The 118,093-nt window shown below is 41.4% G+C and overlaps 3 protein-coding genes and 1 pseudogene across 6 annotated transcripts; 1 reads left to right on the top strand and 3 right to left on the bottom strand.

Annotated features, from left to right (window-relative positions):
• Positions 1–2,355: 2,355 nt before the first annotated feature.
• LOC139475432 (myosin-IIIb-like) lies at positions 2,356–42,886 on the bottom strand. 4 transcript variants are annotated; one of them, XM_071258655.1, is made up of 30 exons: positions 42,818–42,886; positions 42,429–42,552; positions 39,433–39,498; positions 36,624–36,872; positions 34,929–35,031; positions 32,649–32,805; positions 32,067–32,172; positions 31,284–31,406; positions 30,846–30,954; positions 30,310–30,429; positions 30,085–30,185; positions 29,235–29,321; positions 29,055–29,120; positions 27,727–27,843; positions 26,485–26,596; positions 26,211–26,272; positions 24,747–24,812; positions 24,028–24,147; positions 21,486–21,571; positions 21,225–21,320; positions 19,896–19,987; positions 18,982–19,146; positions 17,544–17,656; positions 16,381–16,577; positions 15,528–15,617; positions 14,732–14,849; positions 13,891–13,938; positions 12,248–12,337; positions 10,010–10,159; positions 2,356–4,979 (listed from the first exon to the last, which is right to left on the bottom strand). In XM_071258655.1, exons 2-30 carry the CDS (start codon positions 42,537–42,539, stop codon positions 4,896–4,898), a joined length of 3,204 nt encoding a protein of 1,067 aa, XP_071114756.1. In that variant the 5' UTR covers positions 42,540–42,552; positions 42,818–42,886; the 3' UTR covers positions 2,356–4,895. The 4 variants fall into 4 exon arrangements, with proteins under 4 accessions (XP_071114756.1, XP_071114750.1, XP_071114760.1 ...); XM_071258659.1 differs by lacking the exon at positions 42,818–42,886 and adding an exon at positions 7,737–7,760 and having other exon boundaries at positions 4,894–4,979; positions 42,429–42,597; XM_071258663.1 differs by lacking the exon at positions 42,818–42,886 and adding an exon at positions 7,737–7,757 and having other exon boundaries at positions 4,894–4,979; positions 42,429–42,597.
• A 4,278-nt stretch (positions 42,887–47,164) lies between these two features.
• LOC139462682 (RIIa domain-containing protein 1-like) lies at positions 47,165–51,888 on the top strand. The gene is made up of 4 exons (XM_071244513.1): positions 47,165–47,348; positions 48,808–48,884; positions 49,449–49,495; positions 50,308–51,888. Exons 1-4 carry the CDS (start codon positions 47,232–47,234, stop codon positions 50,403–50,405), a joined length of 339 nt encoding a protein of 112 aa, XP_071100614.1. The 5' UTR covers positions 47,165–47,231; the 3' UTR covers positions 50,406–51,888.
• A 3,981-nt stretch (positions 51,889–55,869) lies between these two features.
• LOC139455102 (uncharacterized) lies at positions 55,870–68,270 on the bottom strand. The gene is made up of 6 exons (XM_071236674.1): positions 68,171–68,270; positions 60,848–61,038; positions 59,741–59,816; positions 58,747–58,981; positions 58,022–58,145; positions 55,870–56,929 (listed from the first exon to the last, which is right to left on the bottom strand). Exons 1-6 carry the CDS (start codon positions 68,268–68,270, stop codon positions 56,822–56,824), a joined length of 834 nt encoding a protein of 277 aa, XP_071092775.1. The 3' UTR covers positions 55,870–56,821.
• Positions 68,271–74,649: 6,379 nt separating this feature from the next.
• On the bottom strand, positions 74,650–75,589 carry LOC139462671 (uncharacterized; annotated as a pseudogene).
• Positions 75,590–118,093: the final 42,504 nt, after the last annotated feature.

Here is a 118,093-nt window from a genome sequence, read left to right as displayed (position 1 = left end):
TAGTGTGAGCGCGCAGTGTTTTCTTTTTTTTTGCATGTTCAAACCAGCACACTCTTCAAAAAAGAAATGCACATGTAGTATGTAGTTCATTGAACCTGACTACATAAAACATCCGGTATATAAATTGGATATATGTTATTGGAAAATGTTGGTGGTCTGATATTCGACGAACGGTGCGTCAAAACGCAGCCATTGACAATTTGCAATGTCTTAAACGGCATTGTTTTTATGTGGGAAAACAGTCAAGCAAAATGCATGTGTAAGTTATGGCATTCGTAACTCGTGGTAGTGGCTATAAAAAGGCAAGTATAAGCCAATAATTTGTCATTCAATTGTCAACATTTTCAAGTTCGAAAATGCCGAAACTCAGCGTTGCCGATTGGAACATCGCCATAGGACGTATCCAAAGAGGGGAATCGCAGTCTTCTGTTGCACGCCACTTCAACATCCACCACAGCACTATTTGCCGCATTTGTGACCGATACACACAGTTCAATTATTGAGAACCGGTCGACCAAGAGCTACCACCCCTGCACAGGATCGCTACATTCGACTGTTCCATCCACGTCATCGCAATGCCACAGCTACGGAGACTGCAGGACGCATCCCTGGATTGAGGAGGATATCGGACCAGAATGTCAGGAACCATCTTCGCGAGGCTGGAATCCGACCCGCGGAGACAGTTATCGTCCCCGTTTTGCAATAGATCTGTTGATAGCGACGCTTGCGTTGTTGTCATACCCTACAACCTTGGAATTTGAGAAACTGGAGACGAGTGTGGTTTAGCGATGAATCACGATTTCTTCTTCACCGGCGAGATGGAAGACAACGTATCGTCGTCGAAATGAGCCTCTTGCCCCACATTGTGTAGGTGAATTCGACAATTTCGGTGGCGGTTGTGTCATAGTGTGTCTTCAACCTCACCTTCTTCCAATAATTCAACATCAGAGGGAGCTGTTTCAACAGGACAACGCTCAATCGCACACAGCTCATGTCACGGTAGACCACCTTCATAATGCCAACATCAACAACTTGCCCTGGCCATCGAGATCTCCAGATCTCAACCCAAACAAATTCCTCTGGGATGAACTAGATCGTTGTGTACATCAAAGTCCGAACACGCTGCAGACACTCCAACAAGTGGCCAACACGTTACAAGCAGAAAGGCGCAGAATTCCGCAGGACAGTATTCGTACACTTATCCAGTCAGTACCGAGGATATGCAGAGCCGTGATTGCTGTCTGTGACGGTCATGCGAAATACTGAGTTTTCAATGCCTTTGTACAACGACAACATGTGACTATCGGGCTCCAAAATTTCATATTTGTATCTATGATATTAAATCAAATAAATCAAGTTTATTAGGTACAATAAATTTACTAAAAATCTACCTGTGCATTTCTTTCTTTGAAGAGTGGGAAAGGGTCTCCCTACATAAACGAGATGTGCAGTAAAGCAAGGCACATGTAAAGGGATTAACTGTTTGATATATTAGATCGCATTGTTTTTAAGTATAAGTATTCTTGTACTTTAAATGAAAAAATGGAAATAAAAACAAATGTGTGGCAGGCTGATGATGCGGTCGATGCTTGAGAACCAAGACTAGTATTTTTTTAGCCAATGATGACATCCTTGTTGACGTAGACTCTTGTTGACGTAATGCAGATGCCATTGTTGACATTAAACAGACACCCTTGTTGACACAGACACAATTGCTGATGTAATTCAGACATCATTTTTACGTAATGCAGATGCCCGTATTGACGTAATGCTGATGGCACTGCTGACATAATGGCGCCCTGCTGCATCAGTCAATGCTCAGTTGTTTTGAACTTTTATCGACTCCTGTGGATATATTTTATATCAAAAGACACTTGGGGGAGATTCAACTTATCATCCAACATCATTCTTCCAACTTTTTCCGTTTATAGACAGTAATAAGCAGTGTCGAAGTGTAAAAAGTACTGCTAACAGCTTAAGTAGCAGAGCCATTAGTTATGTCATTTGATTGTGACGTCATGGTTACCAATGAGGTCACAATGGTCTGCAAAGCATGGTGATGCAATTTCAAACCATATCTCCTGTGGGAGTCAGTTATGGATGATACATAAGTTAGTCAAGGAAAGTAATGTGCTCTAACATTTCCCGTCAAACTGATACCCTACTGAGGCTAGGTCCAGATGCTTGAATACTCCAGGCAGATGTTCACAGCCTTCTCTGCATCATTGTCCAGTGAGCTCACTTTTTTACAGCAATATCACATCTGCACATCATTGAAACTGTATTATCTGTTCTACAAACAAGACAAAAAAGAAATTGATGAAGTTAATATTTATTTTTCATGTTTAATCTGCCAATACATGAATAGTGGAATGTTTGAGCACAATGTTAGTTTTTACATGGCATATGAAATATAGTAAAAAATTCATTAGAAAGTGATTTATAATCACATCAAATATTAGCACATACACATACATTCACTTGCGCTTTTTTTAATTCCTTGGTTTATAAACTTTTTCACCTAAACATGGTAAGCAGTACAAGCTTAAAAACCTGTTTTATAAATAGTTGGTCTCTTAGGTATTGTTGGTCAGATGAAATAAAGAAAAAGTGAAATCAAAGAAAGTGTTTTATTGCAATGGAAATCAAAGTGTAACTTTCATTCCAACACTTTGCATTTTTTCATGACTAAATTAGTTGACAGGCTTCGTATTAGGAAATTCTCAAAATCGTGTGCTTGTGGTAAACAAGTAATTGATAACAGAACATCTTTGTATATCCAGTGTAACTGCTGGCTTTTGAAACTACCAGTCCTAGTGGACTGGCATCTCTAAAAGTTACCAGTCCATTCCAAGTCGCTACATATATATATTTAACCTTGAAGGAAAGCAAAATGTTATTTCATTACACTATAAATAGACAAGGAGAAACCCTGATGGTAACAGACAAGATGGCTTTGTTACAAAATATACTTATATGAATATTGCCAATGTTTTGGTCGACAACAAAGATTATAAGATACTTTATTTGCCGGTCCACAGGGACTGGCAACCACTTGAATTACCGGTTCATGCCTAATTTTACAGGTATAAAACAGATTTTTACCGGGAAAAAGGGAACAGATTCAAACAGTCTGGCACATACACATTCTCTCTCTCTATATATGGATGTGTGTATATGTATATATAATGTATAGAAGTATGTACATGGAAAAGGGACACAAAATGCTGAACTTGTCTCTGCCCATTACCATGCGATATTGTCATATCCATGACATACCCTTCCCAGGAGCCAACTAAATGGATTCGGAGGCAAGGCGCCGTGACTTGGTTGATTGCATGTCATCTTGCTGATCAATACTAATGATGTCAATCACTGGATTGTCTGGCCCAGACTCTATTATGGTTATATGGATGTGTTTATGTTCTTCTCAAGGGAGTTGGGGAAACAAACAACAATCAAACAAACAAACAAACAAACAAACACATCAATAATGGGGCACTAACTTGACATGGATTTCAAATTCTATATTCTCTGTTCTCTATTTTCAAACAAAAAACAACTGATAGCACGCTTATTAAATATCTATGCATGTTTGTTAAAAAGAAGCATCCATTGTCATGAAATCGTCTGTCAGTAGAAGCTGTAATTGATTGTTTGTTTGCTGTTTAATACCCTTACATTTCAGTAATATGATGGCAGCCTGTAAATAATCGATTCTGGACCAGACAAACCAATGGTTGATGTCATGAGCAACAATTCAGCCATCAGGTACCATGACACTCAATCATCTAAATCACGAGCCTGACCGCCAATCCATTATGTTGCTTCTGTGACCAGCTAGAGGTCTTCTCTTAACCCTGACATGGCAGCCTGAGCTAGAATTAAAAAAAAAAAACTAGCAATAATTAAAATCAAAATTATTAATTATTTATCCTTTATTGTATTATTGTCTCCTAGGACATATATTTTATATCCTAGGGTGCAGAGAGGAATATTGTGGAAACCATCTCTGGGTTGAACACATGTAACAAGGAAACCTTTAAATTTAAATATTTTAACGAAACAGATATAAAATGTTTATAAGCACAAATGTAGTAAAGGGGGATTGTGAAATCAAGTAAGTACAGGGATCCATATAATACATCTGTAATACAGACAATGACAGATCCAGAGTTATAATTCAACTTAATTCCGTCATGTGTTTTGTTCTTCCCCTTTTTAAAAATCCTTGATCCATCTATTGAATACAGTTATTGTACACGTGGCAATGCAATTAAATGGCAGCTTGACAAAACCAACTGCTATTGTGCATGAATGAAAGAGATTCCATGCTGTATCAGAGTTCCAGCTCTGTTGGAGGGAGCTTAGCTCTGCAGCATACTGTACAATACTACAACAGGTTGGTTTTGAAAAAAATTGAGGTTGATGGATTGTAGTAACTGAATGTAAGGCCACATTTCCAGCTTTGTCAAGAATTCTTTGTAATCAATCCAATTTGGACCACACAAAGCAGTGGGGTAGTGGTTAACCATATATACAGAGTGAGTGAGTCACTCGAGTTGTTGTTTAATGCTGCATCAGAATATTTGATTGATGATGAATATGAAATATAAGTAGAATCTTTATATCAGTACAACTTTGTATCAGATGTTATCAAGTATAATGATGTAGAGTCCGATGGATATGAGGTGATATCAGTATATCTGTATAAATCCTAGGCATATGGGGTGATATCAGTATATCTGTATAAATCCTAGGCATATGGGTTGATATCAGTATATCTGTATAAATCCTAGGCATATGGGTTGATATCAATATATCTGTATAAATCCTAGGTATAAGGGGTGATATCAGTATATCTGCAGGATGGAAGGAGAGAGGAGGTCCTGCTGCTAGTGAAGTCTGTTCCTGGAGGTCGAAAGTCGTACACGTGACCCCGAGGTCTGCTGTAGAGGGTTGTACTTGTGCTGCTCTTCCTGCATACAGAAAAAGTGTTTTGTCAGACCACCTGTAACCATGAGAACAGTGTTTAGTCAGACCACCTGTAACCATGGAAACAGTGTTTACTCAGACCACCTGTAACCATAGAAACAGCGCTAAGTCAGACTACCTGTAACCATGGGAACTATTTAGTCAGATCACATGTAACCATGAAAACAGCGTTTAGTCAGACCACCTGTAACAATGGAAACAGAGATATGGAAACGGCATGTTTGGCAGGAGATGCAAGGCTACCAGAGGTAACATACCTTAACCAGCACGTGGTATAACAGCAACACAACAACAGTTGTCTGATGACAAGCTACAATTAACTCACACATCTACATCTCATCTCCTCTAAAACATATACATACATTATGGTTGTCCTAAACTATTGCAGTTTAAATATCTGAAAACGAAATTGGCTATCTATGTTGTTAGTTTTAGAGAGTAATGCTTATAAAAGACTAAAATGTTCTAATAATGTGTATAATGGTGATTATAAGTACAGGTTACTAGTAGATATGTGTGCATGTGCAGGTGTAGATGCCTTGTTTTACATTGTCACATGTCAGCAGGTGTGTGTGCTTTAATTTACAACATTTGTCACAAGTCAGCAGGTGTGTGTGCTTTAATTTACAACATTGTCCCAAGTCAGCAGGTGTGTGTGCTTTAATTTACAATATTGTCACATGTCAGCAGGTGTGTGTGCTTTTATTTACAACATTTGTCACAAGTCAGCAGGTGTGTGTGCTTTAATTTACAACATTGTCACAAATCAGCAGGTGTGTGTGCTTTAATTTACAATATTGTCACATGTCAGCAGGTGTGTGTGCTTTAATTTACAACATTTGTCACAAGTCAGCAGGTGTGTGTGCTTTAATTTACAATATTGTCACATGTCAGCAGATGTGTGTGCTTTAATTTACAACATTTGTCACAAGTCAGCAGGTGTGTGTGCTTTAATTTACAACATTGTCCCAAGTCAGCAGGTGTGTGTGCTTTAATTTACAATATTGTCACATGTCAGCAGGTGTGTGTGCTTTTATTTACAACATTTGTCACAAGTCAGCAGGTGTGTGTGCTTTAATTTACAACATTGTCACAAATCAGCAGGTGTGTGTGCTTTAATTTACAATATTGTCACATGTCAGCAGGTGTGTGTGCTTTAATTTACAACATTTGTCACAAGTCAGCAGGTGTGTGTGCTTTAATTTACAATATTGTCACATGTCAGCAGATGTGTGTGCTTTAATTTACAACATTTGTCACAAGTCAGCAGGTGTGTGTGCTTTAATTTACAACATTGTCCCAAGTCAGCAGGTGTGTGTGCTTTAATTTACAATATTGTCACATGTCAGCAGGTGTGTGTGCTTTTATTTACAACATTTGTCACAAGTCAGCAGGTGTGTGTGCTTTAATTTACAACATTGTCACAAATCAGCAGGTGTGTGTGCTTTAATTTACAATATTGTCACATGTCAGCAGGTGTGTGTGCTTTAATTTACAACATTTGTCACAAGTCAGCAGGTGTGTGTGCTTTAATTTACAACATTGTCACAAGTCAGCAGGTGTGTGTGCTTTAATTTACAATATTGTCACATGTCAGCAGGTGTGTGTGCTTAATTTACAACATTGTCACAAGTAAGCAGGTGTGTGTGCTTTAATTTACAACATTGTCACAAGTCAGCAGGTGTGTGTGCTTTAATTTACAATATTGTCACATGTCAGCAGGTGTGTGTGCTTTAATTTACAACATTGTCACAAGTCAGCAGGTGTGTGTGCTTTAATTTACAATATTGTCACATGTCAGCAGGTGTGTGTGCCTTATTTTACATTGTCACATGTCAGCAGGTGTGGATGCCTTATTTTACATTGTCACATGTCAGCAGGTGTGGATGCCTTATTTAATGCTGTCAAATGTCAGCGGTATTTTACAACATTGCTACTGATGAGTTAGGTAATTAAGGGCTCATACATGTATTAGTATATCTGTTTTATTTCTTCATGAATTAGTTCATTATAAAAGTAAAAGCTTTTCCTACTAACACTAACACTACCAGCACTAAAACCTATTCTAACACTGTACCCCAAGAGGAGACTAGCACAGGTTTCTGAAGATCTATCCTAACCTCAGTTTGCCTCAGGGAAAATGGCACAAGTTGCTTGGGACTAATTCTAACCCAGTTTCCCCCAGGGACACAAGCACAAGTTGCTGGGGACCTATTTTAACCCAGTTCCCACAGGGACACAAGCACAGGTTGCTGGGAACTATTCTAACCCAGTTTCCCACAGGGAGACAAGCACAGGTTGCTTGGGACTAATTCTAACCCAGTTTCCCACAGGGGGACAAGCACAAGTTGCTGGGGACCTATTCTGACCCAGTTTCCCTCAGGGACACAAGCACAGGTTGCTGGGGATCTATTCTGACCCAGTTTCCCACAGGGAGACAAGCACAAGTTGCTGGGGACCTATTCCAACCCAGTTTCCCACAGGGAACTATTCTAACCCGGTTCACAACCAGTTGTAGTGCCGGACCGCCTGATCCATTAGGCACCTCTTACAAGAAGCACAGGTTGCTGGGGTCCTATTCTAACCCTAAATCGTCACAGGGAACAGTCATTTGAGTGTTGTGAATGTTTGTTGTGTGATAAAGCTGTTAGAGTCCCTTTGTGAATTAGAATTGTTCAGCCTGAAGGATGATGTTAGCAATACTTATAGTGGCACCAAATGTGTCTGGAAGTTCTCCTCACCTGTCACTCTCCAAAATGTTCCTGCTAAAAGTAAGGAGAGCATGTGCATACCCTTTTCTTTCATGTTGGTTTGTTGTTTAATGCTGCACTCAGCAATATTCCAGCTATATCACAGCAGTCTGTAAATAATCGAGTCTGGACCAGACAATCCAGTGATTGACATCATGAGCATCTATCCACGCAATTGGGATACGCTGACTTGCATTGACCATGTCAGCTAGCCTTACCATCCAATCACTTTAGTCGCCTCTTAGAACAAGCATAGTCCCCTTTTATGGCAAGCATGGGTTGCTGAAGACCTATTCTACCCCGCATTTCCTTCTGTCATGTACTATGGGATAACAATACAATGTTGTATCAAATACAAGGGGGGTAAACAAACAACATTGTATCATCATACTGGGAAGTAATGAAATAACATTGTATCATGTACTAGAGGGGCAACAGTACATTATTACATCAAGTAATAACATTGTATCATGTACTAGAGGGGCAACAGTACATTATTACATCAAGTAATAACATTGTATCATGTACTAGAGGGGCAACAGTACATTATTACATCAAGTAATAACATTGTATCATGTACTAGAGGGGCAACAGTACATTATTACATCAAGTAATAACATTGTATCATGTACTAGAGGGGCAACAGTACATTATTACATCAAGTAATAACATTGTATCAAGTATCAACACAGGCTCATATAATACAGTGTATTTCCTGATAAGTATTTATGATACGAATGTACATTTGGCTAATAACCTCAATGTATCAAGTACAGTACTGTATCAAGTACTCTATTGTATCAAGTATTTGGAGGTAACTTCACAATATTATATTCTCAAAGAAGGGTAACAATATGATATATCATGAATCTGATTTAGTTTGTTGCACTCAGCAATATTCCAGCTATTTGACGGCGGTCTCTAAATAATCGAGTCTGGACCAGACAATCCAGTGATTGACATCATGAGCATCGATCCACGCAATTGGGATCGATGACAGTGTATCAACCAAGTCAGCGAGCCTGACCACCCGATCCCGTTAGTCGCCTTTTATGACAAGCATAGTCGCCTTTTAGGACAAGCATGGGTTGCTGAAGACCTATTCTACCCTGGAACTTCACGGGTCTCATGAATCTGAGTAATTATTACATCCCATGCCATGAGACAGTACTGTGTAATGTATTAAGGAGGTGACAATCAATTTACAAAGCTTGCATCAGACATGAGCCCTTATGACTCAAAATAGAATTTTCTTTGTACTCATGCTGCAAGAGAACTAAGATAAGTACATATGTAAGGCCAGGCGTTTTATATTTGTCGGATTACGGACCCGCAGACTCTAATTTTTGAGAAAATTTTAAAAATATAATCAGATTTCCATTTCCGTAGTCAGTTAAATTATTTTAAATGTTATCATCACCTTTAAGTAAAAAACATATGAATTTACAGTTGTAAACTAGTAAAGAGATACATAATTGATCTTTGTTGATCTCAAAGCCGAACATGAACAGCATCCCTTGGCAATTGTCCGTGTTGTATGTGGTAGAATTTTTATTGTTACAAGGAGCCTTATCGTCACAAATGGCGGCCTTTTGAGCACAGAATATGTTCATAAAGTATACCAGAGGCATTCTGTTTTTAAAAAAAATGCTTCAGGCTTCTTATTTTTTCCTCCTCCAACTCTGGACTTTGGGCTGAAAAATCCGTAATCTTAAAAATAAAAAAAAGCCTGGCCTGTTCTACAAGAAAATCTAGTGCAAAACCATGGAATAATAAAGAGATACAATTTAGGCGTATACTAAAGTTGAATAGATTGTATCAACATGACGCTCCCTTGTCAATATGGCCTGAGTAGTATAGAGAATGGAGGTTAAGTTTAATCGGCTTCTGTTGATCGTTACAAATAGTTCTAATCTTGCTCAAGTCACAAATGTATAACAACTTAATGACCAACTGACTCCCTATTTGTTTGTTGCTAAATGCAGCACTCAGCAATATTCCAGCTACATGATGGCGGTCTGTAAATAATCAAGTCTGGACCAGGCAATCCAGTGTCTGACATCATGAGCATCAATCTACACAAGTGGGATATGGTGACATACATCAACCAAGTCAGCTAGCCTGATAACTTGATCCTTAGTGAGCTGTACCTTATGACAAGCACCAGGGATGCTGAAGACCAACTCTAACCTGGATCTTCACGGGGCAATCACTGTTAATATCTGAAGTAGAGCTGGAGTGTATAGAGGGAGATGTCAACGTACCTGGTTCTGAATGAGCCTCTGGTAGGACTGGGGGGGCACCTGTGGGGGCACCTGGGGGAGGGGTCTCCCTGCCATTCTTGACTGCCCTGGATCTCGCTGTACTGTGTAATTCCGAGGAGGGAGTCCCGGGCTTGAGGCGCCACTCTGTCTCTGCATATCATAATCTTAAGCTTAATATCCACTTCACAGTTTTGAACTCTGTGGGCAATTCCCTGTTCTGTGATATATCATTTTAGGCAAAACAAAATGAATCGGAAATTTCGCCATTTTTGATACATTACTAAATCACCATTCACAGCGTTATTTGATGTATGTTTAGAAATCTAAATATCCGATATTTACTCAAAGAATTAAATTTCAAAAACATGAACACTGAAGTGTACTTTCTGTTATAATGGATATAATCACGTTTCACTTCCGCCGGTTATGAGGCTTCCATGTACATTTCAAACTCAGATGCAATACATACATCCATGAATTCCTCATACACTTTAGAATCAAATGAAAATTGGTCTTTTGTCGCCAATACAAATTATCTAGATGAAATCAAATAAAATAGATTAGGTGTTAAAACGAACGCTGTGCTCGGAAAACTCTACTTGTTTGTAATGTAAACAAAAAACAAAATTCAGATTTTACACTCTGTAGAATTTTCACGTATATTGAGAGATCCATTCGTCTAATTGTTGCACAGATTGGCTCACATGTTCGAGAATTCTCATGGGAAGAGTATCATACGTATCACAAATATATTGTATCAAAATTATATATACATTACAATGATCAGGTAAATTCAACAGAAATTGTAAAAGTTTCCGTCCTGTGTGACACCATGACTGATGCCATGTCAAACACAACTAGTAACTGCATTTCGGACTAATTCTCTTGGTTACAGGGGAGGTCGGGTAGCCTAGTGGTTAAAGCGTTCGCTCGTCACGCCGAAGACCCGGGTTCGATTCCCGACATGGGTACAATGTGTGAAGCCCATTTCTGGTGTCCCCCGCCGTGATAATGCAGGAATATTGCTAAAAGCGGCGTAAAACCATACTCACTCACTCACTCACTCTTGGTTACATAGGATACGTAAAACCAACTAATAGTACACAGATTGTTTGATTGTTTCTAATTACTTACATGACACATTTATCAATCAACCAAAAATGCTGCGAACTGTTGTCTGGTGAGTGAGCATGCTATTTTGTAAAAGCAGGTCACCAGGAGTGATGTCATACGGAAGTAAGCGTTGTACATATTTTAGGTGAGAATTTATTAACTCCAGCAGGTTAATACACGTTCTTTGATCATATCTAATTTTCATTATCATCGTCACCTTGATAACCCAGAGACATGGCGAAAACCTTTCTGTGTAGCGTCACATTATTTATGAGTAGTTAGCAGTACGTCGGATGACGTCACTCATGACCGTTATATTATGTATTAATGCGCCACTGCAGTCATGAGAATACACAAACTGCATTGATTTGATGAGATTTTAGAGTGTGTAATAAACAGATTACTGGACTTGTGCCTGTCAGATACCATTTATCACACTTACAACTTATTGTGTCAAAGCTTATCTAACTCACTTTCAACGTTAACTAGATACATTTTGAAGCAGTTCGTAAGATAAATGGTAGCTGACGGACACTCGTGTATTAATCTCTATGTATCCAATGCTAGGCTCTGTTAATATATGTAATGTATGTAAGGATAAATTGATTACAATTAGTTATTGAGTGCTCAACGTTAATTAGATACATTTTGAAACAACTCGTAAGATAAATGGTAGCTGACGGACACTCGTGTATTAATCTCTATGTATCCAATGCTAGGCTCTGTTAATATATGTAATGTATGTAAGGATAAATTGATTACAATTAGTTATTGAGTGCTCAACGTTAATTAGATACATTTTGAAACAACTTGTAAGATAAATGGTAGCTGACGGACACTAGTGTATTAATCTCTATGTATCCAATGCTAGGCTCTGTTAATATATGCAATGTATGTAAGGATAAATTGATTACAATTAGTTATTGAGTGCCCAACGTTAATTAGATACATTTTGAAACAACTCGTAAGATAAATGGTATCTGACTGACACTCGTGTATTAATCTCTATGTATCCGATGCTAGGCTCTGTTAATATATTCAATGTATTTAAGGATAAATTGATTACAATCAGTTATTGAGTGCTCAAGTCGGACACCAGTGGTGTGTGACTGACAGAGTACCTACCGATGTCCTTGATGTGCTGGCTGAAGGGTCAAGGACGAAGTACATGCGGCTGGACTCGTCGACGAGGTCCATGTAGTCACAGTCACCGCTCTGTAAAACAGCATAATCAGGGTTGGAGGGGGAGAGCTAGAGGGGGGAAGGGAGCGGGAGGTGGGTAAGATGGGAGGGAACACAACATTTAGTATGGCATAACCAGAGTACCACAGGTACTGAAGCTCACCTTTACGATGACATAAAACTTGAGTGTTTGTTTGTTTGTTTGTTTGATGTTTAACGCTACTCAGCAATATTCCAGCTATATGACGGCGGTCTGTAAATAATCAAGTCTGGACAATCCAGTGACTGATATCATGAGCATTGATCTACGTAATTGGGATACGATGACATGCATCAGCCAAGTCAGAGAGCCTGACCACCCGATCCCATTAGTTGCCTTTCAAGCATATTATTAGGATTAGCTAAACCAGCTGTTTTGTCAAAAAATATAAAAAAAGTCATCTTAGTTTGTTGAAACAATATTTGTTCTTAATGTTAATATCTATACAAATAAAAAACATATCTCATGTATGCATAAATTCAATGTAGGTGGTCAAAAAATAAATAAAAATGGTTTAAACTACCAGGTTAGTACTGCTACTAATAATTAATGGAAAACAAACGGGTAGGTCATAACATAACAGAATTATAATTACGAAACAGCACCGAAAGATATTTTTTTAAAAATCAATAAAGATTCTTATACATATGATTCAACATTTCATTTGAACATCAGTGATCTTGTGTGTTTTTTTCATTTCACCTAATTGTCAAAACGATGCTTTTCTTTTTAATTTCAGGGTATATTTTTTGTCGGTAGGTCCCATAAACCAACTAGAAACTTACATATGGCCTCAATGATCATCTGTTGGGTAGGCATGTTACTCCATAGTTTCCTTTCAAGTTTGTTTTAATCGATACTTTTAGTAAGTTTCCAGTAATGAAATGCATTTTGATTAAGTCAGCATCCATGCACTGAACGCTCTCAGACAGATTTATCACAAGGAAGCAAGTGTTTACATCATTTTTATAGAATAGAACACATTCTAAGGGGTGCCCACAGCGAAATGTGGCACCTTATACGACAGGTCCACCTGTGCCCCCATGAATGGAAGGATGGAAGTACAGGCGACTGATAAAAGAAGTAATGGATACTCGTTCCACACATTGCATTCTCTCAGCTGACATGATGTACCAGCAATATCAGCATATAACAACTCATCAGTAGCTGCGTTATCAACAAGGATGCGTATCTTTTTAGAAGATGATAAATTACTGATAGGGAGGACACTGTACGCTATCTTAGGTTCAGGAAAGTGATGAACAGACTCATAATCTGTTTCCATGGCAACTTAGCCATGTAAATCCATCCAGACATTAGTTGGTTGTGGTACTGGCAACATTCACTAGATTTGAGCAGTCTTAATTTTCAAAAGTGAAATTCATATAATGTCTCACAGTACCTTCAAAATACTGAATAAACAAACAAACAAAATATGCAGAAAAAAACCCAATAATTTGAAACATTGTAAGAACATCCAGTAACAATAAAATAATAAAGTTTGTTGATTTCTTTAAATGGACTGGTTCTCGTCTATAATATTCACCTGTCCGCATGGTTCTGTCAGAAGCCCCTTCCAGTTGGAGATGTGATGCTGCAAGATATGAGCAGGGTATAATATGGGCCTCCTTCATCATCATATTACATGGCCCTCCATCACACTACCATCATTTCACATGGCCCTCCATCACACTACCATCATATTACATGGCCCTCCATCAAAGTACCATCCTATCACATGGCCCTCCATCACACTACCGCCATATCACATGGCCCTCCATCACACTACCGCCATATCACATGGCCCTCCATCACACTACCATCATATCACATGGCTCTCCATCACACTACCATCATATCACATGGCCCTCCATCACACTACCATCATATCACATGGCCCTCCATCACACTACCGCCATATCACATGGCCCTCCATCACACTACGACGATATCACATGGCCCTCTATCACACTACCACCATATCACATGGCCCTCCATTACACTACCGCCATATCACATGGCCCTCCATCACACTACCATCATATCACATGGTCCACCATCACACTACTATCTTATCACATGGCCCTCCATCACACTACCGCCATATCACATGGCCCGCCATCACACTACCATCATATCACATGGTCCACCATCACACTACCATCATATTACATTATTAAACTATAGCATCAAATTACATGGCTCCTATCACACATTCACGCACCTGTCAAATCACATGATTGGGTGTTCACGCAAAACAATGTCACACAGACATGTAGTTCCTGCCAATAATGGTGAATATGTAACTCTAACAATTCCAGTCGGTACAAACTTGCACACATATTTCCATGTACATGTACAATAGTTGTTGGGCAAAGATTACTCACTGTTTTATGGTACTCGATTATGTCATGGAGTGACCGATGAACTTTGCTTTCCCCAAGAATGATAAACTTTCCATTTCTTATCTGGTCAATCATATAGTGGCGTGATCTGTCTTCCGCTCTGTCAACAAACAAGTTCAAACATAAGTTGCTGATTTCACTAGTAGCCAGCACCATCTTGATCTGAAGAGTGAGTGAGTTGGGTTTAACTCCGCTTTTAACAGTATTCTAAGTAATATCACAGCATGTCAGCTTGATGTCAGAGGAAAGACCAAAGTGAGGCAGGTCTTAGACTTTTACCACTTTGAAGACCTCTATCACATTACCATGGGTATGGCGCTGACAAACCTGGAAAAAAATAACCAGGGATTATTTGACCATTAAGGTTTTTGGAGCTCAAAGGATGCAACTCTGCACAGCGAATTGCGACGCCTGAGACGACTGGGCTACCCATGCCTCTTATGTGAAGAGTAAGTATGGTTTTACGCCGCTTTTAACAATATTCCAGCAATATCAAGGCGGGGGACACCAGAAATGGGCTTCACACATTGTACGCATGTCAGGAATCGAATCCGGGTCTTCGGCGTGTAGAGCGAAGACTTTAACCACTAGGCTACCCGACCACCCCCTTACGTGAAGAGAGTGAGGGCAGCGGGAAGAATGTCCTAGTGCCTGGACCACACAGAGTTACCACGGACCATATCAGTCATGCTGTGACATTCAGACAACTTGTTACCAGGTTACTTGCAATATGAAACACAGTCAGCATAACCATGGTTATAGGTACACACAAGCTCACCTGAATGACAGGGTGTAGCCGAACCGGCTCTCGCTGACTCGGATGAGGTAACAGCCAACTGGCATCCCTTTCAACAAAACCTCCGACTGCCTGTAAAAGAAATACGACACCTTCCAGAGACGGTACATCAACACAGATTATGTTAGGCTTAAAAAAATAAAAGAATTGGTTCTTAGGCAATGACTTTTGAAAAAATAGCTTGGTCGGGCGGTGTTTTATTTTGCTTGTTCAAACTATGTAACCAAATAAATAGTTGTGTAGCATCAACCTAGGAAAGGGCCTACCTAAATAAACAAGCATACAAATTCCTATTGCTGCCATGACCATAACACAAGATGCGCAGTAAAGGAGTGCACATGTAAAAGGAAGTAACTGCGTGCTATTTTTGATTGCATTGATTTTAAGTATAAGGACTTTATATTTTTTCTTGAAAATGGAAATAAAAACGAAACATGCAGCAGACATTATGATGATGGGGGCGGTGCCTCAGAACCAAGATTTTAATTTTTTTTAGACTTACAAGGAAAGCAGATTATGTGGCAAGGAGTGTGTATGGTTTAATGATGCTTTGTATAGTGTTTCAAGTAGGAGGAAAGCCCAAAATGATGCAGGTCCACACAGGTATTGATGCTACAACCTAGAGTCAGGGTGAATTTGGGGCACATTGTTTGAAGGTGAACAGTGGCAGTTGGCTCCATGGTGGCCACTTCCCACTGAGGTCCTGATGCTAGCAAGAATAGTGTCATGTGTGAAACTGAGACATCCTATCATGAGGGGAATCAATAAATGAGATTGTCTTGAGTTAGCAGAGAAAAGTTGGTTATGATCAAAGAAATCCCCCTTCAAGCCTTACTTCCTGGAGATGATGCCGTGAAACCACTGGGCGAACTTCCCTGACTGTGGCTCCACGACGTTCTCTGTCTGGGTGGACTGGAACCAAATGGTTGTTGCCTTCCGCCCAGGGGCACCAAACTTGTTGCGATTAGAGGCATCAGCTTTGAAGTCATCCTCCATGACTTCATCGTCAGCATCATCGTCATCATCATCCATCTGGAAATGAATTGACCAGTCTGTTGATATGTGCTTAGTTTTACTATATCTACTCTTTATTTCAGAACATATACTCTTGGTTTTAGCAGATCTAATCTTGGTTTCAACAGATCTACTCTAGGTTTCAACAGATCTACCCTAGGTTTCAACAGATCTACTCTAGGTTTCACCAGATCTACTCTAGGTTTCAACAGATTTACTCTTGGTTTCAACAGATCTACTCTAGGTTTCAACAGATTCACTCTTCAGGTTTCACCAGATCTACTCTTGGTTTCACCAGATCTTATCTTGATTTCAACAGATTTACTCTTCGTTTCAACAGATCTACTCTTGGTTTCTACAGATCTAATCTTGGTTTCAACAAATCTACTCTAGGTTTGAACAGATCTACTCTTCAGGTTTCAACAGATCTACTCTTGGTTTCAACAGATATACTCTTGGTTTCAACAGATCTAGTCTTGGTTTCAACATATTTATTCTTCGTTTCAACTGATCTACTCTTGGTTTCAACAGATTTACTCTTGGTTTCACCAGATCTACTCTTGGTTTCAACAGATCAACTCTTGGTTTCAACAGATCTACTCTTGGTTTCAACAGATCTACTCTTGGTTTCAACAGATCTACTCTAGATTATACCAAACAAAGCTGTGTTGGAGACTTGGTGCAGATAACTGGCATGGCCTAGATAAATCCTTACATGTATCTGTGGCTTGAGGTAGCCCTACTCGACCTATCCCCATTCCACATGACACTGTGTGTCTGTGGCTTGAGGTAGCCCTATATCGACCTACACCTGTCCCGCATGACACTGTGTTGGCCTGTGGCTTGAGGTAGCCCTATACGACCTACCCCTGTTCCACATGACACTGTGTTGGCCTGTGGCTTGAGGTAGCCCTATATCGACCTACACCTGTCCCTCATGACACTGTGTTGGCCTGTGGCTTGAGGTAGCGCTACTCAACCTACCCCTGTCCCGCATGACACTGTGTTGGCCTGTGGCTTGAGGTAGCTGGTGACGGAGCCAGTTGGAGAGTGAAGTGGCACAGCAGGTGGCTGAAGTTGATCTGTCTTATTCTTGTCTGAAACACAAATGTCAAGGTCATAGGAGCATCTTGTGACTTTATCTCTTGGTCAAAATATTTAGCAGAAAAGACCAAAATTGTTAACGAACTGATGATAAAGCTGATTTCAAGCAGAGGATAACAACCAGTAGGAACTTATTACCAATCTTATAACAGAATCATACTACCTTATAACAGAATCATACTCCATGCCTTTGTTAATACAGAATCATACTCTACACCAACAACCAACTACAAAAACATACTACCTTGCAACAGAATCATTTTCCACACCTTCGTTAATACAGAATCATGCTCCACACCTTCATTTAATACAGAATCATTCTCCACACCTTCGTTAATACAGAATCACGCTCCAACCCTTCGTTAATACAGAATCATGCTCCACACCTTCGTTAATACAGAATCATGCTCCACACCTTCATTAATACAGAATCATGCTCCACAACTTCGTTAATACAGAATCATTCTCCACACCTTCGTTAATACAGAATCATGCTCCACACCTTCGTTAATACAGAATCAAACTCCACACCTTCATTAATACAGAATCATGCTCCACAACTTCGTTCATACAGAATCATACTCCACACCTTCATTAATACAGAATCATGCTCCACAACTTCGTTAATACAGAATCATTCTCCACACCTTCGTTAATACAGAATCATGCTCCACACCTTCGTTAATACAGAATCATACTCCACACCTTCGTTAATACAGAATCATACTCCACACCTTCGTTAATACAGAATCATACTCCACACCTTCGTTAATATAGAATCATACTCCACACCTTCGTTAATACAGAATCATACTCCACAGATTTGTTAATACAGAATCATACTCCACACCTTCGTAAATATAGAATCATACTCCACACCTTCATTAATACAGAATCATACTCCACACCTTCGTTAATACAGAATCATGCTCCACACCTTCATTAATACAGAATCATACTCAACACCTTTGTTAATACAGAATCATACTCCACACCTTCATTAATACAGAATCATACTCCACACCTTCGTTAATACAGAATCATACTCCACACCTTCATTAATACAGAATCATTCTCCACACCTTCGTTAATACAGAATCATACTCAACACCTTCGTTAATACAGAATCATACTCCACACCTTCGTTAATACAGAATCATACTCCACACCTTCGTTAATACAGAATCATTCTCTACACCTTCATTAATACAGAATCATGCTCCACACCTTCGTTAATACAGAATCATACTCCACAGATTTGTTAATACAGAATCATACTCCACACCTTTGTTAATACAGAATCATACTCCACACCAACCTTTTGGCTTCTTGACATCCTCCTGCCTGATGCGGTCGTGATTGAGGCTGCAGGTTACACAAAGCTGCTCGATCTGCTGCAGGAGTCCCTCCACCAGATGGCGCTGCTCAACCGCCGCCTGACGTAGACGAGCAACACGACGACGTGCAACAAACCCTCGTGCAACTGTAGACATACAATCATAATATTGAGACAACAGGTTGAAGCACAGTTGAAGATTTGGCCTGTGAGAGATAGTCACTTCATATCAAGTATTTTTCTGCAACATTTTCGTGATATACATGCATTTCTGAGGAGTGTCTCCTTCAATCCTGTTTCATTCACAATACTAATAATATTTTGCTACACAGAGATTTAATGGCGCAGAATTATTAACTCTGTATGCTAGTGAAGTTCGAAACAACTCAGGCTATGTCGAACAGATGAGCTTCGCAAAATTATGCCAATTAAAACAAATAATACCTTAGAGCTCTGTGCCTGTATAGTGTAATTTAGAAGAAGGTGAGGTGAGGTGAAATGGGGTTTATCGTCGCGTCCAAGATTATTGCACTTATATAGAGACGTGCATGTACGTGTGTGTGTTTGTGTGCTTGTTCTAGTCCGGACTGATGTCGATTTATAGTGCTAGCACACTGAGATACCATGCCGCAGTTTAACATGAATACCCCACTCAGACACAGTATACTGACTCCGAGCCGACCAGTCCTTGTTTTAGCCCCTTAATGCAGAGTGCCAGACAGGGTAACAACAAGTACCATCTTTTAACGTCTTTAGATATGATGTGGTCAGTGATCGAACCCGGACCTTCCGCTCTACGGGCGGACACTCTACCACTAGACCAAGGAGGCGGTCACATTTATAAGAACATCAAACCACAACACATATACAGAAGTTCCCCAAGGTGTTCTACTCACGTTTCTGCAGCACCCGTGCTGACTTTCCAATGCGTTCCAGGATGTCGGCCAGCTGTTCAATGTGCCAGTACTTTAGGAACACCTTTGTTTTCCTGCACACATGAATATCCAGTCTCATTCAAGTGCTTCCATAAAGGGCTACTCATAACGCAAGTCTCACGCAACAAGTGTATCAATAGTAATAACAATAATCTGTCCACTCCTATATTACCCGGCACAGTACAAGCATGCTGAACGTTACCTTGGTCAAAGAATCAGCATGCATTCAGAGCTCCAGATAAGCTTTTGGTGTTGTGGGTATTTTACCCATGCATTTTAAAATCATTGGGTATCAGTTATTCTAACTGGGTATTCAAATTTCTGTTACCCACTAGTTTTTACACATGTGGGTATTTAAGTTCGAGAGCTTTATAGGACTAAAAAATACCACAATACTTCCACAAGAAAGTGTGATGGCAAATGATCATGATGTAACTGTCATCGTGGAGTTTGGCAAGGTTGACGGAATGCCCGTTTATAATTTCAAAATAAGTTGCTGATTAGCTAATCGAATACGCAGGGTTACTTCACAATATTTTGATGATACTCACAAAGTTTTATTTTTGTAGCGTATCTGTAATGTTCGTTGCGTATTTGATACGCTTGGATTTTATTTTACTGTGTATTTCTGCATTTCTGATGCGTATTTTACCCAGATACGCAGCTTATCTGGAGCTCTGATGCATTGCCAGTTCCCTGGAGATGATACAACACTAGCTGCCTGTTCAGCACTAGAAGGGACTTAAACACAGTGAATTTAGCAGTGAATTTACCCTCCAATACTACAAACACAACAAATACAGTGTTTATTAACCAAGATGGAGTGAGGTAAAATGGGGTTTAACATCCAAGATTATTGCATTTATATAGCGACATGCATGCATGTGTGTGCGGCTGCTTGTACTTGTCCGGACTGATGCTGAGTTATAGTGCTAGCACACTGAGTTACCATGCCACAGTTTAACATGAATACCCCACTAAGACAACAGCATACTGAAACTCCGAGCCGACCAGTCTTTGTTTTAGCCCCTTAATGCCGAGCGCCAGACAGGGTAACAACAAGTACCATCTTTTAACGTCTTTTGGTATGATGCGTCCAGGGATCAAACTCTGGACACTCTAACACAAGACCACAGAGGTGGTCTTAACCAACATGGCATGGAAAATAGTCTCCATACAATACAATGGCCAGAAAGTTTCTTAGTGTGAGCTGGATGATCTTGTACTTGCTGAGTGTTGCGAAATATTCAGGTTCAGAGGAAAGTTAGCTGTGAGTACATGTGTACTGACCCAATGTGCCAGCCACTGAGACCGCTAGCCTGGAGAATCTTCTTGCAGTTGTCAGACGACCCCTTCAGTTTGTGCTGACACAGCAGAATCTTGTACCTACAAACACAGGGGTTAACTGTACTGACTCCTGTCATTGAAAACATCCACTCTAATCTGTCATATGCATTTGTTCATTAAATATATTACAATGGTATACAGGAAAAAGGAAAGAGATAAAATATATACACTAAATGTTGTCATGAGAAAGAGGTAGAAGCATACTTGTCAACAAAGTCCTGGAACAAAGGTCTCACTGCAAAGCCCTCCCGGCGGATCTTTGTTGTCTCCAGCATGCCAGTGTACAGCAGCTACAACATGCACAGCAAATGCATCACCACTACATGCACAACACATGCACTGCTACAACACATGCACACACATGCATCGCTACAACACATGCATCGCTACAACACATGCATCGCTACAACACATGCATCCCTGCAACACATGCATCCCTACAACACATGTATTGCTACAACATATGCATCACTACAACACATGCATTGCTACAAGACATGCATTGCTACAACACATGCACACACATGCATTGCTACAACACATGCATCCCTACAACACATGCATCCCTACAACACATGTCTCGCTACAAGACATGCATCACTACAACACATGCATTGCTACAACACATACACACACATGCATCACTACAACACAACATCACCACGACATGCACAACACATGCATCCCTACAACACATGCATTGCTACAACACATGCATTGCTACAACACATGCATTTCTACAACACATGCATTGCTACAACACATGCACACACATGCATTGCTACAACACATGCATCACTACAACACATGCATTGCTACAACATATGCACACACATGCATCACTACAACACATGCATCACTACAACACATGCATCGCTACAACACAACGTCACCACTACATGCACAACACATGCATTGCTACAACACTCCATGCTCCATCTTAGTAACTTGTGATAATGGTCATATCTGTCTTACAGCAACAGGACCATGGTGTACAATCACAGTATAAGATAGGGCTAGGACGAGTCCAAATTTACTACCCAGGTACCCAACCCCCTATTAGATGACCCTTTCCGGTTCCCCAGTAGGTCTCATGAGTTGGGAACAAAATGTCCGATTGGGAAAATTTGTTTTCCCACAGCCCTGGCAAAAACAATTTAGATACATGTATCAAACAATCAGATCATGCGAAAACTGAAGTTGATTGAAGCTTTATCTTTACTCAATCATAATACAAGTCAAAAGGAATGTGTGCATGGTCAGAAAGAAATGCAAAATATTAGCGACTTGTAGTGAAGCAACTGAGCTATAGTGAGTTTTTGTCATGTGACACGCCATGGGTCCGGATATGTCCTGGTGGGTACCCGGGTCCTACTCGGGACCCACCCGACCCAGGTACCCGAATTCTGTGTCCCAGCCCTAGTGTATGCATATATCGGCCATAATGTAACACAATAGTTACATGTAATGAGTGTCATGTCTGCCTACCTGGGCCATGTCATGTACCACAATAGTAACATGTTATAACTATTATGTCTGCCTACCTGGGCCATGATGTAACACAATAGTTACATGTTATAACTATTATGTCTTCCTACCTGGGCCATGATGTAACACAATAGTTACATGTTATAACTGTCATGTCTGCCTACCTGGGCCATGATGTAACACAATGGTTACATGTTATAAGTGTCATGTCTGCCTACCTGGGCCATGATGTAACACAATAGTAACATGTTATACATTGTAATTATCATGTCTGCCTACCTGGGCCATGTCATGAACCACAATAGTAACATGTTATAAGTGTCATATCTGCCTACCTGGGCCATGATGTAACACAATAGTTACATGTTATAAGTGTCATGTCTGCCTACCTGGGCCATGATGTAACACAATAGTTACATGTTATAACTGTCATGTCTGCCTACCTGGGCCATGATGTAACACAATGGTAACATGTTATAATTATCATGTCTGTCTAGCGGGGCCATGGTGTAACACGATAGTTACATGTTATAACTGTCATGTCTGCCTACCTGGGCCATGATGTAACACAATAGTAACATGTTATAATTATCATGTCTGTCTACCTGGGCCATGATGTAACACAATAGTTACATGTTATAAGTGTCATATCTGCCTACCTGGGCCATGATGTAACACAATGGTAACATGTTATAATTATCATGTCTGTCTACCAGGGCCATGATGTAACACGATAGTTACATGTTATAACTGTCATGTCTGCCTAAATGGGCCATGTCATGTACCACAATAGTTACATGTTATAATTATCATGTCTGTCTACCAGGGCCATGATGTAACACGATAGTTACATGTTATAACTGTCATGTCTGCCTACCTGGGCCATGATGTAACACAATAGTAACATGTTATAATTATCATGTCTGTCTACCTGGGCCATGATGTAACACAATAGTTACATGTTATAAGTGTCATATCTGCCTACCTGGGCCATGATGTAACACAATGGTAACATGTTATAATTATCATGTCTGTCTACCAGGGCCATGATGTAACACGATAGTTACATGTTATAACTGTCATGTCTGCCTAAATGGGCCATGTCATGTACCACAATAGTTACATGTTATAATTATCATGTCTGTCTACCAGGGCCATGATGTAACACGATAGTTACATGTTATAACTGTCATGTCTGCCTAAATGGGCCATGTCATGTACACAATAGTTACATGTTATAACTGTGATGTCTGCCTACCTGGGCCAGAATGTATTCATCCATGAACATCTCAGGCTTCTTGATATGGTTGGGTTTGAGACAGCGGACAAACACCGGTGTGGCTGACTGCATCCGTTCCATCAGGATGTTCAGGGAGGTCTGCAGCAGAATGAGACAACCATGTTGAATATCTGTGTATCAGTCGTTGACATTATCCTGCTCCCATCAATAACACGGCCATGTCACAGCAGGAAACAGGAATGAGCTACAATGAGTCTCAAATAGGATCACTTTTACCATGGTGATGACAGGAAAATATTTTCAACTCCTTACATCTCAAAAACAAGTCTGCGCAACTATCCAAAAGTTGTATGTTCTACCAACATTTCAAACAATATATTTAGTAAAATCTAAATATTTTTTACATTTGTATACTTATCCTGCATTATGAAGTCTAATTGCAATACGGAGTAATGCAGGATAAGTTAAAAAATTTAGTAAAATCTAAATATTTTTTACATTTGTATACTTATCCTGCATTACTCCGTATTGCACTTAGACTTCGTAATGCAGAATTATAAGTATAAAAAATTGCTGTTTTAAAGCTTAACAAGATATATTAATTATAGGGGAGGGTTACGCAAAAAGGTCGAGTATTTGGTGAGGGTCTTCTAACATGCTTTTGATGAGGCGTAACTTACTCTACACAATCTCCTGATCGCCCACCTCAATGTCCGACCAGTAGTTATGCTGCTTACCTTGAACTGTGCTCCCACTGTCACCTTCCGCTTGGCTCGGATCTTGTCGGGATTTACTTTCCTCAACTGGAAACAAGTTGACTTTATAATAGGAACCCTATCAATATGTCCTGCTTGTGAATTTTCAGTGGCTTTATAATACTATCTATATGTCTTGCTTGTCAAAAAGGATTTAATGTCTTTATGAGATTCATTATGTTACAAATGTCCTCTACAATGTTTATTTTTCTCAAGGGACATTTCAAAATACTTAGAGGTCACAATATGTCAGTTTTTATATCATACCCCACATCAACCCAAAAACCAAATATCAGCTTTTATCACATGCCATAATCTCAAATTGTAAATTTCAAGTGAATGTGATACATTTTCACCTTGTTTGGAAAACAGTGTCTCTTGGAAACTAGCTGAGGTGACAAACAGACAACGAAGTATGGGACCTAACTCCAATTTTGCCTATTCAAAATGCACCAACAAGCCATATCAGCCAGGCAGAGGGTGTAATACGGGTCTGGTTACTGCACCCCCTGTGATATGACCATCTACATGTTGGCTCTATGGCACATGCAAAATACCTCATATCATCATCTTCCCGAGGCAAGTGAGTTAACTGACTATAAAAGTCCAGTTTCCACCCTTGCCGAACTAGGCTGGTATTGTGGAGTTACATTTTGACTGGACTAACGAGTCTATGCATAGTCCAATCAAAATTGCACACCGAAATCGAAATCCGGTTCGTAAAGTGTCATGCAGATTTTTGTCGACTGCAGCATTTGCAAAACATGTGCACGGCTAAATCGTTGTCAACAGATATTTTCTAAATCTATTCATGTTTTAAATCAAGGTGCTCACAGGATTTGATGCACTTCGCGATGTAAGACTCGTTTTATCACAATATAGATCTTGATTATCGATCAAATCGTCTTGACTGGGCGCCACTGTTTTGTTTTAAGTAAATGCAAGTGATACGAGAGGTTGAATCTGATTGGTCAGTAGGAGAGGCATAGAAAGGACATAACTCGCAATAGCCACTGGTGGCGCTACGATCAGCCCAGTAATTACAGCCTAGTTTGGCAAGGGTGGAAACTGTTGGACTTTTAAAGTCAGTTAACCCTCTTGCTTCGGGAAGATGCATATCATTGATAGGCATTTGATACACAGGTCTATGACACATACTGATAAAGGCATGCATCTACAGCTATCCTGCTCAACATACTGGTGTACAGAGAAGGAGTGGTACGGTGATAAACACTGATTTTAACCTTATTCCACTCATATTAAGGTGATCACTCTTTCTTGTAGGAAGAGGCCCAAAGAGATACAGGTTTCAATGATTCATATCTTCTCCACTCCTACAAAGGTCAAGACACGGGTGTGACTGTCCCTGATTCATGTCCACATATACAGGTCAAGTCAGGTATCTGAGTGTCCCTTGATTAAGACATGCTAGTGCTATCATCTCACCCTGGATGACTTCCTCAACGTCCGTCCTTGTAAAGACAAGCTGCCAGTCCTGGTGATCTGAGCTGGAGAAGATGAGATGGCAGATTTTCAATTTTGATATATTACAAGGTCACCATACATTTAAGCTTGACAGAACAACTTTGGCAGCACAGAGGGTTTGACATGGATGATTGTCTGTCATGAACTAAACATATTTATTAAATATTACCATTATAGATTAGGTAGATTAACCACACCCTTGTAGAGTCCAAACATCATTAATTTAACTGCTTACCTCTGAAGATGGTCTTGACCAGTGATGTGTTGCTGGATGTGAGGATCTCCATGATGCCAGATGGCAGTGTGTCTCGGTTCTTCTCCAACCACTGGGTAGCATCATACTCCACCTACATCAACATACAGCAACCAAAACATGTCATCATTGTTCACTGCCAGAAAATATTTATCAAGTGACTACAACAGCAGTGCTGCCCAACTGCCTGCCCATGCAGTTGAGGAGATAGAAAGAGTATTGTGAGTGACTTCACACCGTGCCAGCATAGTGGTTGGAAGAGTTATCTCACCTTGCCAGCATAGTGGTTGAAAGAGTTATCTCACCTTGCCAGCATAGTGGTTGAAAGAGTTATCTCACCTTGCCAGCATAGTGGTTGGAAGAGTTATCTCACCTTGCCAGCATAGTGGTTGAAAGAGTTATCTCACCTTGCCAGCAAAGTGGTTGAAAGAGTTATCTCAACTTGTCAGCATAGTGGTTGAAAGAGTTATCTCACCTTGTCAGCATAGTGGTTGACAAGGTTATTTCACCTTGCCAGCATAGTGGTTGACAGAGTTATCTCACCTTGTCAGCATAATGGTTGACAGAGTTATCTCACCTTGTCAGCATAATGGTTGACAGAGTTATCTCACCTTGTCAGCATAGTGGATGACAAGGTTATTTCACCTTGTCAGCATAGTAGTTGGCAGAGTTATCTCACCTTGTTAGCATAGTGGTTGAAAGAGTTATCTCAACTTGTCAGCATAGTGGTTGAAAGAGTTATCTCACCTTGTCAGCATAGTGGTTGACAAGGTTATTTCACCTTGCCAGCATAGTGGTTGACAGAGTTATCTCACCTTGTCAGCATAATGGTTGACAGAGTTATCTCACCTTGTCAGCATAATGGTTGACAGAGTTATCTCACCTTGTCAGCATAGTGGATGACAAGGTTATTTCACCTTGTCAGCATAGTAGTTGGCAGAGTTATCTCACCTTGTTAGCATAGTGGTTGAAAGAGTTATCTCAACTTGTCAGCATAATGGTTGACAGAGTTATCTCACCTTGTCAGCATAGTGGTTGACAAGGTTATTTCACCTTGTCAGCATAGTTGTTGAAAGAGTTATCTCACCTTGCCAGCACATTGGCTAACAGAGTTATCTCACCTTGCCAGCATAGTGGCTAACAGAGTTATCTCACCTTTTTCAGCATAGTGGTTGACAGAGTTATCTCACCTTGCTAGCATAGTGGTTGACAGAGTTATCTCACCTTGCCAGCATAGTGGTTGACAGAGAAGTTGACACTCCGAGTCTGCTGTGATGCCCCAAAGTACTTGTTCTTCTTGAAGTGTGATGTAATCTTCTCCACATATGTCTGGTCAGTGGCCTGTCGGAGAGACAGTGAGTAAGTAATTGTTTACATGTGCCTTTTTCAGTATTTCATTAAAATGTTCACATGTTAATTTTAATGCAGAAGTTGGGATTTCTGTTTGAGACCACATAGTTTCTTTTCCAAAAATATATCACCCAGCATTTCCAGTAAACGAATTCATCATTTTGTCATAGCGACTGATTTACGACACCCATTGTCTGAAGAGCATTTAATTGCAAAGGCTCGTTACCCTGGAGCCATGACATCTATATGCCTTGAAACACTTAATTGCTGTTATTTATAAGATCCTAATCCTAATCGTTAATCCCCATTTTTGCGTACATCAACCGTCTGCCATCCTGAACGAGATGTGCAAGTATGTCACTGATGAGTTACTGTTTACATTTACATGTATATTTATTACTTACTAAATGTTAGGTGACCTTGGCTATATAAGCCTTGGTCCAGAGAGATAGAAGAAGAAGAAAAGAAAGGTCTTACCTTAGCCTAGCTAGGGTTAGGCTGGGTTAGGACCTGGCACATAGTGTATTTTGTATGTATATATCTACATGTATAAAGTAAAACTGTATATACCACAAGCCATCGTCTCCAAGTTGTCACTTCCTACTGAGAACCATACGTCGGCCCCTTGCATATACGAGTATGCAAATTATTCATTAATCAACGTCTAGACCACACCCGTTGTTAATTTTGTAAAACCCAAGGAAAAATTGCTTGTTTCCTGCATTTTCGGGAACAGGTTATTTTATTTCCAAAATCCCAGGCCCTTTGAATTCCCTTCCCTATCAATCAGGCTTTCTCTTCATGTAGCTGTAGAGCTGAGAGGACAAGTAGGGCAATATATCATTGTGACACTGAGAAGTAGTGGGGCGGCTTCACTCCTAGCGTGTTTCCTTGATGTGCCACATACTCATGTCCAAAGTGAAACTAGAACAGGTCAAGTGGTTTACAATTTGAAAACCACTAACTGAAGAGATATCTGAACTGCTAATTCCTAATCCACAACAGTGTAGAAATATCACTTCTCCACAGTTACACTGTTATGTTCTTGAGACAATGTAAATTGAATTAACATAGTATGTATAACCCTCTCCAATATGATATGTCTTCAGCACATATGTGTATTGGGCCGATGGCCTCCTCACATTCCCTGAATAAACAACTGAAATGTCTATACTGGGTTGGATTGTCATATCAAGAGTTACCTTGGGGAACATGCTTTCTTCGTCCAAGAGAGCCAGGAGTCCTATAGGCTTTGTCAGAAACATATCCTGAAATACACGTTTATCAGATTTAATAAAAGTCATTCCTTGCTAAAGGATAATAATAACTCATTGAAAGACATGTGCAGTTCCCGACTGATCTATGTACATCTGTGTACATACCAGCAGGGGCTTGTTGTCCACAAACTTGATCTCCTTCCAGTCAATGCCTTCTCTAATGTATTCCTCTTGCTCCATTTTGAAGATGTGCTGTGGTCAGACAACAGAGAGTCTTTTAGTGTACAGATAACACACTGCCTATTAGTGGAGAGACAACAGACAGGCTTCTAGTGGACAGAGGACAGACGGAAAATAGGGGACAGAACAGACAGACAAAGGAGGACATACAAAAAGATGGACAATGGGGACAGAGGACAGACGGACAATAGGGGACAGAACAGACAGACAAAGGAGGACATATAAAAAGACGGACAATGGGGAAAGAGGACAGACGGACAATAGGGGACAGAACAGACAGACAAAGGAGGACATACAAAAAGACGGACAATGGGGACAGATAACAGACAGACAATGGGGGACAGATAACAGACACAAAATGGAGGACAGACAGAAGGAGACAATGGAGGACAGACAACATGCAGACTATTCGGAAGAGATAACAGACAGACAAAGAAATACAGACAGACAGATATCAATGGACAGACAACAGCTGGAACAGACAACAGACACACTTGGGGACAAACACCAGACAGATAATTAGGAACAGACATGAGAGAGACAAATTGAAGACAGACAAAAGACAGACAATTAGAAACAGACATGAGAGAGACAAATTGAAGACAGACAAAAGACAGACAATTAGAAACAGACATGAGAGAGACAAATTGAAGACAGACAACAGACAGACAAAAAGGGGACAGACAAAAGACAGACAATTAGGAACAGACACGAGAGAGACAAATGAGGAACAGACAACAGGCATTCGAGACTGAACTACAGTGGAAGGAGTTACCTCATTGAAGAAGAACTGCAGCTGCTCATTGGCTAGGTTGATACACGCCTGCTCAAAACTGTTTATCTCAAAATGCTCAAACCCAAATATGTCCAGAATCCCTGAAATGAACACACAAGATTATATCTCAACTTTCAGTTCAGATATTTGTCTTAAGACTTATAGCAAGCTTATTAAAAGTATTATACAATATACTTACACACTGCATTATTCTAGAAAACTTACCAATCTCCCGGACTTCATCAGGTGGAATGTCTTCCTCTGGTGCAAGCAAACAGTTGATCTTGTTGACTATCCAGCCAAACAGACGTCCATAGAGTGTCTTGGCCATGGCATCCCTGGCATCTGACAACAGAGATCACAGCTGTAAGGCATGGATAGATGGGGATGTGCTGCAGCCCTTTACATCCCCACAGTCACAAATCCCATCCACAAAGTCACCTGACAATTCTCAGTCACTAGCGCCATCCTTACAGTTATCGAACCGAACCAACTATCCAATCCTCGAATCACCATCCTCCTGTTGTTCACCCCATTCCCCATCCCCATCTCACCACACTCACCCCATCCCCCTCATCCCATCCCATTGTCACTCACCCCGTCCCCGTCACTCACCCCATCCCCGTCACTCACCCCATCCCCCACGTCAATCGCCCCATCCCCCCACCCCATCCCATTGTCACTCACCCCGTCTCAGTGTCACTCACCCCATCCCCCAGTCACTTCCCCCATCCCCAGTCCCCATCCACGGTGGGACTCACCCTCTGCCTGCTGTTTACTGTAGAGCTGCTTCACATACTCCCCCTTGATGACCGTCACCATGGATGTCAGACATGCCTCCACCTCCTCCGGGTCCACTTGCAACAGCATCTACACAAACATCACATCCGTTATCCTACAAATCTCTGCTCATCTGTAAACTTCAAAGAGTGAGCTGGGTTGAGAGACCCTTTGGACGTTTTTTCTATTCCATGTGTGTCAGCTTAATGATTGAAGAAAGCCTGAAGTCTCAGACATTTACCACTTAGAATGGTGCTGCCAAACAAATCAGGTGAACCTGGGATTTTGTTATCATGCAACCGTGCAGAGCAAATAGAGCCTCTTTTAGAAAACTAGATCCCCATTCCCCTGCTATGTTCAAGATGAGGACTTGGCCACATCTCTGGCTTATGCGATCTTTGTGTTGCACACAAACTTACTGATGCCACTTTCACAGCTCCATTGGGGTCCATGAGGACTGCTGCATCCTGCTCATTGGAGTCAAACCGGATGTTACCAAGGTGCAGCACGCTGGCTATCACAGTGAACACTTCTAGTTGTTCCTGAAACAACAAAAAAAGTTTTGACCTAACTCCAAAGTTGTATGTACCGTAATCATCGTAATAACTGCCTTGGGTTCTGAGGAAATTGACATATGGGGGTGCTGAGGAAATTGACATATGGGGGTGCTTATGCCTTAAACAACAGCATATATTTTCAGAAAGTGAGCGGTAGTGAACAAACAGTTCAAACGTCAATGAAACTAAAACTTTTCGATAATAGTTACTGAACAATAAAATACCCCAATCAGCGCTTCTGTCTTATGAGTGAGTGAGTGAGTATGGTTTTACGCCACTTTTAGCAATATTCCAGCAATATCACGGCGGGGGGACACCAGAAATGGGCTTCACACATTGTACCCATGTCGGGAATCGAACCCGGGTCTTCGGCGTGACGAGCGAACGCTTTAACCACTAGGCTACCCGACCGCCCCTCTGTCTTATGAAAAATATACTTTAATATAAACAAGAAAATTGAGTTGGTCACTTACATTTTCAGCCTTTGTAGGGACTGCTTATAAGGATTACTTACAGATTGGTTTAGAAGTTGGTCGGGGGCATTTATTGGAGCAGGGCGTATAATACGTCAAATACGGTATATCGTTTATTCTAATGTTTTCAGTGACAACTCTGTAGCTCCGGTCAAATGTCAACTTATCGTACCTCGTCTGTGAAGCCGACCAGATCCATGGCGTTACACAGTTCCTCGTATCTCCCCTTCAAAATGCCACTTTTCTGTTGCAGCACCTTGGCGCCTTTGGACAGATACCTGGAAGAATGACATCAGGTATATTCTTTAGTTGGTAAGTAAAGTCTGACAGGGTATATTCTCCAGTTGGTAAGTAAGATCAGACAGGGTATATTCTTTAGGTGGTAAATAAAGTCAGACAGGATATATTCCCTATTTGGTAAATAAGACCATATTCTCAACTACAAACATAAATAGCCCAAGGGAAAATACTGCCTTCATTCTAATCTGTTTATTTATCACAAACAAGCTGACTCTCTTTACATCAATGGCATATTGCATTAATTTCCAGAATTCCTGATATGTGAAGTGTAAAGCCATATTATCAACGTAATTCTTTTTGAAGTATGGCCACAGCTGAAGAACCACAGACTACTCTAAACAAGAACTATAAAACATAAAAAGGTAAAAGGAATTCATTCAAATTCATGCTCAACTGGTATGCATCATGGCATTGATCCTATGACCTTCACCCTGGTGACATTATCCTGACCTACCTGAACTTGGCCACGTCCCTGAGAACGAATTTGTCCTGCTGTTCTGGGGAGAGTCCCGCAAACAAGTAGTGAAAGATGTGGAAGTTTTCCTCCCCAGGACTCTGCCGTACGACCCGCGACTTCTCCAGCAGGTACTCTGAGATCTTGGCACCCATCACTGACCGGAGGAATGGAGGTTAGTATGACACACACAGGTCAGTATATCAGTATATCAATCTTAGGCTTCCCTGAGACAAGACTCAGTGTAAGACATAGACTCACACAGGTCAGTATATCATCCTAAGGCTTCCCTGAGACATTAGATTCAGTGTCAAGACATAGACACACACAGGTCAGTATATCATCCTAAGGCTTCCCTAAGACATTAGATTCAGTGCCAGACATAGATACACACAGGTCAGTATATCAATCTTAGGCTTCCCTGAGACATTAGATTCAGTGCCAGACATAGACACACACAGGTCAGTATATCATCCTAAGGCTTCCCTAAGACATTAGATTCAGTGCCAGACATAGACACACACAGGTCAGTATATCATCCTAAGGCTTCCCTAAGACATTAGATTCAGTGCCAGACATAGACACACACAGGTCAGTATATCATCCTAAGGCTTCCCTGAGACATTAGATTCAGTGCCAGACATAGACTCACACAGGTCAGTATATCATCCTAAGGCTTCCCTGAGACATTAGATTCAGTGCCAGACATAGACACACACAGGTCAGTATATCATGCTAAGGCTTCCCTGAGACATTAGATTCAGTGTCAAGACATAGACACACACAGGTCAGTATATCATCCTAAGGCTTCCCTGAGACATTAGATTCAGTGTCAAGACATAGACACACACAGGTCAGTATATCATCCTAAGGCTTCCCTGAGACATTAGATTCAGTGCCAGACATAGACACACACAGGTCAGTATATCATCCTAAGGCTTCCCTGAGACATTAGATTCAGTGCCAGACATAGACTCACACAGGTCAGTATATCATCCTAAGGCTTCCCTGAGACATTAGATTCAGTGCCAGACATAGACACACACAGGTCAGTATATCATCCTAAGGCTTCCCTGAGACATTAGATTCAGTGCCAGACATAGACACACACAGGTCAGTATATCATCCTAAGGCTTCCCTGAGACATTAGATTCAGTGCCAGACATAGACACACACAGGTCAGTATATCATCCTAAGGCTTCCCTGAGACATTAGATTCAGTGCCAGACATAGACACACACAGGTCAGTATATCATCCTAAGGCTTCCCTAAGACATTAGATTCAGTGCCAGACATAGACACACACGGGTCAGTATATCAATCTTAGGCTTCCCTGAGACATTAGATTCAGTGCCAGACATAGACTCACACAGGTCAGTATATCATCCTAAGGCTTCCCTGAGACATTAGATTCAGTGCCAGACATAGACACACACAGGTCAGTATATCAATCTTAGGCTTCCCTGAGACATTAGATTCAGTGCCAGACATAGACTCACACAGGTCAGTATATCATCCTAAGGCTTCCCTGAGACATTAGATTCAGTGCCAGACATAGACACACACAGGTCAGTATATCAATCTAAGGCTTCCCTGAGACATTAGATTCAGTGTCAAGACATAGACACACACAGGTCAGTATATCATCCTAAGGCTTCCCTAAGACATTAGATTCAGTGCCAGACATAGACACACACAGGTCAGTATATCATCCTAAGGCTTCCCTGAGACATTAGATTCAGTGCCAGACATAGACACACACAGGTCAGTATATCATCCTAAGGCTTCTCTAAGACATTAGATTCAGTGTCAAGACATAGACACACACAGGTCAGTATATCATCCTAAGGCTTCCCTAAGACATTAGATTCAGTGCCAGACATAGACACACACAGGTCAGTATATCATCCTAAGGCTTCCCTGAGACATTAGATTCAGTGCCAGACATAGACACACACAGGTCAGTATATCATCCTAAGGCTTCCCTAAGACATTAGATTCAGTGTCAAGACATAGACACACACAGGTCAGTATATCAATCTTAGGCTTCCCTAAGACATTAGATTCAGTGCCAGACATAGACACACACAGGTCAGTATATCATCCTAAGGCTTCCCTAAGACATTAGATTCAGTGTCAAGACATAGACACACACAGGTCAGTGGTTGGTTTGAATCTAAACAACACTAGTGTCCAGAAATATGGTGCCCGGTAACCTCAGTTGACTCAAATTTGATAATAGAATGCATGTTGTATCACAGGCAACATGACAAGACTCACCAAGGCCTTTCCTGAACTTGAGCTGGATGTACTTGCCGAAGCGACTGGAGTTGTCGTTCATGTTGGTCTGGGCATTGCCGAATGCCTCCAGCAGTGGGTTCACCTGGAGGTCAACAAGAACAGGGCATCACAAATACTCATAGCGTGAGTAAGTGAGTTCGGCGTAATACCGCTTTGAACAGTATTTCAGCTATATCACAGTGTGTCAGCCCGAAATGACACAGATTGTAGATGCTTTCAAATTTGGTAGATTAAGTCATAGAGGTATGGTTATATTTCTTTATTAGTTGGAACATAAAATATAGTTTTATTTTCAAAACCATTAATCATGTTGATACAGAAATAGAATAAAAAGTCATGTGTTTAGGGTGTTCCATTGAAATAGTCAGTAGTTAAAAAACAAAGAAAAACGTATGTCGAGTTTTTCATTGAATGACAATAAATACATTGACTTTCCTTACAGTTATAATGAACCTGTTTTGAAGCTGAAAAATTGAAAAAAGATTGAAGAATTGAAAAAAAGGACTAAAATTGATGCCAGATAAACATTTGGATGAACCAAACCATAATCTAGAGACACAACTGATGGTTATACCTGGTCTTGGTTGGACTGAAGCTGTATAAAAATTAAGTGTGAAACGATCTACCGATATTCCAATGCATCGCGATACCTCACCAACGATACGATACACGATACGCGTTGGTCTATTTATCGATGCGCCATGATACTGAATGCACATCTTAGTACAATGTTCTCTTGTAATGCATCCTTCAATATAGCGCTAACTCTGTTTATTGAGCGCGGTAACGCATGGCTCCCAAAACTTACTTACATTTTAATAAGCTCAAGTTTCTTCACTGACACGATGTTTTTCCCAATCACAAAAGAAAACATTATCAGTGCGAGCAGGGAACACTGGAAATACTAGTCAATAAATACAAACTCAAGTACGCAATTCAATCCTCTTATTATACTATCTGGTTATAAAAACGTGTTCAATGTATATCTGGACTTATGTTTGTAATTTAACAGTAATAACACTTGCGCATAACACTCAATAAATATGTTTTTTTACACTATGAATCATAAACAACTATTATTCTAATCCTTTGTCAAACTCTGAAGCGTACATCATAGATCGTGTTAGGTAGGCAGAACATTTACTGTTGTGTTGGTAATCTACCCCCTACGACTCCAACTCTGTTAAGAGAGGGTATCACTTTCCCTTGACAATGTTGATATTTATTTTTTCTGAAAAAGAACCTGAAGTTAAACTATTCATACTGCGAAGTGCATCGATTATTTACTGGTGTTTGAACTTTGAAGCTTCCTGCTGTTTTGAAATTTGACATGTTTTGACGGAAAGTGAGAGAAAGTTCCACTTAACATGTAGTCTTGTTATTATAAACTATTTTTGACTGTTCCAAAATCATGAAAGGTCCAAGCCTGACATGCTTGAAGCCTTGAAATTTAATAAATGCTGGAGTACTCTCTTTTTTATCGTTGTGTATCGAGATACATATCGTATCGTGACCAGAATATCGAGATACGTATCGTATCGTGACCTTCCTGTATCGTTGCAGCCCTAATAAAAATGTTAAATTTTGTGTGTATTGCATTTTGTTTGTTGGATTGTGTGAAGTATTGTGAGACTGTATTCAGTAAGAGGAAGATGCTCTAGTCTTGGTGGGTACCTGTAGAATCTGCTGCTCCAGCTGGGCGGTGGACGACTGGACGTTGCCCCCGCACAGACTGATCAACTGTTTAATGATGAGCTTCGTGCTCTCGGTCTTCCCTGCCCCACTCTCCCCGCTGATGAGGATGCACTGGTTGCTTGGGAGACGACCTCTCTGACCCAACATTGATTGGTAGGTAGCATCAGCAATGGCAAAGATGTGGGGTGGATTGTTGCTCTTCTTGGCTCCTCTGTACTTCTTGGCCTCCTGCAATGACACATTGATGCATGATACAGTGAGCACAGTGACACAATTACATGACACTGACATAATGACGTCACAGTTATTCAGCGATATGACAGCGACACAATGATACAGTAACACAATGATAGTAATACTATGACACAATGATACAGTGAGCACAGTGACACAATTACATGACACTGACATAATGACGTCACAGTTATTCAGCGATATAACAGCGACACAATGATACGGTAACACAATGATAGTAATACTATGACACAATGATACAGTGAGCACAGTGACACAATTACATGACACTGACATAATGACGTCACAGTGATTCAGAGATATGACAGCGACACAATGATACAGTAACACAATGATAGTAATACTATGACACAATGATACAGTGAGCACAGTGACACAATTACATGAAACTGACATAATGACGTCACAGTGATACAGCGATATGACAGTGACACAATGATACAGTAACACAATGATAGTAATACTATGACACAATGATACAGTGAGCACAGTGACACAATTACATGACACTGACATAATGACGTCACAGTGATACAGCGATATGACAGTGACACAATGATACAGTAACACAATGATAGTAATACTATGACACAATGATACAGTGATCACAGTGACACCGTGACACAACATCAGTGAGAACAAGCAGGAAATACTCATATCCCCCACCAATAAGTCTGGTTGTGTGCAAGACAAGAAAAATTGTACTATTTTCAAGATCTGCTCCAGAAATGTGCACTACCACCATTTTCTGTCTAAGTCAAAGCCATTGCCATGGAAAGTCGAAAAAATTACATTTTTCAAAAATTCCAAACTACCAAAAGACAATCTCATTAAAATCAGACCTTAGTTCTCGCTACCGCTAAACAAAGATCTGAAGACATCCCATTCGGGGTCACGTCATAACGACCTTTCATCCGGCCAATCAATGCGTCGCTTACCGAATATGAAAGTGACAGTCAGAATGTGATTTCTAATCATGCAATCTCGAAAACTTTAACATGGGGTATTCCAAACGATAGTTATGGGTTTGACAACTGAATCCTTACAATCTAGACCATCTATTAGCCATTCCAGAATGTTTTTTGAGAATTTGTCAAAATATGTTTCAAAGCGTAGTCGCCAATTTGAAATATGTGCCGTAAAGCACAAGAAAGCTGCCTTCTGATTGGTCATTCCATTGGTCGGTCAAAGTTCGTGCAAGGTCGGTTTGACGTGACCCGTAATGGGATGTCTTCAGATCTTTGTTTAGCGGTAGCGAGAACAAGGATTTGATTTTAATGAGATTGATCAAAAGGCAACAGTTCTCTATCTATGTGGCAAGTTTGGTTAAAATATCTCTCATGGTTTTTGCATGCTGCTCCGGAAACGAAACGTAATGGACAGAAGGACCCATTCCTATATCCCCCTTCCACTTCATGGCGGGGGATAATAATACAGTGACAGTGTCATGATAGTGATACAATGACAGTAACACAATGGTGCAGTAACACTGTGTCACAATGACTGACACAGTGACACATTATGACAGTAAGAAAAATACAGTGACACAGTGTCACGATAGTGACACAATGACAGTGAAACAATGACTGTAACACAATGACAATGACAGGGACACAGCAATAGTGAGAAAAATACAGTGACACAATGTCACAATAGTGACACAATGACAGTGAAACAATGACTGTAACACAATAAAAATGACAGGGACACAATGATAGTGAGAAAAATACAGTGACACAATGTCACAATAGTGACACAATGACAGTGACACAGTAACAATGATATGGTGATACTGAGTTAGTGAGTGAGTATGGTTTTACGCCGTTTTAGCAATATTCTATCACTATCATGGTGGGGGACACCAGAATGGGCTTCACACATTGTACCCATGTGGGGAATCAAACCCGGGCCTTTGGTGTGACAAGCAAAAGCTTTAACCACTAGGCTACCCCACCACCCCTGATGATACTGAAAGGGTGGCAGCGAGCTGGACCATCAAAGGGAGACATCGGACATCTGACCCAACCTGTAGGCCATGGGTTGTACATCAGTTACATCGAATAGTTCATGCATCTCAATCATAATTAGCTCTTTCATATTACCGTTTAGTATCCAAGTCCTAAATCTGGTATTACTAAAACTGACCATGTAAGATCACAAATATTGTGAAAACATGCAGGTCAGAAGAGGACAATATAGAATAGGGCCAATACCTGGTGTAATTATTAGAAAACTAAGTGAAAATTTGGGAAAAAGAGATGAGCAGTGATGAATGATTAGTTTGAGGAACAACGGGATTTACAGGTAGTTGGAACCCAAAGAGGGTAATGTCCATTTAGTTTATGGCAGAGCCCCTGGACCAGAGAAATCCTGACAATACGAGAGGTTCTGATTGTGCACAGTTTTGTATGACTAATATGAGCACATATGACAGGCTAAATTAAATTCAGCCAGTACATTGGTCATGACATTTCTGTCTGTGGTCTTGAGTAACATTATATCATAGATAGATTACAGAAAGGTCAACACTCACATTTTTGCCGTAAATCCCAATATCCTTGTATGGGTTGACTGCTATCAGGATATCTCCAACATATGTCTGAAATAAAAACAACACTGACATTGTTTGATCTGTTGTCAACTACACTGTGGACCAGACTACCGGTATATACACCACCCCGATTTGGTGACCCTGTCCCCATCCCATCATGGGGTATATACACTGGGGTATCCTGGTGTCAGGGGTATATACACTGGGGTATTCCTGGTGTCAGGGGTATATACACTGGGGTATCCTGGTGTCAGGGGTATATACACTGGGGTATCCTGGTGTCAGGGGTATATACACTGGGGTATCCTGGTGTCAGGGGTATATACACTGGGGTATCCTGGTGTCAGGGGTATATACACTGGGGTATCCCGGTGTCAGGGGTATATACACTGGGGTATCCTGGTGTCAGGGGTATATACACTGGGGTATCCTGGTGTCAGGGGTATATACACTGGGGTATCCTGGTGTCAGGGGTATATACACTGGGGTATCCTGGTGTCAGGGGTATATACACTGGGGTATCCTGGTGTCAGGGGTATATACACTGGGGTATTCCTGGTGTAAGGGGTACATACACTGGGGTATCCTGGTGTCAGGGGTATATACACTGGGGTATCCTGGTGTCAGGGGTATATACACTGGGGTATCCTGGTGTCAGGGGTATATACACTGGGGTATTCCTGGTGTAAAGGGTATATACACTGGGGTATTCATGGTATCCGGTGTATTCCTGGTGTCAGGGGTATATTCACTGGGGTATTCATGGTGTCTGAGGTATTCCTGGTGTCAGCGGTATGTACACTGGGGTATTCCTGTTGTCAGGGGTATATACACTGGCGTATTCCTGGTGTAAGGGGTATATACACTGGGGTATTCCTGGTGTCCAATGTATTCCTGGTATCAGGGGTATATACACTGGGGTATTCCTGGTGTCCGATGTATTCCTGGTGTCAGGAGTAAATATAAACTGGGGTATTCCTGGTGTCTGAGGTATTCCTGGTGTCAGCGGCATATACACTGGGGTATTCCTGGTGTCAGGGGTATATACACTGGGGTATTCCTGGGGTCAGGGATATATACACTGGGGTATTCCGGTGTCAGGGATATATACACTGGGGTATTCCTGGTGTCAGAGGTAAATATACACTGGGGTATTCCTGATTTCTGAGGTATTCCTGGTGTCAGGGTATATACACTGGGGTATTCCTGGTGTCTGAGGTATTCCTGGTGTCAGCGGTATATACACTGGGGTATTCCTGGTGTAAGGGGTATATACGCTGGGGTATTCCTGGAGTCAGGAGTATATACACTGGGGTATTCCAGGTGTCTGAGGTATTCCTGGTGTCAGCGGTATATACACTGGGGTATTCCTGGTGTAAGGGGTTTATACACTGGGGTATTCCTGGTGTAAGGGGTTTATACACTGGGGTATTCCTGGTGCCAGGTGTATATACACTGGGGTATTCCTGTGTCAGGGATATATACACTTGGGTATTGCTGGTATCTGGGGTATATACACTGGGGTATTCTTGGTGTCAGGGATATATACACTGGGGTGTTCCTTGTGTCAGGGGTATATACACTGGGGTATTGCTGGTGTCTGATGTATTCCTGGTGTCAGGGGTATATACACTGGAGTATTCCTGGTGTCAGGGACATATACACTGAGGTATTCCTGGTGTCAGGGATATATACACTGGGGTATTCCTGGTGTCAGGGGTATATACACTGAGGTATTCCTGGTGTCAGGGGTATATACACTGGAGTATTCCTGGTGTCAGGGATATATACACTGAGGTATTCCTGGTGTCAGGGGTATATACACTGGGGTATTCCTGGTGTCTGATGTAATCCTGGTGTTAGGTGTGTATATACACTGGGTATTCCTATAATATTGTGTTGCTTAGTGTCTTTATTCCACTTAACAGGTGTTCTTTGTAATTGTTAATGTAATTACAAATATATTCATTTTTTTTTAAACACATATACAAATTTATTTTTAAATAGTTGTAACATTCAAAACACTAAATTCATATTTAACTTAATAATGTATGTACAATGTTGTGCTTTCTCAGAGTGCAACCAGGAAAACAAAGGCAAGTTAACGGTGACATGTGACAACTAGCTTTGTTTGAGACAACCATCAATCATCACCAGGACAGGGCGACAGTAAGGCTTGATAACGATGACATATACAACCCCCCCTGCAGTATGAACCCATCAACCCTCCAGATATGTCATGCCAGTTGTCAAACTCACCCTCACAAAAATATCCATGTATAACCAGGATCATCCCCATACAAACTCTCACTTCTATCTGATATTTTCTGCATTAGATGGAATTTGTCTTTTATATATCAAAACAAAATGATCCTAAAAATAAACTTTCACAAGATTATACCTTTTTTTATTGTTAAAGTATGAACATATTGTACAGAGCTATAAGAATCAGTATTTATTAAACAGTAAAAAACAAGTATGATTAATACATTGTACATACATGAACTTTGTCTGGTGCATAACCATATTTTTCACCTCTGACCCATATCACAGACAATACACGGAGATCACTGTAGAAATGAGTCAACTGTCAAGCCTCATGAGACGTTATAACATTCATAGCCAGACGCATATTCTTTGATTTTGTCTTCTACCACGCCGACCTAAATTTACTTCCTAGTTGGGGGGTAACGTGTCAACCGTATCTGTCATATCAATGACGTAAATTGTCATGTGTTGACTTATTAGAACAATGTACACACAGCATACGATAAACGACATTTCTTAACAAGTACGGTTACGTGTCTAACACGAGCACTATGTTCTACTATCAGCTCGCCCGTCAATATGTACAGGACACTTGATAAGACGACGCCCCAGGACAAGTGTATGCGGGGCACCCAGAATGCTACCCGTTCCAGTCAATGACTCGGTAGCTCGCAAATGTCTAAAGACGAACAAAACAGCTTTCAACTCACGTATATTCGGCCTCTCCTGTATCGTTCACGTAATTCTCCTAGTAGAATTTGCTCGTCAAGTTTGGCTAACGTGGCCAAATCGTCAACGTCTCCTACGGGCGGTCTGTCCATGTTTACTTCTGCACTGAAAGTAAAGTTTAGATGATCGAAGTGGGCAGGGCAGCTGGGACGGATCGCCGGCAAGGCTAAATATAGTAACAATACTCTTAAGCCAACACGAGGCGTGACGTCACTGTTGATATCATACACACCGCAAACATATATATATATGTGTGTTTTCGCGTTAAGTCATTTACGTAAATAAATGAAGATCTAAATACCTTAACACACATGTGTCGAGTCATGTATCGCGTTAAATCATTTACGTAGATAAATGAAGATCTAAATACCTTAAAGCACATGTGTCGCGTCATGTATCGTGAGTGTGAGTGTATATTCTGGTTAAACATTTATTGAAAGGGAGGTGAGATTGACATGCACAGTCATGAGTTCATCTCACCTGTAAACACGCGACAGTCTCTAAGTGTAGGAGGGGTGGTCGTGGGATGACTGTCGAACGTCAAGTAATCTATTATTGGAAAATCAAAATGATGATGAATTCTTTTTAGACTCCTATAATATCAACAAAATATGAATATTTAGTTAATGTTTCGTGGAGGAAACATATATTTATTTCCGCTTATTGATTTTTATAGTGTCTCGTGGACGTTAATCACATACTATCATGAAAACCATTATTTTAATTACAAATGCCCATTCATAGGGTTATAAACCCAAACTGATATTAAATTGTGAAAGTTTCACAACAAACGTTCATCGCCCGTCTCTCTCTCTCTCTCTCTCTCTCTCTCTCTCTCTCTCTCTCTCTCTCTCTCTCTCTCTCTCTCTCTCTCTCTCTCTCTCTCTCTATATATATATATATATATATAGCTTACTATTGTATCTGTCTGTGTCATATCTTAACAGATATTCGCTATGATACTGTTTACATGTGCAACTTTCAATAGAAATAATAATTTAGTGTACTTTTCGATAAATTGTTAAAGGCGACTATGCTTGTCATAAGAGGCGACTAACGGGATCGGGTGGTCAGGCTCGCTGACTTGGTTGATGCATGTCATTGATCCCAATTACGTGGGTCGATGCTCACGATATCAATCACTGGATTGGCTGGTCTAGACTCGATTATTTACAGACCGCCGTCATATAGCTGGAATATTGCTGAGTGCGGTGTTAAACATAAACAACCAACCAACGATAAATTGCTTCGAATCTTTGGTGTTAAGATGTCCATATGATACCTCCAATATGTCACTGAACGGCGTTTGTGAAGGTAACTACAATACATATGGGGTTTTATAACAAGATGCCGTATATATAATGATGGTTTCGTCCAGCTATATTTAAACGACCGTGAAATGTTGATGTTGAGTATGAATTGACTCAAATGTCAACATTCAAGCCATGTCTCGACGGGATGGCACTGAAAATGGGCTTGTGGGGATAATTCCATGTGGGGAATCGAACTTCCGCCACGAGTGAACACTTTAGCTACTATAGGCAACGCCATCGCCATGTCGGGTAGTTAAAACAGAGGGAGCAACACTGAACGCTATAGCTCTGGCGTCGTCAAGGAAAATCTAACACGTTGACGGGTTGTTTATGAAGTGGATTTGGTATTTCTGTCTGTGCGATCAATACCACAACCGTTATGAGCACTGCATAAATATAATTCATTATGGCGGCGGACTTAATCTCGTGTTTGGCAATGGCGAGAGACGAGTCGAGTGTAGGTTCTGTGTGTTCGTGGGTGCGTGGGTGCGTCTGTGGTTGTGCTCTTAATTTATCTTCATAGGTCCGCATCCGTTGTCTACGGGATAGAGCACCTGTCAGGAGAGCGGAAAGTTGGTGGTTCGATCCCCGGCCGCGGCACACCAAAAGAAATTGAAAGATGGTACTTGTTGTTACCCTTCCTGGCACTCCGTATTCGTCTTAGGATTGTACCATTATATATAGCATTTTTCATGCACGCACCCCAAGTACATGTGGCATTTTTCCATGAACCCCTCCCCATACAGTTGTGATACATTTTGAAAACCCCGCTCTTTTGCTGTGTCATCGTTTCATTCAGTATCTCAGTGGGTAAGCACTATAAATCGGCATCAGTCCGGACTAGTACAAGCTTAGCAGTCACACACAAACACACACACACGTGCATGCACAACGCTGAAAAAGTGCAATAATCTTGGACACGACGTTAAACCCATTTCACCTCACCTCACCTCTTCCATTAAATATGTCTAAATATGGTTGGTTGTCATCTAACGTAACGGTTTGAGACGTTGTTCCTAATATCATCCACTGGTCTGTCTGTCTTAGTCTCAATATTGCCATGTAGCTGTCATATTACTGAAAATAACCAAAGACATACAACTACAGTGTCAGAAGAAGACTAAATATTTTAGCAAATTCGTAAACAGGTAACTTTCCGAGCTTGTGTTTCCAATTCCGATAGTCCAAACAGTGGTATTTCTAAAACGAGGACTAACGAAGACTGAATATTTTGTCTTAAAAGATTATCGGATATTGACTTGGCATTATGACATGATACACTACGGTACAGAGGGCACACAGACATTGACTTGACATTATTTGATGTCATTCTGCGTATGTACCGTAGTGTATCATATAATGTCAGGTCAATGACTATGAGTGCTCCGCCCCAATTTGTATCATGTCATAATTGTTTAGGTGGTGTTTATAGTCTGTGAGGCGATGGCTAATTTCATACCGCTTAGGATTGAAACACATTCCTAAACATATCTTGTATGTATTTACATTCTCAACACATTTTTCACAGTGTGGTTTAAGTGGTGAATTATACCAATTTCATAAGTAAATATTTACTAAATTCGCTGTTTACTAACCTTCTGGTCGTTGTTACTAATTAAGTTAGTAGAATTTACTAGGCTTTTTTCTCAGTGTGGGAGGACGGATGACAGAAGCTCACATGACCGGAACGTGTTTGCGTTGTTAGTAAAAGAAGTCGGTAATATCGTTTCTGGACAGGCAAAGGTACAGTCGTGTTATAGCAGGAGCTATTATCAACGTCACTGGGACACAACAACATTCAGGTCACAAGCATGCCGCCGCATGCAGTTTGTTTCTTTGTTTGTTAACGCCGCAATATTCGGCGGTCTGTAAATAATCGAGTTTTGACCAGACAATCCAGTGATTGACATCATCAGCATCGATCCACGCAAGTGGGATCGATGACGTGCATCAACCAAGTCAGCGAGCCTAACCACCCGATCCCATTAGTCGCCTCTTACGACATGCATGGAAGACCTCGAATCTTCACGGGTATGGAAAGAGCGTCTGCCCGGAGAACGGAAGGGCGATCCCCTGGCTGCGACATACCAAAAGACGTGTTGGGGTCCTCAAAATGTATCAAAACTATGTGGGGAGGTGGTTCATGGAAAAATGCCACTTGCTTGGGGCGGGTGCATGGAAAATGGTATACACAATGGTACAGGCACCCGTTCGTTCATAGTTCTTTCATATCAGCTTTCCTATACTTCATCGTTTATGTCGTATAAGTTTTGATCTCGCTTCCATTCAACCATGACAGTGTGTTATAGTCTGCTAGTAAACCCTGATTCGCACACTCGCGAATTGAAATACCGTATTTTCGCTGATAGACGCAGGCATCGTAACATTTGCCGAATAGAGACCGGATCCCTAATTGATGCCGGTTATAGTGCAACACATTAAATGAATGATTACGATTTGCAAACCGCATACGGTGAAGAAATACAGTCCGTAACAATACATTCCGAGGTGTCTTTTACGGGAAATATGGTATATGATCCTTTTTCTGGGAATGCGGTATAATGAAGTTTATGCCATTGTACTCGCGGTCACTTAAGTTCGGCGGATCGGTTTTATTCCAAATAGCAACGCTTGGGTATATTACATATGACATTTGAAATATTCACACAGTACGTAAAGTATCCCGATACAGTAATTCATACATAAATTTATTCAAACAGTTACGTGTTGTCTAGTGTTTTATAAAAGCTTCTTAACGACTCTCTTCCGCATTTTTTGGCCAAACCGGTCTTCTTTAATACAGCTGCTCCAACAAAAGGGTATAGTCTGTACAGACATTCAATAACTAGGCAATCTTATCCCTAGTTCCAAAGCATTCTTTAAGTTATGCTAATGCGCGTTGTAAACACGTAACGTGATCCTTTCTGCGCCCTTACGGCAATAAAGTCAAACAAGGAATTTGGGTTCAGTGTTGAAGGAAGTCTTTTTATCTGAGGTCATAACTTGTATGAAGCCTATGTCATTTACATCGAATCTATTTGCGGCAACCACAGTTTCACGGATACGAAGATCTAATACATATAATACATGACACATTTTATGGATAACTTCTTTTATTCTTTATCACTGCGTTTCAGGGGTATACTTCTTGTTCCGTCAACATGCGAATGTTCGGGTGAACGACGAATTGGCAATAAGTATCTCTGAAACGTCGTGACGTATAGAACTCTATCCCACTATGTCAACCTAAGCTACGATTTCATATATCGTTAATGTCTTGAGCTTGAGGCTGCTTGTTACGGCAAACACGGCAAAGTTTCTTTCCAGCGCCGTTAGGAGGCGCTCCAATAAGAGCACTGTTTATAAGCTTGCGGACCCACTGCAGCGCCGCCAGGTGTCGTTACCCCTACGCTGACTAGTAGTCAGGCACTGCGAAGGAGTTTGGAACTCATCGTCAAGGAATATTTCAAAATGGCGGACCAACCAAAACATAATGCACCACACGGAATGGAACCGTACGATTTGGGTAAAAATTCGGATCTTGGTGCCCTCAGCGCAGAGCAACAGGAGAGACTAAACAAGTTTAAGGTTATGTATTGATAGAAATAACGTTTTATACAGTGAAATGAATAAGCGTGTTGATTTTCAGAAAATGTTCGGTTTTCGATCAAAACAAGCTGCCAAATTCGTTGGTTGCGAAGGCCCCCTTTACATGTTTGTTGAAATAATTAAGCATTATTGTCCAGACAAATGTATTTATTGCAATGACATATATGATTGCTGGTCACCGACCAGTTCTCGATATTTTGTTTATTCGTGTTAATTCTGAAATGAAAAGCTCTGCATCGATGTCATTGTCAGAGATCAAAATGTGAATATGGAATAGTGTTAGACGATCTTAGAACAAAGGGTACACAGATAAATGTTACCATTGTTACTATACTCTGGCTTCAAACAAGACATTGTTTAATTGAAGCACTGGTATAATTTCAACAGTATTGTCAGAAGGTACGTTCTTTGGGAGTATGTCAAATGGGCCAAATGTCAAAAGAACCTAAGACAGCCTAGTCAAAATGGTTAAATCCAAAAGTCAAAATGGTCACAAACCAAAATCAAAATGACCGCATGAAAAGGTCAAAACAACCACACTTAACAGTCAAAATGGTAACATGAAGAAATAGTGTTGTTTTCTGTTTGTTTGCTGTATTTATTTCATTAATCCAAAGGATTTAAATATACTTAAATTCTGTGTTGATTGACCTTTGATCATTAGTGAAAAAAATTGTGTGTGTTGTCATGACTTTTGTAATACATACCTTGAAAAAGCTCATCATGCCTGCTAATTGTGCAAACATGTACCAAAACTGTTTGCAATTGCTTGAGCCACTCCAGTTTGATAACGGTGTAAGAATCTACATTGAAACGTTGCTATATGTAATACACCAGAAGTTGTTATCCATACAGCTGTATGTTTTATTACTTGTTCGCAACTGAGTGTTTTGATATTTACATGATGTAAGTAATCTTGTTTAACTTGGCATGGAAAGTTGATTGATTGTTTAGTTATTCCTAGTTGAGTGGTTTATTTTTTGAAAGACAACTTGAAGTCTCAACAAAGACGGACATCTTAGTCCAGTTGAATTGCTATCAATTTGTGCAAATCTGAATGTTTATTTTGTCACAGTGATGACTTAAATTAAATCTAAAATGGAACAGTCTTAGTGCTGCACAAATGGTGATGATGATGCCTAAGCTGCTATCAAAGATATTTGTTTTGAAATACATAAAGCTATAAAACATGAAATGTTTACTTTTATATCGTGAACAATGTGTTTGTGGCTGTTTCGAGGTGTGGCCCTTTTTACCATTTGTTGACTACAATCTGTTTCTTTGTCCAAAAACAAAATATTTTCCCATATAGGCCTATTGTCATTACTGGTGCTTTGTTCTGTTCAAAGGAGTTCTACAATTATTCAATGCTTTGGGGGGGAGTCTGTATTACTGGACATGAATACAGTTAAAACATTATAAATTGTTTTTTGTGCAGGTGCAGACAAGGATGGCAAATGAGAAGTATCTGCGCGACCACCCGGAGGTTGAGTGCCTGCTAGCTGGCTTCTTAGGGTAAGGACGTCATCCTGCTTCAATGTCACAGCTTCATGACCTTCACTGTCAGTGCATTGATTCCCCCATGCATATTTCTGAGAAAGTCCCATGTTTCCATGGTTATGCATGCTTATCACACAGTGTTCATGGTGTGTGTGATAACATGTCCTGATTGTGTTGATTGTTCCTCCTGCTGTCAACCACTAAGTGGTTGGCTTGAGTTGATTAATCACAGGCCATGTGGCAAGGATAGGTATTATTAACTGTAGCATAATGCAACATTCACTCCCTCACTGCAGTGATTAAGTTAAGACACTTCATTGAACTATTGATAGGTACATTTGGTGATGTTAAACTATACTCCTGGACTTAAGACTTTTGTAGCTGTTGCATTATCATGTTTCGCTCACTCGCAAGATTTATCCATCTCCCAATGAAACAAAAACAGAATGTTCCTAAGTTTTACAACTGAATTTATCCTGATGTTAAGAACATACTCAAATCATTTGTCACAGTTGACTATAGGTGTTCCCAGTGAATGTATCGTGTTAATAAATATTAGATCTGATTCTTTGTTTCAAGTGATGTTCTGAAGAAGAGGCCTGACAATATCCGGGAATTTGCTGCAGGTGAGGATGTATAGAGTGAACCAAACAGTGGAGAGGAGAGAAATCTAAAACACAACTGACCCTGAGATCCAATGGCTAAATCTATAAATGAAAGGGAGATGAGCGTGCATGTGACTCAGTGTTGGAAACACATACTCTTTAGTTTTTAAATAATGAAATTAATGTGAAAAATGCATCCCTTGTGAGTGTCCCTAGCTTGCATTTATACACTGACACATTTTCATGCTTGTGTGACTGTTCATCTGTAAACCATGGCCTTAAATCAGCACTTGACTGGGTACATTGTAATATCTGGTCACAGTTGGTTGATATAAGTTGAGGGGGCACGGGTAGCCCAGTCGTCTAAGGCGTCGTGATTCATTGTGCAGAGCTGCGTCCCTTGGACACACCAGAAACCTATGATTGTGGGTTCGAATCCCGGTTGCCCCGATTATGTTTCTAGGTTTGTCAGCACCATACCCGTGCTCGTGGGTTTCACTGAAGTGGTAAACGTCTGAGACCTGCATCACTTGGGGCTTTCCTCCCACATTAAGCTGACACATCGTTAACTTGAATATTGTGAAAAGGGGTGTTAACACCCAACTTACTCACTCACTGATATAAGTTGAACAAGCAGTAATGACAGTCAACAACCATGTATGCAGCATCTTCTTTGCAGTTTAGTCAAATAGACCTCTGCTCTTTGAGACTGCCCTGAGCAGTTGCAGCATTTGTGGTGAAAACATGGCGAAATAACATTTATATTTCCGTTCAAATAGAAATGTTAGAAATGTGTAGACCCCTGATGATGTGTGTCTGTACTTTATTTGTAGACTACTTTACGGAACCAGGACTTCCTGACAAAGTTCAGACACAAATGGAGGAGAGACAGGCCAAGATCAAACAGAACCGAATACTGCAGAAGATATAGCCTGTTGCGTGACTGTGGCTGGCATCTGGTAGTTGGAGGAGAGCAACGTGGACCAATGTTCTGTCATTTATCTCAAACTGTGTTCATCAAATGTCAATCATTTAAAAACATAAGTTTGTCAATCGTAAAGCCTAGTGTTTAAGATGCAACCAGGGCCTGTAGCAGTAACCATGGTAACACCTATCAACAATATTGCCCAAGAGCTTCCCCTGTTTCATCAATTTTTGTATTCTGCCAATGGTATTAACTTGTTAAGTGTAGGAGCTTCAAGGTCTCATGATTTCCTTTTGCTATGTGGAGTTGAAGTGTTGTCCATCAATGTCAGCATGACTGTTGAGCTCCAGGGCTGTGTTTGTGTGTTGGGCCACTCAAACAAGATGGCGACTGTGTGCAGGCCTTGTTTGTTGTGATATAATAAATGGGAAATGTTTGTAAAGCATCCAGTTTGTCCTTCTAGTGCCTGTTTGTATGGGCGGAAGGGTTGTCATCCTTGTCATATCTCAGGCAGTTAATTACCTTTTTGTGCATAATCCTTTGTAGTATTTACCTCTGTTATTTACCACATTTATTTTTATTTTGATAGTTTGACACTTTCAGTTTTCTTTCTCCTGTATGTCTGGTCTACCTGGATGATGTTGGTATTGTAGGGTCAGCAGTGGATGAACAGGTGACAGGGGGGTTCGTGGAAGGGGAGACAAATCTTGCTGTCTTAAAGTGCCAGGCAGGTTATCCCTCTGAGTGGGTGATGAGTAGTATTGGCATTCATCACAGCAGTAACATCTTTAGACACTAGTCTTGTCAAATGTCTTTGAGTCTACAAAGTTCAGTTCAAAATAGTCCATAAATGTAATAAAATCCGTTAAAAAGGGATTCCAAGCGATGATTTCAGGCAAGAAGAAAAGTATTTTGCAAACACTGTATTAACTAACTGTCGCTGTGCTCTGACCTTTGCTAGAAAGGAAGATTCATCACATACAATATTTCATATACAGTAAACTACGGTTTTAACAAACTCAAAAGGGACCACCAATTTTAAGTCGCTATAACAGTACCTCATTATAAGCATATATGCAGCATATATACAGCAAATGGATGGGGCTCAAAAACAGTTCTTTATATCCGTAAGTTCGTTGTAGCTGTGTTCGCTACAACCGTAGTTTGCTGTATCTAGAAAGCAGTTTCTTGCTGGAATAGAATTATGTAAAACATGTAATGTTTCATATACATGGTAGAGTCATTCCTGTTGGTATTAGTGCATGATTGAGACCAGTCCCTGGTGTTGTTATGAGGAGGGTGAAGGTGCCACTCCACCAGTGCCTATATGTGATGCAGAGCATCCTCTATCCCCCCTCTGAAGCTTTTGTCTCACTTCATTGAAAGCCATGGGCAAGAGAGTCAATAGAGTGATATCTTTATAACATAGTTTTGTGATATGTGTTATTCTTGTTGCTTTTAATTTATACAAAATTGAATAAAATACTGGTACTTGTGCATCGTTGTCCTGGGGTTTCATTCTGTTTGTTTGTTTGTCTGTTTGTTTGTTTTTGTTGTTTAACGCCACACTCAGCAATAATCCAACTATATGACTGCAGTGTTTCCTTCTGCCAGACAGACAGACAGACAGACAGACATGTTTATTCAGTAAAAGGCCAATGGCCCAAAATACAGACATGTGAGCATGACATTTACAGGGCACAGAATTTATCATTAATTATTTTGTGAGCATAATATAAGAATTTACAAACTAGAAATAATGTTTGCTCATTATAATTACTTAGAAGATTTATTACATGAGAATTACTGTAATGAGTAGGCATAGGAAGAATAACAAGGTATTTTTGTCTTAGGGAAGAATATAAATTACAATTAAAGAGTACATGGAATTCGTCCTCAATGACATTAACGCCCTTACTACTACAATAGTTACAGAATCTGAGTGAACGGTCTGTTTTACTATATCTGCCAGTTTCTAAAGCTATTTTAAAATTTGAACATCTGAATTTAGTAAAAGCAATTCTTAGATGGGTAGGGAGTGGACATGACAAGTACCTTTCAACATTTAACATGGATTTAAAATGCTTATAAAAATCACATTTTGGAGAAGAGTTTACAGAAGCACTCCAGAATTGCTGTAAATTATCTTTGAGCCTTTGCTTAAAATGGAGAATGAAAGCTTTAGAGTCACCCACCTCTTGATTGAGCCATACAAAACCAAACCCAAATTGGAATAAAATATTTCTAACTTTAGTCGCCCAAGTTACCCGCCCAACATCATCTAAAGATTTAAGCATTAAATAGCATTGGGAAGATAATCTGTGGTGTTGAAGATGTAAGAGCCTTCACCAATATTTAATTACTTTAGTCAGCAGTTTCTTTCTGGAATAGAATTATGTAGCTGATAGTGGTAATGGTAATCATTGCTACATGTGACCCGTGAAATCGCGGGGTAGAATTGGTCTTCAGCTACCCTTGCTTGCCTACAGGCGACTATGCTTGTCGTAAGAGGCGACTAACAGATTGAGAAGTCAGGCTCACTTGACTTGGTTGATGCATGTCATCATATCCCAATTACGTAGATCGATGCTCATGATGTCAATCACTGGATTGTTAAGTCCAGACTCGATTATTTACAGACCGCCGTCATATAGCTGGAATATTGCTGAGTGCGGCGTTAAACAACAAACAAACAAACAAACAACATTGCCACATGCTGAGTACATACACATAGTGCCCCCCCCGTGTACCCACAGCAGGAGATCCAGAGCAGATATATCCCCCCATTACATCCTATTCATGATACCTTTTGTAAGAGTCGGTGGTACGCTGGCTGATTGTTGTCATGGATACCCAGTGGTGTAGATCGATGTTCTAGACTAACATCTAGTCTCTGAAATGAACACATCTTACATAAAAAACAGTTGTTCAGTTATCTTAATAAAAATATAATAAAAAGGAGCCTAGTGACTCTCTTCATTTTCAGATACTGCTGTGATCTAGACTTGCCAAACATTATAGACTTGCATGGGCTGTATTTGATATATATTTGTATCAGGGTCTGTAAGACAGACTAATCGATGTTCGTGCTGTCAAACATTTGTTTCCCTGTCTCAGACACATTATTTCAAGGACGTAGTGTGCTATAGCTGAAATATTGCTGTCTACTCTGTAAAACAACACTTCTTTACTAAATGCAAGTGAGAATTCTACTTCTCTGTAGCACCCCAATATTCACATGTTTGGTTATGGACCGTCCATTTTGATCTGAGGAAGGATGAGACAAATATGTTTCTTCAGAAAATCCTCTATGTTACAATGATTTGTTAGTTTAGCAGGTCATGACGATCGGTTTTGGCTGTCTTGGTATCGATCTCTTTTCTTCCTGTCAATATCCATGATAGAATTGGTCTTCAGCAACCTATGCTTGTCCTAAGAGTGGACTTACGGGTGGTCAGACTCACTGACTAGGTTTATGCTTGTCATTGTATCCCAATTGCATAGCTCGATGACCATGATGTCAGTCACAGGGTTGTCTGGTCCAGCATCGATTATTTAGCGGAGGAACTGGAGTTTGTACAGCATCTTTGAAACCACAATTCATGACCAATGAAGCTGAAATTGAATATATGATCCAAAAATGCTGTGTCTGAATGCATTGATCATACATCTAGCTGCCGTGGCAGGCATGTAAGGATGTCCTCTAGATACGTTTTTGAGCCTTTGAGTGCAAGTATTTACTCACAAGTTATAATTCACCATTGAGTATTGATTGTTTTCTTTTTAACTACGGCCTTGGTCAGCCACCTGAAAACTCTAAATTCCAGTCACTGCAACCGACAGCAGGCGACATTTTAGTAGAGCTTCAATCATTTTCCGCCACTGACAGTCACTGCAGGTCAACTAACAACAATCTCAACTGCAGTATGGCGCGTTTAAAAGATATAATTCTGCTTAAAATGATGTTTCAGATTACTTCTAATTTGTGTCTATTCGTGTATTGTTCCAAGTGTGTTTACGTGTGGCATAAACAGGGAAATACATTGTACATGTCCACTTAAACACATGAAGGTACGGGGTAGGATAGGTCTTCGGCAACCCATGCTTTCCGTAAGAGTGACTTTCGGGATCGGGTGGTCAGACTCGCTGACATGGTTGATGCATGTCATCATATCTCAAATGCGTAGGTCGATGTTAATGATGTCAATCAGTGGATTGTGTGGTCCATACTCGATTATTATATAGCTTATTATATAGCTGGAATATTGCTGAGTGCGGCGTTAAACAACGAACAGAACACCAACATATCTGTTTCACAACAAACGAGTTTGTGAGATGCCAACATTCAAGCAGTAAATAGAGATATGTAAATAAATAAACGTACGCAATTTGAAAAGGCTACATTGGGAAATTAAAGTGTTATACTACTGAGGTTTTGAAAGTTTTCATGCGAATTTGTGCGCAAGCTTCTCACAATTAGTTCGGCAATGGTGATTTATTTTGTATATTCTACGCAGTTACGGCGGCTTATCTGTCATCTTCCCCTTTACTCGGTAGTTCTGCATGTATCATTAAGAAATGTGAAATGTAGTTAGTATATGTAAAGCTGGATACTATAAGATATTGCTTTGCACCCCAGAAAGTGCTGACACACGAAAAACAGCATCTATGGCGTTCCAGTCAGAAGGTGCTGGCACACCAAACATGACACCTTGATGTTCCAGTCAGAAGGTTCTGGCACACCAAACATGACACCTTGATGTTCCAGTCAGAAGGTGCTGGCACACCAAACATGACACCTTGCTGTTCCAGACAGAAGGCTCTGGCACATCAAACATGACACCTTGATGTTCCAGTCAGAAGGTGCTGGCACACCAAACTTGACACCTTGATGTTCCAGACAGAAGGCTCTGGCACATCAAACATGACACCTTGATGTTCCAGTCAGAAGGTGCTGGCACACCAAACATGACACCTTGCTGTTCCAGACAGAAGGCTCTGGCACATCAAACATGACACCTTGATGTTCCAGTCAGAAGGTGCTGGCAAACCAAACATGACACCTTGATGTTCCAGACAGAAGGTGCTGGCACACCAAACATGACACCTTGATGTTCCAGACAGAAGGTGCTGGCACACCAAACATGACACCTTGACATTTGAACCCGGGTTTTCCATGAGACGAGCCAACATCTTAACCACAAGGTTTGCCCATCTTAACAACACTGGCAATCAACAGACAACTTCGTTAATTGATATTCCAACCAGGACAGCAACACGGGACAAACCATCATCATGTTTCCGTCAAGGCAAGTTCGGCAGTCCTACCATATATGGTCTGACTTTGATTTCTCAAAGATAGACAATCCATGGATAAAAAACAATACCTCTATTGTGCTAATTACATTTTATTGATATTAAAAAAGAATGAATAAACAATTATAACAATTTGTTATTTTCATGTAAGAAAGTTCATTTATCACAAATTGGTAATTTGTACAAGAAACACCAACAAATATTCATGCAATACTGTAGAGGCAAATATGGTAATACTGACAGTAAACTCTGACATCTCAGACACAGGAAACAACAAAGTGAAGTGTGACAACAGGAAATGGTGACCACCCACCATGCCCGCAGGATGATCAAGTGTGAAGCAGGTGTAACGTCAACAAAACCCCTGCTTATCGCCCGAGTGTATGGGAGTGACGCAGTTATAGTAACACGTTTGGATTGACATTGTGCCACTGTGCATGAGCTAATTTGTTTCTGAACGTCTTTGTCAAAATGGCGCCAAGTCTCTGATAGCCTTCATCTGGAGGACCTTCTACTTCTGAACGCCCTATTCTCGGATTACATGTGACGATGCGTCTCAAAAGCAGGGACTTTTTGTTTTGGCAAAGCACATATGATACAAAATCTTCTCCGTCCTTTGAAGAATATCGCCCAGTTTAAACTTAAACGTCTCTTGACTCTTACCATTTTAATGTGTTATACTAGACTCATTAGAACATACTTCTTCTATTGTACACCCTAGATATCCGTGTTGGCAGAATGAGTGGGCATCCGTGCAGTGGAGCTGAGGCCGTGCGATGACAGTGCTAAAGCTACACAGTAGAGTCATCAGAGCTGAAACCCTTGAGCAAAGTCAGTTGGTAATGTTATAGATCGATAACAGCGGGAGTATATAGGCCAGGTGATTCTGGTGCAAGCATGGGTACACTGGATGAATTACAAAGCTCAGATATTGTTATAAAAAAACAGTATTTTTATTCAAGAGTAATTATTTACTTCCTCGGTTAAAAATAAATTAGATTCGCATGGTTGTAGACTAGGCGTTATATCACAACTCTTGAACACCTCGTGGTTGGCCCGCCCCCTATGCTGGGCGTGGAGAACCGGGTGTTGCTGATGGGGCGGGGCTAATACTGTAACTGGTTCTTCTTGGTTTGCTTTCTCCGGGGGGTCATTCGCTCGGACACCCAGTCCGGGTGGATGATGAAGTGACCGGTCACCATCGGCTGTGTCGACTGGAAGGGAATGGTTAAATGTCAAGAAAAAATAAATATTATTCTTTCACCCAAATGATTGGCCAAGGAATCATTTAGAAACATTTAGACTGGAACGTCCTCAAGACATGTACATTGTTTAGTTTGACAGAGATTTGCGAGTGACTGTTTTATGCAGGTTTGATCACTACTCGTGCAATATCACGTCGGGGTCGCCAGACATGGGATTAACACATTGACTCCAGACCAAGGACGTTCTGAGCGACCATCTCATGCTTCAAACACTTGGCTACCCCACCGACCTAGACAGCAGTGGATGCATTCCGATACAGCCCCTGCTGTGAATACGACGTAAGTGCCCCCTTGTTCATATCATGATAAACGTCTTCAGGATACTCGTATTACAGCAGTACTCTTCACTTCCGACTTTTCTCTCCCTTGCATATTCACGTTTATATTTGTAAATGTGCATAGTCTCGGCACAAACGGTATTGTACTCTCGCTTGTGTGAGTGAGTAAGTTGGGTTTTGTATTGGACCTGGTGCATCGTCTGGGGTTGGGCCTTTCGTATGATATGCGGCTTACATATCCCACTTTTTGTTGACAAGGAAACAATACTAAACTTGTTGTGGGAAGAATGCTTAAAGTGATCCAGATCTCAGAAGTTTACCACTTTGGCGAAACCCACAAGCACGGGTATGGTGCTGATAAACCTAGAAACATAATCGGGGAAGCCTAGCAACCCACGATCATAGGTTTCCCACGTACCCAAGGGACGCAACTCTGCACAGCGAATTGTGGCGCCTTGAACGACTGGACTATCCGTGCCCCCGAAGGAACAAGATTTGCGACCGATCATGAGATAAGGGACCTTATGGGTGATAAATCACATTTGGACTTAACATTATATTTTATAACTACAGCATCTTCGGAACAAAAAACTACAATTCACAAGCACCCGAAAGGAACAAGTTATATTGATTAAAAGATAATTATGTTGACTGAAAGGGATACGATTGATTGATTAATAGGAACAATTTACATTGAACACGATAGGGAACACGACGTATTGATTGATAGGAATAAGATATTGACTGCACAAGGTGGACGTACCTGGAAGCAGCTGAGATCATGGACGTAGTCCTTGCTGAAGGATGCTCTGCGCCTGTAGCGGCCCATGGGTCTGGATTCCCGGGCGGACTGGGGATACATGGTGTAGTTAGCCATGGGTGTGGCGCTGAAACATGGAGAACGTAAAGGTCCTGAAATCTGTGTATCACATGGTACATATGGGGCAGGTCCTGAACTCGTGTATCGTGTATCGTTTGAATGACATGATACGTACAAAGTACCAACGGGTCCTGAAATCTGTGTATCACATGGCACATATGGAGCAGGTCCTGAACTCGTGTGTCGTGTATAGTTTGAATGACAAGTAGCAACGGGTCCTGAAATCTGTGTATCACATGGTACATATGGGGCAGGTCCTGAACTCGTGTATCGTGTATCGTTTGAATGACATGATACGTACAAAGTAGCAACGGGTCCTGAAATCTGTGTATCACCTGTATCAGATGAAACGACCGAGCAGGTACAGGTCGCTCTTATGTTACCCCTTCCGGTATCTGTGTGTACAGCAACGGTGTAGGCCTTAACCACTTCCCCCGTCCCTCACCCAACTAGGTGCCTTACCCCTTCACCAGTTGCAGGCCTTAAGTCTCCACCAAAGTGCCTCACCTCTGTGTAGCGATCTTATGTTACTACTCACTATGCTCCATCAGTGTTAGTTCCCCCCTCCCCCCCCCCCCCCCGCACACACACACACACAGGTGCCTTACCCCTCCAGGTGTCTGGCCATGCCGGAGGCGTTCTCCCCGTGGTTGAAGCCGCTGCTGTAGGGGTTCCACGTCTGACCGTAGAGGTTCTCCGGTTGGGGGTAGTACAGCCCATCCGTCTGGGTCAGGGCGCGGCCGAAATAGGGTCGGGTCCTCATCGGGGACATACTCCGGGAGCGCTGATACGAGGACATTCCACGGTTCATCGTCTTGCTCACTGTACAGGCAGCAGTCTTCTCTGAAAAACAGAAGATTGTGACCAAGAGTTACCTCCAAAGTTCAACGAAGTCAAAGTTTTATGTTTCTTCAAGTCTAACCTTATCTTAGATATAAATACACAGTCAGGATAACACCTCCCAACATGATCTAACATATACCCTTACTGTAAATATATATATATCTCCTCCCGGTACCAGCTAATGGCTGCATCTGACCCAGGCCGTTGCCAGGACGGTCTCCGGGGGCAGGGATCAATACCCTACACTTCCCATCAGGCCGAGTGACCCAGGTAGTTCCAAGTGATTGATAACACCTCTACTTAGTGACCCACAGTTACAAATTAGTCACGACTTGTATTTGACGTCAAAATGGTTTTCACGGTCTTTGTCCAACGGGATGAAGGCAGGCCAGATACTGCCGAGCTGCACTGTAATTTGGCATCAACTCTAGCAAAGTTTGGATGATACAAACCTGAGTGTTGTTTCAGCGTCAAGAAAACGTGGGATATGTAAGCTGCATATCATACAAAAGGTCAAACCCAAGACGATACACCAGGCCCAATACAAAACCCAAGGCCCAACGCAAGGCCACACAAGGCCAGTGACAGCCTTCGTACTAGTACCCCTACGCTAGCTCCGAAGGCCCACGACTAATTCAGCTTTTTGCAAAAGTATCCTGACTTATTATGGAAAATAAATCTACAGCATAATTATTGCCTACTACCCCCTCCACACCTGATGCCATCTGTCTGCGTGGATGGATGTCCCTACTGACTCACCGTAGTCTGTGGAGGCGTTGGTGACCCAGGAGTTCAGCTCAGGCACATACGTCAGTGGGGATCCTTTCTCTAGTACCTGCAGGAAATAGGACATAGGGTCAGTGCTGCCTGACATCTACCCGGCAGTTACTGAGGGTGCCATCCCAGGCCACCCCTCTATATAGGCTTCCGGCATAACCCTTAATTTGTCTTGGCATCCAATATTATAACTCCTGAGTGCATCGGTGAAATAGATTAGTAAATTAGACAGGGATTTATGAGTGAGCGAGTTGGATTTAACGCCGCTTTGAACAGTATTCCAGTTCTAACATGGCGTGTCAGCTTAATGTGGGAGGAAAGCCCGAAGTGACGTAGGTCTTAGACCATAAGCATTTTGGTGAAACCCACGAGCATGGGTATGGTACTAACAAACCTAGAAACATAACCGGGGCGAGCACGGATTCGAACCCACCATTATGAGCTGGGTACATGTCTCTCTAAATGCTAGGGTACACGGATGCGTGTTTGACATATTCTAAAGAAGTGTACATGCAGATAATAAACAAGACTTTAATAAAACCGCAATAAAACGATGCAACTTGTAAATGAATGTTTGAATGACCTTTTACTGATAACGCGACAGTTATTTTCCCCTATCTGCCTATAACATTAACATATAAATTGAAAACAATTATAGTGAATTTGCTTTAACCCGATATATTATTTTCGACGAAGTTACACCATGGTCCCGACAAATGATCTTATTAACGATACTCCGCACGTCTCGAAATACGGATTACTCGACATATTACCACTAGTTCCTAGGACCTCGAGATAACAAGGATTTATGTATGTCACAAACATAGACATCGCGACAATATATAAGGGGGGCACGGGTGGCCCAATCATATAAGGCTCCGCAATTCGCTATGCAGAGTTACGTCCCTTAGACATAACAGAAACCGTTGATCGTGGGTTCGAATCCCGGGTCGCTCTGATTATGTTTCTAGGTTTGGTAGCACCATATCCGTCGTCATGGGTTTCTCCAAGTGGTAAACCGTCTAAAACTAGCATCACTTCGAACTTCCCTCCCACATCACGGCACGCTTGAATACATGCATAGCTCACCTCTTGACCGCCAAACGAATACCCAGGGTGAACAGTGTCAGGTCTGTCTTCGATGTCGCCTGGTACTGCTAGGTAGGGGGTGGGGACGCGGTGGATGCCGATGCTAGTGTAGGGGCGGTGAGGAGGATGAGAGCTGGCGTCAACTGGTCTACGCTCGGGCCATTCACTCCAATGATGAAAAACAGGTGAATCTGAGGAATACACGATACTTGTTGAGGAGTAATCTCGCGACTGTTCCCACGCTACCTACGGTGACCAACACAAGGGTCCAGTGCCACAAAGCGATTGTAGCGCTAAAGTGATCGTAGCTCCTATACTTTAACGTAGACTTACGACGGTCGTAGCGCTACGATCGCTTTGTGGAACGGGGTCTTGAGCCTTTAATCGCCCTAGTGACGCTCACCCAATGTAGCCTTCCCTGACTGTCGCGTGTCTATACCAAGTAAAATGACACTCTTTCAATAGACTAGTTATTGACTCAGAAATAAAACATACTCTTTAAGAGAGGGCTATCTGACTAGGTTTCCGAACAAATATGGCCGGATGTTCTCAGTAATCATTGTGGAGTCTGTGTGAGGAGCTCCCACCGGCGCTGTTGCTACCGATATCAACTCAAAGTTGTCTCAACACACGGTCTATCTACAGCGGTGGACGGGCACACACAGCCAATGACGTACTGACACACGAGCGGGTAATGTTGTTTGTCATGAAATCTAGGTGTCTAATTACATTAAAAAATCATTCTCTTCCAAACAACACCTTCTGTGACATGCGTGTGAAAAAAAGGTTGCCGTGAGATAATCCCCATGGAGACCAGGGTCTCGAAGGTCCGACCCACTCTGTGCCGAGCAGCTTCAACAGGGGCACATTAATTGTTAGTTATTTTCTGTAAATCATGATCAATGCAATACTGCAATTATGTTCGGGAGTGAGTGAGGGAGAGAGTGAGTTGGGTTTGACGCCGTTATCAACAGCATCCGAGACTGCATCAAGTGGCGTGGATACTTGCTACTAACACCTACTCCAAACAACAACTGAGAAGAAGTCTTGGCAGTCCTTGATTACACGAGATGAAAATGTTGTTTTACGCCGTAGTCAGGAAATATTATGGCTGTTTTGCGTCAGTAAGTCAGGATACCGATACCGATGGTTCATAGCACCAGGAACACTTCACACCGTCGGGGTCCGATGCCACATCATAGGACACGGCCATCACAGTGGTGGAAACTGGCTACAGACTGGTGAATATTGTAGGGAACTGGCTACAGACTGGTGAATATTGTAGGGAACTGGCTACAGACTGGTGAATATTGTAGGAACTGGACACAGACTGGGGAATATTGTAGGGAATTGGACGCGGACTGGTGAATGTTGTAGGGAATTGGATACAGACTAGAGAATATTGTAGGAACTGGCTACAAACTGGTGAATATTGTAGGGAACTGGCTATAGACTGGTGAATATCGTAGGGATCTGTACACAGATTGGTGAATATTGTAGGGAACTGGATACAGACTGGTGAATATTGTAGGGAACTGGATACAGACTGGTGAATATTGTAGGGAATTGAATACAGACTAGAGATATTGTAGGGAATTGGTCGCGGACTTGTGAATATTGTAGGGAATTGAATACAGACTAGTGAATATTGTAGGACGCGAACTGGTGAATATTGTTGGGAACTGGCTATAGACTGGTGAATATTGTAGGGAATTGGATACAGAGTGATGAATATCGTAGGGAACTGGCTACAGAGTGATGAATATTGTAGGGAACTGGATACAGACCGGTGAATATTGTAGGGAACTGGTTATAGACTGGTGAATATCGTAGGGATCTGTACACAGATTGGTGAATATTGTAGGGAACTGGCTACAGACTGGTGAATATTGTAGGGAATTGGTCGCGGACTGGTGAATATTGTAGGGAATTGAATACAGACTAGTGAATATTGTAGGACGCGAACTGGTGAATATTGTAGGGAATTGGATACAGAGTGATGAATATTGTAGGGAACTGGCTACAGAGTGATGAATATTGTAGGGAACTGGATACAGACCGGTGAATATTGTAGGGAACTGGCTACAGACTGGTGAATATTGTAGGGAGCTTGATACAGAGTGATGAATATTGTAGGGAACTGGCTACAGAGTGATGAATATTGTTGGGAACTGGCTACAGACTGGTGAATATTGTAGGGAACTGGCTACAGAGTGATGAATATTGTAGGGAACTGGCTACAGAGTGATGAATATTGTAGGGAACTGGATACAGACCGGTGAATATTGTAGGGAACTGGCTACAGAGTGATGAATATTGTAGGGAACTGGCTACAGAGTGATGAATATTGTAGGGAACTGGATACAGACCGGTGAATATTGTAGGGAACTGGCTACAGACTGGTGAATATTGTAGGGAACTGGCTACAGACTGGTGAATATTGTAGGGAACTGGATACAGACTGGTGAATATTGTAGGGAACTGGATACAGACTGGTGAATATTGTAGGGAACTGGGGACACGTAGACTCGCCACACAATGGTATCCCACAAGAGGTGGTACTCTGACCACCAGGCCCAGGTATATGCTCCCCTGTGTCCCTGGCTTAGTAACCACGGATTAAACGACTAAGCAGATTAATTGATTATTGAGTGAACGACTTGGTGACTGGGGCACACAGATCGAGCGGAACATGGCGGAGTCTGCAGCAGTGCACGTACATATGAAACGTTGATAACAAATGTACTAGTCTACATGATAATTACGTATAAACCCAGGTCTGACGTCGATGCATTAGAAGGGTCCAATCTCTGGTTATAACGCAACTGCAGTTGATAATGAGAAGCTTGTAGCACTTTAAACTAACACAGACCATTTCATACAATGTTTATACATCTCGGTTGAGTGTATAAATAACTGATAAAATGATGTGTGCATATTAAAATTGATTAAGACTTATGACTTCACGCCTGTACTTATACAGTATGACAGGACTAAAGATATTCGTTAAGAAAAGCGAATAATTTTTGTACCGCTAGCCTGTTTACCCTTCATGAAGTGGTTGGTTGGTTTGTTGTTTAATGCCGCACTCGGCAATATTCCAGCTATATGACGGCGGTCTGTAAATAATCAAGTCTGGACCAGACAATCCAGTGATTGATATCATGAGCATCGATCCACGCAATTGGGATCGATGACATGCATCAACCAAGTCAGCGAGCCTGACCACCCGATCCCGTTTGTCGCCTTTTACGACAAGCATAGTCACCTTTTACGGCAAGCATGGGTTGCTGAAGACCTATTCTACCCCGGAATCTTCACGGAGATCATGAAGTGGTAGAGGGATCGCACACTCGGACTGTATGTCTTAGACATTGACATTATTTACTGGGGCAGGTGAACGGTTATTTGTAAGAACACAAAAGTATGCGATACTATCAACAATGGTGCTGTATGTGCTTACACAGATAATGATCTGATACCTACCATACACAGTGGTGTGTGTACTCAATACCCATACAACCCATTAGCTGTGTTAAACACCTTCGTGTATACAGTGAGGGTGCCACCCCTTCATACACATAATACCGTATTCGACGTGATAAGCGTCCAGGGCGCTCTCAAAATTAGAAATATGGGGCTCTTATTAGAATATTATTTTAGTAGAAAAAAAAACAGAGTATTGTGTTAAACACCTTCGAGTATACAGTGAGGGTGCCACCCCCTCATACACATAATACCGTATTCGACGTGATAAGCGTCCAGGGCGCTCTCAAAATTAGAAATAGGGGGCTCTTATTAGAATATTATTTTAGTAGAAAAAAAAACAGAGTTTAAAGATAAATTTCGTGGTTTATGCTGGCGGCCTGAACTGTTTATATACGACAGATATATTTTTCCAGAATTTAATTGCCCATAATTAAGGGTGCATATAACACACGAGTGCGTATTATACACGAATAAATAAGTCTTGTGTACATTGGTCAATCGGAAGGGTGCTAATTGGGATTGTTCACTTGCCAATATATTAGCAAATATCGCCGTGGGCGCTTATTAGAGCGGGGCGCTTATTACGTCGAAAACGGTAGTCATTTCAGATAACTACGTGAAAACAGTGAGGGTACTACACATTAGTAAACACATGAGCCATGATAGACTCCCACGTGCATAAGAGACGGATTCTACCCCTTAATAAACCCAAGAACCAATATAAACATTATGGGTATTGGTCCTCATTAATTAAATATTAAACGTATTCAATTCATATTAAACTCATTAGCAATCTTATATATTCACGCGCGATGGGTGCTAACCCTAAACAAATTCATTAGCAACTTCATATTCCCACGTGCATACATTATGGGTACCTCTTAATAAACCCATAATCATGTCAAAGAGACACGCGCATACATTAGTGTACAACCTCCATTTTTATGTATAAATACGACGGACATGAAGATGTATGTTAAGATTCATTTTCATAATCGTCAGATGTGATCGAACCGTTCGTACACACCAGCCTTGGTACAATTTGATAAAAACAACAGTAAATTGAGTTTTGATAGATTTCAAATACTGAATATCTATGTATACACATATGTATACAGGGTAGAGTTACCCCTGCAGCTATCAGCTAGAATCAACAGTATCGATGTATGTCTCACCTTCCAGTCAGGCAAGCCAGTCCACTGTGAGCCCGACACAGCAGGGAGGAGTTAAATAGCCGGCCGTGACATAACTCCCTCTTAGAAACGCACTTGCCTACGACCTACACCTGTCTCCCCGCCTCTGTGTAATATTGCATAGGACTCAATGACGCGGTACAGATTTCTCTGTTGTATTGTCAATAGAATAGTATATGTACACAAGACATATGTTGACAAGCACAGTGTTTGGTGACCGTCTCTGTATTCAGCGTACCATATCTGACACTCTGCCGACTCTATGAACTGTAGGTGTCTGTTGACGCCGCCCGACGCGTGCTTCCACGTTTTCTATACAGCCATTCAGGAATATGTACACTTCCCAGGTAATTGACTGCACAATGGGGCAATCAATACTATTTTAGGGTTCACTGCTATGCATAAACCCTGGAGTTAAATGGGTCGCATTAACATAGAGCCCGGTCAGTTTCTACAACCATATACTGTTTTATTCATTGCAAAAATATATTGCGTCGAATCAGTAATGCACGTCCATGTTGTACACTAATTGTGATTCACGGCAAGAACATATCTAGGACTTAACTAGCAATATTCGTGTATGCCCTATATTAAATCACCGCTGGTTGGAAGATGTATGATACAATATGCAATTTCACTTCACCCCCCTAATTAGTGTCATGCCATATCCTCGACGACTGACAAACTGTTGTTTCATCGCCTGAAATCAATAGGTTTTCAATTAACTGCTAAACGCTCCATCGTTGTGTATTATTGAATTGTTGATTGGTTGGACAGCTAGGTATCCCATCGTTGCATATAATCGTATTGTTTATTAGTTGAACAACAAGACCTTTAACAATTGCTTCTCTTTATATTGTTTACTGTTTGAACATATATAAACTTCGCAATTGCTGCATATGTGGATATTTCGTCTTTTAAAATGTTCATGCCATATCCTGTGTTTTCCATAAGTAGGTCTTCATAGTTCAAAATCACACCACATTCAGAGGCATGTTAGGACAAAAGGGTTAATAAGCTGTGTGATAAGTTGACTGCGTTCAAAGTAAACCTTAATCTGGCGGTCTGGCAGCCATCCACCCGTGATGGCAAGCTCGCAATGCACTAATCCCGACGTGTAGTGATAAAAAATAGCTGTCTTCACTGTTACCACTAGTTACAATTGCGCCACTCCACCAAGACACCTCTTTCCCAACCACTCCACCGAAACCCCTCTTTCCCAACCACTCCACCGAAACCCCTCTTTCCCAACCACTCCACCAAAACCCCTCTTTCCCAACCACTCCAACAAGGCACCTCTATCGCAACCACTCCATAGAACACCTCTTTCCCATCCACTCCACCAAGGCACCTCTATCCCAAACACTTCATCTAAACACCTCTTTCCCAACCACTACACCCAAACCACTCTTTCCCAACCACTCCACCAAAACACCTCTTTCCCATCCACTCCACCAAGGCACCTCCATCGCAACCATTTCACAAGACACCTCTTTCTCAATCACTTCACCAAAATACCTCTATCTCCACCACTTCACAAAAACACCTCTATCGCAACTTCACAAAAACACCACCATCGCAACCACTTCACAAAAACACCTCTAATCCAACCACTTCACAAAACCAGTACACCAATACACCTCAACCTCTTCACCAAAACACATCTATCGCAACCACTTCACAAAAACACCTCTATCGCAACTTTTCACAAAAATACCTCTATCGCAACTTTTCACAAAAATATCTATCTCCACTTCTCCAAGACACCTCTAATCCAACCACTTCTCCAAAACACCTCTATCGCAACCAATTCACCAAAACGCCTCAAACTACTTGACTAAAACACCTTAACCACTTCAGCAAAACACCTCGGTCTCGATCAGTCTACAAGACACATCTGTCTCGATCAGTTCACAAGACACATCCGTCACAACATGTTCAAATGACACTTCTTTCTCGGCCTATGCACGGACACACAATCATCTGTCTCGACCAGTTCGGAACATGGACGGTCAGTGTCTTTGTTTACCAGTGCTATATTATGTCCTGTCTCCACAACAACAAACTACACACCATTGTGTGGGTGAGTGAGTATGGTTTTACGCCGCTTTTAGCAATATTCCAGCAATATCACATTGTGCCCATGTCGGGAATCGAACCCGGGTCTTCGGCGCGACGAGCGAACGCTTTAACCACTAGGCTACCCGACCGCCCCAACACACCAATGAGAGACTGCGTGCGGTACATCTTGGTGTGGTGATTGGTGTGCTGCTCAACTCCGCTATATTTTCTTAACGACCCACTGGATGTCAAAGTGAGAGTTGAAATAACATTGAACACCTGAGTTCGGAGTCCAAAACTGTTTAAAGTTTGTTGTTTGTTGTTTTATGCCGCACTAAGCAATGTCCGAGTTGCATGATGGCGACCTGTAAATAATCGAGTCATGACCAGACAACTCTGCGAAGTGTTGGAGTTGCAGCAATATACACGAGTGAGTAGGCTTTTAGCGTGGAAACAATATAAGGACAAATACAACACATTTCATGTCTGAGTCGAAACCGGAACTTCGGTGTGACAAGTGAACACTTCTACCATAAGGCTAAACTGACTCTTGACCATGTACTGTGGCAGCGCAACTCACCTTCGTCGTCGTCGGTGGGGTAGTACGTGTCTGGGAAATTCGGCTTGAGTATCGATCTTCTGTTGGAACGCTGGGGGGTAGAAACCGGCCACACCCGCATCATGTCACCTATTGCCGTCGCTCACTGCGGCATGAACAACGTGGCGACGTGGACACTGGTAGATCTGACGGGTGCACTACAGGTCGGCGGCCGGGGGTTTATACACTAATACGTGTACCTCCACTGCTTATCTATACTAGAACCCCGCACCTCGTGCAATTAAATATCCCCGCAGCTGACTGCCTTTCAACCCCAAATACAGATAGAGCGATTTGTTTTCATTCAATCATTCCAACTGTGAACCGTTATTTTTAATTTCTAGTCGTGTCTGGTTAAGCCTGGGTCACCTGTTGTCGGTACCAGTGTCTGTGATTACGAACAGATAAAGGTGTATACGCTCCGCTGAATCTGATATACGGTCTTGTAGTGCCTATATCTTGATGCGGGCGTTATTTCCACCCATCGCCTCCTATGCCTCACTGACTCGAGCAGGGTAGGTCACGTGATCAGCTCATTAATCCTCCACTGCCTTTTCATCACTATGGCTACACGGTTCGACGTGTGTCAAGGTAATACCTAGGGGGAGACAACCGTTGATAACGGCAATGTAGCCATGCGATTGATGATGGGGCGTATAACAGTTTGATTAAGGTGTAGACAAATCCCACAGGAATCCTCTTAACCCAACAGCTTATCGCCTACGATTGTGCCATGCATGTAATGAGATAAGCAGTCGTGATTAAATCGTTTGAAACTTCCACCGAAAGTAAGAAGCATCCAAAAGTAATACATACGCATTTTCTAGCTGTGCGTGGACATATCTAAATAGCTGGAACAATGCTGAGAGCGGCGTTTAACAAACAAACACATACATTAGTACATAATATCTAATTAATGATTGAAGCAAAAGTCTGATTTTACTTATCGGTTCCTTCAATGACGTCGGTATACGAATCTAATTACCATCCTTGTCCCTAGTTTGAACGCCTTTAGAGATCGAAACCTCTTTATACCCTAAACATGTTGGGTCTGCGTGTGTATTTTGTGGCAGAGCATGTCCAAACTCCATGTATGTGTACTACTCAATAGAAGTTAAGAACCTTCCGATTCTTCATACAGTAGTTACATCTGTCATGTCATTGACTATAAGAGTGAGTGAGTGAGTTAAGATTTAACGTCACATCGGCAGTATTTCAGCCATATCGTGACGAGACTATAAGAAAACGTACAACTTTATGGATAAGTAACGATAAGAATTTATGGATGAACAACTTCTTTATTACAATTAAGAGCGACGTTTCGGTGTAGGTTCTAACACCGTTATCAAGCAAGTGATAACGGTGTAAGAACCTACACCGAAACGTCGCTCTTAATTGTACAGTAAACTACGGTTATAACGAACTCAAATGGACCACTAATGTTAGTTCGTTATAACCGTAGTTCGTTATAAGCATATATAAAACATCTATACAGCAAATGACCGGGATCAAAAATAAAGTTCATTATATCCGTCAGTTCGTTATAAGCGTGTTCGTTATAAACGTATTTTACTGTAATAAAGAAGTTGTTCATCCATAAATTCTTATCCTCACTTAGTACTCCAATTTCTAAATGCCTATCAAAGAAGGAACTTTATGGATAACAACTTCTGCTTTAATGCATTTGCGATGTTAAGGAGTAGAGTCTCACACCGTTATCAAGGTGGGATGCGTGTATTCATATGTATTTACAAACTTCCAGAATACCAATCCACACCTGCAGATTATTATAATCCATATATCCTTAACATGATTAACTGAGGTAATAGGAAAAAATCGGATGGTCCTTAACTTCTTTTCAGTAGTACAGATGCATGACATTTGGCAGTTCTAGAATTGTTTCTCCGCCGTGGCGTGGAAGTGAAATAACACACAGTATAGCAACAGGACAGTACCAAGGGCTTTTTTTGTTAAAACATTACAGTTCAAACACGTACTTTTCTACAATCGGTGGCTCTTGCATGTTGCTGTATATATCAAAGCGAAATGCAAACTAACAAAATACAGAGAATCAGGTGTTCACTTTGATAACATATTTGGAAAATTGACAATTGGTTGTGTGGTTGGTCACCTGAACACTTGTAATCGCTATTATACAATGAACAACATGTATTTCCTGACTGTTCAAAGAGGCGTTAAATTAGATACAGTAAACTACGTTTATAACGAACACGCTTATAACGAACTGACGGATATAACGAACTGATGGATATAACTAACTTATTTTTACTCCCGACCATTTGTTGTATATATGCTGTATGTATGCTTATAACGAACTACGGCTATTACGAACTAAAATTAGTGGTCGCCTCGAGTTCGTTATAACCGTAGTCTACAGTACACTGGTCCAACCCTCTTCATGGAATTGATATAGCGATGGCCACTATAAAGTATAGTTCACACTATTACGAGGACATGTTTACGTTACAAACACATTAAGATTCCGAACACAATGTTAAACCTGTTAAGAATGTAAACATGTTATGGCATCTAAACGCGCAGAGTTTGTGGATGTTGTGGCTATATGAACTGATATCCTACAGCCACTTTTATGTGTCTAGATCCTAAACTTAATTAAAAAACAATCCGAAACAGGTCCCCATTTCTGACAGTGTACTCTGTGAACAAGCAATCCCAGGCAGATATATACAGGGAAGGACATGCCTCCCGCATGCCAGGTGTTGAGAACTTGAACCACATGCAACGATACTTTCGCAGTTGTATTTACAGTAAAGTACGTTTATAACGAACACGCTTATAACGAACTGACGGATATAACGAACATATTTTTACTCCCGACCATTTGTTGTATATATGCTGTATGTATGCTTATAACGAACTACGGTTATTACGAACTAAAATTAATGGTCCCATCGAGTTCGTTATAACCGTAGTCCACTGTATTGACAATTTTACCAGAGAAGTTTTAATATGTAATACTTAATCACCTGAAGTTATGAACGCTGAAAGCTTAATGGGTTTATGTGTTTGAGAAATCTACAGTATTTATTACCGCCCGGTGATCTGGAGTAACTATTATGCACTCAAGATTGTACAGCAATACACGCCCGCTTGTGACGTCAGAGATTAATGATAAAAACAGGAGACCAAAATTCTTAAGACTTACGTGTATTAATATTTACACGATTAGGATCTAAAGACGGTACAGATTTTACAGACTGACATAACAATGCAAATTAACACTTCACAATTAACAGACATCTGCACTTATATCTGCAACCGTGATTACACCTGAACGTGTATGGCCTCGCACTTCCTTTCGCTCAGGATCAAATGCCACATTGACTTAGTTCATCTGATTCACTCTCCCTGTCAGTTTCAATATGCAGCGTGTAGCGTATCGCAACTCCTCATGTTGGCAATATACATATGGGAAAAGAAAGTTAATACTTTGATGACTACACTCTAACCTTGTCACAACCTTTCATATCACGCCATTTATAATGTCACGTTATATAAACCATTTAGTAACCTCGTTATATCACGCCATTTAGTATACCTCGTACTATCACGCCATTTCGTACACCTCGTTCATGCCATTTAGTATACCTCGTTATATCACGTCATTTACTGTACCACGGTATATCGCATCATTCAGTTTTCTATACCATAAATAATTTGTTATGCCGAATTTTTTTCACTGTCTGGTATCTTTATTGGCATGTCGAAATGAAAACTTGACACCTGCAACTGTTGACGTTAAGGGTCAAAGGGAGACTACTCTTCAAACCTTAGAGGCCTAACCTTGTTGAAATTTTTAACTGTAATCTTTATCTATATAGTCAAGACCGAGATTAAAAAAAACTAATTTCCTTCCACATCATCACAATTGATAATGTAGAAAACAAAAAGCAGTGTCGGATAACGAATTTATCAGAATTTTCAAACGAAATATGTGAGTTGGGTGTTGGAAAATCCATGATGGCTGTCCTGACGGTGTACGGTCTCATATTAGATCAGTATCAACCATCTTGGAATTTTGCTGATGGTGTATACGGGCTCATATGGGGTTAGTAGTTATGCTGTCTAATAGGTCAATTACACTTTGAGGCATAATAAAACGTTCTATAACTCTATTATACCATACAACGCAATCTCATTAAAATCAGATCTTTGTTCTCGCTACCGCAAAATAAAGATCATGAGGACATCCCATTACGGGTCACGTCAGAACCTTGACCAGAACTTTCAGCTCGAACTTTGACCGACCAATAGAATGGCTGACAAGAAGTCGACATTAGCCAATCAGAAGGCACCTTTCTCGTGCTTTACGGCATCAATTTCAAATTGGTGACTACGCTTCAAAACATATTTCTCGATAAAAAATTTGAAACCTGAACAAAAGAACATTCTGGAATGGCTAATAGATGGTCTAGATTGTATGGATTCAGTCATTAAGCCCGTAACTATCGCTAGGAATACCCCGTGTTAAAGTTTTCGAGGTTGCATGATTAGAAATCACATTCCGACTGTCACTTTCATGATCTGGTAAGCGACGCTCTGATTGGTCGGAAGAAAGGTCGTTCTGACGTGACCCCTAATTGGATGTCCTCATTCGTCACCGATCGCCCCTTTCCGTAACCTGCAAGAAGACTCGTCCCCCTATCGATGAATGTTATGTGCGAAAATACGACAAACCAATCAGAATGCGCGTATGATTTCAAGTTCTTCGTCAAAGAATCGCTCAGAAATAATTTTTGATTCTACATATGTCTTGTATCTAAAATATACCCATGGCACAGTTGAATGTATACTGTACAATTCTGCATGTCCCGATGTGCTTTAAATTGCATCTGAAATATACATAATATATGGGGAAATATATGTGAACCATTACGCGACGAGTTGACAATTGTTTTAGGTACATGTATTCCCGTTTGCGCTAAGACGGTACCCGGTCCCAAAAATGGCCATGTGAGGGGCACGAGTCGCTATTCAGCTTGTCCCGGAATAACACGAGTTGGTCACGAATGGGATGTCCTCAGATCTTTGTTTAGCGGTAGCGAGAACTAAGATCTGATTTTAATGAGATTGGCATACAACGTTGTATCAAATCATTTATTACACCATGCGACGTTGTATCACTCGTTTCACTAACCAGACATTGTTATATCAAGTCATTTAGTATACTGTACAATGTTATATCACTCCATTTAGTAGACCATAGCACTAATACCGCGTTGTGTCCCGCCAGTTTGTAAACAATACCACGTTATATCACGCCATTTAGCATACCACGTTGTATTAAATCATTTATACACCATGCCACGTTGTACCACGCGTTTCATTATAAAATACCACTTTATATCACGGCATTTAGTTTACAATACCACTATATCACGCCATTTATTATACTATAACACGTTGTATCATACCTTTTAGTATACAATTCCACGTTTCTAGTATATCACGCTATTTCGTATACAAGACCACGTTATATTACGTCATTTAGTGCACCGTACCACGTTATACAACGCCATTTATTATACCATACGGCGGTATTTCACACAGTTCAACGATATATCACGCTTTTTAATATACCATACTTATCAATTATTGACCATTTGTGAGGGCAATATCATGTTTTATCACGAGTCCTGCGGCCGAGGTCTGATTGACTGAAAATATTTCTCTGCTTTGAATCCCTTGGCTTAATCAAGAAGTGCAATACCATTTTTGATCGCTGCATATCAGTGTGGGACTCAGGGCAAAACATTGTTTAAAGGTCATGTGACCCTTTCTCAACCAATGAAAACACAGATATAATTTATAAATGTAATGAAACGTTGTATCACGCATTTTTTGTCATCAATACCACTTTATGTCACACCATATAAGTACACAATATTACGTTCTACCAGTACATTAAAAGTGGATTAATGTAAATGCCCCATGGCCTACCAAGGAAGGATGCCGAAAAACTACAGCGTGTTCAGAATAGAGTTACAAGAATTCTGACACGAATACATAAGCGAGAACACAGCACTCCAATAGTGACTGAACCACACAAGCTGCCAGTCCAACACAGTGCAACTTAAACTGCTCACTCTGGTTTACAAGGCAATGCATGGTTTGGCTCCTGCATATTGACAGGAACTGATAGTGCGGTGGCCTCCCATTAGTTAGACGTCCCAGTAGTTAGACAGCTTATAACAACACTTTAAACGGTTGAGTGCACACTAATCCTTATGCTTGTTACCTCAGACTTTAAAATGGAATAGTCCAGATAAGATCTGACAAACAAAGCAAAGCAGCTTTAAATAGATACTTTAATATTATACTTAACTTTTAATGACACTTTACATTTGATAAATTTCATACAGTTTGTAACAACACTTTGTGACAGTTTTTGGTAATGTACACTATTCATTTAATAACTTTTACAGTTTATTTATTCCAGACGAAGCAAGTGTGCTAGGTGACAGAGGTCTGTTGAGTCGCTCTTGAACCTCTGTCTTCAGTTGTCGAAAAAGCCAGCCATAGGTTGTTGCTTGGCGATCTGGCAAAAGGGCGAACACTAGAGGGAAGGTGTTGGGACCAACTCTGGCATGAAAGATGTATACTTGATCCCATAAACCTGGACATGCTGTGAAGGTACCATCCATGTAAAGGGTGTCAGCTTCCTGGAGGGCTTGTATCTGTTCTGCAGTGGAGAAAACCAGGATCTTGTCATCGTCGCCGTCGCTGAACAGTAGAAAGGGACGTCCATCTGCTGTCTCTGACCATTTGTCTTCAATGTCTACTGCTGACCGCGACCTGGGTAACGTCTTGTGACGATGCCTGAACAAGAGCAAAGGAACAGTTACACATATGTTACATGAACTATTGATAATGATTTCATTAACTTGAAATGTTTCAGAGCGAAACAAGTTATGTGGGACCTTAAAAAAAGGTAAATTCTAATCAAGTCAAAAATACGGGATGATATTCACCTGTAAAGTGCACTTTTCACGCTCTGAAATGATGGCATCGCTTGCAGGTTGGCTTCATCAACTTGAGTGACCTGCTCCTCGTACAATGCCTGCATCTGTGTGGTTTCTTCTCGCGCTCTTTTACGAAGATTGCTTACAAAGATCACTCTGGTTTCATCTTCAGGCGGATGGTTATGTTCCGACTGATTGCAAAGAAAGTCACCGACAGTAGTTCATTTCCCATTGCACGTCTTGACGACACATGTCCAATGTGTGCAGGTTTGCCTCTCGCGGTTTCTGTTGTAAATATATCCATCTAATATCAACTGCTTACTTCCACGCCGAGAGGTGATGTACTCTACTTTCCTTAAACCAGCCATATCGATACTGATAATGATACGTACCCCAAGATAATTTTTATTTGTTTGATGAGTAGATAATCTAAACTCAACTCCTTCAACTGATCATACGGTATGACAATTAAGCTACTCCATAGTTTACATACTATTAGTTAATCTCATGCTTATTGAATCTGTGCTGAGAGTAAGGTAATTTAGGTTCATTAAACGAAATTGTAACATATATACTCCCTAAACTGTGAGTCCCCTATCCCTATTCAGTACTTTAATCTAATTAGGACTGATCCATTACACCTGTACGTATATTCCTTCTTTGCCTAAATAAACATGTCTAACAATTGGGACGTCTAACTAATGGGACGTCTAACTAATGGGATATAACCGATAGTGCCATACAAGCCTATATACTTTCTCTCCGATCAAAAGATCAACATCTTCTAGCAGTACCAGAGTCTCGTAACAAAACATACATGTATGACGATAGGCGATTTCAGCATGCTACAGAACAATCTGATATAAGAAATCCGAGAAGCAGAAAATCTGCCAAATTTAAAAAAAAATACACTTAAGACCTGTCTCTTCAAGAAAGCCTTTTACGAGACCATTCTCGGTCTCAGTGCAATTGGGCAGTTGTTAATCGGAAAATGTGCTGTTTAATTCATAACACTGTGTCACCTTTATATTCCGCCATTTATTATACTAAACATACTCTGACGCCATTTCATATACATATAACGTTATATCACGCAACATATCATATTATACCACGTATATATATGACGTCATTTAATATACATATCACGTTATGTCACGCCATATATTATACCATATCACGTTATATCACGCCATTTAATATAACATACAACATCATACGACGTCATTTATTAAATCACACCACGTTCTATAACGCCATGTCAGGCAGTCGGGCGGCTCCTCCAGCAACCAGAGACGTATCTTGTTATACGTTTACAGACAGTACACCAGTTGATGCGTAATCGGTTTTATCAAGATTGGTCACTATCGATTCACCACCGATGAGACAAGGCGTTACATGAAGACAGTAGACACAGTGCACAACTCACCAACCCAGCAATCTGTGTGTTAACCATCAAGTCGACTCACCTTGTTCAGGGTTAACTGCCTTGGGTAGATCTGCCTTGAAATGATGTTCCGCTGACCTCCTGGCTTGAAGGAGAGACACCCGATCACCCGCTGAATACTGCAACACGCAAGTGAGTGCTTGAGAGTGTGAGTGAGTGAGTGACTTGGGTTTAACGCCGCCTTTAACAATATTCCAGTTATATCGCGGCGTGTCAGATTAATGTGGGATGAAAGCCCGAAGTGATGCTGGTCTCAGACGTTTACCACTTCGGTGAAACGCACGAGCACGGGTATGGTGCTGACAAACCTAGAAACATAATTGGGTGAACCGGGATTCGAACCCACAATCATAGGTGTCTGGCGTGCCCGAGGGACGCAACTCTGCACAGCGAATCGCGGCGCCTTAGACGACTGGGCCACCCGTGCCCCCGCTTGAGAGTGTGAAATTGCGAATGTGTGTGAGTGGGTGTATGTGGGTGTGTGAGTGTTTGTTGACACAGAAGCATATCAGTGAGGTTTGGATCAGATAACCCAGTGCCTGGAAGCCATTCCACAGATGCACAATTTACCATGATGAGCCATGCAGCACATACACCCTAACCAACCAATGCTGCTAGAACACGGATGAGGTACCCGGTGTGGGGTACCCGGGACGATATACACGGTGTGAGTTATCGGGTGTGAGATACCCAATATAAGGTGCCTAGTAAGAGGTATATGAGGTAACTGGTATGGGGTATAAAGTCTTAGGTATGGTATACCCAGTATGAGGTATTCCGTATTGGGTACTCGGTAACGGGTATCAAGTATGAGGTAAACGGTAAGAGGTTTTGTTTGTTTGTTCTTTAACGTCACCCTCAGCAATATTCAAGCTATATGATGGTGGTGTGTAAATAATCCAGTGATTAACATCATGAGCACCGATCCACGCACTTGGGATACAATGACATGCGCTAACCAAGGGGACCCCTAAACCAAGTCAGGGAACCTGACCACCCGATCCCGTTCGTCGCCTCTTACGGTAAGAGGTACCCTGTATGAGGTAGCATAGCTTGTTTTGGGAGTTGAAAGATTCTATTCTATAAACGAATTGTTTATATTTATATTATGATTTTGATGGTTTAAATAGTTATCCTCATTTCAGAGTATGTGTGAAATCTGTATGTGAGCGTTACATGATTGCGGCAGGGGGTTGACAATGCATGGGAGGTAACCATTACATTACAACAGTGGGTGAAGCACCGTAAAATATGTGAATGTTCTAAGTGAACAGATGTGTACATCTGTATACATGACCTCCCTGTCTCTAAGTGAACACTGCATACATGACTGTATACATGTGTCAGGAGAGAGAGAGAGAGAGAGAGAGAGAGAGAGAGAGAGAGAGAGAGAGAGAGAGAGAGAGAGAGACAGACAGACACCTGTATACATGACGTCCCTGTCTCTAAGAGAACATATTATGTATGTATCTGTATACATGGCGCCCCTGTCTCTGAGTGAACACTGTATACATGACGTCCCTGTCTCTAAGAGAACACTGTATACATGACGTCCCTATTTCTAAGTGAACACTGTATACATGACGTCCCTGTCTCTAAGTGAACAGTGTATACATGACGTCCCTGTCTCTAAGTGAACACTGTATACATGACATCCCTGTCTCTAAGTGCACACTGTATACATGACTACCCTGTCTCTAAGTGAACACTGTATACATGACGTCCCTGTCTCTGAGTGAACAATGTATACATGACGCCCCTGTCTCTGAGTGAACACTGTATACATGACTTCCCTGTCTCTGAGTGAACACTGTATACATGACTTCCCTGTCTCTGAGTGAACACTGTATACATGACGTCCCTGTCTCTAAGTGAACACTGTATACATGACATCCCTGTCTCTAAGTGCACACTGTATACATGACTACCCTGTCTCTAAGTGAACACTGTATACATGACGTCCCTGTCTCTGAGTGAACAATGTATACATGACGCCCCTGTCTCTGAGTGAACACTGTATACATGACTACCCTGTCTCTGATTGAACACTGTATACATGACTTCCCTGTCTCTGAGTGAACACTGTATACAGGACTTCCCTGTCTCCAAGTGAACACTGTATACATGACGCCCCTGTCTCTAAGTGAACACTGTATACATGACGTCCCTGTCTCTAAGTGAACACTGTATACATGACGTCCCTGTCTCTAAGTGAACACTGTATACATGACGTCGCTGTCTCTAAGTGAACACTGTATACATGACGTCCCTGTCTCTAAGTGAACACTGTATACATAACGTCCCTGTCTCTAAGTGAACACTGTATACATGACGTCCCTGTCTCTAAGTGAACACTGTATACATGACGTCCCTGTCTCTAAGTGAACACTGCATACATGACTGTATACATGTGTCAGGAGAGAGAGAGAGAGAGAGAGAGAGAGAGAGAGACAGAGAGAGAGAGAGACAGAGACAGACAGACAGACAGACACCTGTATACATGACGTCCCTGTCTCTAAGAGAACATATGTATGTATCTGTATACATGACGCCCCTGTCTCTGAGTGAATACTGTATACATGACGTCCCTGTCTCTAAGTGAACACTGTATACATGACTTCCCTGTCTCTGAGTGAACACTGTATACATGACGTCCCTGTCTCTGAGAGAACACTGTCTACATGACGTCCCTGTCTCTAAGTGAACACTGTCTACTTGACGTCCCTGTCTCTAAGTGAACACTGTATACATGACGTCCCTGTCTCTAAGTGAACATCGATACATGACGTCCCTGTCTCTAAGTGAACACTGTATACATGACTTCCCTGTCTCTAAGTGAACACTGCATACATGACGCCCCTGTCTCTGAATGAACACCGTATACATGACCTCCCTGTCTCTAAGTGAACACTGTATACATGACGTCCCTGTCTCTAAGTGAACACTGTATACATGACTTCCCTGTCTCTGAGTGAACACTGTATACATGACTACCCTGTCTCTGAGTGAACACTGTATATATGACGTCCCTGTCTCTTAGAGAACACTGTATACATGACGTCCCTGTTTCTAAGTGAACACTGCATACATGACGTCCCTGTCTCTAAGTGAACACTGTATACATGACGTCCCTGTCTCTAAGTGAACACTGTATACATGACGTCCCTGTCTCTAAGTGAACACTGTATACATGACGTCCCTGTCTCTGAGTGAACACTGTATACATGACGTCCCTGTCTCTGAGTGAACACTGTATATATGACTTCCCTGTCTCTGAGTGAACACTGCATACATGACGTCCCTGTCTCTAAGTGAACAATGTATACATGACGATCCTGTCTCTAAGTGAACACTGTATACATGACTTCCCTGTCTCTGAGTGAACACTGTATACATGACTTCCCTGTCTCTGAGTGAACACTGTATACATGACTTCCCTGTCTCTGAGTGAACACTGTATACATGACGTCCCTGTCTCTAAGTGAACACTGTATACATGACATCCCTGTCTCTAAGTGCACACTGTATACATGACTACCCTGTCTCTAAGTGAACACTGTATACATGACGTCCCTGTCTCTGAGTGAACAATGTATACATGACGCCCCTGTCTCTGAGTGAACACTGTATACATGACTACCCTGTCTCTGATTGAACACTGTATACATGACTTCCCTGTCTCTGAGTGAACACTGTATACAGGACTTCCCTGTCTCCAAGTGAACACTGTATACATGACGCCCCTGTGTCTAAGTGAACAATGTATACATGACTTCCCTGTCTCTAAGTGAACACTGTATACATGACGTCCCTGTCTCTGAGTGAACACTGTATACATGACTTCCCTGTCTCTGAGTGAACACTGTATACATGACTTCCCTGTCTCTAAGTGAACACTGCATACATGACGTCCCTGTCTCTAAGTGAACACTGTATACATGACGTCCCTGTCTCTAAGTGAACACTGTATACATGACGTCCCTGTCTCTAAGTGAACACTGTATACATGACGTCCCTGTCTCTGAGTGAACACTGTATACATGACGTCCCTGTCTCTAAGTGAACAGATATGTGTACGAACTTGTATCCAGTTAAACACTTTGCTGAGATTTATAACTTGCACAATGAAGACCGACGTCTTCATGTAACACATGACATACCTTACTTGGAGGAGGAGATGGGTACGTAATGGGCGTGGCCTTGATGGTCACGCGTCTATTATTCTTCCTCTTGTAGGTGTCCTTATACTGGGTGGACCAGGGGCGGGGCACTGCTGTTGGCATGTCGACCGCTTCGCTGAACGCCGATTCCTTCTCGTGGATCTAATTTTTTTTAACTTGAAAAAGCTGAAAGAAAAAAATGAGTATACATACGACAGGTATACATATGTATATGAAGGTGTACCAGTATATGTAGGTGTATGTATGCATATGTGGGTATATCAAGATATATGTAGTATATCTAAACTAAGCGGCAAAAGAAAGTATAGGTTGGCGATTTGTAATTTTCCTAAAAACAGCGATAACTAGTGGAAAGTGGGTATTTGGGAATATGACTGCCCAGGAACAGGTATCAAAAACCCCTTACCCAAACGCACCACCTTTGACGGCGCTCGTGCGGTGACAAAAAAATGGCGAAACAGGTTTCCCACCTATGGCATAAACTGCACGTGCATGTTAACTGTATAAATGCGTGACAGAGAGAGAGAGAGAGAGAGAGAGAGAGAGAGAGAGAGAGGTCTGTTCACTACAAATTGTTCTTTCTAAATTCTTCCTCAGTTCTTAGATTTGCACAGATGGTGTTTCAGTAAATCTTTCAGAAATCCAGGGATATTCATGAACAATTTAAGCTCATTAAACTCAATGCACGATCACTCGGATCGCAGTCATCTGAATTATTGAAACAGACATCTACTTGAATTCTTTGTTTCAAACCTCAGGTAAATGCCATATGATAGGATCAACTACGTGAAATCTATTAGTTGCCTAGCAACGAGATCAGTTATTTTTTATGTTTAACCACAATGCGAAACGACAAATGTTTGATATCGTGTTTTGCTACTTAATCAACATTTACTGAAAAATCGTGCTGTCATCTCGGAAGTATGCTTGGCAGGTGGCCGCGTATACAAAAACACATGACATTTACATTTCGTAATGAAGATAGTTCAGTGTAAAGGGGTACATTATTCTACCAAGGACGAAGGACAGGGCTCACAACTAATTCACAACTGCCATCGTAACAGCAAGTCCACTTACCTCACGTCATGCCATGTACGCGGCCAGTACAGGCCTTCAACACTGCTGGTATGTTAATAAGAGTCCGAAATATTACTGTACATAGTTTGATAATTGTACCAAGTGAAAAGGCCGAATTGAACACAAAGACAAACAAAGGTCTCCGTGCGTAGGCAGTGAAACAGTGACTCAACAACCGACTGGGCCTAGATCAGGGTGCCTTGATCAGGGTACGTCAGCACGCATGTGTTCCCCGAGCCCCGCCAGAGTGAGTTATAGATACTCCTAGACACGCTAAGCCACGTGCATGTCGCTATTGACACGAAGCATTAAGTTGTCGATAAGACTGCACGTAGAAATCTAGAACATACCGACTCATTGACACGAGTTTGCCAGCTCTGGAGGTACAATGAGGGTGTGCATCGTGTGGGGAGGGGGTGAACGAGGACGCGTAGGGGTACCACTGATGAGGGTAGATGTTTACAGGGAAAGGGAAGACCAGTTTAAGGTAGACGTGGAAAGGCAGGGGTAGAACTCTTGAAGGTAGATCTTGACGAGCAGGGGTAGAACTGTTTAAGGTAGATGTTGACGAGCAAGGGTAGAACTGTTTAAGGTAAATGTGAACGAGCAAGGGTAGAACTGTTTCAGATATATGTGGACGAGCAGGGGTAGAACTGTTTCAGATATATATGGACGAGGAATGGTTAGAACTGTTGAGGGTAGATATGGGCAGGGAAGGGGTAGACCTGTTTAAGGAAAAATTGTTGACGGGGAAGGAGAAAAACTGTTGAGGGAAGATGTGGACGAGAAAGGGAAAGAACTTGTTGACGAGGAAGGGAAAGAACTATTGGGGGTAGATGTGGACGAGGAAGGGAAAGAACTGTCGGGGGTAGATGTGGATGAGGAAGGGAAAGAACTGTCGGGGGTAGATGTGGATGAGGAAGGCAAAGAACTGTCGGGGGTAGATGCGGATGAGAAAGGGAAAGAACTGTCGGGGGTAGATGTGGATGAGGAAGGGAAAGAACTGTCGGGTGTAGATGTGGATGAGGAAGGGAAAGAACTGTAATATTACTGAAAGCCGCGTAAAATCTCATTCTTCCACTCATATATTCCTACTTCTACAAAGTCTAAACTACTACAAAATAGAAATATGAAAGCAGCTACGCCGGCTTTGTGACCAGGCCTTCTGGGCTAAACGTTGGGCGCAGCAGGATCTATCCCAGACCGACCTGGCAGTCAGCCACGACTTGCCTGGGAGTGCACGATTTAGGGAGACGGTTTTAGAAAGACTATCTCGCCACTCGTCTCCCAGCTGCAGCCCGGCAACTGTCAGTGCCAGAACGTTCTAAAGAGATATAGGTCTAGAGCCTGTCCTGTAGTGAGATATACTGATCGATCACTGATTTGTCATCTGCGGAGACAATATGTACAGTATCACACATCAAGTCCTGCGACATTAACTGCCACTAAAGTGATGGGTTGACAGTGTCACATTGTCCTAGAAGCAAAGTCTTCCACACCTATATACTCTGACATACATTGTACAATGAACCACACATGTGTGTGATCATACAGCGACATCTACCCCAATATATTGCCATATACCACTACACCTACACAACTACGTGTTGTAACACAACAACGACCACTACGTGCATCATACAACAGTTTCTACACCACTACGTGCATCATACAACAGTTTCTACACCACTACGTGTTGTAACACAACAACGACTACACAACCATGCGTTGTCAAGCAACAGTTTCTACACCACTACATGCATCATACAACAGTTTCTACACTACTACGTGTTGTAACACAACAACGAATACACAACCATGCATTGTCACACAACAGTTTCTACACCATTACGTGATGTCATGCAACAGTTTCTACACTACTACGTGTTGTAACACAACAACGACTACACAACCATGCGTTGTCAAGCAACAGTTTCTACACCACTACGTGTTGTAACACAACGACTACACAACCATGCGTTGTCAAGCAACAGTTTCTACACCACTACGTGTTGTCATGCAACAGTTTCTACACTACTACGTGTTGTAACACAACAACGACTACACAACCATGCGTTGTCAAGCAACAGTTTCTTCACCACTACATGCATCATACAACAGTTTCTACACCACTACGTGTTGTAACACAACAACGAATACGCAACCATGCGTTGTCAAGCAACAGTTTTTACACTACTACGTGCATCATTCAACAGTTTCTACACCACTACGTGATGTCATGCAACAGTTTCTACACTACTACGTGTTGTAACACAACAACGACTACACAACCATGCGTTGTCAAGCAACAGTTTCTACACCACTACGTGTTGTAACACAACAACGACTACACAACCATGCGTTGTCAAGCAACAGTTTCTACACCACTACGTGTTGCCATGCAACAGTTTCTACACTACTACATGTTGTAACACAACAATGAATACACAACCATGCGTTGTCAAGCAACAGTTTCTACACCCCTACGTGTTGTCAAGCAACAGTTTCTACACTACTACGTATTGCCATACAACAAATTCTACACCACAATGTGTTGTCACACAACAGTTTCTACACCTCTATGTGTTGTCATACAACAGTTTCTACACCACAACGTGTTGCTATACAACTGTTTCTACACCATTACGCACTGTCATACAACAGTTATACACCACTACGTGTTGTCACACAACAGTTTCTACACCACTACGTGTTGTCATACAACAGTTTCTACACCACTACGCACTGTCACACAACAGTTTCTACACCACTACGCACTGTCACACAACAGTTTCTACACCACTACATGTTGTCATACAACAGTTTCTACACCACTACGTGTTGTCACACAACAGTTTCTACACCACTACGCACTGTCACACAACAGTTTCTACACCACTACGTGTTGTCATACAACAGTTTCTACACCACTACGTGTTGTCATACAACAGTTTCTACACCACTACGCACTGTCACACAACAGTTTCTACACCACTACGCACTGTCACACAACAGTTTCTACACCACTACGTGTTGTCACACAACAGTTTCTACACCACTACGCACTGTCACACAACAGTTTCTACACCACTACGTGTTGTCATACAACAGTTTCTACACCACTACGTGTTGTCATACAACAGTTTCTACACCACTACGCACTGTCATACAACAGTTTCTACACCACTACGCACTGTCACACAACAGTTTCTACACCACTACGCACTGTCACACAACAGTTTCTACACCACTGCGTGCTGTCATAAACTGCTGTTACACTTTTCATGGTGTCATGCAGCAACTAAAGCTACATTTTCTACACCTCCATATGTTGTCAACACTATATGTGTTATGATACAACGACCTCATTTTCACTATGTAGACACTGTATTAATACAATGTAGTATGCTTCAACTGGAGTGGTCACACATTTGATGAGCTACAATGTATATCATTTGTGGCCATACGACGAAAAGTGAACACTTCGCGGGGCGAATAGGTGGCATATTCATATTGTAAACGTCACATGTAGCCTTTCTTGTAGAGACACTGAAGATAAATGTTGTGACACTGAAGGAGTAGCCGTTCTTGAAGATAAAGTGATTGACACAGAAGGAGTAGCCGTTCTTGAAGATAAAGTGATTGACACTGAAGGAGTAGCCGTTCTTGAAGATAAAGTGATTGACACTGAAGAGGTAGGCGTTTTTGTAGATACATTGTGTGACACTTAAGATGTAGGCTTTTTTGTAGATACATTGTGTGATACTGAAGAGGTAGGCGTTTTTGTAGATACATTGTGTGATACTGAAGAGGTAGGCGTTTTTGTAGATACATTTTGTGATACTGAAGAGGTAGGCGTTTTTGTAGATACATTGTATGACACTGAAGAGGTAGGCGTCCTTGAAGAGACAGTGTGTGACACGGAAGAGGTAGGCGTTCTTGAGAAGACAGTATGTGACACTGAAGAGGTAGGTGTCCTTGAGGAGACAGTGTGTGACATTGAAGAGGTAGGCGTCCTTGAGGAGACAGTGTGTGACACTGAAGAGGTAGGCGTCCTTGAAGAGACAGTGTGTGACACTGAAGAGGTAGGCGTCCTTGAGGAGACAGTGTGTGACATTGAAGAGGTAGGCGTCCTTGAGGAGACAGTGTGAGACTCGTGTACGTGTTTGCCCTGTGAGCTGTGTCACCTACACTGGTCGTGTGCATCACAAGGACATCTGTGGAGATGGAAACGAGTCATGTTTCGGACTTGGGGTCACTTGAGTACAATATGCCAATGGTTAGTTCTATATCGTGAAAGCTGAGTGGAGAGCGACACGACTGCTCAGCTTATAGAAGAGATACATTATTGGGTGCCAGACGGATCGGGACGCGTACTCCATGTCGATCTGAAACTTTAGAGAGGGAGAGTCCATTGGAACTAACGACCGCTTCTTCGGCAGTTTTAGAAATTACCATCCAGACTCTGGAAATTGCTGATCAATAAAAGCAGTCGGCTGATAAATATAATGTACTTTAAGACCGTTATATCCTTCACGAATGTTTCCAGACGACCACCAAGTGACGTTCTTCGCGATAAACAATGACTGATGTAAATGCACAAAGCTTGATGCACGTTACTTCTTTTATTAAAAGTGTCGAAGCACAATGTCAGAACATTAACCACGTTCTAGATGAGGAAGTAAACATGCGGATAAAGACTGATCTGGACAAGGGTCACGCCACCCTTCCGTCTCTTATTGGAACTGTTTGACATTAAACCTACCGCACAGATGCTGTTCACACTTCATACTTCACACGATATGCAAAGTGAAAGTCAGTTCTTGTAATTTACGTCTCTATTTTGTATCGCAAAGGATACACACTTTTATTTGGTATGTATGACATATTTACACTGACAGCCACACACTCTCAAAACGAGAGAGCACATTTATGTTTGCTGAAATTGCTCTACAGCAACGCGTTTTGTAGCTTGGTTCAACAATTGTTTTTTTAAATGATATCATCGTTAGATGAGAAATATCTGTTCAGAACTACCTCAGTAAGTCAGTCAGACAGTAGTTCGTAATAGATCAACTTCAAGTACAGGACGTCTTAATGACCGACACGATTTTCAAAGTTGCCAATGAACCTTTGGCAATTAGATGTTAGTGTTCATCTGACCATACAAAGGTGATAATAAACATATGTCGAATAGATATTGAAGTAGGTTAATAGAATTCTGTAGAATGTTGTTGACTGTCACTCTCAGTCTAGGCATGGTTTGGGTGCGTATTTCTCCGTTTTGTTCACGAGGATGGGTCGTAGCGAGAATATTCTATCACTGGTAGGCAGTCAAACACCAAATGATGAAAGCTTCTGTAGTCGTGGGGAATATCCCGGGGTTTTCTAAAAAGATCTGAAAGTAGTCCGCCAGTGTTTACGTCGATTCAAGGATAGTTTCGTGGCAAACATATGAACGTCGAAATGCGTCATTAATGCTAAAGAACGCCAGTTTCGCAGTCATGTGACCAGCCTCTAGTCAAATGGAGATGTCCTCTATCAAGTAAACTCCACGTTACAAAGGATTATACATTGAGCCAATGTCGAAGCAGGTTTTCCATATGACAAGCGTACGTTCTCTTATTGTCCACCCATGACTGACCATGGGGGAAAGAGACAGGCAGCTATTTCCAGCACTGCTTGAAACTGTATCGTTTTGGTTGGTTGGTTAGTTGGTTTGTTGTTTAACGCGGCACTCAGCAATATTCCAGCTATATGACGGCGGTCTGTAAATAATCGAGTCTCGACCAGACAATCCAGTGATTGATATCATGAGCATCGATCCACGCAATTGGGATCGATAACATGTATCAACCAAGTCAGCGAGCCTGACCACCCGATCCCGTGTGTCGCCTTTTACGACAAGCATAGTCACCTTTTACGGCAAGCATGGGTTGCTGAAGACCTATTCTACCCCGGAATCTTCACGGGTCGTATCGTTTTGGAGTACATTATACAACAATGCATAAATACTAGACAGCCCCAAGACATGATTAAATATAAAACGCCAAGACCAGAGAGCAACCTCGATTCTCTCGAATACCTACTGAAACAGATTCCATTGAGCGTAAAAGGCAAAATAGCGGTTAGAATGATATAAAATGGAACACTGAAAATCAGTGATGACACCAGGTGTTCGCAAAACACTTTAGCACTAACAGGTTTCTCTGAAGATCTGGGGCAGTCGGGTAGCCTAGTGGTTAAAGTGTTCGCTCGCCACGATGAAGACCAGGGTTCGAATCCCGACGTGGGTACAATGTGTGAAGCCCATATCTGTTGTCACACCACAGAAGTCAACTGTGAGATCCAGACAACTACAAGTTTCTGTACCATGTGGTATTACGATTGCGATAAGATATAGAGAGATAAATCAGTCAAGATGCAAATGTTATCGGATTAAAAGGCATCCAGTTCCCAAACATTTATTGCCTGAAGACCAAACATCGCATGATTGGTAACACCACAAAGGAGTTTAATGTGTTGTGGATAAATATAAGATAGCTACGCGATAAATCGCAAAGAACAATGAAGAACGAAGCGTGGTTTATTTCACGATAAAAACTTGTTCTTTCACGACGTCATTTCTAGTAATTCGAATATGCGCACGCAACTTGATGACGTGATATATTGGACGACGTAATTGTTTATAGGGAAGTGTCTAGTAAGTTGTTCCCCATAGATGTAGGTGGGCTACGCAGATAAACGCAGTAGCCGAACGATCGGATCCAAAATTGGGAGAGCTATTATGGTATTAGGAGAAAAGACACAGATAATCGACGATAGGATTGTGAGAATATACGGGAAATACCAAACTTAAACCATATCTTCGTAAAATGGATTTCTCCGATATTTCCGAGATCGGGTTATATTCAGGGGATCGTTATGAAAATGTGGGTAAATATTTTTAAGGCTTGTACATTTTATCAACATTGTTACAAAGGCTGTACATAATGTTGATACCCCAAATAAGAAATAAATGACTCGTGGTCGTTGTTTGCCGTACAATAAAACACTAAAAGTTTAAGAACCATTCAGGGCTGCAACCTTCTTGGTTTATTCTCCCTGCAGCGTTTTATTGTACGATAAACAACGACCACGAGACGTTTATTTCTTAAATACACACATAGCCACTCAGTTCATAAGATATCCCTCCCAGATACGCACGGGATGCTTTGGAACTATGACGTCCCCTCCCCACAATCATCATGAACCGGTGACCTATTCTGGAGATCTTATACCGACAGGTTCGTTTAAGAGCAATTGTCATTGAGGTGAAGATTTGAGGCATCTTGCCCCTGGATGTGAAAGCTCTTACAATTTCCCATTACATATTTTCAGTCGATACCAGACGGTTCTGCCTTGTGCCTGTACTTCGTCTGGTGTGAAGCAATGTCTGTTATCTGGAGGCAACGTGGCTGCTTGTTATGACGCGAATATACATGTAATTTGGGGTTTCTGCAAACTGGCTTCTCGCAGTGATTTTCAATAGTTTGATTTGATGAACAGTATTATTTGTGCCATTTACCACTCATCATGTTGAATACGTCACATGCTGACTGGTATATAGTTATGTTCGACGTGAAATAAATCACCTCTGCTTATATCAAGTTTAGCATCCAGCCATTGGTCTAATACGATTGGTTCCTCTCAAAACGCTCTGTAGAAATCCTAATAGAGTTTTTTTGCCGTTAAGTACACCGATCTATCACAAGTTCCCACATAATGGCAGTTCCTAGGAACATGTTCCTAGACGTGGGTGGGGGTTCCTGAGCTGTCCATAGATCTACATTCAGAGTAACGTCAGGGATCTGACACCGTCATATGTCTCCATCCCACCAGCATGATGAATTGCGTGATGGGTAAATCAAAAATCCCTAAAGGGACTATAGATCAACACTGCAATGAATGCTATAATATATGGGGTGAATGAGTGAGTTTGGTTTTACGCCGCTTTCAGCAATATTACAGTAATATCACGGCGGGGAACACCAGAAATGGGCTTCACACATTGTACCAGTGTCGGGATTCGAACCCGGATCTTCGGCGTGACGAGCGAACACTTTAACCACTAGGCTACCCGACCGCCCCCTGTAATATATGGAATGCAGATTTATTGTCACATGTTCGAAAGTCGATTCAAGTGTCATTGCGATCAAAGCGATGTCCATAGTTAATTTCCAATCATTTGCTGAGGTATAAGACAATAAAAGATAAAAGCATTTTGACCGAAATGAAAGGAGGACTAGGCTCGTGCTATTTGACAGTCGCTGGACATAAGATTCAAGTTATTCAAAATCCAAATTGTTTGTCTTCAAATTCAAAATGTTACGGTTCGTTGTTATCCACAAGGGGCACTGGTGGCATAGTCGTGTAAGTCGCTGTGCAGAGTTGCGGCCCTTCAGCACTCCAGAAACGTATGCTTGGTTCGAATCTCGGTTTACCAGAACCATACCCAATATGTCGTGTTCCCTGTCGTGTCAAATGTTCCTTTTTCCTATTAATCAATCAATCAATCGTGTTCCTTTCAATCAACATAATTGTCTTGTAATCAGTATATGCGATCCACCGGGAGAAAGGGAACCTTATGCGTGCTAGGATACAATTGTGCTAAAACAACTTAAAGACGTTTGACGTCAACTTACTGTAGTGAAGATCGCCATGTGGGATGTCATGTGTCTCTGTAAAAAATATGAATTGAAGCTGGTGAATTTTATTTTTGTGTTCCGAAGATGCTGTTGTCAAAATGTGAGTTTTCACCCAAAAGGGCCATTGTCTCATTCTCGGTCGCAAATCTTGTTCCTTCCTGTTCTGTACCATGAGATCTCACACTGTGTGTTCTGTAGCATGATATCTCACACTGTATGTTCTGTACCATGAGATCTCACACAGTGTGTTCTGTAGCATGAGATCTCACACTGTATGTTCTGTACCATGAGATCTCACAGTGTGTTCTGTAGCATGAGATCTCACACAGTGTGTTCTGTAGCATGAGATCTCACACTGTATGTTCTGTATCATGCGATCTCACACAGTGTGTTCTGTAGCATGAGATCTCACACTGCGTGTTCTGTAGCATGAGACCTCACACTGTGTGTTCTGTAACATGAAGCATGAGATCTCACACTGCGTGTTCTGTAGCATGAGATCTCACACTATGTGTTCTGTAGCATGAGACCCCCCACTGTGTGTTCTGTAGTATGAAGCATGAGATCTCACACTGCGTGTTCTGTAGCATGAGATCTCACACTGTGTGTTTTCTTGCATGAGATCTCACACTGTGTGTTCTGTAGCATGAGATCTCACACTGTGTTTTCTGTAGCATGAGACCTCCCACTGTGTGTTCTGTAGCATGAGATCTCACACTGTGTGTTCTGTAGCATGAGATCTCACACTGCGTGTTCTGTAGCATGAGATCTCACACTGTGTGTTCTGTAGCATGAGATCTCACACTGTGTGTTCTGTAGCATGAGATCTGACGCTGTGTTTTCTGTACCATGAGATCTCACACTGTGTGTTCTCTTACATGAGATCTCACATTGTGTGTTTTCTTGAATGAGATCTCACACTGTGTGTTCTGTAGCATGGAGTATTACACTTCATGCACGTCGCTGTAGACGTGAAATAAACTTGGACGCGAAGTTAAACCCCATTACCTCACCAATGGAGTCCTCATTATACAGCAGATTAATGCTACATTACGGCAATGTTTCTGTGTCCTTGAACTATACATCGCAATCATCTTGTCTCGAGCTTAGTTTACAAGCATGATTGGATATTGTCTTTGATCTTCCAACAGTGAACCTAGATGTTAATTATGTTAATACAGAATATACGTGATTTTATAGCGACTTGAAGAATTGACTTACTTTGTCTTGAAACAGAACCGTATAAGCTATACATTTTAGTATGATCTTTTTGTGAAAGTTGCCTTAAAGTCAAAGACATTTGAAAATTGACCATACAATATCACAGTCCCGTGAGGGATTGCAACCACAGATATTCTGACTTGACATAAGACGCCATGTCCACACGAACGAGGAGGCAAACACTGTCCGAAAGCTGACACGGTACCGAATAATAAGGACAAGAAAACGTTTGACGCGATGTATCAAAACGGCGGCAAACTATTGTTCGTCAAATTAGGTGTACAATAAAATAACTTCCCCACAATATTTAATCAATAAATTCAGACGAATTATTTCAAAATTTGTAAAAGAAAACTCGCTCCAAGCATCAGTACACGAAAAGGACGCTCTCGTATAAATATCAGCATTAACTATAACACCAACTATACCAAAGCTGTTGTTTACATCCAGCATTATTTTGTATTCATCTACATGTCTGTCTGAGATCATACTTGAATACTTGACCAGGCCAACCAGTAATGGATACTGTAAGCAACGAGCCACGCCGTCGGTGTACGATGGTACACAATCAACCTATTCACCCAACCTGACCACCCCACCTACGGCATGCATAGGCTACATGGGAATCCCCACGGGATGTGAATATTAAACTGGTCTTACTATGTTGTTTGTAAGTACTTAGAAATACTTCTATACATCTCTAGACATAGTGGATATGGCATTCATTATGCCATATTTCAATTACCCGTAGTTCACATAAACATGTCATCAAACTGTTTACAAATAGAAAAAAGTAATTCACAATGTTATATCAACACAGCCACATTTAGAAATGAACATAACACTCGTTTGAATGCATTCTTCATTGATTATTTTAACTTTTATGTGTTGTACTATTGCTTTTCCGCATTTGCGGTTACCTCCCGTACTGAGTTCATCAACTCCGTTGAAACCCGCTGGCATCATCGCTGTAGACTATTTATGTTTCTCTTTCCTTATTGTGACAAGTTTTCTTAGACGTTAAAAAACAGAACAACTAACAGCATAGCGACAATGTGAAAAACTCATGGACCAAACATGAATCGTCATGGAAGTAGAAATGAATGAGTTTCTTATGCAATAACCCATGTCTCCGCAGACTTAACAGAACTATTACAAATAATATAATACATCTGTGGGATGACTTCACGCACTGATATATGTTTATGGCGCCAGAAAGCTGGCTGTACCAACATGGGCGAGAAGAGGGCAATTTGAGTCCTTACCTCTACGACGGCTTGCTGTACCAACATGGGCGAGACGAGGGATATTTGAGTCCTTACCTCTACGACGGCTTGCTGTACCCACATAAGTGCGGGGCGAGGGCAGTTCGAGTCCTTACCTCTTCGACTGCTTGCTGTACCTATGTAAGTGCGAGACGAGGGCAGTTCGAGTCCTTACCTCTACGACGGCTTGCTGTACCTAACTAAGTGCGGGACGAGGGCAGTTCGAGTCCTTACCTCTTCGACTGCTTGTTGTACCTATGTAAGTGCGAGACGAGGGCAGTTCGAGTCCTTACCTCTACGACGGCTTGCTGTACCTAAATAAGTGCGGGACGAGGGCAGTTCGAGTCCTTACCTCTACGACGGCTTGCTGTACCTAAATAAGTGCGGGACGAGGGCAGTTCGAGTCCTTACCTCTACGACGGCTTGCTGTACCTACATAAATGCGGGGCGAGGGAAGTACCTCTACGACGGCTTGCTGTACCTAAATAAGTGCGGGACGAGGGCAGTTCGAGTCCTTATCTCTACGACGGCTTGCTGTACCCACATAAGTGCGGGACGAGGGCAGTTCGAGTCCTTACCTCTACGACGGCTTGCCTAAGTGCGAGACGAGGGCAGTTCGAGTCCTTACCTCTACGACGGCTTGCTGTACCTAAATAAGTGCGGGACGAGGGCAGTTCGTATCCTTACCTCTACGACGGCTTGCTGTACCTAAATAAGCGCGGGACGAGGGCAGTTCGTGTCCTTACCTCTACGACGGTTTGCTGTACCTAAATAAGTGCGGGACGAGGGCAGTTCGTGTCCTTACCTCTACGACGGCTTGCTGTACCTAACGAGGGCAAACACATTGCTTGGTTAGCATTGCTCGATACTGATGGAACACTCGCGTCAATCTGGATAGTCAGTCAGTCAGGACAAGGTCCTTCTCGCCTGTGTCTGTGCCTGAAGATTAACGATAAGGTCTGATGTATTGACATGACCGTACTCAAAATATGAATCAATACTCATACTCACACCATGTAGTTATATAATTACATACATTGTGTTGCTACATGACTTGTAGCACTAAGCTTCATTTTTGTCAAATGTGTATTTTAATCTGTATAAATAATTAAAAAAATGCATTAAAGTCATATGAAGCTGACGAATATAAAACCGTTGCACAGAATATAAAATTAATGTACAGGATATAATGTTGACGTACAGAATAAAACACAGACAACAGAATATATATGAGAAAATGACGTAATTATGTGTCGTCAGTGCTAATGTCTGTCAGTCGGTAGGCCTAAGACAAATCTGTTGAATCTACCGCTCTGGTGAAATCTACTGGAGCTCCCTAATGCCCTGTGGCATCCTTATGGACATCTGTTGAATCATTTAAATAATCATGCCTGACAGTGCAGTAGTATGTGATTGGTTCTTGTCAATGCCAAAAGAACTAGTAAGTTGGTGTTAGATAATCCCTGTGAAATGGATTTGGTAAAACTGATCACAGGAAAAACAGAAAATTCGAAACATCTCAGTAGCGATAGAACTGTCCTCGTCTGAGACAGATTTTATTTGGATACATATATTTAATATTTTGCGCCGACGATTCCAGGCTCGTGACAGTATAACAGACTGTTCCTGATTCCTGATAAAATGATAGATTGTTCCTGATTCCTGACAATATGATAGACTGTTCCTGGTTCCCAGCAATATGATAGACTGTTCCTGGTCCCTGACAATTTAATAGACTGTTCCTCTTTCCTGACAATATGATAGATTGTTCCTGATTCCTGACAATATGATTGACTGTTCCTGATTCCTGACAATATGATAGACTGTTCCTGATTCCCAGCAATATGATAGACTGTTCCTGGTCCCTGACAATTTAATAGACTGTTCCTGTTTCCTGACAATATGATAGATTGTTCCTGATTCCTGACAATATGATTGACTGTTCCTGATTCCTGACAATATGATAGATTGTTCCTGATTCCTGACAATATGCTAGACTGTTCCTGGTCCCTGACAATATGATAGATTGTTCCTGTTTCCTGACAATATAATAGACTGTTCCTGGTCCCTGACAATATGATAGATTGTTCCTTGTCCCTGACAATATTATAGACTGTTCCTGCTTCTTGGCAATATAAAAAACTGTTCCTGGTAACTGGCTATATGATAGACCTTGTTTTCAACACTCTTATAATACGGGTAGCTCTACTGTAGAAGAAGCTGCGGAAGCCCATAATTCTAGAACTTCCTGGGCAATACGATAGAATGTGTCAATCATGCCCATGTGTTGATTGTCAGGGCTAACAGCTGATGTCCTCTCGGTCGATTTACGAACTGTTCATTCATTCGATGGTAGTACACCATCAGCTATTATTCACAAACGACTGATACTAAAATATCACATGTTCCCGAACGGTTGTATATTCGTGGCGGTTGCTCAGTGAATAACAATGTCTATAGAAGAGTCCTTAACTAATTACATACCCCGTGCTTCAGCCGAACCTGCATCGATAAAGTATGGTAGTATTACACTCGACAAGTGATATTAGACATCACAGACAGTTTGTCGTGGAGGTCAATGTTTCTGTATTGTCGAATCTACTGTGCACAAATTTTTTTTATTCTATAAGCGAAGCCCAGGGAATCAATGGTCTCCCTGCTGAAGCAGATGATTTCTGTCACGGAAAGCCAGACGTTGGTACGTGTGGCCAGTCCGTATCTACAGATGCTCTTTTCAGAAAAGGAAGTTCCTGTTAATGAAAATAATGGTATTTGTCTCAGGGAAGAGTATGGTCAAGGTATTGTTGGATCAATGTAAGCTGTCAAAACAGATCTATCACTCTCACAGGTCACGACAACGACATAGAGTAATTGTAGTCTTTTGTTGAAAATGGAGCGTAAATTAATTGAGTCTAACGTCGCTGTGAACAGTGTTTGGGTCACGTCACAGCTTTGAAGTGGTCGGGTCACGCCACAGCTTGTTTAGTTCAATCAGACCAATCACTATAGTAGGAGAGAATCTGAGACTCGAACCCACGACCAACTGACACACGGATGGCTCAGGGACTCAATTCTGGACACCTTGAACCACTGGGCGTCCAGGTGGATAACACCTCAATGTAATAGACATAACAAATCTTCCACAAATGACAGAAATACCCTTTCATCGGCTGAATACCACAGCAGGAATCAAGTACTTTAAACCCGTCCGATACCAGGTATGTTTACGTCTATGTGATATAATGGCATGAGTAGCTCCATGTGTATTCGGATTCGGTTCTTGAACGGGATAGGGGATCAGAGGAAGTACCCAGGGGTATAGTTTTCAGCTCCCCACCCCTCTTCTGGGTAAGAGATGGAATTATCCTGAAATAGATTTCCTCTTGTATATGTTAACAGATACTGCCTTTGCACGTGATTGCGACAGGTGTGCTACTGGTAGGACAGGGATACGCTCGCCATTCCTAGAACACCTGGTACCATCACTGTTTGATAGTGATTCATTAACACATGCTAATCGTACGATGATAACGATGATTATGGAAATGTATTTGTCACAAGTAAGTATGGATGAACAACGTCTTTACAACTGAAGGGGCGTTTCGGTGTTGAATCTAGCACGTATATCACAAAGCTATTACTGCACGAACGTTTCCTTGTTCATCACACAAACCCATAAATGCCATATCTACCGGAGCTTCCCAAGGCTCTGTGGCATCCTGATGGACATATCTACCGCTCTGATGAAATCTACTGGAGCTCTCTAAGGCTATGTGGTATCCTAACGGACATCTCTGCTGCTCTGATGAAACCTACCGGAATTCTCTAAGGCTCTGTGGCATCGTAATGGACATCTCTACCGCTCTGTGGCATCCTAATGGACATATCTACCGCTCTGATGAAATCTACTGGAGCTCCCTAATGCTCTGTGGCATCCTAATGGACATATCTACCGCCCTGCTGAAATCTGCTGGAGCTCCCTAATGCTCTGTGACATCCTAATGGACATATCTACCGCTCTGTGGCACCCTAACGGACATCTCTGCCGGTCTGTGGCATCCCAATGGACATATCCACCGCTCTGGTGAAATCTACTGGAGCTCCCTAATGCCCTGTGGCATCCTAATGGACATATCTACCGCTCTGTGGCATCTCAATGGACATATCTACCGCTCTGATGAAATCTACTGGAGCTCCCTAATGCTCTGTGGCATCCTAATGGACATATCTACCGCTCTGTGACATCCCAATGGACATATCTACCGCCCTGATGAAATCTACTGGAGGTCTCTACCGCTCTGTGGCATCCTAATGGACAACTATACCGCTCTGTGGCATCGTTATGGACATCTCTGCCGGTCTGATGAAATGTACTGGAGCCCTCCAAGGCTCTGTGGCATCGTTATGACGACACTGCCGCTCTGATGATATCAATTGGAGCTCCCTAAGGCTCTATGGCGTTTTAATGGACATCTCTGATGAAATCTACTAGAGCTCTCTAATGCTCTGTGGCATCGTTATGGACATCTCTGCCGCTCTGATGAAATCTACTGGAGCCCTCCAAGGCTCTGTGGCATCGTTATGGACATCTCTGCCGCTCTGATGATATCTACTGGAGCTCCCTAAGGCTCTGTGGAATTTTAATGGACATCTCTACCGCTCTGATGATATCTACTAGAGCTCTCTAATGATCTGTGGCATCCTAATGGACATATCTACCGCTCTGATGAAATCTACTGGAGCTCCCTAATGCTCTGTGGCATCCTAATGAACATATCTACCGCTCTGTGGCATCCTATTGGACATCTCTGCCGCTCTGTTGCATCCTAATTGACATATCTACCGCTCTGGTGAAATCTACTGGAGCTCCCTAATGCTCTGTGGCATCCTAATGGACATATCTACCGCTCTGATGAAATCTACTGGAGCTCCCTAATGCTATGTGGCATCCTAATGGACATCTCTGCCGCCCTGATGAAATCTGCTGGAGCTCCCTAATAATCTGTGGCAAGCTAAGGCGACACTTTTTTTATTTCTGGGTTTACGGATTTCAAACTCATTTCAAAAGTGAGGCAGGCCAATTTAAAAAAAAAAGAAAAAAAGGCCTCTCACATTTTTTTTAGTTGAATTTTGTCCTAAAAAGTTAGGTAGGTATGAAAAAAAATATTCAAGAAGTTTTCAAGAACATTTTTTTATATCCCTGGCACTCAGCTTGTGCACAAATGGCACTATAACAATATTCATGTCATGGGTGGAAATGTATGAAAGACGCTGTTATTTTGGCAGCATGGGCAACGTTTAATTCTTTCAACACCAGCCAACCAGAAGATTACTGCTGTGACACCAAGTTCCCAGAGACTCTTGTGTGATAGATGAAACCAACATTTATCAAGGAAATTATCTGCTGAAATTAACATCTTTGCTACTACATGTTTGGCCATACACAATTTGAAAGGCCTAATTAATCCTATTGTTTATAAATATGAAAGTTATATGTATTACATTATTTAAATAATTCATTAACAACTAAATAAAGTTTATTTTAAATAAAAATAGTGTAAGCTAAAACATTCATAACGTCCAGATTAAGGACCAATGAAGCTCAAATTTAACGATTTTTTCGGCAAATATAAGAATTCATAAAATGCACTTACCCATTTCTTTTTTATTTTCATTTGTTTACGCAGTTGGAACATTATTATTAAAAGAATTATAAATAATATATGTCATCACCCATATTCCCGATGAAAGTGGCTGTCCGCTCACTAACATGAGGAAATACCTCCGTTTTCAAAGCTTCGTATGAATAACACATATGTCGGCTGCCATGTCAGTATACATTAAAAAAACTTATAATGTTTCACCGACAAAATCTGCTACAAGGTTCGTGATTGGTCAAATGTAAGCACGTGACCTAAGGCAGCCAATCAAATGACAGCAACGGTAATTTTCAGACTTTGGCGAAAGGTTTGGGTTAAATCATGTTATTCTGAACATTTAAGAATGAAATCGCGATCTATATTAAAAATACCGAACTTTAGGGATGCATAGAGCTAGGTTACGAGCTGTGACAAAGATTTCTTATGTACATATTTTGGCATTAGACATCGTGATACGTCTTTATTTTGCTGTTTGACATGTTCGTTGTCGAAGTGTGTCCGAGAATTTTATTTTCAATAACATTGCGGGAAATAATGTCTAGTGAATACATTTTTAATCTATAGATAAAAAAATGATAAAATCAAATGGAATACGTATTTCAGGTATCGTGAAATGTGATAGATTTAATAAATGAATGATATGACAAGTAGGTTAATATGATTATAACCTATTTTGACGTGACTTGGACGGTCTACCGTGCGGTGTGTCTTGTGGCTGTTAACGGCCAACAGTGTTGAAATAGTTAAACTGGTCACCACTGCTCTTTGCGTTGACAGAAGATCCCAGCAAGAAATATCACAGTGACTTCCCTTTGCTTTACGCTCGACGAGGAAATGAAATCTTTTTTTTGTTTGAACTTTTTGTCGAAAAGATCGGCGGTAATAAAAAAAGGGTAATTTTCATTTTTATCTTTTTTAACATTTGGACTTTGAAAGAGCGGCGCATCCGTAAACCAAGAAATATAAAAAAAATGTCGCCTAATGGGGATCCCTACCGCTCTCTGCCATTCTGTGGTATCTTTACTGCTCCGCAGCATTATACTGGATCTCTCTACCACTCTGCAGCAACCTACTGGAGATCTCCGCTCTGTTGCATGCTACTGGAGCTCTCCGCTCTGGTGCAACCTACTGGAGCTCTCCTCCGCTCTGTTGCATGCTACTAGAGCTCTCCTCCGCTCTGTTGCATGCTACTGGAGCTCTCCTCCGCTCTGTTGCATGCTACTGGAGCTCTCCGCTCTGTTGCATCCTACTAGACATCTCCTCCGCTTTGTTGCATCCTACTAGAGCTCTCCTCCGCTCTGGTGCAACCTACTGGAGCTCTCCTCCACTCTGTTGCATGCTACTAGAGCTCTCCTCCGCTCTGGTGCAGCCTACTGGAGCTCTCCTCCGCTCTGGTGCAACCTACTGGAGCTCTCCCCCGCTCTGTTGCATCCTACTAGAGCTCTCCTCCGCTCTGTTGCATGCTACTGGAGCTCTCCGCTCTGTTGCATCCTACTAGACATCTCCTCCGTTTTGTTGCATCCTACTAGAGCTCTCCTCCGCTCTGCTGCATCCTACTAGAGCTCTCCTCCGCTCTGCTGCATCCTACTAGAGCTCTCCTCCGCTCTGGTGCAACCTACTGGAGCTCTCCTCCGCTCTGTTGCATGCTACTAGAGCTCTCCTCCGCTCTGGTGCAACCTACTGGAGCTCTCCTCCGCTCTGGTGCAACCTACTGGAGCTCTCCTCCGCTCTGTTGCATCCTACTAGAGCTCTCCTCCGCTCTGTTGCATCCTACTAGAGCTCTCCCCCGCTCTGTTGCAACCTACTGGAGATCTCCCCCTCTCTGGTGCAACCTACTGTTGATCTCCTCCGCTCTGGTGCAACCTACTGTTGATCTCCTCCGCTCTGGTGCAACCTACTGTTGATCTCCTCCGCTCTGGTGCAACCTACTGTGGATCTCCTCCGCTCTGGTGCAACCTACTGGGGATCTCCTCCGCTCTGGTGCTACCTAATGTTGATCTCCTCCGCTCTGGTGCAACCTACTGGGGATCTCCTCCGCTCTGGTGCAACCTACTGGGCATCTCCTCCGCTCTGTTGCATCCTACTTGAGCTCTCCCCCGTTCCGATACAACCAACAGTTTGACACTAGTTTTGGCTAAAAACTCTCCCATGTCATTAACATCAGATTAATCAATTTTAAAACATTTTGCAAGTGTTTGCGAAAACAGAATCAGTCCTTAACCGCCAATGCCGGTCCCAGAAATAATTAAATAACGCATGCATTTCCAGTCTGATACCATTACCGTCGTTTGGAGAAAACTACCCACTGCAACAACAAACGACATGAAAGATGCCTCCAGCTACCTTAATAAGAAAGTTATATGCACTTTCAGGTTAATGCCATCACTTTCCACCACTTTCCAACAGTGAGCGATTTACACCACTTGACTTTTTTTCAGTTATAGTGTCAGCTTAATGTGTGGGGAACGCCTGAAGTGATAGTGGTCTGAGACGTTTACTGCATTAGTCAAACGCACGTTGCTATGATCGAAACCAGGAGACGTTTGCAGCTCGACAACAGGATGATGGTATGCATACATGTAAGAGACCGACCCTGCTCCTGATATTGCGGCGCATGAGATAAATCGGCCGACTTTAAAACAAAATGTATCATGACTCTGGATATCCTTCCGAATTCCGACTGCGGCTTTTATTGTAAGAAGGTTCCACGTACTAACGTATTACGAACATGTCTCTATCTACCGTAAGTTAATGAAATAGACCCTCAATTTTAGTCGGCCAAATGCTTGATTATCTCAAGCTGGAAACATGAGTTTAATCTTCCAGAAACATGCCACACCAACACAGGGCGTTATTCAGTACGTAAAGAGGCAGAACTACCTTCAGAAATATTTTTTTTTTCTGTGACCTTGACCTTCAATGACCATTCCAATGCCCCACCCTCACAATGATATGTTCCAAAGCGCCGGGCTATGAATGGAACAGACAATTAATGTTTTTTATGGTAATGTACTTTGTACGGGTATGATAGTTATGTTTTGTACCTTAGGTTTGCAGCGTTTCTGCGCATTGTTTTCATACCTTTAGTAATTTCTTTACCAGTGTTCAAGTGTAAACTTTCTTTTGCCATGCAGTTTACATTTCATTCCACTACAGCAAGCACGTCTTCAGTTATCTTCGAAGTACCACGGGTGTATGACCTTGAGAGTGTACGTGGCCATCAACAATAGTTCCAAGTCATTCAATGACATATCGGGGGGTTATACGGCTTAAAAAAACAAGTATGTTATCCCCACGAGGATATCTAATTAAGAAAGAAATATAGAATATTCTACTCATTCATTCAACGAAGATGACAGTGACTGACTTCTGTATTCATAAAAGTGTCATCCAATCCTATGATCACTATATGAATGACTTGAGGATCTGAAAGAATACGTGTAGAAAAAAAATTCAATGACCAAGAGGAAATGGATTTTGTGTTCTCTTGAGTGTGATCTTGGCCCTTGAAATCACAGATCAATGTATCAAAAGAATTCCACAGGGGTATTCAGGAGATAAAGTTTGTGGCTTAATAACCAAAGTTTGTTTGGCGGCAGCGATCTTATTCTGACAAAACCTTTACACGTGAACGTGTACCAGTAGAGCCAAATCTAAACTTGTTAACAGTGAATAAATCATTGAGACATGTATATATACTTAAACAGCGTTATGATTATACAAGACAGCATCATGTTTAGCATCTCTCAGATATGATGTAAGAGAGGCTCCCTAATAGTGTTACCACTCAGGTCCATGGAAAACGGCTTACATACACGAATTTGAATGCAAAGCTCAGTGAGACGTTTGGATCAATTAATTCGTCCATGCAAATCCTATGATTTTCCCTGGTTACAGTTTCCTCGTGACATGGGCACCAGAGGGAACGTTTCTATGGGATAAATCCGTCGATGCGGATGTGATGGTTCAACTGTACTGAAGGACGAACGGCACCAAGTGTCCATACACTGTCCTAATCCGGAGGAGCGCTGTCAAACCGGTGACAAGATGATGTGTATTCTCGGATAAACGTTATTGATGTCCGAGGGGAGATGCAATTAGATATCCTGAGGGAGAGTCTGTAGGAGCGGGTTCTACATGCAACAAGTAGGTTGGTCGGGCACTCTGCTTATACAATAAACCGGTTTGCTTGTATAAAAAATCCTCCACAGTGTCATGCATACGTGTGAAGTTAGACACGTGCATGTTAAAGACTTCATGTCCACGTGTAAGGTCAGACACTGGATTGTTAAAGGCTTCGTGTACACATATGAGGTTAGATACAAGATTGTAAAATACTTCATGTCACGTGTGAGGCCAGACGCTGAATTGTTAAAGACTTCATGTACACATATGAGGTTAGATACAGGATTGTAAAAGACTTCATGTCCACGTGTGAGGCCAAACACTGGATTGTAAAAGATTTCATGTCCACATGTGAGGTCAAACACTGGATTGTTAAAGACTTTATGTCCACGTGTGAGGTCAGACATTAGAAAGTTAATGACTTCATGTATAAGTGTTAAAGACTTCGTGTACACATATCAGGTTAGATACAGGATTGTAAAGGATTTGATGTCCACGTGTGAGGTCAGACACTGGATTGTAAAAGATTTCATGTCCACGTGTGAGGCCAGTCACTGGATTGTTAAAGACTTCATGTACACATATGAGGTTAGATACAGGATTGTAAAAGACTTCATTTACACATATGAGGTTAGATACAGGATTGTAAAAGACTTCATGTACACATATGAGGGTAAGACACTGGATTGTTAAAGTCTTCATGTAGACATGAGGTTAGATTCAGGAATGTAAAAGTCTTCATGTCCACGTGTGAGGCCAGACACTGGATTGTTAAAGACTTTGTGTACACATATGAGGTTAGACACTGGATTGTTCAAGACTTTATCTCCACGTGTGAGGTCAGACACTGGATTGTTAAAGACTTTGTGTACACATATGAGGTTAGACGCTGGATTGTAAAAGACTTCATGTCCACGTGTGAAGCCAGACACTGGATTGTTGAAGACTTAATGTTCACGTGTGAGGCCATACACTGGATTGTTAAAATGTTCATGTACACGTGTGAGGTCAGACACTGGATTGTTAAAGACTTCATGTACACATATGAGGTTAGAAACTGGATTGTAAAGGACTCCATGTCCACGTGTGAGGCCAGACACTGGATTGATAAAAAGTTCATGTACACTTGTGAGGCCAGACACTGGATTATAAAAGACTTCATGTACACATATGAGGTTAGATACAGGATTGTAAAAGACTTCATGTCCACGTGTGAGGCCAGACACTGGATTGTTAAAAAGTTCATGTACACGTGTGAGGCCAGACACTGGACTGTTAAAGACTTCATGTACACATATGAGGTTAGATACAGGATTGTAAAAGACTTCATGTCCACGTGTGAGGCCAGACACTGGATTGTTAAAAAGTTCATGTACACATATGAGGTTAGATACAGGATTTGAAAAGACTTCATGCCTACGTGTGAGGTCAGACACTGGATTGCTAAAAAGTTCATGTACACATGTAAGGTCAGACACTGGATTGTTTAAGACTTCATGTAAACGTATGATGTCAGACATTAGAAAGTTAATGACTTCATGTATAAGTGTATGGTTAGACACTGGATTGTTAAATGGTTAGGTGCGTTGAGATGAGATAGGATTTAACGTCGCGTTCAAATAATTGCACGTAGAGCGACGTGTATGCACGTGTGTGTAGCTGCTTGTAATAGTCCGGACTAGTGCCGAGTTTTTAGAGCTAGCCCACTGAGATACTATACCGACAGTTTATTATAAATGCCTCACTCATACACAGTCTACGCACTCCGATCAGTCCTTTTTTTTGCCCCTAGTGCCGAGCCTTAGGAAGGGTAACAACACGTGCCATCTTTTAACGTCTTTTGGTATGACAAATGGCCTTCCGCTTTCCGAACAGACGCTCTGTCCACTAGACCTCTGAAGTGGTCCGGATTGTTAAATATTTTATGGACACCTATAATTCTAAACAGTTATTAACGGTTTCATCTCCTTTTTCCGTTATAAAAACTACTATCTTGTACGTGAAGGAAAGTTTTTCACCTTAATACTCATAAAGAAACCCTACAAGTATATTTCTTTATATCAAGAACGTTATTGTCGGCAATGCTTTTGATGTGGGATGAAACCTCCCCATCGTTCAATTGTGATAAGGTGCTTTTTGTTAACCCTCGCAAACATTACAATTCCGACTGTTAACTGTGACATCACATGCAATATCTGTCAAAGTATTAAACGCGCTGACAGTTGATTAAACCCTTTCCGGTTTGAAGTCGCCAAGTTGAATAAAACTGCCATTTTCAAAGTAATCAGAGAGACGGTGCGAGCTTAAAGGGATATTTTAAGAAAGAAAACGCATTCCAAGCAATTATTTTGGAGACAAGGCAAAAGTGGAATGGAAAATATTTACGGCATTTTTTCGGAGTTTTTATGGAGTTCGGAGCATTTCCACACAGCAGTGACAAAAGGCATCATGTATCGGGCGAAAAGCGCCATACCGTGATCAATAAATGTGACTCACTCATTCTGGGCCGAGGAAGCATATATGTTGCACCCAATCTGTGTAAGTGCCGATGGGTGTCCACTGTTATGGTATCCACTGTTAATGCTACAGATGTCGTGCCTGATATTGACACTCCTGTTGAGGTTATGCCAGGTGATGTTTCTTAAGATTACATATTTGTTTGGTTGTTATCAATTACAGTTTATTTACTTAATAGTAGAATTTACTTTAAACAATATAAAACATGTTAAACAAGACCAATTTCAATTGCAACAATTACCTGCCCATTGCGTGAAATGAGCAAGCTGGTTGCCCATATTGCGAAATATTTGGAGAATATTATTTTTCATTCACAACTATTGCCCATTGCATGCAATGAGACCGATAATTGTTTGCACAATGCGTGCATTAAATGCAAACATTAACACTTGTCTGAGGGGGTTAACGGTTACATAGTGGTCGCAGAGGTTGCAGCATCCCTCGAAGCTATCATTGTAGTTAGCAATTAGAAGTGGTCGGAGAGGTTGCAGAAACTCACAAAGGTGTCATTGTGGTTACTATTACATCGTGGTGGAAGAGGTTGCAGCAACTCATCAGGGTGTCATTGTGGTTACGATGACAAAGTGGTCGGAGAGGTTGCAGCAACTCACCAGGCTGTGTGTGGTTACTATTACACGGTGGTCGAAGAGGTTGCAGGAACGCACGAAGGCGTTATTGTGGTTACGATTACATAGTAGTCTGAAAGGTTGCAGAAACTCAAGAAGGCGTCATTGTGGTTAACAATTACATAGTGGAGGTTGTCGCAACTCACCATGGTGTCATTGTGGTTCATGATTACATCGTAGTCGGAGAGGTTGCAGCAACAGGTAGTTTTGTACACAGACAGTTATTGTGTTGTACACAGGTAGTTATGGTGTTGTAGACAGGCAGTTACGGTGTTGTACACAGGTAGTTATGGTGATCCACATGTAGTTATGGTGATGTACCCAGGTAGTTATGATGATGTACACATGTAATTATAGTGTTGTACACATGTAGTTATGGTGATGTACACAGGTAGTTATAGTGTTGTACACAGGTAGTTATGGTGTTGTACACATGTAGTTATGGTGTTGTACACATGTAGTTATGGTGTTATACACATGTAGTTATGGTGTTGTACACATGTAGTTATGGTGTTGTACACAGGTAGTTATGGTGATGTACACATGTAGTTATGGTGATGTACACATGTAGTTATGGTGTTGTACACATGTAGTTATGGTGATGTACACATGTAGTTATGGTGATGTACACAGGTAGTTATGGTGTTGTACACATGTAGTTATGGTGTTGTACACATGTAGTTATGATGTTGTACACAGGTAGTTATGATGTTGTACACATGTAGTTATGGTGATGTACACAGGTAGTTATAGTGTTGTACACAGCTAATTATGGTGTTATACACAATAGTTACGGTTTTATACACATGTACTTATGGTGTTGTACACATGTATTTATGGTGTTGTACACAGGTAGTTATGGTGTTGTACACACATAGTTATGGTGATGTACACAGGTAGTTATGGTGTTGTACACATGTAGTTACGGTGATGTACACAGGTAGTTATAGTGTTATACACACGTAGTTATGGCGTTGTACACAGGTAGTTATGGTGTTGTACACAGGTAGTTACAGTGATGTACACAGGTAGTTATAGTGTTGTACACATGTAGTTATGGTGTTGTACACATGTAGTTATGGTGATGTACACAGGTAGTTATGGTGTTGTACACATGTAGTTATGGTGTTGTACACAGGTAGTTATAGTGTTGTACACATGTAGTTATGGTGTTGTACACAGGTAGTTATGGTGATGTACACATGTAGTTATGGTGATGTATACAGGTAGTTATGGTGCTATACACAGGTGGTGATGGTGTTGTACACACGTAGTTATGACCTCTGAAAATTTGGAACATCTAAATCTTTTTGACACATTACTAAAACCACGGCTTTGTTAGCGTATATTTTGAAATACAAATATCGGACATTACTCGGAGAACAAATTTCAAAAATAGCACATAAGTGATCACCGGTATCTGTTTTTTTGTGTGTCAGTCAGCAGTGATCATTCTTAAACCTCACTGATAAGAAATAATTAAGTGGTTAGCTACAATGTGTTTTAAACTAGATCAGCATCCCTTGCCTTGGGTATAGTTTGTAACTTGGTGGCGCTTTTCGCGCATTTAGGATGGCCGCAAGCCGTTTGTTTTAACAACATAAATGCAAGGAAAGTGTGAGCAGTCATGGCCGAAAGTATAGATGTAAAACCGATAAGACAAGGGGCAGGGCAAAGATGCCTGAAATTGTGGACACTTTGCTTTGCAGAAGCCGAGTAAAGTTTCGTCGCCTGTAAGTAGTCCACTCGTCAAACGATCTTAAGAGCTAAACTTTGGCTGGAAAGTCGCTGGGCTTGAAACAGACAAGAAGTGGGGAGTTGACGGACTCAGAGAGGGAATATCAAAGTTTGAATGAGGAAATGACTCGCCTACGCCTCGAAGCTAAGCAGAAGACCAGAAGAGTGAAATGGCAACACTCCACAGCCATATAGCACGCGATCAAACACGGCGGGGCAGGGACCAATATGGCGGACCGTCAGCGATGCCAATAGGACAGCAGAATAGCGGCGCACTCGCGGCACCATCATCTTTGGGCGGGAACAAAGGCAAAAAAGAAAACATTCTAGAGTATGTGTGGATAGATTACCTGGGTTCTCTAGAAAATGACATAGACACAGTGACATTGGGGGATGGAATGAGACTAGACTTTGGTGGCTCTGCTCGACAAAGGTTAAAAAAACCTGACAGATGACAGTATAGGGGTTTTGAAAAACAACATAGGTTTCATGGAAGTAGATACCACAGCTGTGATGGATTACCTAAAGTATGTGCAGGACATATGGCGTCTAGCATAAAAATATTTCTGGCCGGCAATTCTATTATATTGCCAGAAATATAGGGAGGATGTGGAGCAGGAACACCCCCCTCTCTAGGACATAAGGGAGTAGAAAAACAGCAGTCAACAGAGCACCATTCACAGCATCCCTAACTTATGTCGCTTTGGAATCACTGCTTTCACAGGATGATCCAGATAGACAATATATTTTGAATGTGAAAAATGGGTTCATGCTTGTGGAGGACACTGGCGAGATGGTGGATGTACAGACTAAACCATAGATGAGCGATACACTTCAAACTGAAAAAGAAATTAAAGAAAAAATTCTAAGTAGCAACAATGTTATAATATCGGACTCGGGAGTGAGTTATTCATGATGGCAGTATGGTATGAACAGTTTTAAGGTGGACTGCGAATGCTTATATGGGAACCTTCGTCATGCAGTAGAGCTTATAAAACCAGGCAATAACCTTGCAAAGATCGATTTGAAACATGCTTATCGCTCGGTACATGTACACCCAAACAATTAAGACCTAACAGGAACATGTTGGCGGTTTGAGGGCAGTCATTATGTGACTTACTTGTATGACAGGAAGTTGCTATTCTGGGCAGCCAAGAGCCCTCAGATTCTCTAGAGGTTGTGTTCCTCTGTTTGCCGTATTATACAGTATGGAGTTACAGTTATTGCCTACTTAGATGATTTTTTATTGCGTCAGATAGTGATTAAGATTGTGCGTGTGCTTTGACCCAGGTGATGAGGGTTCTGGGATTGCTTGGATTCGATATGAACTGGACAAAGGACGAGGGTTCAGCAGAAGAACTTGTGTTTCTTAGTGTCCTTATTGACACAAGATCCTGTTCACTAGCTCTGCCAGATATGCCAAGTTTGTTGTTATCGGAGCTTTAAAGGGAGGCCATGGCCTTTGTGTCTTCCAGATGGAAGGCTACAGCAACAGTTACAAGACACAGCAGGACGCCTGGTTGGCAAAGGCTCGGCAGAGCCTACGAAGTCAACAGATGTCAGTTTCGCTGTTAAATGGATTTTCGTTTCCAGAATGGGTATTGAGTCTGTCCCTTTAACGAGTGTTATGCTGATGTTGTATGTGGCGTACATGGTGGACCTAGAGAAATTTAAATATTCTACTGTGCGGCAGTATTTGTGTGCAGTTACCAGCTTGCACAAAGCCAATAAATTGCAAGATCCCCTTTCAGATTGGCAATTGCAAGATGTGCAAAAGACAATTGGGTGACGCTCAACACGCAGCTACTCCGATCATCCCTTCACACTTGTTGACACTTTGCATTTAGATATGTGAATTTGTTTAGCATGATTGTCTGGGTTACATGTTTGGTTGGTTTTGTTTGCATGTTGCGTCCAGGTAATGATGGTCAAGGGCCTAATGTGAATAAGCATTTTTGTGTTGGAGACACGCCTCCAATACGAGGACGCATTCTTTCTTGTGTGACAATGTAGGTTCGGCTTTAACTTACAAAACGTTTATTGCCATTGTTCAGTTTGTTCTGAGTTCTGCAGGAAGTGGTTCTTAAAAGCTTCTAGCTTTACACCAGTACACTGGCCTTCCGCCCAAGTAGTTAGACACCGCATGGATTACGTCCTTACTCCCTCTCTTGCTTTACTGGACTAGGGGAGTTTTCAGGAGGTTCCTAATTTGTACGTCACCACAATCTGACCTTTATATAATACCCCAAGCACATGTGTTAAAATTTTCCCAGCCTTCTTCTTGTATTAAATATGTGCCAAAACTTTATATCTCTTCTTCCTAATCAGTGTATCGAAGTTTAATGTAATTAGTGAGTGGTTAGCTAAAATTGTTCTTAAACTAGAGTAGCCTCCCTTGCCTTAGGTACAGCGTGTAACTTGGTGGCGCTTTTCACGCATCTAGCATGGCTGCAAGCCGTTTGTTTTAATAACATAAATTTCCCCCACCCTCCCAGTAGCTTTATTGGCCTGGGGTGTTGGTTTCTAGTCATGCTTGAATTCACTGCTGTGATCTTTTGCACATAAGCATATATTATTTAGAATTTCATCATGTTTCTTATTATGGTTACTTTTAAGACCCTAACAGTTATCAGGGCTACACCCCAAGTGTGGGGGAGTTTTCAGGGGGTTCCTAATTGGAACTGTCACCGCATGTTGACCTTTATACCATTCTCTAAGCATGTCTGTTAAAATTTTCTCAGCCTTCTTCTCGTATTAAATTTTGGCCAAAACTTGAAATCTCGTCTTCATTATCAGTGCATCAAAGTTTAAACCCAAGAACCTCTCAGAATGTTTTTGAAACTACGAACGACGAAGTGAACTTTCCACCCACATTTGACAGTCTTTACAAAATCACGTTTCACGTATGCTGGTTATGATATGCCTTTTCCGTCACGTATATTATAACTCAGCTGCGATACATACATCATTGAATTCCTCATACACTATAGAATCAAGTGATAGAAGCTGTCCAGATTAAATCAAGCGAAATAAATGAGGCGTGAAAAAAAATACTGTGCTCGGAAAACTGTCACTTGTTTGAAATGTAAACAAATCAAAATTCAGATCTTACTTTGTAGCATTTTCTCCAATTTTGAAAGATCCATTTTATCTAACCGTTGCATACAATGCAACAATAATTTTAGAATATGCTTTTGGACCCGTGAAGATCCGGGATAGAATAGGTCTTCAGCAAGCCATTCTTGCCGTAAAAGGCGACAATGCTTGTCGTAAGAGGCGACTAACGAGATCGGCTGGTCAGGCTCTCGGACTTGGTTAATGCAAGTCATCGCATTCCAATTGCGTGGATCGATGTTCATGATGTCAATCACTGGATTGTCTGGTCCAGACTCGATTATTTACAGACCACCGTTACATGGCTGGAATATTGCTGTGTACGGCGTAAAACAACAAACCACCCAGAATATGCTTTAGGTAGAGTATCGTAGCAAGAATTAGGGAATTTCAAATTGATACATTACAATGAGTTGGTAAATTCAACATTAATTGTCAAAGGTTCCGTACTGCGTGACGGCATGACTGACGTGAATTCACGCAAAAAGACGGTATTTATCGGCATTTCTAAATGTCTCTTTGTTACAATAAAACACATAGAGACAAATAACAATACGCGGATTGTAAGATTGTTTCTTATTACTTACATGACACATTTATGTAAGATATCTAAATCAACGAAAGTGCCTTCGCAAACTGACGTCCGTGGACACGTCCTTTTGTAAAAGTCGATTGCCGGATGTGATGTTCGCATTGTTGTACGCATTTTGTAATTCTTTAAGGTGAAGGTCGGTGAAATAATAACTCATTTCTGATGTTAAATTAATAAAGTAACTCTCGGTGATAAACTATGAGTTTCTTAAGTATGGAATGTTGGAACTACTTTGTTTTGAGTAGGTGTGAAGCATAGCCGCAATTGGGTCATTGCATTTTCCAGCGTAGCCGGTGACGTTCGTAAATCGTCTTAAACGTGTGTCACAGTAAAATTGACACCTTTAAAATTCAAAATACAAATTTACAGGTAATGAATTTAATAAAGAGTTTGTTTACTGAAGTATTATCGCTTTGAACCGTGCTGACCCGTGAAGATCCGGGGCAGAATAGGTCTTCAGCAACCCATGCATGCCGTAAAAGAGGCGACTAACGGGATCGGGTGGTCAGGCTCCCTGACTTGGTTGATACATGTCATCGTATCCCAATTGCGTGGATCGATGTTTATGATATCAGTCACCTGATTGTCTGGTCCGGACTGAGTGCGGCGTAAAACAACAAACCAACCAACCATTGCATATTCTACATTTCATATTTACTGTTTGATGCAAAATCGCACATAGATTGTTTCGAGTGGGAATTGACGGGTCTTGAGCGGCAGAAAGCCTTCTGTTTCACTTTTCCGGCCAGCCGACTTCATCCAAGGGAAGGATTCTGCAGGGTCGTTGACCCTCTCAACACACTCCACATCAACGCGATGCAGTGGTCGTTCAGTCTGGGCCGATTTGATATGGCACTTCGCTTGGTTGACACTCATTTCTGTACCGTCCAGCAGTTCAGGACCATCAACAAAAATCAACATTGACATTGAGATTATGTCCCACATGCTTGTCTCGTTAAAGAAAACCGTGGAATGCCTTGTTTTCATCATGAGTTTTGACAGGTTTCACATGAGGATCATTAGACAAATAACTCTGTGAAAAAGGGAACAATACAATTCTATCATGAAGACCCTCCACGTTAATCACCCCACGCCCTCCCATTATAATTGGTAAATATAAGCGATTGAGGGAAGAGCGAGGGTTGTGTGATCTATTGTCTATCCTCTTTTGCTAAGGAAAAAGCTTAAAAGATTTAGTCACCAATAGAAAAGCAAACTTATTTTTTTAAGAACTCAAAGAATAACCCTGAAATATTCCTCTTCTTATAGAAATGGCTACCTGTCCCTGCGAATACAGCTCAAGTTGAGTTGATCAGCAATTCATTAAAGATTTGAGTAAAACAAGTTGTCGCTCGTGGAGGTCAAAACATTCAAGTGACTTCAAAATCAATTCGTGAGGTACAGGATCATAAGCTTTTCTGGAGTCTATCCAACACATTGAGGTTATGGTGGTAAGTTTTAGCCTCTTCAAGGATAATTTTCTGAACCAGCAATTGATCCTTACAACTTCAACATCTCTTTCTGGCTCCTTACTGTTCAATGTAAATAATGTCATTGGAAGCGTAGTATGATGACACGAGATCTGTACGAAGTCCTGTGAATATATAGAGGATATTTAATGTGTTTTCTCAAATACCACTTTTATCTCATCGAGTGAAGTGGGGAGAGTCTAATATTTTCACGAGTGAAAATAAATGACTCTCCCCACTTTAATATTTTTCGAAAACAGTGTCTGATAAATTACTAAGTTCTCCCAGTCCCAACTTTAATATTTTTCGAAAACAGTGTCTGATAAATTACTAAGTTCTCCCTGTCGCCCCTTAACCACCGCCGTATAAAGGTGGTTTGCGAAAAGAATATAAAATTATTTCATATCGAGCATTAAGTTCCGTGGACATTTTTGTTTGTCATAATTAAACATTCCTGTTTAAAATGAAAACAGAAATCATTTTCAAACAGCGATTATGTTATTGGCGTAGGAATACCTGAACAGTTAGTACTGTGACCATGTCGAACGATCAGCTGAGCGCTCTCCAGGCTTACAAAATCCGCCAAATTTGATCAAATTTTCTCACAGATAAGTATGAAAGTTGACATAAACACATTTATAGAACCCCGAACATTTTAACTGAAACATTGTTGCTTGCTGTCATGAATTAAATTAGGAAAGTTCAATTCTCGGAAAATTCAAGCGGGCGCTTCTCGCCTCGGCGGTACATCTCGCAGTCGCCAGTTGTGCCTAAAGTCTGGCGAAGCATGTCCGGCGCAAGAGTGATATTAACATTGCCATAGATGTTATTTCCAGACATCAGACTCGTCAAAAAGTGCCTGTGGTCAGTTGAAGAGAAGTTATGCACCTGCAGTTGAGACAGTCGGCATCTGACGTAAACGTAATGTTTTGATTCAGGAGAAAGTAGTTCCGGCAACTTGTTTATATCAGTCACTAGTGACTGATATAACTTTTTTTATATCAGTGACTAGTGACTGATAACTTGATCTATCGTCACTGATAAATTCCAGTATTATGTATATTCCATTCATACGTATATAATAATTTTTACTATGTATTCAGACAAGTAATAGGGCGGAAGTTTTTAGGGTCAGTCAGATCACCTTTCTTTGGGGGCAGTATTGTTCGACCTTTGCATAACCAAGGCGGAACATCCTCTGTACGCACAAAAGAAATTAAACAGTGAATTCGTGGTGTTTGGACACAAGGAAACACTTTCAAAAACCGGTTTTGAATACCATCAGTGCCTGGGTCGTATTGGATTTGGACTTTATAATTACCGTTTTGGGGCAATCGGATGTAATGAAACACAACAATGGTGACTTTATTTTGTCATGTACATTATTAGGGTAAATCCTCTAGCCATGGTTCCTCGAGGTTGCAGTTGCCGGATATAGACCACAACTGTTTCCAAAACCTTTCACTGGAATCCACGGTGGGTCTTTTCTTATCATTGCCACTGTAAAACTGTTTTTCATCGGTCTTTTTTGTTTTATGAACTTATTTTTCTTTTCCCACTTTCTTTTTTCTTTTTGTCCAAATCTTTAACTTTGCCTTCAAGGAATCATGAATTTGGTTTAGAATCTTCTCTTAGTTGTTTCATACTTTGGTTTCAGTATTTTTCAAATTGATTTTTGTCATTTTTACATTGATTGCCCTGAGGAACGTAATGTCAAGCAAAGTTTTATCCAGGATATACCTTTCCTTGTTTCATTTAGTTTTATTTTAGACCGTTTTTTCTTTTGATGATTGGTGCGGTCGGGTAGCCTAGTGGTTAAAACGTTCGCTCGTTATGCCGAAGACCTGGGTTTGTCATTGTACAATGTGTGAAGCCCACTTATGGCGTCCCCCGCTAGACTATTGCTAAAAGCGGCGTAAAACCATACTCTCTCACTCACTCTTTTGGTGATTTCATTTATTACCCATTTGTGGTTCATTGTCTTTGAAATCTGTATGGAGTTCCTCCAGTGTTCGAGCGGCAGCATACGCGCAGCAGTTAAGGTCATGCAAAGAACAATCCGCGTTAACAGTGACAGAAGTAATGTCATTATTTTATCAAGTTGATTCTGTGGATATGATTGGGTAAATTGTTTAATTGGCCTCTGTTTCTCAATCGACAAATCACAGATTTGATTTTAGAATGACATAAACAAATATCATTGACAGAAGAAAGGTCGGAATCGGGTGAAAACTCAAAATCTTCGAGACCACTATCAGGAATTTCATTATGGGAGCCCAAGTGTTCGCCATCAGTGACAAGTGCATCAGGTAATCTAGGGAGAATAATGAGAACGTACATTTGCTATTTCGGGTCTGCTACTGTTGGAACTAAGGGTTCATGCAAAGAGGCCTGACGAATGTTGGCTGTTAGCTCATCAGGTTCACTGCGCATATATAATTTTAGTCGCCGGAGCTTGTCACGGATGTTTTGTTCTGTCAGGTATGCATACATTGGCATGGCTTTATCCCAATGTTGCTTCAACAATTTGCCTTTTATTGGTGGTATTTCTGGCCACCCTGTTGAATTCGCACACTCAAGAAGTGTGGACTTCAGACAACACTTCTGATAGACAGCACGTAAGAGGTGAAGGGTCCTCTTCAGTGATGTGTCACTTCTTCACCGATCCGATGGCGAGGTGTACGTTTCGTCACGTATGTGTTCTTTGGAGGTGGTGACGTTACCATCTGGAGTCGAATAATGGCTACCGGAAGGACCCAGATTATGTTGATTGATATAAATGTGAATGCTGCCAGATACCGTGATGGGAGTTTGGAAACGTTTAGCCTTACTTCGGGGAGACCGGCCTTGGAGTGACATTGCTGCACGATGACGCCACACTACGTGTTACAAGAATTGTGCAGCAGTGTCTGACTAAAAAAATGTTAAGGTGGCTTGCGAGAGCCCATGGTCTATCGCACATGTCTGGTATGAAATAGAAACACAGTTGCCACGTGTTCTCAATCCCTAACAACGATGCATGAACTCCAGCGTATCCTTTCTCAGATACGGAATGTCAATCTCCAGGCCTCACTGAGGCGCAGGTGCGAGGCCTGCATCAATGTATAAGGGGGACACATTCGCTACTAACTGAACTTGCCTCTGAACGCCTTCGACTCATTTGCATATGACAGGAACACTCTTCATATGGGCTGTTGATCATTACCGTGCCTTTAGACAGTGTTCTTTCCATGTAACATAATAAAAGCGACAAAACCCTTTCATGTTCATAAGAAATATTTACAAAAAAACTAAGTCTGTTGTACGATTCTGACTATATCCCTCCACTGTGCGAATATACTGGACCTCGTTGAGTTACAGACTCACATAAGACGTGCTGTCCTCTAATTTCAAGTATCATTGTCCAACACTGTGTGACTGCTGTTTTGAGGTACCATTACAAGAACGCCTCGTGCTCATCGGACCCGATCCGTGGTCTAATGGTAGAGCGTCCGCCCGGAGACCGGAAGGTCCGGGGCTCGTTCCCCGACCGCGTCATACCAAAAGACGTTAAAAGATGGTGCTTGGTGTTACCTTGTGCTCGGCATTAGGGGGCTAAAACAAGAACTGGTCCGCTCGGAGTCAGTATACTGTGTCTGAGTGGCGTATTCATGTTAAACTGCGGCATGGTATCTCAGTGAGCTGACACAGTGACTATAAATCGGCATCAGTCCGGACCAGTACAAGCAGCCACACACACACACACACACACACGCATACACGTGCATGCACGTCGCTATATAACGCGACGTTATAGACGCGACGTTAAATCCCATTTCACCCCACCACGTGCTCATTTGACACACTAGCTTGTTGTCAACACCATACGTGAGTCAGCTGCTAACTGCAAACATGTAACATGTAGTTATGGAATTATCTGAGGGAAATTCTCTTCTTCTCCCATTCTCGCATTGTCACTTTAAGCTTGTTTCGAAAGGACGAGATCGTGAGAATGTCCCACGCAGTATTTCATTATGCATCTCCTTCATATTGATGCTACATGGGTTTCAACACCAGGAGTGCTTTTGGATGAAGTGTTATGTATAGCATGCCCAGGAGTTCTATATATGACCAGTCATTGCCTTTTGGATGTAAGATTGTGTATAACCAGCCCAGGAGTGCTGTATATGATCAATCATTGCCTTTTGGATGTAGTGTTGTGTATAGCATGCCCAGGAGCGCTATATATGACCAGTCATTGCCTTTTGGATATAGCGTTGTGTATAACCAGCCCAGGAGTGCTGTATATGACCAATCATTGCCTTTTGGATGTAGTGTTGTGTATAGCCAGCCCAGGAGCGCTGTATATGACCAGTCATTGCCTTTTGGATGTAGTGTTATGTATAGCCAGCCCAGGGGCGCTGTATATGACCAGTCATTGCCTTTTGGATGTAGTGTTGTGTATAGCATGCCCAGGAGTTCTATATATGACCAGTCATTGCCTTTTGGATGTAGTGTTGTGTATAGCCAGCCCAGGAGTTCTATATATGATCAATCATTGCCTTTTGGATGTAGTGTTATGTATAGCCAGCCCAGGAGTGCTATATATGACCAGTCATTGTCTTTTGGATGTAGTGTTGTGTATAGCCAGCCCAGGAGTTCTATATATGACCAATCATTGCCTTTTGGATGTAGTGTTGTGTATAGCCAGCCCAGGAGTTCTATATATGATCAATCATTGCCTTTTGGATGTAGTGTTATGTATAGCCAGCCCAGGAGTGCTATATATGACCAGTCATTGTCTTTTGGATGTAGTGTTGTGTATAGCCAGCCCAGGAGTTCTATATATGACCAATCATTGCCTTTTGGATGTAGTGTTGTGTATAGCCAGCCAAGGAGTTCTATATATGACCAGTAATTACCTTTTGGATGTAGTGTTGTAAGTAGTCCACAAGTAATATATATATATATATATATGTATAAATGAACAGCCACTATCTGATAAATGACGTTACCTACCATGCGCAATTAAAAGAACAGAATACCTGCTATAGGAAAACTGTAATTGTGTACTGATACAGTCTTGACTTTACACCCACAATCGCATTCTTTGGCTTTTATGTGCTTCAATTGACGATTAAGCTCCACTTCATCAATTTCTCATTTCAGATCTTGAAAAGTAATTAACTGATTCTTGTCATATT

The sequence above is a fragment of the Haliotis cracherodii genome, unplaced genomic scaffold (genome assembly GCF_022045235.1).
Source record: "Haliotis cracherodii isolate W230 unplaced genomic scaffold, xgHalCrac1.p SCAF_1, whole genome shotgun sequence".
Taxonomy (NCBI): domain Eukaryota; kingdom Metazoa; phylum Mollusca; class Gastropoda; order Lepetellida; family Haliotidae; genus Haliotis; species Haliotis cracherodii.
The sequence above is the reverse complement of the archived record's forward strand: the minus strand, read 5'-3'. Positions and strand labels throughout refer to the sequence as shown.

Excerpts from the sequence above, each read along its gene's own strand:
- LOC139475432 (XM_071258655.1), bottom strand. The coding sequence starts at position 42,539 with ATGGACAGACCGCCCGTAGGAGACGTTGACGATTTGGCCACGTTAGCC. Across the intron at positions 24,148-24,746 it reads CAGTGGGAGCACAGTTCAAG|ACCTCCCTGAACATCCTGAT; the intron begins GTAAGCAGCATA and ends ATTCTGCTGCAG. Across the intron at positions 19,147-19,895 it reads AGCACGGGTGCTGCAGAAAC|TTGCACGAGGGTTTGTTGCA; the intron begins GTGAGTAGAACA and ends GTATGTCTACAG.
- LOC139462682 (XM_071244513.1), top strand. The coding sequence starts at position 47,232 with ATGGCGGACCAACCAAAACATAATGCACCACACGGAATGGAACCGTAC. Across the intron at positions 47,349-48,807 it reads AGAGACTAAACAAGTTTAAG|GTGCAGACAAGGATGGCAAA; the intron begins GTTATGTATTGA and ends TTTTTTGTGCAG. Across the intron at positions 49,496-50,307 it reads TATCCGGGAATTTGCTGCAG|ACTACTTTACGGAACCAGGA; the intron begins GTGAGGATGTAT and ends CTTTATTTGTAG.
- LOC139455102 (XM_071236674.1), bottom strand. The coding sequence starts at position 68,270 with ATGCGGGTGTGGCCGGTTTCTACCCCCCAGCGTTCCAACAGAAGATCG. Across the intron at positions 61,039-68,170 it reads CCCCACCGACGACGACGAAG|ATTCACCTGTTTTTCATCAT; the intron begins GTGAGTTGCGCT and ends TGTATTCCTCAG. Across the intron at positions 56,930-58,021 it reads ATGATCTCAGCTGCTTCCAG|TCGACACAGCCGATGGTGAC; the intron begins GTACGTCCACCT and ends ATTCCCTTCCAG.